The 122,708-nt window shown below is 50.6% G+C and overlaps 43 protein-coding genes across 43 annotated transcripts; 20 read left to right on the top strand and 23 right to left on the bottom strand.

The window, feature by feature from the left end:
* Window positions 1–1,250: 1,250 nt before the first annotated feature.
* Window positions 1,251–3,815, top strand: SEPMUDRAFT_55499 (uncharacterized protein; the record flags this gene model as incomplete). The annotated part of the gene is made up of 1 exon (XM_016909362.1): window positions 1,251–3,815. The coding sequence occupies one exon, from the start codon at window positions 1,251–1,253 to the stop codon at window positions 3,813–3,815; it is 2,565 nt and encodes an 854-aa protein (XP_016764427.1).
* SEPMUDRAFT_145591 (26S protease regulatory subunit 8) lies at window positions 3,616–5,618 on the bottom strand. Its single transcript, XM_016903148.1, has 2 exons — window positions 5,431–5,618; window positions 3,616–5,380 (listed from the first exon to the last, which is right to left on the bottom strand). Exons 1-2 carry the CDS (start codon window positions 5,454–5,456, stop codon window positions 4,087–4,089), a joined length of 1,320 nt encoding a protein of 439 aa, XP_016764426.1. The 5' UTR covers window positions 5,457–5,618; the 3' UTR covers window positions 3,616–4,086.
* Window positions 5,619–5,753: 135 nt separating this feature from the next.
* SEPMUDRAFT_145590 (t-complex protein 1 delta subunit) lies at window positions 5,754–7,780 on the top strand. Its single transcript, XM_016903147.1, has one exon. The coding sequence runs from the start codon at window positions 5,865–5,867 to the stop codon at window positions 7,482–7,484; it is 1,620 nt and encodes a 539-aa protein (XP_016764425.1). The 5' UTR covers window positions 5,754–5,864; the 3' UTR covers window positions 7,485–7,780.
* Window positions 7,781–8,281: 501 nt separating this feature from the next.
* On the bottom strand, window positions 8,282–8,710 carry SEPMUDRAFT_32932 (ribosomal protein L22e; the record flags this gene model as incomplete). Its single annotated transcript, XM_016908519.1, has 2 exons — window positions 8,282–8,605; window positions 8,678–8,710. Coding segments are annotated over 2 exons (357 nt in total), but the record flags the coding sequence as incomplete, so codon positions are not given.
* A 507-nt stretch (window positions 8,711–9,217) lies between these two features.
* SEPMUDRAFT_145588 (uncharacterized protein) lies at window positions 9,218–10,942 on the bottom strand. The gene is made up of 2 exons (XM_016903146.1): window positions 10,818–10,942; window positions 9,218–10,716 (listed from the first exon to the last, which is right to left on the bottom strand). Exons 1-2 carry the CDS (start codon window positions 10,922–10,924, stop codon window positions 9,231–9,233), a joined length of 1,593 nt encoding a protein of 530 aa, XP_016764423.1. The 5' UTR covers window positions 10,925–10,942; the 3' UTR covers window positions 9,218–9,230.
* Window positions 10,943–11,146: 204 nt separating this feature from the next.
* Window positions 11,147–12,696, top strand: SEPMUDRAFT_145587 (uncharacterized protein). The gene has a single exon (XM_016903145.1). The coding sequence runs from the start codon at window positions 11,178–11,180 to the stop codon at window positions 12,036–12,038; it is 861 nt and encodes a 286-aa protein (XP_016764422.1). The 5' UTR covers window positions 11,147–11,177; the 3' UTR covers window positions 12,039–12,696.
* Window positions 12,109–12,711, bottom strand: SEPMUDRAFT_129268 (uncharacterized protein; the record flags this gene model as incomplete). The annotated part of the gene is made up of 2 exons (XM_016902271.1): window positions 12,109–12,282; window positions 12,397–12,711. 2 exons carry the CDS (start codon window positions 12,709–12,711, stop codon window positions 12,109–12,111), a joined length of 489 nt encoding a protein of 162 aa, XP_016764421.1.
* Window positions 12,712–21,015: 8,304 nt separating this feature from the next.
* SEPMUDRAFT_112356 (uncharacterized protein) lies at window positions 21,016–21,606 on the top strand (the record flags this gene model as incomplete). The annotated part of the gene is made up of 1 exon (XM_016900973.1): window positions 21,016–21,606. One exon carries the CDS (start codon window positions 21,016–21,018, stop codon window positions 21,604–21,606), a length of 591 nt encoding a protein of 196 aa, XP_016764420.1.
* A 1,475-nt stretch (window positions 21,607–23,081) lies between these two features.
* On the bottom strand, window positions 23,082–23,348 carry SEPMUDRAFT_34955 (uncharacterized protein; the record flags this gene model as incomplete). Its single annotated transcript, XM_016908586.1, has 1 exon — window positions 23,082–23,348. A coding segment is annotated over one exon (267 nt), but the record flags the coding sequence as incomplete, so codon positions are not given.
* A 3,752-nt stretch (window positions 23,349–27,100) lies between these two features.
* Window positions 27,101–27,850, bottom strand: SEPMUDRAFT_112355 (uncharacterized protein; the record flags this gene model as incomplete). Its single annotated transcript, XM_016900972.1, has 1 exon — window positions 27,101–27,850. The coding sequence occupies one exon, from the start codon at window positions 27,848–27,850 to the stop codon at window positions 27,101–27,103; it is 750 nt and encodes a 249-aa protein (XP_016764418.1).
* A 2,402-nt stretch (window positions 27,851–30,252) lies between these two features.
* Window positions 30,253–33,266, top strand: SEPMUDRAFT_145585 (S-glutathione dehydrogenase). The gene is made up of 13 exons (XM_016903144.1): window positions 30,253–30,499; window positions 30,586–30,638; window positions 30,698–30,753; window positions 30,984–31,025; window positions 31,079–31,106; window positions 31,174–31,380; window positions 31,448–31,642; window positions 31,698–31,794; window positions 31,847–32,057; window positions 32,122–32,173; window positions 32,230–32,344; window positions 32,402–32,979; window positions 33,088–33,266. Exons 1-12 carry the CDS (start codon window positions 30,463–30,465, stop codon window positions 32,467–32,469), a joined length of 1,161 nt encoding a protein of 386 aa, XP_016764416.1. The 5' UTR covers window positions 30,253–30,462; the 3' UTR covers window positions 32,470–32,979; window positions 33,088–33,266.
* On the bottom strand, window positions 32,647–33,243 carry SEPMUDRAFT_103696 (peptidyl-prolyl cis-trans isomerase-like 1; the record flags this gene model as incomplete). Its single annotated transcript, XM_016900511.1, has 2 exons — window positions 32,647–33,009; window positions 33,088–33,243. 2 exons carry the CDS (start codon window positions 33,241–33,243, stop codon window positions 32,647–32,649), a joined length of 519 nt encoding a protein of 172 aa, XP_016764417.1.
* A 376-nt stretch (window positions 33,267–33,642) lies between the features above and the next one.
* Window positions 33,643–35,560, bottom strand: SEPMUDRAFT_145584 (flavo protein). Its single transcript, XM_016903143.1, has one exon. It carries the CDS (start codon window positions 35,496–35,498, stop codon window positions 33,753–33,755), a length of 1,746 nt encoding a protein of 581 aa, XP_016764415.1. The 5' UTR covers window positions 35,499–35,560; the 3' UTR covers window positions 33,643–33,752.
* Window positions 35,561–36,768: 1,208 nt separating this feature from the next.
* On the top strand, window positions 36,769–42,555 carry SEPMUDRAFT_145583 (uncharacterized protein). The gene is made up of 2 exons (XM_016903142.1): window positions 36,769–41,211; window positions 41,263–42,555. Exons 1-2 carry the CDS (start codon window positions 37,159–37,161, stop codon window positions 41,806–41,808), a joined length of 4,599 nt encoding a protein of 1,532 aa, XP_016764414.1. The 5' UTR covers window positions 36,769–37,158; the 3' UTR covers window positions 41,809–42,555.
* Window positions 42,556–42,899: 344 nt separating this feature from the next.
* Window positions 42,900–45,575, top strand: SEPMUDRAFT_145579 (phosphoenolpyruvate carboxykinase [ATP]). The gene is made up of 5 exons (XM_016903141.1): window positions 42,900–43,139; window positions 43,217–43,292; window positions 43,368–43,568; window positions 44,004–44,342; window positions 44,400–45,575. The coding sequence occupies exons 1-5, from the start codon at window positions 43,093–43,095 to the stop codon at window positions 45,399–45,401; spliced, it is 1,665 nt and encodes a 554-aa protein (XP_016764413.1). The 5' UTR covers window positions 42,900–43,092; the 3' UTR covers window positions 45,402–45,575.
* Window positions 45,576–46,207: 632 nt separating this feature from the next.
* SEPMUDRAFT_145575 (carbonic anhydrase) lies at window positions 46,208–47,193 on the top strand. Its single transcript, XM_016903140.1, has one exon. The coding sequence runs from the start codon at window positions 46,351–46,353 to the stop codon at window positions 47,020–47,022; it is 672 nt and encodes a 223-aa protein (XP_016764412.1). The 5' UTR covers window positions 46,208–46,350; the 3' UTR covers window positions 47,023–47,193.
* A 299-nt stretch (window positions 47,194–47,492) lies between these two features.
* On the top strand, window positions 47,493–49,767 carry SEPMUDRAFT_55466 (uncharacterized protein; the record flags this gene model as incomplete). The annotated part of the gene is made up of 2 exons (XM_016909361.1): window positions 47,493–47,810; window positions 47,862–49,767. 2 exons carry the CDS (start codon window positions 47,493–47,495, stop codon window positions 48,291–48,293), a joined length of 750 nt encoding a protein of 249 aa, XP_016764411.1. The 3' UTR covers window positions 48,294–49,767.
* On the top strand, window positions 47,494–49,767 carry SEPMUDRAFT_75293 (uncharacterized protein). Its single transcript, XM_016910104.1, has one exon. The coding sequence runs from the start codon at window positions 48,426–48,428 to the stop codon at window positions 48,717–48,719; it is 294 nt and encodes a 97-aa protein (XP_016764410.1). The 5' UTR covers window positions 47,494–48,425; the 3' UTR covers window positions 48,720–49,767.
* SEPMUDRAFT_137089 (AMP-binding enzyme) lies at window positions 48,795–50,662 on the bottom strand (the record flags this gene model as incomplete). The annotated part of the gene is made up of 3 exons (XM_016902826.1): window positions 48,795–49,183; window positions 49,243–49,957; window positions 50,024–50,662. The coding sequence occupies 3 exons, from the start codon at window positions 50,660–50,662 to the stop codon at window positions 48,795–48,797; spliced, it is 1,743 nt and encodes a 580-aa protein (XP_016764409.1).
* Window positions 50,663–51,279: 617 nt separating this feature from the next.
* SEPMUDRAFT_129260 (acyl-CoA oxidase) lies at window positions 51,280–53,570 on the top strand (the record flags this gene model as incomplete). Its single annotated transcript, XM_016902270.1, has 3 exons — window positions 51,280–51,611; window positions 51,683–52,126; window positions 52,214–53,570. The coding sequence occupies 3 exons, from the start codon at window positions 51,280–51,282 to the stop codon at window positions 53,568–53,570; spliced, it is 2,133 nt and encodes a 710-aa protein (XP_016764408.1).
* A 1,535-nt stretch (window positions 53,571–55,105) lies between these two features.
* On the bottom strand, window positions 55,106–56,170 carry SEPMUDRAFT_75286 (GTP-binding protein). The gene is made up of 3 exons (XM_016910103.1): window positions 56,047–56,170; window positions 55,902–55,987; window positions 55,106–55,822 (listed from the first exon to the last, which is right to left on the bottom strand). The coding sequence occupies exons 1-3, from the start codon at window positions 56,063–56,065 to the stop codon at window positions 55,358–55,360; spliced, it is 570 nt and encodes a 189-aa protein (XP_016764407.1). The 5' UTR covers window positions 56,066–56,170; the 3' UTR covers window positions 55,106–55,357.
* A 173-nt stretch (window positions 56,171–56,343) lies between these two features.
* Window positions 56,344–57,225, top strand: SEPMUDRAFT_145572 (dolichol phosphate-mannose biosynthesis regulatory). Its single transcript, XM_016903139.1, has 3 exons — window positions 56,344–56,428; window positions 56,493–56,573; window positions 56,629–57,225. Exons 1-3 carry the CDS (start codon window positions 56,411–56,413, stop codon window positions 56,815–56,817), a joined length of 288 nt encoding a protein of 95 aa, XP_016764406.1. The 5' UTR covers window positions 56,344–56,410; the 3' UTR covers window positions 56,818–57,225.
* On the bottom strand, window positions 57,137–57,790 carry SEPMUDRAFT_55453 (Nnf1-domain-containing protein; the record flags this gene model as incomplete). The annotated part of the gene is made up of 1 exon (XM_016909360.1): window positions 57,137–57,790. One exon carries the CDS (start codon window positions 57,788–57,790, stop codon window positions 57,137–57,139), a length of 654 nt encoding a protein of 217 aa, XP_016764405.1.
* A 1,620-nt stretch (window positions 57,791–59,410) lies between these two features.
* Window positions 59,411–62,169, top strand: SEPMUDRAFT_159787 (uncharacterized protein; the record flags this gene model as incomplete). Its single annotated transcript, XM_016907868.1, has 3 exons — window positions 59,411–59,599; window positions 59,664–60,146; window positions 60,203–62,169. The coding sequence occupies 3 exons, from the start codon at window positions 59,411–59,413 to the stop codon at window positions 61,919–61,921; spliced, it is 2,391 nt and encodes a 796-aa protein (XP_016764404.1). The 3' UTR covers window positions 61,922–62,169.
* Window positions 62,170–62,761: 592 nt separating this feature from the next.
* SEPMUDRAFT_55448 (uncharacterized protein) lies at window positions 62,762–64,876 on the bottom strand (the record flags this gene model as incomplete). Its single annotated transcript, XM_016909359.1, has 2 exons — window positions 62,762–64,193; window positions 64,287–64,876. 2 exons carry the CDS (start codon window positions 64,874–64,876, stop codon window positions 62,762–62,764), a joined length of 2,022 nt encoding a protein of 673 aa, XP_016764403.1.
* Window positions 64,877–65,424: 548 nt separating this feature from the next.
* SEPMUDRAFT_35651 (purine nucleoside permease) lies at window positions 65,425–66,510 on the bottom strand (the record flags this gene model as incomplete). Its single annotated transcript, XM_016908615.1, has 2 exons — window positions 65,425–66,202; window positions 66,272–66,510. 2 exons carry the CDS (start codon window positions 66,508–66,510, stop codon window positions 65,425–65,427), a joined length of 1,017 nt encoding a protein of 338 aa, XP_016764402.1.
* Window positions 66,511–66,732: 222 nt separating this feature from the next.
* Window positions 66,733–69,347, bottom strand: SEPMUDRAFT_145568 (kinase-like protein). The gene is made up of 2 exons (XM_016903138.1): window positions 69,108–69,347; window positions 66,733–69,050 (listed from the first exon to the last, which is right to left on the bottom strand). Exons 1-2 carry the CDS (start codon window positions 69,185–69,187, stop codon window positions 67,055–67,057), a joined length of 2,076 nt encoding a protein of 691 aa, XP_016764401.1. The 5' UTR covers window positions 69,188–69,347; the 3' UTR covers window positions 66,733–67,054.
* Window positions 69,348–69,376: 29 nt separating this feature from the next.
* SEPMUDRAFT_145567 (elongation factor 3) lies at window positions 69,377–73,080 on the bottom strand (the record flags this gene model as incomplete). The annotated part of the gene is made up of 1 exon (XM_016903137.1): window positions 69,377–73,080. One exon carries the CDS (start codon window positions 73,078–73,080, stop codon window positions 69,682–69,684), a length of 3,399 nt encoding a protein of 1,132 aa, XP_016764400.1. The 3' UTR covers window positions 69,377–69,681.
* Window positions 73,081–73,380: 300 nt separating this feature from the next.
* Window positions 73,381–74,517, bottom strand: SEPMUDRAFT_145566 (Ribosomal_L24e-domain-containing protein). The gene is made up of 4 exons (XM_016903136.1): window positions 74,421–74,517; window positions 73,996–74,139; window positions 73,706–73,935; window positions 73,381–73,639 (listed from the first exon to the last, which is right to left on the bottom strand). Exons 1-4 carry the CDS (start codon window positions 74,469–74,471, stop codon window positions 73,579–73,581), a joined length of 486 nt encoding a protein of 161 aa, XP_016764399.1. The 5' UTR covers window positions 74,472–74,517; the 3' UTR covers window positions 73,381–73,578.
* Window positions 74,518–74,677: 160 nt separating this feature from the next.
* On the top strand, window positions 74,678–76,436 carry SEPMUDRAFT_129251 (uncharacterized protein; the record flags this gene model as incomplete). The annotated part of the gene is made up of 3 exons (XM_016902269.1): window positions 74,678–75,626; window positions 75,734–76,295; window positions 76,361–76,436. The coding sequence occupies 3 exons, from the start codon at window positions 74,678–74,680 to the stop codon at window positions 76,434–76,436; spliced, it is 1,587 nt and encodes a 528-aa protein (XP_016764398.1).
* Window positions 75,709–78,833, bottom strand: SEPMUDRAFT_55433 (uncharacterized protein). Its single transcript, XM_016909358.1, has 3 exons — window positions 78,719–78,833; window positions 76,775–78,661; window positions 75,709–76,699 (listed from the first exon to the last, which is right to left on the bottom strand). Exons 1-3 carry the CDS (start codon window positions 78,758–78,760, stop codon window positions 76,622–76,624), a joined length of 2,007 nt encoding a protein of 668 aa, XP_016764397.1. The 5' UTR covers window positions 78,761–78,833; the 3' UTR covers window positions 75,709–76,621.
* A 350-nt stretch (window positions 78,834–79,183) lies between these two features.
* On the top strand, window positions 79,184–80,671 carry SEPMUDRAFT_145564 (DUF1751-domain-containing protein). The gene is made up of 3 exons (XM_016903135.1): window positions 79,184–79,688; window positions 79,741–79,817; window positions 79,883–80,671. The coding sequence occupies exons 1-3, from the start codon at window positions 79,344–79,346 to the stop codon at window positions 80,628–80,630; spliced, it is 1,170 nt and encodes a 389-aa protein (XP_016764396.1). The 5' UTR covers window positions 79,184–79,343; the 3' UTR covers window positions 80,631–80,671.
* A 395-nt stretch (window positions 80,672–81,066) lies between these two features.
* SEPMUDRAFT_75251 (mitochondrial carrier) lies at window positions 81,067–84,204 on the bottom strand. The gene is made up of 2 exons (XM_016910102.1): window positions 83,673–84,204; window positions 81,067–83,554 (listed from the first exon to the last, which is right to left on the bottom strand). The coding sequence occupies exons 1-2, from the start codon at window positions 83,883–83,885 to the stop codon at window positions 81,602–81,604; spliced, it is 2,166 nt and encodes a 721-aa protein (XP_016764395.1). The 5' UTR covers window positions 83,886–84,204; the 3' UTR covers window positions 81,067–81,601.
* Window positions 84,205–86,568: 2,364 nt separating this feature from the next.
* SEPMUDRAFT_145561 (AAA-domain-containing protein) lies at window positions 86,569–92,450 on the top strand. The gene is made up of 2 exons (XM_016903134.1): window positions 86,569–89,896; window positions 89,951–92,450. Exons 1-2 carry the CDS (start codon window positions 86,819–86,821, stop codon window positions 91,952–91,954), a joined length of 5,082 nt encoding a protein of 1,693 aa, XP_016764394.1. The 5' UTR covers window positions 86,569–86,818; the 3' UTR covers window positions 91,955–92,450.
* A 650-nt stretch (window positions 92,451–93,100) lies between these two features.
* Window positions 93,101–94,884, top strand: SEPMUDRAFT_112332 (uncharacterized protein; the record flags this gene model as incomplete). The annotated part of the gene is made up of 4 exons (XM_016900971.1): window positions 93,101–93,410; window positions 93,784–93,958; window positions 94,047–94,239; window positions 94,315–94,884. The coding sequence occupies 4 exons, from the start codon at window positions 93,101–93,103 to the stop codon at window positions 94,882–94,884; spliced, it is 1,248 nt and encodes a 415-aa protein (XP_016764393.1).
* On the bottom strand, window positions 94,727–96,522 carry SEPMUDRAFT_55419 (uncharacterized protein; the record flags this gene model as incomplete). The annotated part of the gene is made up of 2 exons (XM_016909357.1): window positions 94,727–95,613; window positions 95,673–96,522. The coding sequence occupies 2 exons, from the start codon at window positions 96,520–96,522 to the stop codon at window positions 95,525–95,527; spliced, it is 939 nt and encodes a 312-aa protein (XP_016764392.1). The 3' UTR covers window positions 94,727–95,524.
* Window positions 96,523–97,201: 679 nt separating this feature from the next.
* SEPMUDRAFT_145560 (PAP1-domain-containing protein) lies at window positions 97,202–100,548 on the top strand. The gene is made up of 5 exons (XM_016903133.1): window positions 97,202–97,542; window positions 97,847–98,329; window positions 98,396–99,798; window positions 99,859–100,068; window positions 100,145–100,548. The coding sequence occupies exons 2-5, from the start codon at window positions 97,931–97,933 to the stop codon at window positions 100,188–100,190; spliced, it is 2,058 nt and encodes a 685-aa protein (XP_016764391.1). The 5' UTR covers window positions 97,202–97,542; window positions 97,847–97,930; the 3' UTR covers window positions 100,191–100,548.
* Window positions 100,549–100,613: 65 nt separating this feature from the next.
* SEPMUDRAFT_145558 (diphthamide biosynthesis protein) lies at window positions 100,614–102,503 on the bottom strand (the record flags this gene model as incomplete). The annotated part of the gene is made up of 1 exon (XM_016903132.1): window positions 100,614–102,503. A coding segment is annotated over one exon (1,849 nt), but the record flags the coding sequence as incomplete, so codon positions are not given.
* A 629-nt stretch (window positions 102,504–103,132) lies between these two features.
* On the top strand, window positions 103,133–106,190 carry SEPMUDRAFT_145557 (uncharacterized protein). The gene has a single exon (XM_016903131.1). It carries the CDS (start codon window positions 103,606–103,608, stop codon window positions 105,763–105,765), a length of 2,160 nt encoding a protein of 719 aa, XP_016764389.1. The 5' UTR covers window positions 103,133–103,605; the 3' UTR covers window positions 105,766–106,190.
* A 168-nt stretch (window positions 106,191–106,358) lies between these two features.
* On the bottom strand, window positions 106,359–107,389 carry SEPMUDRAFT_145556 (uncharacterized protein). Its single transcript, XM_016903130.1, has 2 exons — window positions 107,062–107,389; window positions 106,359–106,961 (listed from the first exon to the last, which is right to left on the bottom strand). The coding sequence occupies exons 1-2, from the start codon at window positions 107,144–107,146 to the stop codon at window positions 106,411–106,413; spliced, it is 636 nt and encodes a 211-aa protein (XP_016764388.1). The 5' UTR covers window positions 107,147–107,389; the 3' UTR covers window positions 106,359–106,410.
* A 1,663-nt stretch (window positions 107,390–109,052) lies between these two features.
* Window positions 109,053–110,250, bottom strand: SEPMUDRAFT_145555 (density-regulated protein DRP1). Its single transcript, XM_016903129.1, has 2 exons — window positions 110,116–110,250; window positions 109,053–110,007 (listed from the first exon to the last, which is right to left on the bottom strand). Exons 1-2 carry the CDS (start codon window positions 110,194–110,196, stop codon window positions 109,507–109,509), a joined length of 582 nt encoding a protein of 193 aa, XP_016764387.1. The 5' UTR covers window positions 110,197–110,250; the 3' UTR covers window positions 109,053–109,506.
* A 161-nt stretch (window positions 110,251–110,411) lies between these two features.
* SEPMUDRAFT_145554 (glycosyltransferase family 66 protein) lies at window positions 110,412–112,998 on the bottom strand. The gene is made up of 4 exons (XM_016903128.1): window positions 112,802–112,998; window positions 112,658–112,738; window positions 110,919–112,583; window positions 110,412–110,865 (listed from the first exon to the last, which is right to left on the bottom strand). The coding sequence occupies exons 1-4, from the start codon at window positions 112,971–112,973 to the stop codon at window positions 110,495–110,497; spliced, it is 2,289 nt and encodes a 762-aa protein (XP_016764386.1). The 5' UTR covers window positions 112,974–112,998; the 3' UTR covers window positions 110,412–110,494.
* A 1,011-nt stretch (window positions 112,999–114,009) lies between these two features.
* SEPMUDRAFT_112324 (uncharacterized protein) lies at window positions 114,010–114,306 on the top strand (the record flags this gene model as incomplete). The annotated part of the gene is made up of 2 exons (XM_016900970.1): window positions 114,010–114,156; window positions 114,241–114,306. 2 exons carry the CDS (start codon window positions 114,010–114,012, stop codon window positions 114,304–114,306), a joined length of 213 nt encoding a protein of 70 aa, XP_016764385.1.
* Between the last annotated feature and the right edge of the window lie 8,402 nt (window positions 114,307–122,708).

Below are 122,708 nucleotides of genomic sequence, written 5' to 3'. Positions count from 1 at the left end.
CCCTCTAAAGCCTTTAACCTCTTTAAATACCTTAATAGTATAAGTATAAATATAAATAATATAAAGAAGTAATAGAAACTATACTATACTATACTATACTATACTATACTATACTATACTATACTATACTATACTATACTATACTATACTATACTATACTATACTATACTATACTATACTATACTATACTATACTATACTATACTATACTATACTATACTATACTACTTACGTTACTAATTAGTAAATGTATTTACTAATTAGTATTACTTTTTACTTTTACTTTTACTTTTACTTACGACCTTCCGTTAGTAATTAGTATTAGTAACGTATTTTACTTATGACCTATATTAGTAAAAGTAAAAGTAAAAGTAATTACTAATTACTTATTTTAGAGTTTGGACATCACTGCTACGGGCCTGCCCGTTGGTAGCACGGTGTCGGCCAATTTTCGTACTTCTCTTCTTCCTACGCTGCGAGGCTTCTCTTCTTCCTACGCTACGAGGCTTCTCTTCTTCCTTCGAGGCTTCTTCTTCTTCTTCCTTCTCTATGTCCATGTCCATCTCCTCCTCCTCCTCCTCCTCCTCCTCCTCCTCCTCCTTGTTCTTGTCCTTGTCCTTGTCCTTCTCTTCTCTTCGTTCTTTTCTTCTGAATTTTAGGCAAGGTAGCCCGTAGGGACAGATAGGCAGGCAGGCAGGCAGGCAGGCAGGCAGGCAGGCAGGCAGGCAGGCAGGCAGGCAGGCAGGCAGGTAGAGAGGTAGGTAGGTACCTAAGGTAGGTAGGAAGCAGGTATGCCTATAGCGGGCTTTTTTTAAGGTAGTAACGTATCGGGCCTAGTAGATTTAGGGCGCTCTACCGTAAAAGATCTCGAGTCGATTTCTCTGGCTACAGGATATAGTACTCTAAACGCAAATTGGTTGGCCTCCACTCCCCCCTGCACCTGACCTACGCTGCGCTTCGGAAGGTTTGGAGGTCGTTCCGTGCCAATTAATCAATTATATCTTAGAGAAGATAGATACAAGATATCAGAAGTATATAGAGCTAGATAGACAAATAATAACATTCTCAATTATTAGTATTTTGATCGTGAAGATAGGGAATTGCTGACTAAGGTGTTTGGGTTCTAGGTACTGAGTATCTTCACCACCACCACCACCACCACCACGACGACGTTCATCGACGTGGGTTGCACAATTCTGTGACTCTAATGTGTGCCACTAGAACGGGCCCCATTGGAGTCGCCGATGCGATATGGCGCCTCGTGGCAGCCAGAAGTCGAGCCGATGGACTGATCCCGATCCGAAGGGCAACAGGCCAATTACTTCAAACGAGGAAGGCCCAAAACGCTTGAAACCATTAAGTAAAGCACTCAGCAAGGCAAAGGCGGGAACCACTGAGACTGAATCGCCCAGTCCTCCCAAGAAGAGAAACGGCAGAGTCAAGGCAAATGATCAGTCCAACCCGGGAGGTAGACCCATTCAATCCTTTTTCAATTCTGCTGCGCAGAAGCAGCAGTCCTCACAATACGTACCGAATTCGGAGAAGCTAGCACCGCTCCACAACGAGGTGGAAACTATCCAGGATTGCACAGATGAAGATGAGGCAGCCGAAGACTCATCTCAAACGACATTATCCAAGGGCTCCAGTACAGCTTTGGCCGCACGGAAACGCAAGTTTGGAGCTGCAAATAACTTCGAACGAACGAATGAGCCAGTGCGCCACGCTTCTCAAAAATTCCAGAAGACGAGCAATGGGGAAAGAGTTACGGCCGCGGCCAAATCTCATGACATCTCCACTCCATGGACGGAACGATTTGCGCCCAATGATCTGTCAGAGCTGGCTGTGCACAAACGCAAAGTAGCAGATGTACGGAAATGGCTCGATCTAGCGTATCGTGAGCGGCACCAAAAAGTATTGATCCTGAAGGGTGCAGCCGGGACTGCAAAGACGACCACCTTGCGTCTACTGGCGAGAGATATTGGCATAGAACTGATCGAATGGAGAGAGTCTTCAGCGTCTGACAACACTTCTGAGGGGGTGATCGCCTCCGTGCAGCGCTTTGCGGATTTTGTAGCTCGAGCTGGGAATGTTCAGGGCCTGACTTTGTCCACTGACAAGAATGCTGTTGCGCCAGCAGTGGAGTCGCAGCCAGATATTGGGCAAAGCAGTGCTGCACGCGAGCACCGGCAAGCTTTACTGGTGGAAGAGTTTCCCAACACATTCTCGAAAGCCTCCAGCGCGCTACAGTCGTTTCGAACCACTCTTGCCCGGTACGTAATGTCAACTGTTGAAGCAGACGCATGGCCGACACCAGTTGTTCTGGTCATCTCTGAGACACTGTTGTCAACGAACACTGCGAGTGCAGACAGCTTCACAGCGCATCGTTTACTGGGCCCAGAGCTCACTAGTAACCCGAACATCAACACGATCGAATTCAACCCCATCGCACCCACGATACTGACTAAGGCCCTTGAGATGATTGTTGTCAAGGAAGCCCGCAAGTCTGGTAAAAGAAAGACTCCCGGTCCTGATATTCTCAAACGACTTGCCGAATGCGGTGACATCCGGAGTGCTGTATCCTCTCTGGAATTCCTTTGCGTACGAGGCGATGAGGGAGACACCTGGTCATCCAAGGTGGCATTCACGAAACCAAAGCACGCTAGAGCTCCAGCGCCAACTACGAAAGCCGAGCAAGACGCCATGAGACTGATCAGTAATAGGGAGAGCAGTCTTGGCATCTTTCACTCCGTAGGGAAAGTGGTATACAATAAGCGCATGGATCCCATAGCTGGACAGCCTGTGGCTCAGCCGCCGCCCTGGCTATCGCATTACAATCGAACTAAGGCCAGTGAGACTGATCCGAACCTGCTACTGGATGAACTTGGGACGGATACAACCACATTTATGGCCGCGCTTCACGAGAACTATGCCCTTTCGTGCGCCTCACCAACCGCTGAACAGAGGCTGGACAGTCTTCTCGGATGCATGGAAAATCTGTCCGACTCCGATATTCTCTCGTTAGATCGCTTCTCTTTTGGCACTCGTGCATTTTCCGGTTCAGCCACCGATACCTTGCGGCAGGACGAGATGTGCTTTCAAGTGGCCGTGCGAGGTCTGCTCTTCAGTTTACCCCATCCGGTGCATCGCAGCGAAGCCGGGAACGGCAAGCGTGGGGATGCACATCGAATGTTCTACCCGGCATCACTCCGAATCTGGCGTAGGAGAGAAGAAATCGAGAGTGAATTCCACGCAGTCATTGATCAAATCGCCTCAGCAGCAGGCCTTGACCACATGAAAGACGCAACAACAACAACCAGCAGCACTCCATCCACAGGAATCGAAACCTGGAAACAGAACAAATTCGGCAAACAGCCACCCAAACCATCTCCGCATTCTAACTCTCCAGATTCGCTGCTCCTAGAAACTCCACCACCGAAACTCAGCTCACAAGCCAAAAATGAAATGCTCCTCGATCGTCTACCATACATGGCACAGATCCTCCGCGCCACAGGAAAGTTTACAAAGCAGCAACAGTTGCGAAACCAAATTTTGTCGATTACTCAAATCAAAGGAAACGTTCTGCCAGGTGATGATGACGCCGATGATTCTGAGGATGAGGACGAGGAGGCGGCACACGACGGTGGCGCGGCTGTGGAAGCATGGGCGACAGATCGGCCACATGCAGAGGATAAGAGTATGTCGTCGAAAACGGCGGGGTCTGCGTCGAGACCGGTTGTCGTGTTGCAGAAGAAGAGTATACCGGTGGAGAAACGAGTGCAAAGTTTGGTATTAGAGGACGACGACATTGAAGATTGAATGTGCACAGAAGCCATAAGTAAGTTACCTAGTGGTTCATTCCATGTGTATTACTAGTAGGACGTTCCAACGTTTGTTTATACGAGCATGGCTGTTGGAGATGAAACATGAAATGGGTGTTTGGATGTCATTATCAGCTCAATCGTGCCACCTGGCTCTGCAAGGTAGATAAGACTATGATACAAAGCTCCTAAACCCGAGCTTCTTCTAGTGTAGACAGAACGCCGCGCTGTAAATGAATGCTTGTAGCTCGAGCCTCCATCCCAGGCCCTTAGTTGTACTGCGCATACGCAGCCGTCGAGTTGAATTTCATTCCGCCTCTGATAACCTTCTCTACAGCACTCAAGAAGTCCTTCTCGCTAGCAACCTTTCTCCGTGCACGAATGGCAAACATACCAGCTTCAGTCGCCACTGAGCGCAGTTCGGCACCTGTCGAGTTGGGACACAATCGGGAGATGAGCTCCCATCGGATATCGCGCTCCACGGACATGGACTTTGCATGAATGCGGAGGATGTTGGCACGGCCCTCCATGTCGGGAAGTGAGAACTCGATCTTTCGGTCTATTCGTCCGGGCCTCATCAGGGCGGGGTCGAGTGTGCTAGGTCTGTTGGTCGCGAACATGACCTTGATATTGCCTCTGCTGTCGAATCCGTCCAGTTGTGTAATGAGCTCCAACATGGTTCTCTGCACCTCATTATCGCCTCCAGCTCCATCATCGAAACGCGCTCCACCCACAGCATCAATTTCATCAAAGAAGATGATGCATGCCTTCTTCGTCCGGGCCATCTCGAACAGCTCACGCACCATACGGGCACCTTCGCCCACGTACTTTTGCACCAGCTCGGATCCGATCACGCGGATGAATGTAGCGTCTGTCCTGTTTGCCACAGCTCTTGCGCAGAGAGTCTTTCCAGTACCCGGGGGTCCATACAACAACGCTCCCTTGGGTGGGTCGATTCCGAGGTTCACGAACCGCTCAGGAGAAAGCAGTGGCATCTCCACCACTTCTCGTAGCTTTTCGATCTGCTCTTTGCAACCTCCCACATCACCGTATGTGACGTCTGGTTTGTCTTCCACCGTCATCATTGTCACGCTGGGATCGATCTTCGGGGGCAGCGGCAGCATGATTTGGTACTTGTTGCGGTCAACGCCCACACGCATGCCTTCCTCGATATCCGTAGGGCTCACGCGCTCACCCAGATTGACGACGAACTTGGCGATCTGCTTGACATTGATAACGTACTTGCTCTTCTCGCTGTCTTTCTCATCCGGGATGATTTTGGTGCAACGTGCGACCTGCAACGGTTGTTCCTCGCTCATGCGCTGTCTGTCGGCAGCTATATCCCATAGATGAGGCGGCGCGAGACCAGTATCAGACTCCTTGACGCCGATTTTCTCATTTACAGATGTCTGCTTCTCCTTGATGGCGTTCTCGAGCTTTTTGAGGTCTGTGGCATATGGCGCTGAGTTGTATGTCTTCAGCACTTGGATATCCTCATCGGACAATGGTGTGATCTTCTTTTCCTCGGGCTCATCATCAGCGAACTTCTTCTGGTATTTCTCCCTGTCACCAGTTAGCAGGTGTCAGCTGTTGGTGACATGATTGTGCAGTACCAGTTGGAGCCCGTGGCCGATGGCATGACGGCGGCGGGTAGTATCTATCGGGGCTCGAAGGGCGGCGTATCGCTTCGTCGCGCGGTGCTCGTGTGTGGTAGCGACGGCGGAAGTTGTGGTATTCGGTAGAGATTAGGGTATTCGAGATTCAAAGAGCAATTCGATGGTCGTGGTAGCTCGGATCGTTGGCTGTGAGTTGGTCAGGTTGTGTTGTGGTGTTTGAGCTCAGGCAGGCAATGAGTGACGGATGGCGAGGCACGCTAGTTCTAGTTCCAAAGCTGACGAGACCGACCTCGCGCGTCTCGCAAAGAAATTCTGGCCGACGAGCACAACACAAGAACACGCTTTCATACTCCGCACAAACTGCACAACCATCTCTCCGCGGACGCTGTCGATACTACGATCTCACCACGACTGCTGCCTCCGCTGTCGACATGGCGCAAGGAGCGCCCAACGCCGGCAACAATGCCTTCAAGGACAAGGCCAAGCCGCAGGCCGTTCGCGAAGCCAACATCACAGCTGCCAGAGCCGTCGCCGATGCAATTCGAACTTCTCTGGGCCCGCGTGGTATGGACAAGATGATCCAGACGGGCAAGGGTGAGACCATCATCACCAACGACGGCAACACCATGCTCCGCGATTTGGGCGTGATGCATCCTGCGGCAAAGATGCTCGTCGACCTGGCCAACGCTCAAGACATCGAAGCAGGCGATGGTACAACCTCAGTGGTCGTGATCGCTGGCAGTCTGCTCGGCGCTGCCGAACGTCTGCTGGCAAAAGGCATCCACCCCACCATCATCAGCGAGAGTTTTCAGAGAGCAGCAGCTCGTGCGGTCCAGATCCTGAGCGACATCTCTGTGCCTATTGACCTTGCAGATCGACAAACACTCCTCAAGGCTGCATCTACATCGCTCTCCTCCAAGATCGTGGCGCAGGAGCCCAAACTTGCACCGATGGCTGTCGATGCCGTGCTACGGACCATCAACCCAAACAACGCACAAAACGTGGACCTTCGCAACGTCCGCATTCTCAAAAAGGCGGGAGGGGTCATTGACGACTCAGAGATGGTAGATGGGCTGGTATTGAGTCAGCAGGCGATCAAGAGTGCTGGAGGTCCAACGCGGATAGAGAAGGCCAAGATCGCCCTCATTCAGTTCCAGCTGAGCCCGCCGAAACCAGATATGGAGAATCAGATTGTTGTCAACGACTACAGGCAGATGGACAAGATCCTCAAGGAGGAGCGGACATATCTGCTGAACATGGTCAAGAAGATCAAGAAGGCGAAGTGCAACGTCCTCCTTATCCAGAAGAGCATTCTGCGGGACGCGGTCAACGACCTGAGCTTACATTTCCTATATAAGCTCGGCATTCTCGCCATCAAGGACATCGAGAGGGACGAAGTGGAGTTCATCTGCAAGTCAACGGGCTGCAAGCCTATTGCTGATATCGATTCTTTCACTGAGGACAAGCTTGGATCTGCCGATCTGGTCGAGGAAGTGTCGAATCTAGGATCCCGCTACGTGCGTGTGTCGGGCGTCAAACACACAAATGCCAATGCCCCCAAGACTGTGTCCATTGTGGCGCGAGGAGCGAACCCATTGATTCTGGATGAGGCCGAGCGCAGCTTGCACGATGCCATGTGCGTCATTCGCTGTCTTGTCAAGAAGCGGGCTCTTTTGCCTGGTGGTGGCGCCCCAGAAATGGCCGTCGCGACTAAACTGAGCCAAGATGCTCTCACCTCACAGTACCCAGACAGCGTATGCTTCAAGGCATTTGCGGATGCCCTTGAGATCATTCCGGTAACCCTGGCTGAGAATGCAGGTCTCAACAGTATCAAGGTTGTCACAGAACTAAGAGCACGTCACGCAAAGGGCGAGGCAAACGTGGGTGTCAGCATCAAGCGAGGCGGCGTGGGCGTAATGGGAGGAGACGACAAGAGCGCTACTGGCGAAGGCGTGATGCAACCGCTGCTCGTCAGTACTAGCGCTTTCGAGTTGGCCAGCGAGACCGTGAAGATGATTCTCAGGATCGACGACATTGCCTTGTCGAGATAATGATTGATCATGATCGTGCGGTTTGCTTCTTGCCGGATGGGACTGATGGAGTCGTCTGGAAAAGGACGCGCTGCTGGCGCGATGGGAGGTGCGGTATTTAGACTGGCTTGAGCCTTGCCAGAGAAGCAGAGATGTGCCTGCTTTGAGCACATGGTCTCATTGTGAAGTTAAAAGTCCTGAGAGTCTGGTGTGGCCGATCCTGCATTATCATGATGCAAGGAATAATGAGGTTTCCGAGACCGATCGCTATATTGATGTAGCCATAGCCACAGCCAAAGCCAATGACCGAGCAGAGCAGTTGCACCTAGCAGTGACCATCAAACTTTTCAAGTTCACCCATCTGTGCCTATGTTGTTCCTTTCATGCTAAAATATGCCTCGGACTTGATGATGTTTTCTAAGACCATACATAAACCTACCTGCCTGGTATGCGACTGTCGTGGGTGGATAATTTGGTATGCCTTATTTATGCCACGAGACACTTGGTAAGAAAAAAGAAGCGCGCCAGATCGAGTGGCCAAATTTGGCACAACATAGCTGGACAAAATGTCTGAACATTGAGCACTTGTACCGGTGCAGTACGCTCAAGAGTGGAGATGATGTAGTTTTGGAGATTGATTGTTTTGAGAAAGTCTAGTAGAACTCATATCTGCGAGCCTAAGACTTCTGTCGGCACATGAGCGCTTTTGGGCTCCTCTGCTGCACGATTTCGGAGTGATCTCCATTCCCGTGAGTTCCAAACTTGTTCTTGCTCACATTCTCCTTCATATCCTCATAGACAAGACAAGGACGGCGCGTCTACTCGTCATCATCCTCAGCCTCATCTCCAACAACGTTGAAGAACTTGAGGCTGTACTCTCCCTTGGCCGTGCTGACAACACGAAGCCAATCGCGCAGCTGCTGCTTCTTGAGGAACTTCTTCGTCAAGTACTTCAAGTAACGACCCGAAAGCTCCTGGTGAGCCACAACTTCAATTCGTCCATCACCGAGGTTGGAGACAGTGATGTTGTCGCCAAGGTTACCGGTGCGGCCCTCAACCTTGATGCGTTGCTGGAGGAAAGTCGCGAAAGCGGAAGGGTCGAAGATGCGGTCTTGGGTGGGCTGGGTGGCGTTGATGATGAACTGGATAGAGGAGCAAGTCAGCTACCACGAAGGCTTTATGGGGACAGAAAAGTGCGGAGAGGGATAGTATACCTTCTTGGTCACCTTTTGGCCCTTCTTCTGTGCGCCAGCGGCGGTCTTCTTCTGCAAAAATCACACTCAGCCTACTGCTCTATGCCTGAGACTGCCAGTGAAGGCGTCATGGCGGGCAGCAAAGCGAAATACATACTGTTGCGGCAACCATTTTGGCGGTGGACTTGGCTCTGTGTTGACGTTGGCGCAAAGAAATGGATATCCTGCGGTGATGTGAAGAAAAGTATTAGTGGATTCCCAGAAACGAAATAATGTATGTGGGATTGACACGTGATGCCAAGATTTTCCAAAACCAAGCAGTCCTCCCACCACCGGTACACCCAATGGCGTCGGCTCATCTGTAGGTAACGATCGAGGCAATTGCGATGATCGCGGCGGAAACCAAAATTTCGCCGCCTGCAACAGGGCAGACTTTCTTGCGATGGAAGGTGACAATTTCAGAACCATAATCTCATCACAGTCATTTTCAGAAGCTGTATTGATCCTTGGAACTGTAGGTTCTATCTCTAGCACTGCACAGAAACGAGCCTGGCTACCGTTCCTTGACAATAGACTACTGCAGCAAAGGATCGCGGAAATGTTTCTGCATGTTTCCTCTCCTGTCGTTACCCCACTGGTATCGTGCTTGTGCTCGCTGAGCCCGTTTGGCGTCTCGCTTTTCCACTGCCCGTACCTCGCGCTTCTTGGCCTCGCTCACTCCAATCATGCCAGTGCCACCATTCGCACGAGTCGCCACCTGCCTGCCACGCCGATCATCGCGACCATTCGTCTCCGTGTCAGCATCCTCGTCATCAGCATCCGAGTCATGACGGCCGTCAGCAATCATACGCTGCTGTTCACGCTCTTCGGCAGACGGGTAGTTACGCAAATTTTGTCTATAGTAAGCCCTGAGGCTACGGTGACCAGCGGTACGTCCTGAAGGCAAATGAAGCTCGTAGTCGTCGTGGTACACCGCATGTGAACCTCCATGAGAGTGAGAGTGGAAACCGTCGCTGTTCTTATGACGTCTTGGATCGGTGTGGGAGTGATGTCGATGCGCTCCTAGTCGCTCATATTTTTTGTCAGGCTGATCGACAGGGACCGAAGTAATCTCGTCCGTTGGCACAGACGAAAGAGAGCCATCGCTCTCCCAGCCTTCCTCGTCGTCCATCTCAACGTCCTCACCGTTGGCGTTCTCGATGGTAGTTTTTGCAGTTCTCTTTACACCAAGCTTAACGCCTCCACCCGTTCCCTCGTCCTCCGTCCCGCTGTCTTCGTCAGAGTAGGTTGCACGGAAGTCGTAGAACTCGCCCACGTCCATCTGCTCATCTTCAGTGCCATATGCGATCATACAGTGACCTCTGTCCCGCATGTGCGTCTGAATTCCGGAAGTTGTGTGCAACTGTTTGTGGCACAGCAAGCACTGGTGCAGCACAGAGACCGTCTCACTGAGGTAATTTATCAAACCAGGTAGATCTACCAGGTAATCCTTTTCAGGCACGAAGAAGCCATGCTGTCGAGACATGTGGTTGATGTTGAGGTCCATGGTTGGCGAGATGTAATTGCAGAAGAGACATTGCTTGAGGTCTGCTTGGTGCTCGTAATCGTCGTCTTCGCCATCTGCTCCGGCGGGCTGAGAAGATGTATGTTGTTGTGGGCCTTCAGCTAAATTTGTCCTGCTCATGCCACCCACAACCTGGTCTAGAGCATCTTCCGTCTCTTCCTCGCCATGTGCTGTACTAGCAGTAGTGCTTACGGTTTCAATGCTATCGCCGAGTGTGAATGTGGAGTCTGCCATGCTATCGGTGTCTGCTCCATCCACACCACCGCCTCGTGCAGTATATCTTGCAACATGAATACGGTGCTTTTGGCTGCCCAGGTGGTTCACGAATGCGCCTTCGCTGAAGTATGTTTTATCGCAGGGTTCACATCGCTTCTCGAAGCTGGCGCGGGCAGCCGTCGCTGCAGCAGTTGCTTTGTTGGCAAGTACTTTTTCGGCAAAAATTTCGGATGTCAGAGGAGGCAGAGACGCAACACGACGTTTCAAGTTGTAGCGATGCCTGGACAGAGAAGGTAAGCAAGTAAATCTAGAATGAAGCCCTCGCTCACTGAGCCTGGTGTAAAGCCGAGCGCTGGAGTCGCCTATTTGACTATTGCCTACCAGTCTGACTGCATGTGCGTGCGTTGCAGATCGCTGGAGCGGAAGGCAACCTGACAGGTGTTGCAAGTGAAGGGGTGAGCGGTCTGCGTGGATGTCACGGACGCCATGATTGTAGCAGATTGCTCGTTCGGTGTTGGAGGCGGAAGAATATAGTCGGTTGCAAATAGCAGACAAGAGAAGTGGGCAGGACGCAATTAAGTTTCAGTTCTTTATCGGTGACGATGTTGATGAATAAGCAGCGCGTCTCCCGAGTCCCGCCCAAGGCCTTCCGCCTAGAGCGGCGCCTTGCTCCCCTCAGTCCTGGACACCACACTTCAGCATTACCTCCCCAGCGATTGCCAGGACGCGCCGCACGTCAGGATGCAGGGCTTCAATATGGGCAGGTATGTGCCGCCGCACTTAGAAGGTACCGCGAGCGGCAATCAACTTCATAAGAAGCGCGCGCCAGGCATGCTCAAGAATGGTGCCCAGACTGTCCGATTCGAAATGCCCTTTGCTGTTTGGTGCCATACCTGCAAACCTCACGGGATCATTGGTCAAGGTGTTCGATTCAATGCTGAGAAACGGAAGGTGGGAATGTACTACAGCACGCCGATCTGGAGTTTCGTCATGCGTCACCCAGCATGTAACGGCACGATCGAAATCAGGACAGACCCAAAGAATACCGCCTATGTGGTGACGGAAGGAGGGAAGGCCAGAGACTATGGAGACCCCACCGATCGTGTGCGCGAAGGCGAAGGTGATGTCCCTATATTGACAGCAGAGGAACGCGAGCAAAGACGCGAGGACGCTTTTGCACAACTGGAAGGCAAGGTTGAGGAAAAGCAACAGACGCAAGATACTGCGAAACGTATTCAAGAGCTTTATAAAATTGGCGAGCGTGACTGGGAAGACACTTGGAATGCGAACAAGAGGATGCGCGAGAGCTTTCGTCGTGATAGAAAAGCGCTCAAACGCAGAGAGCTAGCAGATCAGCAGATCAAGGACCGTATTGGTACAGACATCGAATTGCTTCCAGAGACAGAGGAAGATGGTATTCGTGCGAAGCTGGTCTCATATGGCGAAGACATTGGCAAGTCGCAGACCGACGTCGCAAGTACAAAGCCTGTGTTCCGTCTCCCGGATAAGAAACCAGCGAAGCAGACCAAATCGACATCCAAGGATACACTAAGGGCTCGGCTGCTAGCAAATACTAGGGCGAAGACCAATCCATTTGGCTGAGTCGGGCGGGAGTGCTTCGACAAGGTCAGTGCTGTACCATTCGGACAGTATGTTGGACCATCAATCATTCTTAAGCGACTCCATTATGCGTAATGTGAAGAAGCTTTGACTCACCTCGAGAGGACTGCGGTTGAACGCCATGCTGCTGTCGCATTCGTATTCCAGAAGTTGACTCTGCAAAATGTGAAGACTTCAGGTTATCGATGAAGCACCTGCTGGCATGATCGTCTGGAGGCCTTGAGCTCTACGTACACTCCATCAACTGCATGCTTTGTTACATGCCTGCGATCGTCCCAGTCCTGGATCGGCTTTCTCTCTTTGAATTGCTTGTGATCACCTGGAGCCCACAAACACTCACAATCCGAATCGGGTCCTTGACAACTTTCGACGACTTTCTCGACAGGTTGTCTATGCTTTGCGTCCAGCGCAAATACGTCGTTGCCCTTCTATGCTGGGAACTAGTTCGATTTGCCGAAAGGGCTGCTTTGTGACACCAGAGCTCTTTTAGCTCCAGCCCAGGCACTGCAGACAGAATCGCCATCATGGCCTCTCGCAAACCGCCTGCGGCCACGATCTTGAGACCAGATCCGAGTGATGATGAAACGTGAACCCGGGCAATGGTAGGTGCCGGAAGGTCTCGTATCGCTTGATATGCCGTAAGAACCAGTATCATATCACACTGCGGACGGTCTCGATCTTCTCAGATATGATAGATCAAGATGGTTCTTTCACACTCTCAATCCTGAACTGACCTCTTACGCCAACTTTCAATGGCATTGCAAACGCTCTACGAGTCGAAGCGATAATAGGTATCTTCTATGCTTACTGCTCATCGTAGACCCAATAAGCCGGATGGGCTCTTGGCCCTCACAACAGTGACTCCCGAGTCTTTCCCTGGACGATCTGATATTTCACACAAGCCTACCTACTGCTGTGCTAACGGAAAGGAGACACCCCGATTGCGTACTTTATAATCGCTACGTCCTGCTGCATACAAGGCAGGCAGGTAGGTACATGTGACATGGTAGAACTATTTACAGGTCGACACAGCCATCGTGATGACTTGAAAAGAATGATACAATAATACATGTAGGTCAGGTATGTACCTACCTACCTACCAACAACTATGAGGTACCTACTTCTCCGCTCAAACAAAAAAAGAACCTGGCCCGGAAGTATGGATGCAGGGGCTGCGCGAGCGCATCTGCTTCCTACCAGGTATGGACAGAGCTCCGAACCTGGCAAGAGGCCAAATCTTCGTTTCGGAAACTTCCTCCTACGAACTCCGATTTGAAATCTTCGGCTTCCTACACTTACGGTGTATTCGCATATATATTCGCGGGACTCTCGCGATTTTCTACAGTATACGTCGGGATTCTTTTACGTACGTATAAGATTCTGTTATATAGGTACTTAGGCAGGTATTTAGGCAGGCATTTATATACTTATTTATATATATAGGTATGCACCTTATGTATGTATACATTTACGTATATCTGGGCGGCGGGGCCCGTATAAAGATTGTAGTAATTATTATACTATTCTTTACGCGCGAATGTGTACCCCTATTTATAGGGCGTACGTATTTATAGACGTATTAGGCGATAAGGTTCTTTGTAAAGATTCTATTGTTTTGTTAGTATTATTTATTGACATCCGTTTCGGTAGACGAATCAACAATATAAAGATAAGTATCTACGATATATATATTATAAACTTAGCAACTATAAACTTCGTCTCTTTTCCTTATTAATACTAATACTAATACTAATACTATACCTCCCGTAGTCGCGTAAGTTATCCTCTACTCGTAGTGTATTCGTAGTATACTAATAGGATACAGTTTCCGAAGGCCTACTACGACGAATACCTAGTTATTCTAGTATATAAATGCCTCGACCTAGTAGACCTAGCTAAACGAGGCTGCCGATAATAGCGATAAACGAAAGCAGGTAAATGCGCTATATATATTTCTTGTAAAAGGATAAGATGTATAGGCTGAAGTATCTAATAGAAATGTACTACTCGAATCGCTTAGGAGAAGAGTAGGAATACGTCTTCTCCCTCTGTTTATAAGTGTATCTTCGGAGTACCCGGAGGTTCTAGCCTCTCGGGTCTGATTTAGAATATCTCGATCTAAGATCTCCTATTCTAACTCTCTATAAACTATCTTAACTCGGTATCGGCGGTAAAGGTCTAGCCTAAACTCTCTTAAGTCGTAGTAGCCCGTTCTAGCCTATCTTAGGTACTCCCGGGCTATTCCGGGTCTATCTTAAGATATCTATATCGCTATCTAGTCTAGATCCTAATATTACCCTCCCCGTTTTTGCAGTTGTCCTCGACTATATAGGCCCCTGTTTTTTCTCTTTGTTCCTAGGACAATAAGGCATTAAGTAAATAAACCTATAGAAAGTAATAGATCGTATTCGTCCGCCCTAGAATCTAATAGAGCCTTTTCCGGCGAATACCTTCTTTTAGTATAGAAAAGGGCGTCTTTTCCTAACAATTTTCTCCCTCCTTATACTAATATTGCCGCTTTCCCAAAATTTTATAAGTAAACTATTTTTCCTACCCCCTATCTTAATAACTCCTCCTAGGGTAACCGGAGCTTTCTAGCCTATTCTAGGGCATTCTTAGCTAATTTAGACAGTAGTATATCTATCTAATTCGTCCTACTATAGCTACCGCCTTACTGCTTAACGGCAATCTATACGTTAATTGTATTAGCGTCCTTAGCTCGGTATCGGACGCCGAGGTCGTCGATACCCTTCGGCACCTCTGCCTATTTCCCCGCCTCTTTATAGGGACCGGTTAGACGGACCTTAACAATACCCTCTATAGTCTTTAAGATACTAGTCCTATATCTTACTAGAAGTATACTACCCGGTCTAGCTACTGCTTCTAGGTATCGTTCCGGCCTATTCTAGGGCGTCTTAGCCTAGACTAGTCCTAACCTTTCTATAGGTACCTGCGGTGTTCCGAGGCAGTATCGAATTTATCGATAGCCTTCGTCGTATAAACGATCTCGACGATACTACGCCTACTAAGCGCTAGGCTAACGCGGTAAAGGCTAGGACGTTTGCCGACGCGTTCTACAAGACCCTTAAGGGGTATATATCTCTCCGTCGCCCTATTCCGGGCCGTTTTAGAGCGTTGCTAACTAAGTTTAGCAAATTTCCCTCGTTCTAGGGGGTTAATAATCTTTATATCTATCTTAGCGGTCCCTAGATAGATAAGTCTAGACCCTAGGTTAATCCTATTATTGCCCGTTACCGGGCTAAGTAGGAGAGGGAGGCGCTTAGTATAGAGGGTACCCTAAAGAAGAAGAAAGTCGCCTCCGTATACGTATAACCTAACTAGGTAGCCCCTCGGTCCCGACTTAAGCGGGCAAACACTACTATCCGTAGTTTGTATAAGTACATCGACCGGGTAAATCGAGTTTTAGTATATATTCCCCCTATCTAGCTTATTCCGGGCTATTCTAACCCGTTTTAGGGCAAACACTCTGCTAAAACCCCCCTTCGCTACGACCTCCGTAAGTTGCGGCTACTAAAAGTCTCTTAGGCGATAAAGCGGACCGGTCTAAAGGCCGATAATTCCGAAGGCGATAATTCCCCTATAGGAGAGGATAATAGTAGAGATAATAATAAGTCCTCTTAGGCGAATTGGGGTCACTAGGTTATTCTAGGCTATTCTGGTCCCTCTTAGTGTATTCTACTTCGATGTAGTCTTCTAGTATGCTTACGTAGAAGGTCGGGTAGATTTTTATATCGTCGGGCAGTTCTAAGGTATATACTACGTCGTTGACTACGCGTATAACCTCGAATAGTCCGATATACTTGTAGTCGAGCTTCTTAGAGTCCCTTGCCGTAGACAAGTTCTTCGTAGACAGGTATACCTTGTCCCCGATTACGTACTTCTTTGCCTTACGCCCCTCGTTGTAGTACTTAGCTTAACTCTGCTTAGCTTTAACGAGCCTCTCCCGTAGGGTCTTCTAGAGACTAATCATTTTGTCGGCTAAGTCCTCCGCCCTTAGGGTATTCCCCCCGTTCTAGACTATATCGGGCTATCTTGCCTATACGGGGTCTCTAACGTTATAGATCTAGAACGGGGTTACGCCGGTAGAAGCGTATTAGCTATCGTTATAGGCAAACTCCGTAATGTTAAGCAGCCTTACCTAATTGTCCTACTCGTAGTTATAGTAGGCGCGGAGGTACTATTCTATAGTCTAATTCTATCGTTCGGTCTGTCTATCCGTCTACGGATAGAACGCGGTGCTTAAGCCCCTCCGAACGCCTAGGTAGTAGTAGAATATACTCTAGAATTTTGAGGTAAACAGCGTCCCTCGATCTGTTACTATCGATACCGGGATGCTATATAAGCGAAATACGTCTCGTAGGAAGAGGTCGGCTAGGTCTTCGGCAGTTATATCCTTCCGATATAGGGTATAATAGGCTATCTTAGAGTATCTATCTATTACTACGTAGATACAGTCGTAGGTATAGCCTATAAAGGTAGATAGAGGAAGGTCCGTAACGAAGTCTATAGTTAAGTCTTCCTATAGGGCACTTAAGGCGTCTTCGGCTGCTAATAGGCTGTATAGTTTGTGTCTCCTTAGTTTTACCCTAGTATACGTCGTATAGCTCGAAGTATAGTCTTTTACGTAGCTTCGTACCTTAGGCTACTAGAATCTCCTTAGTACGAGTTCGATTGTCCTTTAGAACCCGAAGTAGCCCGCTATCGGGTTATCGTAGTATTCTCGGAGTATTTCGAGCCTTAATAGTCCTTCTAGGACAAAGATACGGTCGTTCTAGCGCTATAGGCTGTCCTCGTACGTCTATCTTTAAGTCTATATTAGTAGAGAATCTAGAGCTTTAGCTTTCGAGACCTTCCCTGCCGTTTCGTCTATAGTAGTATCTTCCCGAATTCTCTTAACTAGGCTCTAGTTTATCTCTGCCTATAGGTCGTAGCGGTAACCCGAAGTATTGCTAGCTATCTCTCTAACTACTATTATAGCCCGTACCGGGCTATCTTAGCTAGTAATAGGCTCTTCTAGGTTAATCTGCCGCTATAGTATTTTTAATATAACGGAGGAGTCTTCCTAGTTTAGCTAGCGGCCGGAATAGTCGGGGTCTATATAATCTAGACGTCTGCTTACGCCGTCCGCTGCCCCGTTAAGGCTCTCTACCCTATAGACTACCCTAAAATCTATAGTAGCGAGCTATTCCGCCTATCTTACCTATCTCCGGGAGAGGGTTTTAGTCGTTATAAACTATTATAGGTTATAGTAGTCGGTTATTAACTTAACTTAGTGCTACGCGCCCTCTAAGTAATGTCTCTATACTTTAAAACATTCTACGATAGCAAGGAGTTCCCTATTATAGGTATTATAGTTCTTTTCTGCCGCGATTATCTTACGAGAGAAGAAGGCTACCGGGAACTATTGCATCTTGCTCTAGAACTCGTATTGCTATATTATAACGCCCGAGATTGCGTAGCCTAATACGTCCGTTTCTACCCGGATAGCCTATAATAGGTCGAAATACTTTAGAATCGGCACTAAATAGAAAGCCTACTTTAGCTTAAGGAACGATTACTTAGCCTCCGGGGGTAGGTTAATCTTTATAGACTCTTTATTCCGTTGCTTCTGTCCTCCCTTTGCCGTATTGCCCTTTCTTTCCGTTAACCGGTTTAGGGAGGCTACGATTCGGGAGAAGTACTATATAAATCGTCGGTAGTAATTAGCAAACCTAATAAAGATCCGAATATCTCTTATAGACTCTAGTTCTAGCTAATCCCGGACTGTAGTAACCCGTTCTAGCTCTATCTCGACCCCTCTTAGGCTAACTAGGTACCCTAAGAAACTAACTTAGTCCCTATAGAAGTTACACTTAGTTATTTTAGCGTAGAGCTTAGCCTTTTATAGCCGTTCGAGAACCGTTGCTACGTCTCGGATATAATCCTCTTTATTCTAGAAGTAGATAAGGATGTCGTCGAGGTATACTATATAGATAATATCGATTAGGTCCTTAAGTATATTATTTATATACTCTTAGAACGTACCCGGGGCATTAGTAAGCCTAAAGGGTATAACGGTATACTTAAAGTAGCTATATCTAGTCCGGAATACAGTCTTCTACTTATTACCCTCCTTGATTCTAAGTCGGTAGTACGCGTCTCTTATATCGAGTTTAGTAAAGATCTTTGCTCTAGATAACTGGTCTAGGGATTCTTAGATTAATAGTAGAGGATGTCTGTTTTTAACCGTTACGGCATTTAGTCTACGGTAATCGACGCAGAGCCTAAGACCTCCGTCCTTCTTCTTCGCAAAGAGGATGCCTACGCTAGTAGGGGAGCGAGAGGGCCTAATCTAGCCTCGGTCTAAGTATTCTTTAAGGTAGTTTCGGAGAACCTCTAATTCTATCTCGGAAAGGTTGTAAAGAGGCCCCTATAGAGGTATCTTACCTTCCTCTAGCTCAATTCCGAGCTTAAATAGCCTATAATCGGCTAGAATAGAGGTATCCTAACTAGAGAATATAGATACGTACTATCTATATACCTCGGGGAGCCCTTCTAGGTCTTTGTTAGTCCTATCGATAAGTAATAAGGACATTGTATAGAGGACCGTACTAGGGTCTACAAGCTTAGCGTATATCCTTTCTAGGCCGATTATCGCTACTTTAGACTATTTGCGTCTAGTCTTCTTCTTCTAAGCTAGTATCTTAGTTAGGAAGTTTACTAAGGGGTTCTACTGTTCTAGCTATAGTATACCGAGGATTATCTTAAACCTATAGATCCTTCTAACGGCGATATAGGTAGTTCCGCCCCGTTTCGACCTATTACTAGCCGAAACTTTAAAAGGGACCTTTATATATCCTAAAACCGCGAGGGCTTAGCTATTCAAGGTCTCGTACCTTGCCGAAGCCCCTCGTTCTAGGGTATAATCTATTTCTTTAGCTACTACCCCGTCTAGGAAGTTTATCTAGGTACTATAGTCTACTAGAGCGTAGATGTTTCGCCGCCCTATCGGTCCTTCTAGGGTTACTTTAACCCTAATCAAATTATATAGCCCTAGCTTCGTAGCCTAACGGCCGTACGGCTCTGCCGATCGTCGTTGCTCCTCTATATATATTACTTGTCCCGCTACCCGGAGTACTAGGGGGCGGGGCTAGCTTTTAGGGACCCCTTGTTCTCCTAAGCTACCTTATTAGGGCATTCCGGGCGCTTATAGCCCGTCTCGCCGTATCCGTAGTACCTAGATAGAGGTCTAGTGTCTCTAGGTCGGCTTAGTCGTCCTGTCGACGGAGGTTAGCTCGTTTTGGAGTAACTTTAGGACCTCTTCGCGTAGATAGCGGTTTTACTAGTAGTATCGGACCGTCCGCGTTTGTTATCGCGTTTATCCTTCTAGCAATAATCCCTTTCGGCCTAGATAGCTCTCTAGTAGATATTTGCTACTTCTTCGAGGGCCGTAACGGTAGCAAAGGTAGTAAGATTAATATTGATCTAATGCTTAATCCTTCCGTTTAGGGCGCTTTTGAACTCTATAATCTTTATTTATTCGTCCTCCGTTCTAAGCTCGTCCTAGTGTTCCTTTAGGTCGGTTAAGAGCTCTATTAGGGTTCGGAGGTTCTGTTCGATAGATTTGATCGCGTCGTAGGCAATTTGTCGCCTTTCCTAGGGTATACCTATTATATTAAGTATATATTCCTTAAAGTCGGACTAAGATAGGACGTTATAGGCCGGTTAGGATCGGAGTAAGTCTATAAACCGGTTCTACTAGGATCTTTGTTCGGTTGCTATCTATTCTTCCCTAAGTTTAATCTTAGTTTAGGCGTCTATATAGTAATCTAGGGCCCTTCGGAAGATTCGTTCGTAGTCGTCTCGCTATTCGATCTAGTTGCGTCTGTTCTTTCCTTTAAATATATAGGGGTTCCGTAGTTTAGGAATGAATTAGGCTAGAGATAGGCTAGGATAGCCTAGGATAGGGTCGTGTCTATTAGTTAGGAGGACTCCGGTTAGAGATTAGATTATCGCGTCGGATTGTTTAAGTTACTAAAGCAACTTAGTACGTTCCTCTCTAGCCTAGCTTACTCGAAGGAGTTGCTAGGCCTTAGTAGCCTCCGTCTCTTCGGCTTCTAGCTAAAGTACGACGTCTACTTCCGTTAGGGTACTAGTCGCTACCGAGTCCTAGATACTCGATCCTAAGCGTATCGTATTCTTTAGACCTATAGTTAGAGATACTTCGTTATACGATAAGGAAGCGATTCGTATATAAAAGGATAAGATATATAGGCTAAAGTATCTAATAGAAATGTACTACTCGAATCGCTTAGGAGAAGAGTAGAAATACGTCTTCTCCCTTTGTTTATAAGTGTATCTTCGGAGTACCCAGAGGTTCTAGCCTCTCGGGTCTGATTTAGAATATCTCGATCTAAGATCTCCTATTCTAACTCTCTATAAACTATCTTAACTCGGTATCGGCGGTAAAGGTCTGGCCTAAACCCTCTTAAGTCGTAGTAGCCCGTTCTGGCCTATCTTAGGTACTCCCGGGCTATTCCGGGTCTGTCTTAAGATGTCTGTATCGCTGTCTAGTCTAGATCCTAACATTTCTAGTTCGTTCGTAGTTGATTCGTAGTACTAATATATAATAGCTAGAACCTACGTAAGTATAATACCGCTAGCCGTATTATAGAGACTATAGAGGGCGTCTATTCCCCTACTATATATTACTAGTTCGTATATTCGCGCTATACTCGTACTATTTATTCGACTAATACTCGTATAGATATTCGCGTCCGGGCAGTATAGAGGTATATAAGGTATTCGTAGGAAGGAATAAGGCCTACGCCTACTACAAGTATAAGGGCAAGTCGGTATGTTTAGTCTATTCGCGTAGTAATCGTAGTAAGTAAGTAATCTAATATATTTCTAGAGATACGAGGCTAATAAAGAGGCAATACTACCGCTGCTATTACTAATGCTTAGCGTACAATCGCTACGAGCGGGCGGTAGCGTAATTCGTAGTAATATTCTTAGTACCGCCTCCGCCTCCGCTCCCTCCTCCGGCGCCGCTACCGCCGCCGCCGTTACCGCCTCCGCCGTACTCGCCTCCGCTGCCTCCGCCGCCGCCGCCGCCGCTACTACTAAGGCTACTGCCCTCGAAGAGAGGGTAGTTACGCTCGAACGTCGCCTCTTACGTAAGACGAAAAATTCGCAAAGGCTTCGAGAAGCCTTAGAAATATTAAAAGATAAGTTCCGCGACTGCCTTAAAAAGCTCGAAGGCGCCGGCGACGACGACGATAACGACGACGACGACAACGACGGCGGCGACGACGGCGGCGACAGCGATAGTAACGGCGACAGCGATAGTAACGCCGGCGCCGACGGCGATAGCAATAGAGACAGTAACGGTAACGGTAACGCCGATACCGATAGCGACGGCGACGACGTTACTATCGAAGAAGACGATAAGATAGTCGTTAACGACAACGTCGATAACGACGACGTTAAGATAGATGTTAACGACGAAGAGGTTAATAAAGACGTTAAGATAAGCAATAACGATTAGAGGTAGAATAGTATAGCGTTCGTAGTTATATTCGCGGCTCTCTATATCCTTTACATATTACGTTTCTTACTGTCGTTCGTTCTTACGGTCGTTCTTACAGTCGTTTTTACAGTCGTTTTTACGGTCGTTTTTACGGTTATTCGTATAATTATTCGTACGGTCGTTCGCTTAGTCGTTAGCGTCGTCGTCGTCGTCGTCGTCGTCGTCGTCGTCGTCGTTCGGTAGTAATTCGAACTGTATAGGGTCGTCTTCTTCTACCTCTGTATTATTAACGTCTATAGTATTGTCCGGCCGCTAATAATTATATAGTAATAGACTATCGAACAGGTCCTTATTCGTATGCTCGTAAATATACTAGTTCGTAGGATTAGTACGCTATTAAGCCGCGAGTAGCCTTGCTGCTTCGTATAGTAATTCGTCGCTATAAGTATCTAGATAGGTACGTAGCTTATTACGTAATGCTATATATACCTAGGGATATATACGGTCGCTATCGCCGTCGATACTAGTACCGTATATAGGGGTAGTAAATCTACGTCGCCGTAGTACCTCGTTGTACTACTGCTATATCGCCGGCGGAAGGTACTCTTTAATATCGAAGCCTAAGGTAGTATAATCAGTTAGCGAACGTACCTACGAACGTACTATAGGTATTTACCTTAGAGGTCGTTTTGTATTAGCTCGAGCAATTCTAGTAGTACCTATACCCTATACTATTCGTAATTACCGTACTCCTATAGGTAGTAGTATAGTACGAACGGGATACCGGCAATTATATACTATCTATTCCTCTACGAACGTATTCGATACGTATTCTAGAGATAAACAAAGTCTAATACTATACTACGAATAATCGGTATATATACGAACAATATAGCGAGTCGGTTATACTTGTTCTTTCTAAGAAATAGACCCTAGCTATATAGCTCTATAAAGTACTATCGCTACCGAGCAGTACTAGCTGTCTGCTAGCGCTACTATATCTTAATCCGTTGGTTTATCTTGCTTATACCGTACTAGAAACAGTCGTCGAACCGAAGAGGCTATACTATAGTTATTCGTAGATCGTTCGTATAGCACTCGTACTTCGTTCGGTCTTACTTACCTTATTACCTTCGCCCTTATATAACTAACGCCGCAAAGTTAAATAAGTGTTAGCAGTATAGCGCGTCTTAGCGCCGCGATTAGTCTATAGGATAAATAGACTATAGGTATATATATATATTAGTATACGTTCTCGCTATATTCGCGGTATACTCGGGTACGTATATAATGCCGCTAGCCCGAGCGGTTTCTATATATTAAGCCTAAACAGATACCTAAGTTCTCGTAGTAATTCTAACGTATATCTACGTAATATACCGCGAGAACGCGTCTATATACACGTAGATTTCGAACCTAAAGTACTCTAACTTATAGTATACGTCTATTAACTATACGTAGTTAGGTCTAGGTATAACTATCGTACCTCGGTATTACTTAGCCTTTACTCGGCGCCTACGTACGGCCTCGGGATTCAAAGTATCTAGAACGCGGTACAATCTATCTCTACTAACGATATTGTACTTTGATCGTATATATTCGTAGAGCATTCGGCGGCTAAGATCCTTAATACCTCCGTCTTCTAGCTCTTTTCGTAGTACCTCTACTATACCTAATTCCGCTTCCTCGCGGTACGCTACTAGTATACGCTTGTATAATCCTATCTCCTTACGTAAACGCGCTATTCGTATTAGTCCAACTACGAATCTATTATAGTCGAGTAGCCGACAGGCCTACGAATCTATAAGACGTAGTACGAAGAAGCAGTATATAATACGTTATCGTAGTAGTACCGTATTGTAATATATAGGCCTTCGGGCCGTAATAGCCTATAGCTATAGACGTCGGCGTAGCGTTCGAGCATAGATATTAAGTTAGTATACCTACAATAGTTCAGCGCGAATTATAGTCTATATATACCTAGCACTAATATACTACGCAATCTAATCCTTATAGTTATCGAGCTTAATTCGAGGGCGGCTATTCCTAGTAGATCTCTCTATATCGCGTATCGTAGTACGAATCTAGCTACGAGTTCAGCCGAGTAGAGAAAGTATCGGTAGGTATATATAGTCGTATAGAGGAGGAGAGTAATATTGTTACAAGACGTAATGTTGAGTTATACTAGGACGTAATATCGGGGCTTCGCTAGTCCGGCTACCGGAAACCTTAGTAGGGTCTATATTCGTACTAATTCGTAGAGTATTCGCAATATAGGGTATAGTATAGGGGTCGACTACCTTACCTACTCGTAGTATATTCGTAATACGGAGTATATTAGAGTATAGAGTAACTATTCACCGCCTTCTATCGAGGTATTATACGAGCCTATAGGACCGCTCGTATCTAGGGAACTACCGTTAGCCTTACTACGGTCAAAATGCCTATTCTATAGCGGCGATATAGGACTTCCGTTAGCCGTACTACGGTCAAAATACCTATTCTATAGCGATATAGAACTGCCGTTAGCCGTACTACGGTTAAAATGCCTGTCTATAGCGACTATTAGGCAGCGTTCGTAGTACTAATCGTAGTACGTTTATTATATACAAAAGGAGCGCCTAGTTCTCGAAGTTCGTTTATTCTGTACCTCCGCTATCGATTACAATAATAGCCTCGTAGGGAAAGTACTACTCCGTAACTAGAATACGGTATACCCTCGTTAGCGACTAGGTATTGTATCCTCAATACAGTACTAACAACCCTATAGTATAAGAACTCAGAATTGCGAATACTACTAAGCCTACTACGAATGCTACTATAAGTACTAATAGACGCTGCCTAGAAGCTCCGGGCTTTATATTATTCGCCTCCTTACTAGATAAGGCCGAAGGACAACGATAGAAGGGATTTACCTAGAAGAAGAATTCGATAATTATATATAGTACAGGCGGCAAGGCATTATCTTACAAGATACCTACGAACAACGCTACGAATCGAGCGGCTACGGCTGCGAACGAGGATTCTCCGTCTTTAACTAAGTTATTAAAAGGCAAAGAGCAGGCTCCTCTGCTTGTTAAGTATACTATCGATATATATACTTAGGTCGTCCGTTTAGATAGTATAGTTGTTACCTAGGAGAAGCCTAAGAAGCTGCTATCTCTTAAGGATAGTTAGTCTAAAGACTCCTTCGTAGCTACGAATAAGCCGCTAGTCGATTTTATCCTCTCGCGTACCGTAGATTATAGGATAGGGCGTAGCCCTATATTTTCTGTACCGAATTACCTATACTATCGTCTAATTACTAGATTCGATAGTAAAACACATTAGCCGTAGGAGGTATTATTGTTAGCCTTAAAGTTATTATTACTCGTAGAGATACTATTGCCAATTCCGGTTCTACGACCGAAGGATCAGAACGACGCCTATGCCTTTAACGTTAATATATTACAAATAGACTAGTCGTAACAAACGAACTATAGAAGGATCTAATATAACCTACTAATACTTAACCCTCCTAAGACGCCTAAATCTACTACGATCGCTACTACGAGTAATAATAATAGTAGGCTAGAATCGCTTCTAAAAGCAGTGTTCAAGAGACCGAGACAACTATTACTACTATTATAGGCATAATCGACAATAACCGTAGTAACGATAACAACCGTAGTAACGACAACAACTATAGTAACGATAACAACCGTAGCAACGAAGGCAACCGTAGTAACGAAGGCAACTATAGCAACGAAGGCAACCGTAACGACTATAGGTAGGTAGGTAGGTAAGTACTATATTAAGTCGCCTGTCGAACGTACCGCGAACGCTACTACTAGTATATTAACCTACTATCGATCTTACTTAAAGTAACAGGACCTATCGGACACTTATTATTTTACCTAAGCTAAAGGTCCGTAGGGAAGGTAACAGCGAGGCGAACGGCGGTACGACTAACGACGGCGCGACTAACGACGGCGGCGCGCGACTAACGACGGCGCGACTAACGACAGCGCGACTAACGACGGCGCGACTAATAACGCGAACGACGGCGCGAACGATAGTACGATTAACGGTACGATTAACGGTACGATTAATAGTAGAATTGATAGTACGATTGATAGTATAATTAATAGTAATACGATTGTTAGTACGATTAACGCTACGATTAACTACTTGTTTACTAATATATTTGACAATATGCCTAGCGCAGCGAATAAGAGTACGAATACTAGTATTACCGATACCGATTGTACTAGCGCTACTACTAACAGTATTACTAACAATACCCCTAAAGCTATAGGATTACTAGCTCGGAAGAGGCAGAGGAAGTATATATCGCCGCTTTATATAAACCTAAGGTATCGTTCGTAGTATAGTTCGTAGTGTATTTATCGGGCGTTCTAGTTAATAGTTAATAGTTAATAGTTAATAGTTGATAGTTGATAGTTAATAGTTAATAGTTAATAGATTGTAGTAGTGTATTTATTAGGCGTCCTAGTCGAGGGTTGATACTATATACAGTTGATCTTATACAAAGAAAAGTACTATACTACGAATAATACTACGAGTCTACGAGTAAATATTATAACAAGCTAATTAACCTAGCTAACGATACTAAGTAGATAGGATGTAACCCCCTTTAGTTAGCAAATAGTAGAAGCGAAAGCTATTATTGTCCTACTACCGCTATAAGCAACCCTAACCCTAAGCTATCGTTGTCCTCCGACTATAGTATATACATTACGAGCAATACTACGAATGCCTATATAAGTAGATTCGTAGTACGCGTAATTTTTGCGCGCGATAGTATGTATACGCACTAACGTACGTATATATACGTACGTATAGTGCGCGTACTAACATACGTATACACGTACGTATAGTACGCGTACTAACGTATATATATATGTATATATAGTGCCGCGTATATAAGTATATGTATAAATACGTATACGAATGCCCGAATACGTATACCCGATGTATACTGTAGAGAATCGCGAAAGTCCCGCGAATATGTATGCGAATATACCGTAAGTATAGGAAGCCGAAGATTTCAAATCGGAGTTCGTAGGAGGAAGTTTCCGAAACGAAGATTTGGCCTCTTGCTAGGTTCAGAGCTCCCTAGTATGCAGTTCGCCTGCCCGAGCATGCATGTGGAAGGTGATGACGTGCAGACATTATATAATGTAGGTAAGGTAATGTACCTCACTGCCACTGCCACCTTACTAGGTACTGTAACACGCAGACATTTAAGCCATATAAGGCCCTTACAACACTTTTGCTTGGCAAACGTCCGTTGCTTGACGCGTCAGAACAAACGCGCTGTATGCCGCGCCCATCTTCCTAGGTCGCTCTCAAGTCCTTCGTAGATACAGTCAGGTTGGTACAATAACACAACACTAAAAACATTGTGATTGAACGAACCAAAACCAATAATACAAAATGAAACACAACAAAAGTATAACCACTACCTCCAGCTAAAATTCCCACCGCAGAGACAGTAAGTGTTCGCCCTTCAACAATAAAAGGTCTTTAACATAAGCTTCATCGCTATAACTGTCTGCTCCAACGCTGGTTCCATATCGTCAATATGGCAGAAGCTTGGAGTATCGTACCACTGACGTGATGGAGTAGGACGTATGTCCACGGGAGGAACCGCATTCGCAGGATCGTTGCGACGATTATTTATGAATCGCAGTGGAGTCGTGAAGTTGATATTCAACTCGCACTGGCTGTTGTTCATGATAGACATGTCCATTTTCTCTTGTTCGTCGTTCTCATCAATATATCTCTCTGCAATTATCTGCACCGCACCTCCACCCGGTGTTGCTATATTTTGAGTAGGTCCATCGATAGGAACCTCAACGTCATAGTGTGTGATCGATGGTCCGGATTCCCCGAGCTCTCGTAGACACATCCTATTGAAGATATTCTTATCGGTTTTTTTTCTCTTGGGTGGCTTCCTTTGTCGTGCGACCAGGTGTGAATGCCGGCTCATCTCCACAACCTCTGTGAATCTCTGGGTCTCAACTCCATGCTTAGAGGCGAATTCTGGATCCGTATACCATATGGCTTGGCGCCGTTCCAGAACCGGAGCGGTATTGATATCTGGTTCTGCTTTGTTGCGAGGGTAGATAGGATCGGAGGCGAATCTTGGATCCAGAACCGGAGCGGTATTGACATCTGATTCTGCTTTGTTGCGAGGGTAGATGGTATCGGAGGCGAAGGCAGAGGCGAGAATCGCTGTGAGGAGGACAACACGCATGTTGAACATGTTCATAGCAAGTCCGACGCCACTTGAGGCTGCGACGATGTATCAGACAGGCCGAGATCTAACCAAGAGCGCGAGTTGATATATATACATACCTAGCTAGAGAATGTCACAAGGACACTAGCAGATGTAAAGATTGCCAGACTGGGCTCTAGACATCCCGTACGTCCGGCAACTGTAGTAAGCCAGAGTGTAGTAACTAAGAAGCAGTAAGTAGTTGGTAATATATAACAAGCAGTATGTAGTTGGTAAACCATTATGAGTATTAGGGCCGCGTAGGAGGTAGCAGTAAACTGATCATTCATTTGGTGAATGCTACAAGGACCCTAGTAGACGTTGACATTTCTGAAGTATAAGTACGAGCTCCGTAGCTGCCATACAGGGAAGAGCGGTAAAATACAGATACCTACCTTAGCATACATACTACAAGGACGGCGAACCCTAGAGAAATTGAGATTTCTGTCATGGTAATGGATGTGGATTGATCATTGATTGACAATTTGACATACCTGTACTTGGCTTGCCCTTCTATGGCATCCCTCTTCTTTCTCTCTTCGTAGCTCGTTTTGGAATGCAAGCCTCCCTAGGTACCATACTGTTCCGGTCCTTGTCCTTACTCTCGACATATCAAGCTCAAGGTCAGTCCTCTGACAGGTTCAGGTCGATTGGTAAAAGGAGAGTATACGGCGTCCATCTGCGCTATAGATGCGGTAAACGGCTTCTATAATGTAATCATTTGGAACAGGCGATTATTCCAAGTTTGAACAGCTAGACGCCACCAACACAATACGGCACAGTACCTGGTAAGGCTGATGTTTACTACCTCCTAGGGTTGCTGGATGTTTAGAGCTGTGCAGTGTGCAGCATACATACCTCAGGTAGGTAGGTAGGTAGGTGGACAGTGATGCTTACGGAATTGGCCCTGGTCTGAGCCTGCGCTAGGGGCGGTCCGGTACCGGCTAACCGGGAATACTTTTATAGAATGATTTTAGAAATTAGAACCTTGAAGTCGAAACCCAAATCTGCAGCGAGAATCGAGATATCGACGCCTTTCGGCCCTTTCTCGATTTATACGCGTCAATTCCTGTTTAGCTCGCTCGGACCGCTCCTAGCGTCTGCACAGACCAGGGCCACATGTGCCATTCGAGCCTCGAGGTGCTGCTTGGAAAATCTCGACTTTTCCGCGCGAACAGCGGTTCTAGGAGGTAACTTCTACCTAATCTACCAGCTCGACCTTCCTGCCACGCAACCCATGCGCTGAAATCCCAACTCCGCGCTACTCAGCGCATCTACGCGACCGATCGCCCACCTCAGCCTATTGTGATGTCGCCTTTCATCACCACACGTTCGGGGCGCATTCCGAGCTTCCAGAGCATTTCAAGCTTCCAGAGCATTCCAAGCTTCCTGTAGTTTCAGGTAACAGCTATAAAAGCGCTGGAAGTGCTTCGGGGCACAAGAAAGAAGGCGCTGGAAGTGTTTCGGGGCACAAGAAAGAAGGCCGATCGTCGCAAGGCGTTAATAACAGAAGCAAGGACGACGCGGTCGCTTGTAGGACAAGGACAGTGACGAGTCATGTCTGACTTATACATCTGAGCGGCGGCGCCGCAGGAGCACGAATACATAGCTAGGAGGTAGGTGTAAGCAGTTCAAGTTACCTCGACAGTAGGTATTGTTCTGACATATGGACGTGCGGCGTTGGCTGCACCTATTATCAAGAAGGATGTTAATAAAGACGCCTTCCGAATGGTGCCACTTGCACTGATATCGATATCGCTGGCTACTTGGCTTCACTTGGAAAGGCACTACTTAGGTACTTTGGAAAACGCACTGCCATTCGGCTTCTTACGCATCGCACCAGTCATCTTTTACCTCTTTCGCAGAGGCACTACCTAGATATTACAGTGTTTCCTTGTAGTGTACGTCGCTATCCTTTACTACCTTGACGACTTTATCAACTACCCAACTACCTCTGTAGGTAACCTACTACGCCAATCCACCTCAACTTGGATAGAGCTTACCGACAAGCTTGTCGTACCTCGAAACGACAACAAGTATTACAACAAGAACTATGTATATATACAAGGTACTGCTGAAGATACGCTTCTAAAAGAGTTCATCGAAGTAACAAACAACTCTTCAATCTGTTTAATAACCCATTGCGCAATCAACGCTCACCTAAACAATAGAGACTCAAAAAAGTGAAAGTTACGTACGAGGGGCTCCACTAACCTACCTTACTTCCAAGCTTTTGGTCCAGGCCAGCAGTGGAGAGGAGCAACCCCGCCCCGCTCATATGAGGTCAGTATGTACCGACGTACGGTTGTATTGGTAATAAGGCATTAGGTAGGTACATGTAGGTATTTATTGGCATTGGACTACCTACGAGGAGAAAGAGGAGGAGGAGGAGATACTTGTACAGTTACCTACCTGAGGTACCTACCCTACTTCATATAGCTACCTAGGTGCACCTCCAGTCGTCCGGTTCTTCTGCAAATACATACCTGCGATCGGGGTCTTGCCTTGCTTCATCCTCTATCCATTACTACTTTATACTTGTGATTTGCACATATTTCTTCTGCTTCACGAGACGAGAACTTCTTGCCGCCATGTCTGACACGAAGATGAAAGCGCTCCATTACGATGGTAGGTGTTTCTTACTGCTGCTGCTGCTGCGGACTGTCTTGGGACACCGTGTTGTGCACACTGCTGATTCACTCACGACGCGGCAGGTCCCTACCAGGTTTCCGTTCGAGAGATCGAAAGGCCAAAGATCGAGCATCCCGTAAGCACGCTGTTTATTATAACGAGAAAAGTTCTCGTCTGTCTGACGGAAATTTTTAGGATGATGTAATCATCAAGATCACCACGAGCTGCATTTGTGGAAGTGACTTACATATGTAAGCTGCTATTCTGATGCCCAGCGTATGCGGATAGTAGGAGTGGACAGTAGGTACCTTTGGGACATCTTTCGTCCCGATAAAATGGGCAAGGGCGTTCCAAAATCCACTTTTACAAGGAAAACATCTACCGCAACAGGTATCCGGAGGATACTGTTTGGTCGTACTATCGGCATACGCTGGGCTCCGATGTAAGAGGCGAGCTATCTGACATGTGTGACTTCCGACAGGTACGAGGGCAGAACCTCTGCCGAGAAAGGACTGGTTTTCGGGTAAGTCAGTAAAGTCAACCATTACTCGCCTTGACTGACCTTCACTCCCATAGACACGAGAACATGGGGATCGTCACTGAGGTGAGGGAAGCCCGGACGTGAGTTATACCATCTTCGAGGCGGGACTGACTGGGTTGTAACTGTTCAGGTCGGATCTGGTGTTACGTTGCTGAAGAAGGGTGATCGCATCGTCCTTCCATTCAACGTCGCTGACGGTCGCTGCCGCAACTGCGAGGAAGGCAAGACAGCCTTCTGTACCGGTGTCAACCCTGGATTTGCAGGCGGTGCGTATGGCTACGTTGCCATGGGACCATACGCTGGCGGACAAGCGCAATATTTGAGAGTGCCTTATGCGGTAAGTAATTCATTAGAAGTATCACCGTGCATGAGCAAGCGGCTGACATATGAAATCTCTTTGGTAGGACTTTAACGGATTGAAGCTGCCACCTGGAGTTGAGCATGAGGCAGACTTTGCTCTGCTTGCGGATATCTTCCCAACTGGCTGGCACGGACTTGTACTTTCTGGCTTCCAGAGCGGTGAATCTGTTGCTGTCTTTGGAGCAGGGCCAGTAGGGCTTATGGCCGCATACTCTGGCATTATTCGCGGCGCATCGCAGGTAAGGACCGGCGGTGCGAGGAAACAAGTCAACAATGCTGATGCCATCCTCTCAGGTTTACGTCGTGGACCAAGTTCCAGAGCGACTAGCCCAAGCCGCCAAGATTGGAGCTATTCCAATCAACTTCAGGGACGGCGATCCAGTCGAGCAAAGTAAGCTGTTCAGATAACGGCGATGATGCTTGCACGTGCTAATAGATCGCAGTCATCAAGAAGAATGGTGGCATGGTCGATCGAGCTGTCGATGCTGTGGGCTATCAAGCTGTTGACAAAGATGGCAGCAAAGAGAGGCCCAACATCGTGCTCGATCAGCTGATCATGGTGACAAGACCAACTGGTGGACTTGGAATTCCTGGTCTTTATGTGCCAAGCGACCCAGGCGCTCCAGACGAACAATCAGGCAAGGGCCAGATCTTGTGAGTGAAAGATCTTTGGACTTGACTTTTACGCTTTCGACCACTGACGGTATTATCTTTACAGAATCAGCTTTGGCAAGCTTTTTGAAAAGGGATTGAGCCTGGGCACAGGACAGGTAAGTCTCCGTTCAGAAAGCTAAAAAGGACATTCACTGACTGTTTCTCGCTTCAGTGTAACGTAAAGGCTTACAATAGGTACTTGCGCGACCTCATCATCGCGGGTCGTGCAAAGCCCTCGTTTGTGGTTTCGCACGAGCTATCGCTTGATGATGCTCCGATGGCTTATGGTAAGCCTGATTAGCTGGCAGAAATCTTCTCGGACACATTGCTAACTCGCGCGGCAGAAAAATTCGACAAGCGCATTGAAGGATATTCCAAGGTGTTGTTGCATCCCAACGGGCCACTGCAGTAGAGTGGAGTGGATGGAACTGTGTCATGACGACTCAGAGCCGCCGTAATGATGAACCGTGGTAGTCCAGTAGTCGAAAATTTGATGGATGATCTCGTCGCCTGTGCTGTCTGATGCACTTTCCCATGTCGGTCATGTGCAGGATCAATAATGCCATGAAATGCCGCCTCTCTTGATCAATCACAGACCATCCTCGCCTTGCAGCACGCGAGCGCTCACAATCCTCACCTCCTCTTCCGGCCTGTCCTCCGCGCTCGTCTTGACCAAGCCCAGCTTCTTCACCGTATTGAGCCCACTCTTCACGCGACCAAAAATGGTATGTTTCCCATCCAACCACGGCGTCGGCGCGAGTGTGACGAAGAATTGCGATCCATTGGTATTAGGTCCCGAATTGGCCATACTGAGAATTCCCGCGCCTGTATGTTTCAGGTCCGAACGGATTTCGTCGTCGAATTTTTCTCCCCATATCGAGGAGCCTCCTCGTCCTGTGCCTGTGGGGTCTCCGCCTTGGATCTGGGAGGTGGTGTTATTCAACCCGTATACCTACCTATGCATATGCGTTGTGTACGGCGTTGTGGAGGGGTACTCCAGTAAGGCAGAGTACAGGTAGGTAAGTCATACCATAAAATCCGGAATGATGCGATGGAAAATGGTGCCGTCGTAGTACTTGCGCGAGCAGAGTTCGCGAAAGTTTTTGCACGTCTGAGGCGCGTGTTCCGTGTAGAGCTCGATGGTGATGGGCCCCAAGGACGTTTCGAGTACCACCTGGGTGGCCATCGGGGGCGCGCGATGGTTCTATGATTGGCGGTGAAAGAGAGAGAGAGAAAGAGAGAGAGAATTGAAGAGAGAGAGGTGTGTGATGTAGTCAGTGGGATGTCAGCTCAGAATCGCTGGACGTGCTTTCTCGCGCCTCGCCACGGAGTCGGACTTTCTTCCCTTCATGTACCTGGACCCTGGAACATTCCAATGAATTACGCTCCCGATGAAAATGTGTGTCCGCGGCCTAGGAGGTAGGATCTCCAAACTGTCGTTGTAATTGGGACGTACTACAGAGAGGCTGTATGACGACTCTCAGACCCGTATATAACTGCTGGTGTCGCATTACGAGCAGATGGCGGTACTGATAAGGAGGTATTGGAAGAGCAGAAATAGGCATTCTACCTAGGTACTTAAATTGTTCGTTCCATGGGACAATGAGGTCTGTCTATCACCTCGTCTCGCCCTTCGTGTTCTTGTGCACGTATACAATCTGGCCCCAACACCATGCTCGCTCGAACGCTTCTCAATCAAGAATTCAAAACCTTGGTCTTCATCCATTCACTAGTTCCCACGCCCAAGTTGAGCCCATTCTGAGCCCACCACCTCCGAACCTGGACCTCCCGTTCGCCTTCGTACCCATCTTCCAAAGCCTCTTCCACATCACACGTCTTATATTCGACCTTGAGTCCGGACTGCTTCCACCACTCCAGCACAGCGACGTTGCCGCTTTTGGTCGCACCAACGAGTACTTGGTTGTCGAATATCATTTTGGAACCCTTGAGTTCATACCAGATTTGCAATATATCGACGTGGCCATGCGTGCTGGCGAGCTTGGCAACAGTGTCCTCATGAGGAAATGCAATCCCAGAACGCAGCCACCAATGCACTGCATCCGTATGACCATTCTGCGTGGCATAACAGATGCTCTTGCCTGGTTTCAAGCGCACTTTGGAAGAGTCCACACTGACGCTGGAATCTCCCACGGCTGTTGATTGAGCCTTCCACCACTCGAGTACTGATATGTGGCCTTGACCACTCGCTTGTTCTAGGGCCGCTTCGGTGAACTTTAATGGCAGACCAGAGTGCTGCCACCATTCTAATACATTCACGAACCCTGCTCGTGAAGCCCCGTCCAGCGCTTCGCTGTTGTACTCCTTGTTAAGGAACGACGGGGAGGTTCTCCAGTACTCGAGAATCTCGGTTCTGCCAAAGACAGAGGAAGCCTTGTCAGGTAAGAAAGTTTGGCCAAATGTCGCCCAGAACAGGTCTTTGTGACTGGCCTCCAGATGAGCCAATAGGTCAGTCATGGCGAAGCGCATGATCAGCTTGATGCACAATTTCGATAGCCAGCGCGGCACGCTGTGTGTCGCTATGAAATGCTTCACGTCGGAGAGGTTTCCACGCAAGAGGGTGAGCTCGAGAGTCTCCATGTAGTTACGTGGGCCTTGCGGGCTGGTATGGGAAGTCCAATCCGCAGTTGGTCTCAAATTGGTAAAAATATGCAATTTTTGAGCTAGCTCCCAGTCACCCGTAAAGTCCATGATCATGGTCCATAATTCGGGCGGCAAGATTCCCGTCTTTTTCGATGGTGTGGGAAAGGATGTTGGATGATCGGGCGAAACATCCAGCCCTGCGCCAATATTAATCAAATCCACCTGATTGCGAACCGCATCCACGAGCTCCTCCGCAGCTTCCCAGGATACCAGCTTCTTTTGCTCGCTTACGAAGGCCCATAGCATAGGCTGCAACACCTGCACCCAATTCCACTTCCTGCGAATCTTGGTGAGCTGCTTTTTGGTCATGGGGTTTTCCCACATGCGCGACGACATGCCGGGTAGCAGCAGAATCTTCTTGGACACGTCCCAACTGCGAATGAGCTCCAAGACCAGGTTATCTGTGTGTCCGTGCAGCATCTTTGCGAGATTGTGGGCGTCCATAGGAGCCAGAACTAGCAAGTCGGCCCACTCGCACAGTTCCGCTGCCTCCAGTTCCACAGCAAGAGCATTGGGTGTTGGAGCGCGGCGCATGATGTTCGGCATGGTCAGACATGATGTCGAGGCGTTCACGAAGGCCTGGCCGCAGAAGGCAGGATCGAGGATGGCCCTGAGGGACACGTCGGGCAGGCTGGCGAGGGTCGGTAGCAGGTCTTCGACGATCCTGCGGTCGTCACATCCTAATGAAGCAAATACCACGTTCAGCGTGCGGCTGTGGTGGAGAGCGGGAGCGGAGAGTCGCAGGGCATCGTCGTTATCGGCGTCATGGTCGTCTGCCATACCGCAGTTGCAGGATGTGTACCTTGATCAGGCTGTGATGGACTGCTGAGGTGGAAGTGTCGGGTGTAGGTAATCGCGCTGATGATACGATTTAAGGTAAAGTAGGCAAGCTAGGGCAGGGACTGAGGGAAGCAGGAGCAGGCAGGTGGCGAGCGTGGCAACTGGCGAGCGTCTGCACGTGGGAACCCGAGTCTACCTGAGGTATCCAGTCCCAAGTCCCACACTCAACATGAACTTGATCCATGATGAATATGCTGTACCCAATTGGTTCCGTAGAAGTTACGCGCGTGATTCTGACGCCTCCATAAAGTCTTGATGATAACGACGATACGAGCTACATATACCTAGTAAGTCCACAACTTGTCCACTAGTTCTCCATGGACCTACATATTTACAGCCACAGACATATAGCCTCATCACCACATAGTTAGGGCTCGTGCCGCGGCGCGGCACAAGAAGAAACAAGATGACGATGAACGTGCTGATTACAGCCTACAGGTACATTACTTGACACTTGACACAGTAGTTGTTCTACGCCACGTGCCTCAGTGGCGCGACTCGCCGATGAGTTTTCTCCTGCTGGTGGCATCTATCAAGAGAGAGACAGACAGAGAGATAGAGAGACAGAGAAACCGAGAGAAAGAGAAGGAGAGGGAGAGAGGGAGCGGGAGAGAGAGAGAGAGAGGGAGAGCACAAGCGGCTGACACATGTCGATCCAGCACTGTCACGTCGATGCACTGCATCATCATCATCTGCTCGGGGTTGTTGGCCCACGCCGACGCTCGGGGAGAACAAGCCACGCATGCAGGGTGAGGATTGGCCGCGGTGGTGGTGGTGGTGGTGGTGGTGAAGGTGAAAGTGGTGGTGGTGTTGGTGGTGGTGGCGGTTTCCGCGTCTCTCGGCGATCCCAGGTGCTGCTGACAATCCTGCTTCGGTCGAGCGTGCGTGCGCTGGGGAGGGGACATAGGTGTAGGCTGCTACCTCATGTACCTCCCTTATGTACGGTACATCCACGCAGCATAACGTGCACACATACGAGGCTTCTGCTACCTACCTACCTAGGTAAGATACCGCCAGCCTGCCAGGCGTTCCAGGTTAGTTCTACCCGCTTCTGAGGTCTTGGCGCCGAAAGCGATCGTGGAACACCGTGTTACATCATCATCCTTACCTGCACTGGGACTTCTGCACCGAGCGCGCGGTACGGCGAGACGGCACGCTTCTTTTGCGGCAGCCTTAGCAACATCATTGAACCTGCATCCAGTGGCGACATTGCCCTTGCACTCTCTGCCCTCGCGTCCACGTGCGGCCCACGACCCACCATACCGCCTTACCATCCATCCTAGACTCCTACGGTATACCACTCTACCCCAGATCGGATCTTCGAGCCTGCCCGCGCGCCGACGACCCCCCGTCGCCTGACTTTGTACCTGCTATCCGCCGCATTGATCTCGACCTGAGCTTCTCACAGCACCACCGACCCGGCCCCATCCCCTACAGCACCACGACGGGAAGTCGTTTCAGTAGCGCATCGCGTGCCTCGAGTCTCATGTCAAGGCACCACTCTGGCAGGTTGTGGCGAATCGGCTGCGGCCACGACTTTTAGGTCGCTGTGTAGCATATAATATACGCCGGGAGGGACTCGGGATTGGACGTTCACAGTATGGCGTCGTCGGAGCAGCAGCAGCAAGAGGAGGAGGGACTCCGGCAAGCAAGTCGCACGGAGAGCGAGGACATGCCGACTCCGACTACCAGCGCCCCCGATGCGACCACATCTGACCACGATCCTCCGACGACGAATAGACCTTCGAACATTCCTATCGAGGACTTGCGACATCGTTCAGCCAGCGCAGCCAAAGACCAACCACCATCACCTGGTCAAAATGCCGAGGCGCCGCCCAGCCCTGCAGCTACCGATCGTGTGTTCCCAATACGCTCCGTTGTATCTGTCGATCCTACGCCGACTCCTTTCACCAAGAGCGAGAAGCCAGATGGCTATTTCCAGACGTCGGCGTCACGAATGTCCAGTGCCGAGGCTTTTCATGCTGCTCGCGGGAGGTACACGGGCGAGCGTAGTGGCAGCGAAGGCGCAGGCACATCAAGTCGACAGGGCTCGACATCCACTACTAGCACCGCACAACATAGTAGTCCTGCGCAAAAGATACACTATTCGCAGACCTTCAATGAAATGATGACAGACACAGACAGTACGGGTAGTGTTCAAGAAGACAGCCTCAAACACACTAGGGCGGACTCGAATGGACGCTTGTCGTCCGCACGGGCCCCTTCTCTGATGAGTATCAAGAGTAGCATCGACGACACTGGGCCGCTAGTCACAGCACGCTTCAAACATGTGGTGACAGACGGTGGGCACGCTATCATCACCGGGCGGGACGGCGAGACGCTGCAGCGGTGCGAGGACGAGCCCATACACATCCCTGGCGCGGTACAAGGCTTCGGCCTCCTGATAGCACTCGAGGAGGAGCAGGAAGGAAAGTTGGTTGTCCGAACCGTCAGCGAGAATTGCAGACGCCTCATTGGATTCACGCCACAGCAGCTGTTCTCTCTGGACAGTTTCACGGACATTTTGTCCGACGAACAGGCGGATAACTTACTCGATCATGTGGACTTCATCCGTGAAGAGGATGCCGATGTCGTCACGAATGGTCCTGAAGTCTTCACCATATCTATCCGCAACCCATCACGCAAGAGTCAGAAGTTCTGGTGCGCCATGCACATCAATGAGCGCAACCCTAACCTGATTATCTGCGAATTTGAACTTGAAGACGATCCTGTTAATCCTTTAGTGCCTCCCAATGATATGACACCCGAGCCTCCCGAAGACACACTGGACAGTCGACCGACTGAGGAAGAGTATCTCGAGAGCACGCAGAATACTAGTAAACCTCTGCGTGTCCTTCGAAGCGCTCGAAAACGAAAAGGGGAGGCTGCTGCTATGGAGGTTTTCAACATCATGAGCCAAGTGCAAGAGCAACTTGCAGCTGCACCCAATCTTGATACGTTCTTACGAATACTGGTGGGCGTGGTAAAGGAGTTGACCGGATTTCACCGGGTAATGGTCTATCAATTTGACCAACACTGGAACGGCAGAGTGGTGACTGAGCTCGTAGATCCGCGCGCAACAAAAGATCTGTACAAAGGACTGAATTTCCCCGCCTCTGACATACCCAAGCAAGCCCGCGATCTTTACAAGGTCAATAAGGTGCGTATGCTGTATGACCGTGATCAGGAGACTGCTCGTCTCGTTTGTCGGACTATGGAAGATCTTGAATCACCACTGGACTTGACGTACTCCTACTTGCGGGCCATGTCTCCGATTCACATCAAATATTTGGGAAACATGGCCGTGCGGTCATCAATGTCTATCTCCATCAACGCGTTCGAGGAGCTCTGGGGCTTGATTGCTTGTCACTCGTATGGATCAAAGGGCATGCGAGTCTCGTTTCCGATCCGCAAAATGTGTCGACTCGTAGGAGATTCTGCGTCACGCAACATTGAGCGTCTGTCGTATGCATCACGACTGCAAGCGCGGAAATTGATCAACACCGTGCCCACGCAGAGTAACCCGTCAGGCTACATTATTGCGTCTTCCGAGGACTTGCTCAAACTCTTCGATGCCGACTTTGGATTGCTATCAATCCGTGACGAGACAAAAATTCTGGGGCACCTTGAAAATGGGTCACAAGAGCCTCTGGCCATGCTCGAGTACCTGCGAATGCGGTGTGTCACCAACGTCATGACATCCCAGGACATCAAAGAGGATTTTCCAGATCTTCGCTACCCACCCGGCTTCAAGGAGATCGCTGGTCTTTTGCTTGTGCCATTATCCGTAGGTGGTCAGGACTTCATCGTATTCTTCCGAAAGGGGCAACTTAAAGAAGTCAAATGGGCAGGCAACCCTTACGAAAAGTTCGTCAAGGAAGGCACAGAAGGCTACTTGGAGCCTCGGAAGAGCTTTCGAACCTGGAGCGAGATGGTCGTTGGTAAATGTCGCGAATGGACGGAAGAGGAGATTGAGACCGCTGCTGTACTGTGTCTCGTGTATGGAAAATTCATCGAAGTCTGGAGGCAGAAGGAAGCGGCATTGCAGAACAGCCAATTGACGAGACTGTTGCTGGCGAATTCCGCTCACGAGGTTCGAACGCCTCTCAATGCTATAATCAATTACCTCGAGATTGCGCTCGAAGGCACTCTTGATCAGGAAACGAGAGAGAATCTGGCGAAATCTCACTCGGCTTCGAAATCTTTGATCTATGTCATTAACGATCTTCTGGATCTGACAAAAACAGAGGAGGGCGGTGAGCTTGTGAAAGATGAAGTGTTCGACCTCAGCGGTACCCTCTACGAAGCCACAGACATGTTCAAAGGCGACGCGCGACGCAAAAACATTTCTTACCAAGTCACAGACCATCCCGGTCTTCCTCGACAGGTCATTGGGGACCAGCGCAAGATACGCCAGGCTATTAGCAATGTCACCGCGAATGCGATACAGAACACAAAAGAGGGCAGCGTCAAGGTGGACATGTATGTTGCCTCTCGGACTGATAACCATGTCGAGGTAGAGATCAGCTTTGTCGATACTGGTCTCGGCATGAGTGCCAAGAAGCTCGACTCGCTATTCCGAGAACTGGAACAAGTGCAGAGCGAGACGACTGATTTGCTTTCCGAACCAGTTGTACCGAAGAAGTCTCTGCCGGACCCTGTGAAACCTGTCGAGGGCAGGACGCTGGGCTTGGGTCTGGCTGTCGTGGCGCGTATCATACGCAATATGAATGGCCAGCTCCGTCTGAAAAGCGAAGAAGGCAAAGGCTCTCGGTTTGTCATACAATTTCCTTTCGAGATCTCCGAAGACGAAAACAAACAGCAAGCTTTACCGGCTGAAGGCTCGCAAGGATCAGTCACACCACATGCTGAAAAGTCTCTGGAGCCAGTAACTCCTCCTACGGAAGATATGCTCACTCTCATTGAACGGAGCAGCACCACACCGAGTGCAACTCCCGCAGCTCTCAGCCCACCTGGCATGCCGCGTAAGCACAGCGCCGAGAGTGTTGGAAGTAGAAACAGTCTGGGCAGCTACAGGTCTGGTCGAAGCAATATGAGCAAGAGTTCGAACCGAAGTGGAAAGAGCGAAGCAGATCGTTTGATAGAAGCTATTTCGGAGCCTCATCGAGTCGAAGGTTGGCATGAGAACAGCGTAAAACGAACAAACAGCCGTGGAAGTGGCGTTTCCGTGGACTCACGTCTGAACCGACGGCATACGGGGACACGACCTGACCAGAATATCTCATCGCCGAGGAAGCGATCTGGAAGTGGAGAAATCGCACCTGCGCCAGAAACCCTTCCAGATATGAAGCCTGTAAAACCTAGTCGGAGCGATGTCAAGGATTCTGGAATGCCCATTCGCGCCGTGAGGATGCCGGACGAGTTTAGTTCATCGCCGACACCAGAGCAACCCATACGTCCGCCAGTGATAAACGAGAAAGCCCCGAATACCACCAGTAACCAACAGTCCACGGTGGACACCCTACATATGAAAGTACTCGTGGCTGAGGACGACCCAGTGAACAGCCGCATCATCAAAAAGAGATTGGAAAGGCTCGGCCACGAGGTGACATTGACCGTAAACGGAGAGGATTGTGCTAGCAGCTACTGCGACCGCCCGGGCTTCTTTGACATTGTTCTCATGGACATGCAGGTCAGTACACAGCACTTCTTTCGAGCTTCCCAAAACTAACGTGCTCCACAGATGCCCATAGTCGATGGGCTAACTTCCACTAAAATGATTCGTTCTTTTGAAAAGTCTCACCCTGCGCAGGTGCTCTCCACCCGCGCAGCCATGAACGGCCGCGTGCCTATCATTGCCGTGTCTGCTTCCTTGATCGAGAAGCAGAGACGTCATTATATGGACAGCGGATTTGATGGCTGGATCCTCAAGCCGATCGCTTTTGGGCGACTGTCAGAGATTATGGAGGGCATCGTGGATCGTCAAGTTCGGCGGGAAAATCTTTACCAGCCGGGTTCTTGGGAACGAGGCGGTTGGTTTAGCGAAGTGCAGAAGAATCTCTTCGTGGCCGACACGACTCCAAGCGCGCTCCCACCTCTGACAGAACCATCGGAAGGGGTGAAGATTGCTGCCGTATCCGACGATCCTCAGGTGAAGGAAGAGAATGACAGCGAGCAGACACGCGAACAGATCAGACTTGCCGAGAAGCAAGATGCGAATGAAGGAGAGTCAGAGGCAACAGAAGTTCCCACTGGCGATGAAGCGACTACCGACTCTGCAAAGGACTGAGCTCATGTACAACGAACGCTTCGACGGATTGAACTAACAGACAGCACGACACGATTTGATTGGTAGACCGGGCCAAGGATAAAGAGCGACGACCAAGACCTGAACGGCATGCGGTTCACAGGACTCAGGCTGGTTGTCAAGGGCGCAATGAAATAGATGAAGGCGATGAGCAGACTCGCCACGCAGCACATGCGCACACGAAGCCCACAGCCTTTGTGTGGCATGTTGTTGCATGACACCGAACGAACCTCCATACGCGGCGTTGATTTCCACGAGAGGAGGGCTGTTCCACAACGTTCCCAGGGGGAGATTGTCTATGGACGCCCCTGGCGGTATCCTGCGAGAGTTGCATTGAGAGAGACTGCAGGATGTAGGCACAGTTTCCATCAGTTTCCATTGCTAGCGTTCAGTTTTGAAGTCCTATCGACAAAAACGTCAGCGCAGCGCCAGACCTAATTCTACCACCCCTACAAACTTGTCTCATCGTTATCTCCTTTCAGCTGAGCTCTGCATCGAATGAAAGTGCCCTCCCTGCCTGGCAGATTGCTGCATCCCTCTAAGGCATCGTGACTGACGATGATGCAGGCCTTGGGAGCAGCGTAGCGAGGCATGCAATGCCGTCCGGGGTGGTTTGATAGCCATGCCCACCATGTACAATACGGTAAGGTCGGTAAGGTCGGTAAGGTCGGTAAGGTAGTAGGTACAGGTAATTGATATCCTCCTCTGTCTGCCGGCTGAGCCTCTGCATGGGTATTCAGTGTGTGCGGAAGAGGAGATGGTGGAGCGGCAGGTCGACGCCTTATTGATTGGAAGCTGTCCCTGTCAGATTTCGTAGCCCAAGTCGTTGCGAGGAGTCAGATATAACGCACCTACAGCCGGCTCCGTTCTCACCCGACGCACAATGGGCGCGTAACCGTGGACGCACGTGAGCAGCGCAGTCGAGCTGTCGGGTACAAACGGAGTCGCGAACGAGCGACCAATCACCACGTGCGGTGTGTCAAATAGCTCTTCGGGTTGGTTTGCGGTCGTGGGGCCTAAATCATATCCCAAGAGATCATGTCCCGAGGGCATGTCGAGGTGGGCGAGCCTCGATCATGAAGGCCAAACTACAAAGCTCTGGGCCCCTCCGCATTCTCGTGGTGTTGTTGCCGCTCAATTCCTCCTCCTCACTTCCATCATCCACCCATCCATTTCTAAACCTCTCCACTCCAAAACGAACGCAGACTAGCACACCCAGCATTATCTCTCATTTATTGAACTTTCTCCTCACTGCACAGTATCATCATGGCTGCTCGCGTGAACCAGACGGCATTGCACCCTACCGGTGTTGAGTATGTGGCATTACCTGAATATCCCCCCCTCCCGCCAATGGGAATAGGGCTTGGACTGACCATGCCGCCGCGTCTAGGCCTCGACATGAGCATACCGAAATTGAGGAGGAATTGCACGACCGCGCGCACATTGACTACGACCGTGTGGCCATTGTAAGACACATCCCGCATTCCCACGCACGCATGCAGTAAGCACAGCTTTGTTCGCTAACACAGCCCGCATTGCAGATTGCCAATCCTTCCGTCGCCGCCCTCTACGAAGATGCGCTCGTCTACGAAACCGGGTCTGCCATCACGTCCACCGGCGCCTTGTCTGCGTATTCGGGCGCAAAGACTGGCCGTTCTCCTTCCGACAAGCGGATCGTGAAAGAGGAGGGCTCGGAGAGCAATGTGTGGTGGGGACCTGTGAACAAGCCCATGACGCCAGAGGTAAGAGACACCAGCTCCAGCATCAGCACCACCACCAGCACCACTTGAATTGCTGTTTTTCCTTGATCCGCCTGTGCCGAGCTCGCTTCATGATGGCGATGCGGTCGACCGCGCGTGAACCAGTGACTGGCGACGCGAACCGGCGGGGCAGCCTAGTCTTGGCCTGGCCCCGGACGTCATCCCGGACTGCCGAACCGAGCTTCCATTCGCTTACCTAACTCCTCTTCTGCACGTGTATCCGCTGCCCCGCATCGCATCGGGCCAGATCGGCGGGACCCGTTCGCCCTCACGCACACGCGCACGCACATGCACATGCACATCACATCCATCTCCCTCTCTCTCTTCTCTGCATGGCTTCATGTTGGCTTGGCTTGGCTTTTCCACTTGGAGCTACCCAATCCATCCGGCCACCGCTAACTTGTATCACGTGCTTAGGTCTGGCGTATCAACCGCGAACGTGCTGTCGACTACCTCAACACCCGAAACCGCATCTATGTCATTGATGGTTTTGCCGGCTGGGACGAGCGCTACCGCATCAACGTGCGTGTCGTCTGCGCGCGTGCCTACCATGCTCTGTTCATGTACAACATGCTCATCCGTCCCTCGCGGAAAGAGCTGGAGCACTTCCACCCTGACTATGTCATCTACAACGCCGGTGCTTTCCCGGCCAACAGATATACCACTTCCATGACTTCCAACACCTCCGTGTCCATCAACTTCCAGGAGAAGGAGATGGTCATTTTGGGTACCGAATATGCTGGCGAGATGAAGAAGGTGAGTCGTCACGAAATCGAGTGAAATGATGGCACGCTCGGTACTAATTAGTCACAGGGCATTTTCACTGTCCTCTTCTACGAGATGCCTGTCAAGCACAACGTGCTGACACTGCACTCCTCCGCCAACGAGGGTAAGGATGGCGACACCACTGTCTTCTTCGGACTTTCTGGAACTGGAAAGACCACGCTCTCTGCAGACCCTAAGCGTGCCTTGATTGGAGACGACGAGCACTGCTGGAGTGACAAGGGCATCTTCAACATCGAGGGTGGTTGCTATGCCAAGTGCATTGGCCTCTCTGCTGAGAAGGAGCCTGATATTTTCAATGCCATCAAGTTTGGATCTATCCTCGAAAACGTCGTCTTCGATCCCGAGACCCGTGTCGTCGATTACGATGACACAACGCTGACGGAGAACACCCGCTGCGCCTACCCCATTGAATACATCGAGAACACGAAGATTCCTTGCGTGTCAACGAACCACCCTTCCAACATCATTCTTCTGACCTGCGACGCTCGTGGTGTGCTACCGCCGATCTCCAAGCTGAGCAGTGCGCAGACTATGTACCACTTCATCAGTGGTTACACATCCAAGATGGCTGGTACTGAACAGGGTGTAACGGAACCTCAGGCCACCTTCTCATCTTGCTTCGCACAGCCTTTCCTGGCGCTGCACCCGATGCGTTACGCCAAGATGCTTGCCGAGAAGATGTCACAACATAACACCAACGCCTGGTTGCTCAACACTGGCTGGACTGGTGCAGGAGCCGCTACTGGCGGTAAGCGGTGTCCACTCAAGTACACTCGTGCTATCCTGGACGCCATCCACAACGGATCGTTGGCCAAGGCCGAGTACGAGACATATGAGACTTTCAACCTGCAAGTGCCCACGTCCTGCGACGGCGTTCCCGCTGAATTGCTCAACCCTGCAAAGGGCTGGGTGGGCACTGCGTCGCTCAAGGAGGAGGTTACGAAGCTTGCAGAGCTGTTCCAGGAGAACTTCAAGAAATACTCGGATGAAGCTACTGAAGAGGTGCAACAGGCGGGACCTACCATCTAATTTTCAGCGGTTTTGCGGCAGTGTATATGAATATGAGTCGGCGTTGGTCTGATTCGGGAGGATCAAGCTGTGTATGTCGCACAGCAAAGACAGAGCGAGAGAGAGAGAGAGTTTATGATATCTTCACAGTTCCAGTCAACAAAAAACTTCAGATCTGATTGTCCCAACTTTTCCCCCCCACCGCCCCTCCATTCCCACAGTTATACCTACTTACATGTACTTGGTGTGAGGTAGTACAAAGCTTGGAAATACCAAGAATGCCACGGCTGAATTTGCGACGACCCAAGTAATTGCCGAGACAAAAAATGCGGCGTATATCTGTATCTGGGTGCTGAGCATTCTTTGTGTAACCTGAAGCTGGCTGGGGAACCTGGGGCTTCGCGAGGGACGCGGGGTGGGAAAGAGAGATCTGCGATCGTAAAAAAAAAATGCCCGAACGTTCGCTACATGTACTTACGTAGGAGGTATAAGGGGTGTGGGAGAAGAAACTGGGTGCGATCTGATTGTGACATTTTTCTTCTTTTCAAGAGAGACTGTGCGATCGTTTAGTCGTCTCTTGTTCAAGGTAAGGTATGGTAAGGAGGTAGCTTATCTTCCTGGTACACGTAAGGTACCATGGCTGCATGGCACGGCTTACCTATGTATGCCCCCACGACGAGGTCTTGGCCGAACAAGACCGTCAAATCATTGAATGCTCCGAGCCGCCGATCCCCGAGAGAAACCTGACGGCATTGGCATATATGTTCTCGCTTCCACCCTCATAGCTCTAGAAGGTATGCTCAACAGGCTCAGCCGAACCTCTCCTCCTGCTGCATTCAAGAGAGCCATCTCTGCGGTCTACGGAAATTGCCCTCTACGGACTCCGACTGCTGCTGCTCCCATCTTATCCACTACCACCTCCATCTATCCCACCAAGTCCTATTGCTCTTCCACCACCACCGCCACCAAAATGTCCTCCTCATCCTCCACCACTCCCGACTACCTCAAAGCCTCTCACGACAACATCTTCGCCAACAACAAAAAATGGGCAGAAGCAAAAGCCAAAAATGACCCCGAATTCTTCACGAAACTGTCTTCGGGCCAGAAGCCTGATTACCTCTACATTGGCTGCGCCGATAGTCGCATCCCCTCCAACGAAATCATGGGCCTGGACGCCGGCGAAGTCTTCACACACCGCAACATTGCCAATTTAGTCTGCAACACGGACCTGAACGTCATGAGCGTCATCAACTACGCCGTACGCCATCTCGAAGTCAAGCACATTGTCGTCGTCGGACACTACAGTTGCGGAGGCGTCAAAGCAGCCATGACACCCGCAGATTTGGGGCTTTTGAACCCCTGGTTGAGGAATATTCGAGATGTGTACCGTTTGCATGAGCAGGAGTTGGATGCGATTGAGGATCAGAGTAAGAAATATGATCGACTTGCCGAGTTGAATGTGCTGGAGCAGGCGAGAAATGTGGTCAAGACGGCGGCTGTGCAGCAGAGTTATGGACAGAAGAAATTTCCGATTGTGCATGCGTGGATTTTTGATTTCAAGGATGGGTTGTTGAAGGATTTGGAGCTGGATTTTGAGAAGCAGTTGAAGGATATTCAGAAGATTTACAACTTGTGCGGGTAAGGGAGAGGGAATGAGAGGTGAGAGGTTGTGGGGAGTGTCATGATATATTAAGCAATTTTGGTGTAGGCGGAGTAGAAAGGAAGAAGTGTCAATGTAGGGCTATGGGTGCGTGTAGGTACAGGTAGCTAAGGTACCGCGCTGAGCTCGAGATACATGGCAATCTACGTTGTATACACTACAATGATGTCTGATGATGTGTTCAGCTGAAGCTCCCACGCAAGATCATTGATGAGTCCCTCTCGAGCCTTCAATTCTGTGCTCCAGTTTTGATGTCTTCTCCTTGGAAAGAGTCATACTAGGTAGCTTCGGACTGGGAAGTCAATGGCTGGCAATCATTGGCGCAAGGGTTGAGATACAAATGTGGCACGTGCACTCGGTCGCGCTTGACGAGCGCGTCCATCGACATGTTGTATCGCGACGACCTCATCTTCGACAATACCTATCAACACTTCCATCATCACTCAATCACCATGGAATACGCCAAGAAGGTCAACTCCGAGCTGGTTGCGCTGCTCAAGGAGCGCAATCTCCCGCACAGCGGCAAGAAAGCAGACCTGGTCAAGCGTCTCGAAGAGGACGACGCGAAGCAGGCGTCCCAGAAACCCGCAAACAACGAGGACGAGATCGACTTTGAAGACGACGAACCAGCCACAGAGACCGCCAAAGCCGCGACTACCGAAGCTGCAGCAACCGCTATAGCTGCAGGTGGTCAAGGCGCCGTTCAGAATCCGCAAGCTGTGCCAAACCAGGAAGCGGCAATCGACCCAGCACAGACAGACGACTTGACGGTAGCGGCGGCACCCACCGATGCATCGACAGCAGATGCCGAAGCAGAGAAGAAGCAGGCTCGTGAGGAGGAAGAGAGCGCCAAATTCAGGGCCGGCCTAGCTGAGCGCACACTTGACGAGGAGATTGAGAAGCGCAAGGCACGAAGAGCGAGATTCGGTATTACAGATGACGATGAAGAGCTCAAGAAGCTGGAGCGCGCAAAGAGGTTCGGAACAACCGATTTAGTTGGACTCGTCGATCTGAACAAGGCTTTGCCAATGTCAGAGGACAGGAAGCAGAAGAAGCGAGGCCGAGAGGCCGGTGCAAATGACAGTGGGGTTAGGAAGAAGAGCAAAGGACCTGCACCTGCGGCCACGACGACGAAAAAGCAGGGCGGCAAAGCGAAGGGTGACAAGTCAGCGAATGGAGGATATCCTAGCTGGATGACGGAAAGTGACAAGGCTGCTGCTGAAGCCCGCAAAGCGAAATTTGCAGCAGCTTGAAAACGATACTACCTACCTACTCACATGCTTCTATTACCGGGCGGCATAAGGCCATTGCCGCGGCGAGGCTCGAAAATGCAAGATTATCACATGGTCGCGCAGACATACCTTTAGGCAGCGGTTGCTCTCCGAATGGCGATGTTCTCACACGTTTTAATGGCCGTTCCTGCGTTCACTACCTACCTACCTACCTGTCACACAACAAAGTCCGGCCACCACATTATCGCAATTCAAACCTCATGTTGCTTCTTTGCCCATGAGGATCATTCTTCTGTCTCGGGCTTGAGTACTGGCATTCCCGGGCTGCTCATGCCTCGGAATGCTCTCTTGAACCAAGCCGTTCTTGTACCACTGACAGGCCGGGCGAGTCCCGGACCATCGCATGCTCGATTGCAGCGCGTTCATCCTGCTGAGCGGCTACATTGATGCGTGCTTTGTCATTGCATTCGCGTCTGACGGGAACGCTTTCTAACTTTGCTGAGAGGCGATCATGTAGTCCCCTCACAATTTCAACTTGATTCCAGGACTCCACAGCTGGACCTCAGGAATGTCGCGGTAGTTGCCTGGAAAGTACTGTGGCGACAGTGTCTTTTTCACTACTTTCCCGGTTGGAGACTTTGGGAGCTCATCTTTGATAATGCGTAATACGGTTGGCAGCTTGTAGCCTGCAAGTCGATGTCGGAGATCATTGCGCAGTTGTGCTATGGGGACGACGTCTGCGATATTGACATGTGTATTCGAAGGCATTTCGGCGGCGCTCTTGAGCACTACTGCTGCAGCTACACGCTCCCCATATTCATCGTCAGGAACACCGACGACCATGGCCTCTGCGATATACGGCAGAGATAGAAGCTCGCGTTCGATGTCGAGGGCACTAATCTTGTAGCCTCCTGTGAACGAAACACTCCAGGTCAGCTGAAGCATACAACAAGTCGCAATCTACTCTTACCGCTCTTGATGATATCTACTGATGCGCGTCCGAGAATCCAGTAGTATTCACCTTCTCTCCTCGCGATATCGCCGGTCTTATAGTATCCGTCCGAGGTATGCGAAGCTGCAGTGGCTTCGGCGTCAAACAGAAATCTGCTGAACATGCCGGAACTCTTGGCGAGGATCTCTCCCTGATCGCCTTCAGATAGTCTGACATCGGAGCCTGGTTGAATCGTGCCAACGGAACCATCTGGCACCTTGCCATCTCCTACGCGGACCTTGAAGACCGCTCCAGTCTCCGTCATGCCGTATCTCAGTAGGATCTGTCGTCCTAATAGAACCGTCCACCAATCTGCTATGGTCTTGGGAAGAGCCGATGTTCCGCAGATACAAGCACGGAGTGCACGGGCACCGTCAATGTACTGCTGTGCATCTGATCGCAACGCTAGGTTCTGCTCAAAGTACCGCATCAATCGCATGTAAAGTGTTGGCACGCCAGAAAAGAAGGTGGTGCCACCTCGTTTCCAGCGTTCCCAAAGCCATTCGGGACTGAAAGAACCACTCTTGAATTCAATCACAGCGCCTCCAATGAGAAACGGGAAGAACATGATACCGATACCTGTTGCGTGGTGTACCGGCAGAACGTGCAGGAGCACGTCCGATGTTGTGATGCCGTAATGGTCCACAACTCCCATTGCCTCATCGTATATGAAGGCCCGCCGCATCACGGCTCCCTACATCAGTTATCGGAAAGTCAATAAGATGGTCGCGCACGAGGCCTATCATGCATGGACTCTTACCTTGGGCGGACCGGTCGTGCCCGATGTGAAAATCACAACGCCGGCGGCATTATCATCCAAATACGTGTCAGATGATACGATGATCTCCGCCGGCTTCAGTGGCATATTGCGCAACGAGGGTGCCACTGGGATACAGACGAATGGACTGTGCGGGTCGCGATTCTTGACCAGCTTCTCCACTGATAGCCCCAGGCGGAGGGCACCATCCGACACCAGCAGAGCCGCAGCTCGCGACTTCGTCACAAAGTACAACGCCTCTTCTGGAGGGAGTGCAGTGGTCATGGGCACAACAGCTGCACCAAGCGCCAACGCAGCCACCATCGCCACTGTGAACTCATATCCCCCTGGTGCCAAAATTGCCACATACACCTCTTGTCTCTGGACAAGAGCCTTCTGCACATGGCCGCCGAGGATCTGCCATATTCGTCTCCGAAAGGCAAGTGCGTCAGTGAGAAGTTGGAGATGTGTCGCCTCCACGCCCGTATTGTCATCTCGAACGCACATTCGAGGGGGAACTGCATGTGCTAATCGGACCAATCGATTGAAGAATGGATGGCAAGGAAGAACATGCTTCTCCGCCAGTGCTGCGAAGGACATGTGTGGAGGCACGTGCAGCGTGCGATCATCATAGTCGGCCATTTTCCCGTGTGCTTCTAGCAATGTTGTTGTCGTCGTCGTCGTCGATAGAGGCACGACTTCATCTTCTTTGTTGACCCCACCACCAGACTCGCTTTCGTTCGTATAGGTACTGCGAGAGTGTCCTGCTTCCATACGCAGCTCCAGCTGTCGCAATATGGCTTGAATCGATGGCTGAGTTGGGGCCATGAAGAAGCTGACTGACGCACTGTCGAGTCGAGTGGGATCACATTGTTTGTGATAGATGTCGTTGAACGATCAAAAAAGAGTCTTGTCAGCGCCGAGATCGCATTGCTCTCCATGAAGGTGGTAGTACCTCCTAGATGCCTGCGACTGCGTGGTTGGTTGTGTCGAAGCCCCGCCTTCGTGGATAGACTTTGAAAGACAAATCGGCTAAATCGGGCCCATTCCCTCGGGTAGAGAGACGAACATCTTACTTCCTAGGAGGTAACTATAGGAGGTAGTATTTGGAGACTTCAATGGATCATCATATCGCAAAGCAGTTGATGGACATGGATTTCAACCTTTTTTCTTGTTACTGATAATCATCGGATAAGACAGATCCCAATCTATAAACAAACACCTTTCCTACCTCAGAACTTCACTCACTCACTCATACCATGCCCGACTTCACCGACCACCTCCTCCCCGCCTCCCCCCGCGGACCCGAAATTCTCTTCCAAGAACGAGCACAATCCGACGTGCCCATCAACGAACTCGCCCATCTCCTCCTCTCCCGCAACGATTTCCTCCGCCGACAAGAGAAAATTTTACCCCTCTTGGAAAACCATGTCTTGTTCCGCAAGGTCAAACAGCCGAATTTGTCTCGTCCGGAACGTTATCAGTTGGGATTGGCGCGGGCGAAGACATTGCGTCGCTGGGCGGATCGCTTGGGTTGGGATGAGGAGGATTGGAATGTTGCGGGTTATTTGTGTGATGATGTGAGTCCTTAGTAAGTGGACTTTTTCCTCTTCTCTCTCTCTCGAGATAGGTGAATAATACAGGTACTCATCCTTTTCTCAGTATGGTGCATACGCAAATGTTCGAAACCACTGTCCGAGAGCAAGGCGACGCCCAACAAAGAGAATACTGGCTTCCCAAAATCCGCGCCTGGGAGGCTATTGGATGTTATGCTCAAACGGAACTCGGCCACGGCTCTAATGTCAAAGGACTGGAGTGTCGCGCGACCTGGGATCCCAAGACTCGGGAATTCGTCCTTCATAGTCCGACTCTTACGGCGTCCAAGTGGTGGAATGGGACGATGGGCAGGACGGCGAATCATGCGATTGTTGTGGCGCAATTGTATGTTCCTGAGTCCACTATGGGAGGGGAGGAGTCTAGATTGGTGAATCGGGGCCCCCATCCTTTTATTGTGCAGATTCGAGATTTGAAAACTCATTTGCCTCTCGAGGGGATTATTGTGGGTGATATTGGACCGAAATATGGTTATGCTCCTATGGATAATGGGTTTGTCTCTTTCTCTCTCCTCCCTCTACATACCTACCTCACCTTGTGTCGTGAAAGCACATGTGCATTTGTTGACTATTACAACAGGTACATGCTCTTCAACAACTTCCGTATCCCCCATTCTGCCATGCTCTCAAATTACTCTCGCGTGGATCCCAACACCGGCACCTACTCGAAACCCGCCAATCCCGCCGTAGTATACGGCAGTTTAACCTACGTGCGAGCCGTCATCATCATGCACGCTCGCTTAATCATCGCAAGAGCAGTAACAATCGCCGTTCGATATAGCACCGTACGAAAACAATTTCCCGACCGCGATAGCAACAAGGAGGACCAACAACAACAGTCTGCTCCCGAACTTTCCGTCCTCGACTACCCAACCGTACAAATCCGCATCCTGCCCCTTCTCGCCACGGCATTCGCCCTCCATTTCACAGGAGAAGCAATGCATACTCTCTATTCTCGTACACGAGCAGAAATCGCCCAAGGGGATTTCAGCAAATTGGCGATTCTACACGCTCAGTCTTCGGGACTCAAAAGTCTCTGTACGGAACTCGCAGCCAACAGTATTGAAACGTGTCGCAGAGCCATGGGTGGACATGGATTCATGTATTCGAGTGGCTTTGTACAGTTGAATAATGATTACTTGTCGAAACCTACCGTCGAAGGGGATAATTGGATGATTACGCAACAAACTGCACGCTTTTTGATTAAACGTATGGAAGCTGCTGTGGCGAGAAAAGGTCCCGCGAAGGATTCTATTGAACAGGATTGTCGAGATTGGTTGGATATATTTCACAACAACAACGCACATGACCAACAAGACCAACAACAAAAACAACCTCCACCCCCCTGCGAAATCTTCCTCAACGACTCCCAAATCGTCCAAGCCTTCCGCCGACGATCCCGCCACCTAACCTACAACGCCTACATCTCGCACAAGCAGCACAAACGCCCCTGGAATTCCCTGCTACTCCAACTCCGCAAAATCAGCATCGCAGAATCCGAATCGATTCTCATCTCAAATTTCCACAAAGCACTGATCAAAAAATCACCACCCCTCTCCCCCCTTTTGCAAACCCACCTCACAAACCAATTCCACCTCTTCGCATATACCACAATCGAATCTTCTGCGCGAGAATTTCTCTCATCGCATTCCATTTCCGATGCGCATCTCAACCTACTTTCTGACAAAATTCAAGAGTTGATGATGAAACAAATTCGACCGCATGCGGTGCGATTGGTGGATGCGTGGAAAATCCCGGATTATCTGTTGGATTCGGCGTTGGGGAGATTTGATGGGAAAGTGTACGAGGACTTGTTTGATCGGGCACATAAAAGGAATCCGTTGAATGAAATGACGTTTAATCCGGATTATCGGAGTGAGGAGATTGTCATGGGGGATGGTGGTGATGGGATTAAAGAGATTTTGGCGAAGCTCTAAAGGGTGGGTGTGTGTGCTGGAGGACGGTATGAGTTCACTTACCTATATGTCTTGTTGCTCGGTGAGGTGAAAATGAATTTCGAGTCCTGAAACTCTCGCTCCCAACATCACAAAGACCACACAGAATGAACACACATGACACTCGAGCACACCGTGGTGCGAAGAAATGTCCTTAGGTATTGGGCACGTAATCCTACAATATGGATATTTCTGCCGCCAGCACCCGCTGTCATGAAGAGTCTTCCACTGGCACACTTTCGTCCGGCGGCAGGATTGACGCTGCCACTTCCCGCAACTGTTCTCCAATCCATTGCGTTTCCCGGCCTGATGTCACCCCCGGCCCAATAGAAGCGGTCCTTCTCAATGTCCGATCGCCAATCCCTTCTGCGTTGCTGCTGCTCAATCCCGCGAGCTTCTCGATATCTGCAAGTCGACTTTGCACTCGTTGGTAGGTAATGCTCCTTCGGAGCGCATCGATGCGATCTTGTATCACCTGCCTCTCGAGGCCCGCAAGCTGCTCTGCAAAAGCCTCGCCTTCTCGCAGAATGCTCGCTGAAGATGGGCGCTCTGCGTCATTGATGCTGCCTTGGTAACGTGGGTCGTTTGGTCCATCTCTTTGAGCCATACTGCTGGAGGGGTAAGCCAGTGGCCGGTTCCAATAATCCGCAGACGAAGATTCCTCAGGTATAGGCGTCAGAAGCGGCGTGCTGGTCGTCCGACGAAGACCGTGATGGTGTTCGTGGGCCATTGACTGAAACTCGCGAGTAGTGGGATCTTGTAGATAGATTGACGAGGCTACACACACTCCACTGTCTCGCCACGGGCGAGGATCGCCTGCTCCGTATATGTGCTCGCTGGAATGCCGACTGCCACTGTGCGAGCCTCCATGTCCAATCGACTCTCCGCTTGATGAGGAATAGGGGTTGTCGCGCCATGGCCGAGGCAGCCACTTTGGTCTTCTACATCTGCTGGCGTGTCAGTATGTCTCGAGACTTTGGGCTCATCGCCGACAGCCAGGTGGAGCGTGATGGCTGGTCCATTTCTTGGGTCGACAGAATGGACATCTGGAATTGAGATGCAGTTGAGACGACTTACGGTCCTGGTCCTCTATGCCGGTGGGGTCTTAGTTTAATTCTCGTAATCCGTTCCCACGAGGTCGCAACTATTATCGCTCCAACCGTAGTGCACAATGTGGTCGCTAGTACAATCGGCTCGAGAGGCATCGGACGGCGCAATGCGCTCCTAGTCGTAATCGGAAATTTCGTAGAGTGTGCTAATGAATGGACCTTGGACGTGGAATATGCCGCCGTGGCTGGAGGGGGCGCAAATCGTGTAGATGTAGCGCGATGAGAGTGATGCATTTGTCGACGATTGGCAGATGAGATGCGTGTAGCAAGAGGGATTGTTGAGTACATTGCTGCTGCTCATACACAGCAGGTATGGTTGTTGGAGAAGGAGAGGCCATGGACTCGTGCTTACCTCCTTGTTCACCTGAGCAGCGTAACAATGGCGGGAGATGGTATGTTCGCATGTTGGTTTTAGCACATTTGCAAAGAACAAATCGGGCACAAATTGCATTTGTGGCCCTGGGAACGTGTGAGCAAAGAACCAGAGCAGACTCGGTGAACTGGTATTGGCGCAGCTGCCTCACGTCGAGCGGAAGCGCAGATGGGTATACGAGTGTGTGCCTGTGCTCCAATGTCTTCGTAACGCTATTTAACAATCGGAGTCGCAGGTGTGCCATAGACACCCATTGAATATAGGAGCAACGCCGCAAAGTGACAAAACTACACGTACTGAGACAGCCAGCGAATACCATCACCGTATCCCTGCCTCATTACGACCGAGCACATGAAGATCTCAATAGGTCTGATGCCATCAAGAGGTACCTTGCCCTTTCCTGTTGTCTGATAGAGTCCTAGCTCGTGGCGTAGTTGATCCTCGCTCACAGCGTTCGGGTGGTCAATCTTGTTGCCAAGGATCAAGAAGGGCGTCTTTGCCAGATCCTCCATGCTGAGCAGAGCATCAAGCTCCGCCTTCGATTCGGCGAAGCGCTCGGGGTCCTTGGCGTCTACGAGAAAGACAATACCGCTCACTTCGGGGAAGTAGTCTTTCCACAGGCGGCGAGCCTGCTGATGTCCACCAAGATCAAAGGTTGTGAAACGACAGCTGCCGACGCTCAGCTCTTCGGAGGTAGGGTGCAGGGTGGGCTGGAGGATGGCGACACGGTCGTTCTTGAGCATGTGGAGGAGCTAATGAGAGATGGTTAGCGGACGTATCCTCGTGGCACTGTGACAGCGGGTCTCTTCGGCAGTAGAGGATAGCACGTACAGTGGTTTTTCCGGCATTGTCGAGACCGAGGAACAGCAATTTGGCATGCTTGTTGGCCAGGCCCAAGTTGGCGAGCAAGTCCCAGACTGCAATGCTGTCAGCGCCAGCGCCATAGTCGTATCAGAAATATCCCTTCCGAACATACACCAATCGATGACCCACATGGCGGTGGCTCGGAGAGTGAGGAACTATTCGCGAGAGTCGAGAAGTATGCTGGACAGGCGCCAAGTCTGTGAGGAAGGGCAGAGAGAAGTGGAGGTTGATGGTTGGAGGTTGGTGGTAGTGTTTGTGTAAACTAGAGCAAGCGAGATGCACAATCGAAGTGGGAGGTGGCCGGTGGGCGTGTCGAGACCCTGGAACGCTGAGATTCACACGTTACCAGACCTTCGGATGTCACAGCAGAGGAGTTCCCGTCTAATTAGTGCATTCTCTCGTCTACCCACTACTGTTCGCTCATAATCACAAACACCTTCACACGCTCCTTGGAATATATTGTGTAGACGAGGAATATGGCCTCCAACACGCTGGTACGGACACTATCTATCCACGCAACTGACTTCGGTGCGCCAGCTAAATCATGTACATGTACAGCTTGATCGCCTCGTCGGACTCGCCATGCTTGTCCTCGCTTCGACCGTCTTCCTCTACTACACCATCTGGACACTACTCATGGTATATTGCAAATCTCGATTTCAAGCGTACAAGCAAGCACTAATACCCATCCCAGCCATTCGTCGACGACTCGCACCCAATCCAACAACTCTTTCCCCCTCGCGTCTGGGCCATTCGCATTCCCGTCATCCTCCTCCTTGTCGGCGGTGCTGTCGTGGGCAGTTTCCTGAGCGTGGTCATGATCAAGAGCAATAAGAAGAAGGCGCTCAAGGCCAAGAAAGCTGCTGCGGCGAAGGTGCAATAGACTGAATTCTGGGTGGGCACAAAAAAAGGGGGGGAAAGCGTAGGCGTCAAAGGGCTTTTCGGGAACTGTACGGAGTGATATATCGTTGATGCGGTTGCAAGGGAGATGCGGACAAGACAGTCACTTCCAACGGCAGCTCATGGCTCTCCGAAAGAAAAACCAAGTAAAACAGGCTCGGGCAGAAGAAGTATTCGTTATTTTGGAAATCGTGGGTATCTCTGAAGAAGAACGTACGCCTTCCAGCCGCCGTAAAAGGCCGGCCTCATCACAAGAAGAAGAAGGAGAAGAAGAAGAAGGAGAAGGAGACACAAAACCATGATCATCTCAATGCTTGATCAGCCTCTCTCGCCTCCTCTCTCAAACCTTCCATCTGCTCCGGTTGCAAAGCCCGCACACTGCCATTCAAATCCTCCACCACACTTTCCAATCCCCCAATCAACCTCTGAATATCCCTCCTCTGCTGCGTCACCCTCTCCATAATCTCCTCATTCTCCCTCCCCAACTCCTCCTGCCTCTCCCTCATACTCCTCTCCCACTCGGCCAACGTCGGCGCCAAATGACTGATATACAACTGCCGCGCGGGCAACGTATGCGCCGGAACAGGCACCAACACCTCCCCCCCTTGACCCATCCTCTCTCTATCCCTCTCCCTCCTCCTCCTCGCATCCTCAATCAACCGATCCAGTTCATTCAACGAAGCCACGACATTCCTCTCGAGCAAAATCTCCTCGAATTCCTTGCGCATACTCTCGCCCAATTTCTGCGTAAATTGCTCGTGTAACAATTTCACCGACCCGGGTACGCATGTGGCCGGTGTGGGGAAACATGCGGCGAAGTTGGTGTAGGAGCAGGTTTTGAGAATGTGCTGGATGGCGTCGTTGTAGAGTTTGTGGAGCGCGCTGGCGCGTGGACCGGGTGTCGAGGGTGTGGGTGGAGGACCTGCTGGGGAGGGGGAGCGGGATGGGGCTGTCATTGGTGTTGGGTTTTCTGTGTCGGTGGTTGTCATGATTTGTTGTTATTGTTGTTATTTGTTGTTTGTTATGGATGTTGATCTACATGAGGCGGTTTTGGGAGAGTTGATTTGAGACAGAGGAACGAAAGGTGTTTGGAGAGTTGCAGGTCGCGTGGGCGGCAGATTGACGCGTTGGCCTAATTCGGTTAGCTAAACATGTGAAGAACGAAGCTTCAGCCTCAGGCATCAAGACTCTCCGTGACAACTTCACCGCGCAGCTTATCCATACTCCGGCTGAAGGTGTCGACTCTACTACTTCATCCCTTATGAAGGTGGACCTGCGCGAGTGAACGGTCACTTGAGCGCGCCGTCCTGGAGACTCTGTGGCCAAGTCAAAGTGGGTGGTATGGGTACTCTTTTCTCATCACTCTCCAGAGCATAGTCATAATTCACTCTTCATTCCCTGGCATATCGAATTGACTCGCTGCAAGCCTTCACCGAGAGCGTGCGAGAGAAATTGATACTTGCAAGACCGCCCCGACCGTCTTCACCACGCTCTTCCCAGCCATATCCCTTCACATGCGCCGAATCTATTGGCCAGAATGAATATTCCCTGTCTGGTTTCCAGGTAGGGTCCCCTCACTCGACCAGGTCTGAAGCTTTTTGACGAAGCTCTCACACTGCTTGCACGTCAACTTCACGTCTCGCGATATGGAGAGCTCGCTCTTGCGCGAAATTCTGGTCCCAAGTCTTCACGCGTTCGTGAGTTTATTGGATGTGTCTTTCCTGGGATCGATACATTTGTTCAAGATGTCGATGCAAGCTCTGGAGCTGCCGTATTGGCATGAAGGCGGTGGGAGACGGGGGTGGAAGGTCTTTGGTATGGGCTTGACAGGTTGTGCGCATCGCTTGGCGTTTGGGTCCGTCTGATGAGCGTAGGAAGAGGAAGAGAGTGAGGGCGAGGGAGGTGAGTTACGCGAGGGCGTGGTTGAGTACCTACGCTTGTTTCTGTTGCTGTGAGCGTATAAGGTACTTTCTGCTGCATGTCACGGCGAGTAAAAAGTAAGTCATCTCTCTGCTCTCGCCATCGCCCTGCCCTGCCCTACCCTACCCTCTCCGCTTTGTCGAGCTCGTTTCTGTACGTATCTCATTCGACTACATTATGTGAGTCTTCTCCTACATCTCGCGCATTACTCACATTCAGTAGTGAAGTCGTTGCTGGAACTGGACTGTCGTGTCACTGCGCGGCAGCTGTGCCTGTAAGTGACTTCTGCTCGTCTCAGTCTTTGCTTCACTTCACGCAAAACCTCACATACGGTCTTCGCCGGTGTCGTCGTTGCTATGCTGACTCACTGAATTGGTCGTTGCCTAGGTAGCCAAACTCCACATCCACAAGACTCATCACTTCGCCAGACTCATCACATCGACAAGACTCATCACATCGACAACAACTTCCTCTTCCTTCAGGCCCTTCGTTGCTCAAACACTGGCACAATGAAGCGAGAAGGTGTGACCACGCGACGCAGAAACATGCCGATGCGGGAGAATACTCCGCTTCGCACTGAAGTTGCTGGCGAGGTGCGCTCAGCCGACACCGTAGCCGCCTCTACGTCGTCTACAGACGTTACGTTTGACGCCGAGATGACCGATGCGACCTCAATCGATGCCACCGGCGCGAACGCGCCAGACCCCCTTTACCTCTTCGGGCGCAAGGGGCGCCAACTCATCCAGAAGATGCAAGAGCTGCAGTGCTTAGGCATTGACGCGACTTTGCCATCTCTGCCCAAGGTGGTCTGTATTGGAGACCAGTCCGCAGGAAAATCTTCCATCGTAAGTGCCCATCTTCTGGCCTCTGCTGCTGCTGCTGCTGCTGCTGCTAACAACCTGCTCTCAGATCGAGGCCATGAGCGACATCACCTTGCCGCGTAGTGAGGGAACTTGCACCAGATGCCCATTCCGCATCACCACTCACGCCAGTGAGCCAGACGTTTCGAAGTGGAGTTGCACAATCAGTCTGCAGTTCGCCTACTCATACCTGCCTGGCTACGCGGACAGTAGCGCCGGGCTACCCGGCTGGAAGAAATATGGCGATATTCAGGTCGAGGAGTTTGCTAGAATTACAAGCAAATCTGAGCTAGAGCTCAACCTCCGGCGCGCCCAGATTGCCATCTTGAATCCGAACAGGTCCTGGCGCCACTGTGTTCATCTCACTATGGCGGATGTGGAAAAAGCCGAATTCCAGGTCGACTTCGCCCCAAATGTTATCTGCTTGGAAATCACAGCCCCCGACCTGCTAGAGATGGCCTTCTACGATCTTCCTGGAGCTATCAATGTCAAGGAAGATGCGTCTGACGACTACCTTGCAGAGTTCGTCGAGGTATGAACAGTCACTCCACTCCGTCTTAGTAGTACCAGTATGCTAACAGGTGACAGGCGGTCTTGAAGAATTACATCGCCGATGAGGAAGCCCTGATTGTCATTGCGTGTCCGGCAAATCAGGACTTTCACAACGGCATTGCCTTCAAATATCTTCGCAAATACAAGGCTATTGGTCGCGCGATAGGCGTGCTCACGAAGCCGGATCTTGTCGATGCTTTGACGACCAGGCGCTTGGAGTCCTTCGAAAATATGTTCAGCGCAAAAGCCTTTTCAGTCGAAGGAGGGTGGTACATGACGAGGCAATTGTCTCAGGCTCAGCTGAACGCGGCCAACTGTCTGACATATCAAGAGGCTCGTGCGCAGGAGGCGACGTTCTTCTCGCAGCCACCCTGGAGCACGCAATTCTCGATGTACGCAGACCGCTTTGGCATCAGCAATCTGCAGGAGGCGATATCGCGGAAACATATTGGGCACATTCTCAGGAGTTTGCCGAAAATTGTCCAGCGCGTACAGGAACGACTGACGGATGTTCAGCAGCAATTGAGAGAATACCCAAGCAAGCCTACGAACCCAGGACTAGAGCTCATCTACGATGTCGATAAGGTGGTTACTGCAGTTGTCGCTCAATGTAGCGCGGACAGCAAGTCTAGCCCCTTTCGCGGAGCTCAGAGGGGTAATCTCATGAACTTCAGGAAGCAGCTCGCCGCTATAGCTCCTAGAGTGGAGTTGTCGACCCCCGGATACGTGAAGCCAAGTATTTCGATTACGGACTCTGACGAGGAAAAGATGGACAACACACCTTCGAAGCGCTTCCGAGGTGAGAACGGACGTGCTCAGAGTGTTACTCCGAGACGGCCAGCTCCAGCCTGCAGTGCGTCTGTTCGCACTCCTACTGCATCTGGCAGCAAGCGCAAAATGGCACGACCTCCAGTTCCGGAGACTGGCGTTTCTGCTACTACGTTTCAATTAGACGAAGTCAAGAGGCGTTTCGACCTCGCACCCAACGCACAGCTCCCTGACGCCGCCGACCCTCGCATCACTGATGACATGGCTACAGAGTCACTTTCTGGATTCAGTACGTTGACGCAGCAAGCTCTGGACCGGTTTGGGAGCAACGTAGTGAGCATGCTGAAGCAATGCTTGGCCAACTCCCTGGCCACTCGTCAAGGCACCCTCCTCTACGAAGAAATGGCCTCCATTATGCGCGCTTTGTTCGATGAGCTATTCGAGAAAGAGGTGGAAATCATCCACCACAACATTAGCTGCCTGATCCATAGGCCCATCACCTACTCGAAGGAGTGGTGGGACACCAAGAGAGACGAGCATTTGCAGAAACTTCGCCAAGGCCGAACCGAAGCTCGTGTATTGGAGCGCCTCGACGACATGGAAGCCGAGGGGCTCAAAGTTCCTTCTACCCTGGAAGAGCGCAAGAAGAAGGCCACCGACCCCGTATGGATAGCCAACAACGTCCGCTCCCCAGCCTTCGAAATCGAATTAAAGGAACTTGCCGTACCGCTCACCTTTTACGAACTCGCTTCCAGCCAGCTCGTCGACAACGTCGCGAGAAATTTGGACTTTCTCATCTACCAGATTGAGAATCGTCTCAAGACACGTTTGTTAGAAGGTCTTCGCCCGACCGATTCTCAGCGAGCTGCAACTCTACTCGCAGAGGATCCGAAGCGTGAGGAAATGCGTGCGACGTTGGAGAGTGAGAAGCAGAAATTGGAGTTGGCGATTGAGAAGTTGAAGATTCTGTCTAGCACTGATCATTGATGGGATGTGATGAAGGAGGTTTCAAAACGTCTGGGGGTTTGGTCTTTTCTTTTTGAAAGATGTCCCATGAGACCTGTGGAATGGAAAGAGAATAAGAATGGTTCGGATTGTCGCCTGTATGCGCGCTATGCACGATACATACCCCGTGTCTTGTCGATGATGCAAAGGGCCTGAACAGAGGCAGAGGCATTCACATGGCAGATAACACCCCCTCATGGGTTGTATGCTCGAGTTGAATGTAAATAGACTGAACAAGCAATATTCAGCAGAATGGAATTAATCAGAAAGAAAAAAAGAAAAATGAGAGAAAATTTCCAAAAAAACCCATAAATTTACAAAATTTTACCAAGACTCAAATCAATACTACCTGACCTAACAAGTAACTCGGTACAGTCCATCAGTCCAACGTAGGATCAGGTCAGGTCAGGTCAGATCAATATCTTTCAAAAAGTAAAATCCTCAACTACAACAACCTCTTTTTCCCCTCCCCCTCCTCCTCCTCCTCCTTCTTCTTCCAACAACCACCCCATTACTTCTCTCTTCATCTTCTCTCCTGTACAAAGATAATATTTTGCTGATACCTCCTTTTCTTTTTCCTTTCCCTTTTCCTTTTCCTTTTCCTCCTTTTCGTCATTCTCTTTTTCGTCATGATTATAGAGATGAAGATAATCCACATCATCCAAACCCATCCTTCTCAAATACACCGCTTCAACAATTTCTGGAAATTTTCTTAGGCGATTTATTATCTCTTTTGCGTTTTCTTCTTCTTTTTTCTTTCCATTATCATCATCTTCCTTATCAGTATGCTTATTTTTCCAACCAGTTACAAACACTACAAATCTAATCCCTTTTCCCTTTTCCTTTTTTCTTCTTCTCTTTCTTCTCCTCCTTCGACAATCCTTCTTCTTCTTGTCCCATTTCCAATTGTGCCACTTCTTCAACAACATCCCAAACAAAAGCCAAATCTTCCATTTTGACTGTCCAGAGGATTTTGAGATTTAGATGTAAAAAAGAAGAAGAAGAAGAAGAAGAAGAAGAAGAAGTTGACAAAAAAGGAATTATGGGCGTAATTCCAATTCCTGCTGCGATGAAAATTCTTCTTTTCTTTTCCGTCTTTGTAGGAGTTTTCTTTTGTTGCTCTTGTTGATATTGCTGCTCTTCTTGCTGGAAAATGGGAAATTCTCCTCCTCCAAAACCTCTGACATCAATAACTAAATGTTCTCCTTCTTTTTCTTTTTCTCGTCTGTATTGATTCTCTTTTTGATGTGATTCATCATCACCATACCCCCACAAAAAATTCGTCACGACTCCTCCTCCGACTTTTCGGATGGTAATTTCAAATTCATCACCACACTTCCCTAAAGCTTCTTCCTTCTGCTGCTCTTGCTGCTGTTGCTGGTCCTGCTGCTGGTGTTGGTGCTGGTGCTGCTGATAAAAACCCGAAACAGTAAAAGTCCGAACAAAATCATCATTCAAACTACGAGGGTCGTCGTCGCGCATATGTGAGTATCCGATGTTCAAGTGAGAGGAGAAATCCAAGGTGATGTATTGACCGGGTTGATAGGTAGAAGCCGCGGTTGGGGAGGTAGAAGTGTTTGGTTGATGGAGACGGAATCTGAAGCGAGAAATTGTTGGAGTGAGTTTTGTCTGGTGGAGGAGAGTCGCTTGTTGTTCTTGTTGTTGCTGCTGCAGTTCCCCAGTAGTGGTAGCAGAAGCAGCAGCAGCAAATCTTTCCTTAGCAAGTCGTCGAACCCTCGGATGATAAATCGACTTCTCACCCAAAACCCCACGAAAAGGCAACGCATGCTCCACGAGTCGAAGTGAAACAACAGAAAATTTCACACAGAGATTCGAATGTGGTAAAAATTCCTCTGCAGCAGAGCCCACAAGTATTTCCGTCGTACCGCTCAAATAAAGACAATCCCCCGTGTCAAAATCCGGAATACAGAGTCCTGCTTTGGGATAAATGGCGAGATTTCCGAGAGTTTGATAGAGTCTGTTTCCAGAGTATTCGGGCCAGCATAATACCGTAGCTGATTCAGAATTATTTTCGTCGTCGTGGGATGCCACGCGAAGGAAACCGGTGGGGCCTCCGCGGTGGTTGGTGTCCATGTCCGAGTTGTTGTTGGCGCTGGATATGAAGAAGAGATCGGCTTTGCTGATGAGCTGTAGTGCGTGGAGAGACAAGTGTGTTGAGGTGGAGAGTAATTCTGGTTTTGAGATCGCGGGCTTGATGTGGCGTTTGTTTAGGTATTTGGGGCAGTTTCCTAGACTGTTATCAATCAATCAATCAGCTTCGTTTTACTTTGGAGAAACAAAAGAGAAACAAGAAAAAAAAAGAGAGAAAATACTCTCTCCTCCATACCTCTGCTCCACCTTCAAAACCAGCTGCATTTCCGCAATCGATTCCTCTCTCCCATCATCATCCCCCTCCCCCTCCCTTCTCCTCCAACCCAACGCCCCAACAACCATCCTCCCAAAAAATTTCACTCGTTTCCTCCTCTCCAAATCAATCGTCAACCCACTAATCATCCTCCCCTTTCCTTCCTCCTCCCTCCTCACCACAACCTTCTCACTTCCCCTTCCACTTCCACCATCTCCATCTCCCTTCCCCCCAACCAAAACCTCCACAACAGGATCCCACAATCCCTCCACCTGCGCCTTAATCCCCATAACCCCATTCCTCCCCAGCGGTTGCGCAAGAGGTTCTTCTTCCCCTTCTTCTTTCCTTTCACCACCACCACTACTTTTACCAAGTAACGTCGTAACAGGCCAACCCTGACAATCAATTGTTCCCAAAGCAATGAGAGGAGAAATTTGGAGTTGGCGCGAGAGGAGAGGAGAGAGGTGGGGGATTGTGGGATTTTCGAAATCTGGATTCTGGGAAATGTGGAGTTTGTAGTGGAGGGAGATTTCGCCGGGGTGGAAGGGGAGGGGAGTGTAGAAGAGGGCCATTTCTTTTTCTTTGGGGTTGGGATGGGTTTGTAAGAAGAGGGAGAGAGAGAGAGAGATGGAGGGGTTGTAATGACGAGTTAATGTGAGAGAAAAAGAATTGTTCAAGCCGAGCTTATGGTATGGTATGGGATGGCACAGAGGCAGTATCCAGCGCTGCTAAAAAGAATGATCCAGTTCAAAGTGACTTGTTTGTACCAGCGCAAGAGTCTGTATAGAAGGTAGTAAAAAGGGTTGGAGATGAGGAGGTAGGTCTTGGCTTGTGGCTTGATGCTAGTCAGCGAGATGCATCAGGTGCTGATGAAGCATAGACTGACGGTAACGAATTGGAAAGCTAGAATCTGGTAGAGAGAGTGTGTAGGTGTGTCTGGGATATTCATATGTACATGTATATGCCTCATCAGATCTCATCAAGTCAGACGCGCTATAGGCATTGCAGCTCGTCGACCTTTGATACTTCGCTTCCTCGTCGGCCTAGCATTGAGAGAGAGAGAGAAAGTCAGCAAATTCATATATTCACAAAAAAGAAGCACAAGACATTTGCAAAAAACTCACGTATCAAAAATGGAACCTGGACCAAAATCCGGTATACCTCCCAAAGTACCAAAGATATCACCAATATAATTCGTCGCATTCACTCCCTGCGCAAACGTCTGATTCCACCCCTTCAAAATACCCTGAACAACTTCAATACCCGCGAGATAAATATTCTGAATGGCAGGTTCAAAAGCACCTTGTTCCGCATAGAGTAAATTTGTCGTTGCAGCCTCTCCCGGGAACGGACGATCGAAATCCGAAGCAGTTCTCATGACGATGATGCGAGAAAAATCTACCAGCTTGTGTACAGCTGCGCGCAAGAGGACTTCCAGTGTGGCGTTGTCTTCTTGCGCTGTTGTGCAATAGACTCCGGAGCCGTTGGTGAGTAATGTCGTATAGTTGCCGAATGCCGTCGAGAGGATCTCTCCGGAGTAGTAGACGTCGGAAGTGGCTACATCACACTCTACAATGGTGGGAGGTGCAGCACCGATTGCGTATGCTTTCGAGGCTGCGTATTGGGCTCGGTAGGCAATGGCGTCGTCGCTATCGTTGAGTGTCGCTTTTCGGGCAAATCCCGCGGCTATCTTTTGGAGATTCTGATTGAGCTCAAAGACTTCCGTACCATAGATGGAAGTGGGATATTGATCTGGTGTGGTCGAGCCCAGAGGGATATAACCAGTCGAGAAATTGGCCGGGATTTCTCGAGGGTCAAATTCGTATTGCAAAGCTACTTGGACTGCAAAGCGAGCGAATGTAGCTGAGCATATGGTTGCCACTTCTGGGTTCACTCCACTAGTTGCGTTGGTTTATGAGTATTGTATAGTCTGACCAATGCCACTCCAGATATCGCAAAGGACTTACCCAATGCCCGCCACCATCCAGTATGACTCTGTAAGATCAAATTGTGGTGACCATACAAGCGATCCAATTGTCGTAGCAGCATTGATCTCGCTCTCTCCCGTCACCACTTGACAAACATCTCCATCTGCAGTACAGTGCACTTCCGGGAACAGCGGGGATAGGCCAGGAACGGTGACATTCAGTGCGAGAATGTCGAATTCGGGAATACCGTACCAAATCTCTGCTTCGGGAGCAAACATGGAGACAATAAAGACTTTGGGTTTGACGACGACATTGACTGCCTGTTGTTGTTGGGCTGGCAGAAGAGCAGCGCGTGCGGAAGAGGCGCAGAGGAGAGCTGCAATGAGGGAAGACAACATGGTCATGAGAGTGAGTGAGTGAGTGAGTGAGTGGTATGGTAGGGAGCCGTCGTGAAGAAGACTGACTCTACCGATATTGAGGTGGAAAGGAGAGGAGGAGGAGGATAAAAATCATAATAATAATTAAAATAAATATACCTTATATACCAGCACGCTTGCAATAGACATTAGAGGCATAGTGCCAAGGGCTAGCCTACCTCCTAGCGTGCGATAAGCAGTCTTGGGAAGAGCTTGGTCAGCCCCGTCCGACGGCGAGTGCCGATTCCTGACGTAAATGCTGATACTGTATCGGAGGAGATAAAGACGTCCTTCTACCGTAGTGGGCCGTGGCGGACCAGATCCTCGAAACTGATATCATGTCCTGTAAACCAATTGACACTAACAAGTAATAAGTATTATCCAATATCGATATGCTTCCAACTTCTCAGAGATCCGCCCATATCACACCAGGTTTCCCATTCGCACACAGTCCATCAAAATGCTTCGCGGCCAAAACAACGAGGATATGGAATCCCAGCACAAAAAGCGACTGCCACGCACTGAGAGCCACGAGACCAAGATCCAGTGCCGCAAGCCCAAGCAGAGGATATACGAGCCATTGGTTCGCTGCATAGGGAGTGCATGGAATCGAGATTGATAACACTTTTACCAGGAAGAAGGAAGCTCGTATCATGGCATTAAATGGAGCATTTTGGGGGCGGAGAACGACGCTCGCTCTCGTTGTCTCTGGCGGTGGTAGTATTAAACGCGGGCTTTGCTCTGGAGATGCAACCTTGGCAGTGGGAAACTCAATTTTCTTGGCCTGTACTGCCAGTGATCCCGTCAATGGACTCAGAGCCCTACTCTGCCCGCGGTCATGTCCTCTGCTGGGACTCTGAGACCGAGCGTTCCGACTGTTCCGACTGTTTTCGTTCGAATACTGCCTGCCTGGTGAGGGCAAGTACGGAGGCTTCCGCGGTCGCGATGTTGCCTTTGGTGCTGGAGAATCGACAGAGGACACTCGGGCCATGTGCTCATCGGCCGCCCATACTGCTTCGCCTAATGCAGCACCGCCTTTGATGCTCGCCAGGATCTCGTCGGTGCTGGGTCGATCGTTCGGATCCACGCTGAGCAGTTTCTTCAGGTATTTGTAGAGACGCTCCGGGAGATCGAGCCGCATCCAGCTTTCTTCCGCAAGCCCCGACCACTTCTTAATCTCAGCTTTGAGCTCGTCCAGGTCCTCGTTTTCCTCGTTGATGTCGTCTGCATTGGTGTATGGCAGCCGACCGAAACACATAAAGTAGACTATCATGCCCAGCGAGAAGATGTCCGACTTGGTCGTAAAGTCCCCGAAAGAACCATCGGCATTCCGCTGAAGCACTTCTGGAGCACAGTACGATATTGTTCCAGTGGCGCCCGACGATACGCGCTTGGCGCCAGCTGCCTGGACCTCACCAAAATCTGATATTAATACCCTGGTCTTGCCATCATCGCGCTGTAGCAAGCAATTGGATGGCTTCAAGTCTCGGTGAATATAGCCTTTCTGGTGTAGGTGATGCAAGCCAGAGGTAATGTCTCTGAAGAACGAAAATATCTCATCCAGTGATAATCTACTAGGCCCACGAAGTTCATCGGGAGGACTGAGCTCGCTCCTAGACTTTCTCCGAATCTTACTTTTCAGCTTTTCTGTCGTGGAAGGAGAGTTCTGTGGCCCTAGCACGTAACTGTGTAGATCGCCACCATTACAGAAGTCCTGTAAGATCCACAGGCATGGTATACTGGGTCCGAACATTGATGGCTGGTGATCCTCGAGCCAAGTCCAATGATAGGCCACCAGATTCTTGTGAGGAATCTTCTGCAACAGCTTGACTTCCACGATGACCTTTTCAAAGTACGTTCTGCTGTCGCCCACTGGAATCCTTTTGCATGCGAAATGACCAAGCGAGACTCCGTCGATGACATGCTCCACGAGCAATACAACGCCATTACCACCTCTGCCAAGCTCTCGTTCCGTTCTGAAAAACTGTTGAAAATAGCCCGGAGAAAAGGCCGAGCTGCTGATTCCTTGGCCATGTGAAGTTGCAGGCTCGCTGCTTACAAACTGTGCTCCAGTAGCTGGTGGGTCATGCGCCCCGCTGACATCTCTCGATCGGCCAGACCTGATAGCGATGGGTATACGTCGGTTTGAAGTGGAAGGAGCAGATGCCGCAGGTGATGGTCGCTGACTCGCCGCCAGCATTCCAAAGTACTCTGGGTCAACGAAAGGCCTCTCGGGCCCATATGGGTGGGCAGTTTCGCCATCGCCGGTGCTAGGGTCCCTCGTCCGCAATGGCTGGCGGCAATACGGACAATCTTGCAATTCAATGGGCTGTTCGGTAGCCTGTCGAACTGACAGCTGTCTGGAATTGGCATCATAAACCACGACAGCATCACCTCGTCGCCTTCATAACACGATGTAAGCTGCTTCGTATGGCAGTGAATATGATTTGACGACTTACAAAACCACGTCCCGAGAGTCTGAAGCGTACGGTACCAAGCTCATCTGTCGCGCAGGCTGTGGCGGCGCGGGGTCAGCCATTCGAGACAATTCGCATATCGCATGTGAAGTTGCCCCGTCTCGTCTACACGTGAGTGGTTCAATCGGTTCATCACAATGTTGATGCTGAGGTTGATGTTGATGCGGATGCGGAAGCGGAAGGTCAGTGGGCAGCCCGGCAGCCTTTAGAATGGAACGCGCGACAACTGGCCGGGCCGTTCCTTACTACGGCACGATCCTTCCATACTAGTTCGAACCGTCCGGCTTCAATCACGACTTCCAGGTTGGCATTTTTCGGTCTATCTATCATCTATCACGTACTGTATTCGGCACAACCCAACGCCTTCCCCATGCAGTCATCACAGTTGACTCCCAAGCAGCCCAGCACGCAGCCCGCAGCATTTGCAAAAACAAGCATGCCCTCAACGCCTCCCAGACCGGGTCTCGTCAAGATGACGGACACACAAGCCTCCACGCCGAGCGCCATGCATAGAACAGACCAATCCCCACACACTCCTTGTACTTTTCGTGCCTTTTTACTCATCCTCGTCGTCCGTATCTTTCGGATGAGGAGTGCCCTTGGGACTGTTCAACCACTCGATGTGTCTCAGTCTCCTACGCACCTCGCGCTCTTTCTTATCCTTCTTGGTCATCTTCTTCTTCTTCGCCGCCTTGAACTTCATAGGGCTATCGTCTTCACTCTGCGCCCCGCTACCGATGGGTGTACCATTCGTGCTAGGTGCTGCCGATGAAGCTGCAGTCGAAGGAGCGGCAGAAGATGCGAGAGAGCTGCCAGGCCGCGACGACTCGTCGAAGCGGTCGAGCGAAACAGCAAGATGCCCCTTTTGTGTGAGGCGACCATCCTCGACATGCCATTGCTCTGGGCAAAGTGCGCCAACGAACTCCTCATTGTGAGAAATCATGACAACACCTCCCTTGTAGTCGCGAATGGCGACAGCGAGACCACCCAACGAGTCACGGTCCAAGAAATTGGTTGGCTCGTCCAACACGAGCAAGTGAGGGTTGTTCCACATAGCACCAGCAAGCACGACCTTGACCTTCTGCCCACCTGACAAGCCAGAGATCTCGTTGTGGTTCGCAATTTCGGGGTCGAGCCCGACATCCTCAAAGTGCTTGGAAATGACCTTTGGCTCAAGCGTACGGAAACCCAGACCTTCTCTGCTGGCTTCATGATCGTCGAACTCTTGGATCACCTTTTGGTACCCAAGATCGGTCAACGTCTCGCGTGAAACCATCGTGTTGTACTTGGGTAACCAGTTCTTCCACTTGACCTCGTACTGGAATGTCTTCTTGTATTTTTGACGACCGATCAGAGCTTCCAATTGTCGCTGACCCTTACCATCGCCAATGTCAACCCACTTTTCCATCTGTGCCTTATCTTCGGGAGTCAAGACACGCGTCTGTTTCATCAGCACCTCGCGGTCATCACCGTGAGCGTAACGCCATTGAAGATATTGATTGGGTGTCTTCTCAAGATGAAGCTCAACGTGCTCCAGGGCGTGCTGTTTGATGTAGCCGATACGCAAGTTTGGATGCTTCTCGACACGACCACTCTGCGGGATGACTTCGCCAGTGAGAACCTTGATCATTGTAGATTTGCCGGCACCATTGGGCCCGATGATGGCAACTCTGCTGCTCAGTGTGAGTTGAGCGGTAACGTTTTGCAAGCTGGGCTTCGGAGCATTAGGATACGTGAATGAGCAGTCTGTCATACGCAGAATAGATCTCGTGTTGGACTTGACACCGGTAAGAATTCCAGGAGGCGGGAATTTGAACGAGACCTGCGAATCCGAAAGTGTGTAGTAGCTCTTTGCTTCTGGGCGAACCTTGACCAAATCTGCCAAGTTGCCCTTGTAGTGCACCAGCTTCTTGGTCTCGTAGTTGTAGATGTCTGTGCAGACTTCATCCAGGAACCCAGAATCGTGAGATACGATGAGCGAAGTGATATCAGTGTGCGACTTGAGATAGTCCTGGAGCCACTTGACATTGCCCACATCCAAGTGATTTGTCGGTTCGTCCAGAAGAAAGACATCGGCTCGCATCAACATGGCTCGGGCTAAAGCAAGCTTCATCTTCCAACCTCCTGACAGACTGCCGACTTTCTTTCCCTGGCTGAAGCGGCCGGCATCTTCTGGACCGCGGGCGAAACCGACCTCTTCCAGGACACTCTCAATACGCTCTCGGCCTTCCTTCGAGATTTCCGGGTCCTTCAAGCAGTATTCAAGAATCGTGATCTCCGCATCCTCGCCTTGATTGTGCTCAACGAAGCAGGTCTTCACCTCATCTTGAGGCGGGAAGCCATCGAGTTTGCCAGTCGCGATCGATCGCATCAGCGTCGACTTTCCAGCGCCGTTGCGACCGCACAGTCCGTAGCGGTGACCCTTCAACAGGCGCATGTTGGTGTGAGACAATAGCAGCATACCACCATACCCAAGAGAGAAGTTGGCGTTGACAATCTCCACCTCACCATCATCCTCCTTGACAGGCTCCCCGTATTTGCGCTCATCTTCCACGACATAGTGCTTGTGCACGTTTTCGGCCACAATCTCAGCCTTACCGTCGTCCAACAGAGGTTGCAGGTATGGAACAATGTTCCGAGTGACACGACCAAGCACACGCTGGTTTGTGTCTTCTGCAACCAGAGTCGCGATGTAACGCTTCGCAAGGACCCATACTTCTGCGTCGCCAGGATAGTTGAGCAGACCACCGTTTTGTTGGACCTCTTTCTCCAGCACCGCCTCAACCTCCTCGGGCTTGGTGCGATCGATGATTACACCGGCTTTCGTTGAGTCTCCGGTCTGAATCTCACCCATAGCCTTGAGCATGACGTCCAAAGCTCTTGCGCCAATTTCACGCACCTCAGGAAGAGAAGCGCGATCTTTGATACCTTGAATTCCCGGTTTGAGCTTGGGCAGGAAAGTTCGGGCTTCCACTGGGTCATGAACAAGCTTCGTCAAGTTCTCCACGACCACGGCAGTTTGTCGCAGCACTTCCTGTGTGGTTCCTGGGTTGTTCAGAACACGCTCCAGAGTTGGCGTGACTAGTGCGAGCACTGGGGATGTGACGACTGTGACGAATGTAGTCTGGCTCAAAGCGTGGACAGCCTTCTTCAAGGACTCCATGCTCGGGTCTTCAATGCTCTTGACCAACAAAGGTATCCGAGGAGCCACATCGTCGTTCTGGAGCAGCTCGGTCAAGCTGTTCATGGTCTTCAAGGCCTGTTTCGTGACCTCTGCCTTGAGATCGTGCATACCAGCCTCGACGATAGGGATGAGACCTGCCAGCTGCCTACCCATGGCCTCACGCAGCACATCTTTGTTCTCCTCGACTTCGCGGCTCTCCATGCCCATCTTCGCATCATCTGCCATGCGACCTAAGAACTCGAGGCCTCCGATGGCGCCCTGCCACTTGCCAGAGACTTTGCGAAGGTATTCCATGACGAGCGGCATAAGTCCGAACACTTTCGCTTCGGCTGACAAGTGTCCATACAGTGCATCGAGTGCATATTTCGCACCCTCTCTCACAGAGGACTGTCGATCTGCATATAGGTCCAGCGCACATGAAATGAGGCCTGGCTCCTGTAGTAAAAAGACCACCTCGCTCAGCCTAGCCTTGGGCGGAAATCGCTCAAAAATTGCGCCGAGCGCAAACATGGACCCCTCTCGTCTCGCCGCATCTTTCTTGTTGGTGGCCGACTTGACGATTTCGGGTAGAATGCTGTATGCAGTGAGACCGCGGAAGCCGACACTGTTGAGAAGGACATCGGTGAGTGTGTAGGCTGCGTCGAGCGACTCCTGCGATTGCTTCGCGCTGTAAATCGTCTTCGTAATTTGCTGCACGTCGTCTGGCGACGGAGCTGCAGACTTGCTGCTGACCATGACTGGAATCATGGGAGGCGAGTCAATATGAGGCATGCCTCGCAGAGTGGAGAGTGGAGAGTTGTTGTTGAGGGAAGAGAAAGGAGAGGGAAGAGGGAAAAAGAGAGAGCAGCTGGAAATTTTGGGCAAGGATATTCTCGCTGTTGCTTACTGCCACGCCTCACTGGCTCGCAAATCAAAAGGTGGAGCCGCTACATACGTACAGATAAGGTTTTATCATAATGGCTTAGAAAGGTACCCGGCCTCGGGCAATACGGGTTTTCACCACCCCTCGCCAAGATTCGGTCTATTCACGACTAGATGCGGCAACGTCTTCACAATGCATGAAATGCTTAAGATGCGACAACCCTGGGAGATGAAGAAACGTGGGCACGCAAAAACTACAGGCCCGAAAAAGTGTGGTGTAGACCAGGATATCTCAGTTATCATGACCAGGGCCCTCAGCGCTGCGCTGCTCTAGCTAGCTGTGAAAGAGACTCGTGGCCCAAAAACGCCCCTCATGATTCCCATCACACGGTTCGCTTCAAACCCTCCTTAACGGGTGGTGGCCTTGACTTTTGGTGCGGAGCCCTTGGCGGCTTGCTTGCCGACGACACTATGCAGCAATCAGTACGAGGAAGGATGTTATTTGACAGCTGACAATGTATGGAGATGCACATACCGGCCAGTGGTTTGACCTGCAGCAGACTTGGCAGCAGTCTTTGCCTTCTCTGCCTTCTTCGCGCTCTCGGTGGCAGCGCGCTTCTTCTTGCCGTCCTCGATAGCCTGCTTGCGGGCAGCAGAGCGGGCCTCTGGACGCTGAGAGCGGCGCTCCTTGATGACATCGAGCGAAGCACCAACGACGGCACGCTGTGCCTTGACTTGCTTGCGACGACGGGTCTTGGCTTGCTCCTGTAATACGGTCAAAATCTTGTCTCGTGGGAGAAGCCCCTCGGGACATCGATCACGTACCTCAGAAATACCCTTGCGGCGCTGTCTGCGGCAGAGAACAGTCCACGCAATGCGACGAGGGTTCTTGCGCTGCAGGAAAAGCGACTCGCTCTTGCCGTTCTGGAAACGGAAGATCTTGCTGTCCGAGCGGATGAAGAGCTTGCCCTGTTTTTTGTCCTGTCAGCCTGGCTTCCATACAAGGTGCGTACACCACTCAGGCAATTCTTTGAGGAAGCGACATGTGCAGGCAGAGCGCCAAACATTCGCTGCATCTCAGGCCACAGGCATTAGTAGCGCTCTATCGAGCTGCCACCTCTCTGTCTAGCCAATTCATATGTGTATGCGTGCATTGTTCTGCGATGAGAACTTGTAATGTCTTGCTCCTCCTCTTTTCAAACATTCTCCCGATGAGTGCGCGGTTTGCGCGCAGGAGGGTTGCACCGTACCTTTCCAGGGTAGATCTTCGCGCCGGAGAAGGTATCGTCGTAGGTCCTCATTTTGTCGACTGGACGTGGGCGTTAATGTTCGTTGGGTGTCTGGGCGTCGTGCCTTGAGGTGTTTCTCACTGGACGATTTTGGCAAGCAGGATCGAGGTGGGAACGCCAAGGATTAGTAAGCAGCACCTGCCGAAGAGGGAACATCAATGTTCCTCGAATGGAGCAACAACGAGTTCAGATCAACATACAATCAACGACCTGTCTCAATGGCTGGCCTTCACATCAACTCGCTGCCCGAGGAAATCCTTCTGAACATCCTGGAGCTCCTCGACAGCCCAGCACCCTCGCAGCTCAACTCGAGAAAAGAGCCAAGCTTGCAGATAACCTCGTCTACACATCAAGACTACAAGAACATATCCAAAGTATCCAAACGATGGCGAAGAGTCACTTTGCCGCTCCTCTTCAAGCATTCTCGTCTCATAATCAGTAACATGATCTTGAAATCAAGCAGTACTGAGGCCAATTCCTCACAACAACCCTCCTCGGGAGGAGCAGAAGAGACATCCTCGGAAGTCGACGAGACTCCTCTCCATGGCCAATACCCGTCCATTGAGCAAGAGGATCGAACCATCCATGCAAACGATGGAGTTTCTACCGCCGTCGAGGCCTACCTCACCTTCCTCCATACCCACAATCTCACCTCTTCCATTCAAACCTTCGCTCTCCTCATACACTCTAGCAACACCCGCCCTACTGACAACATTGCCCCTGGCGGCGATAGCAGCCGCGGCCGCTATCCCCACCTCTCCCGATCCTTCGCAAGCGCCTATGTCACCTCCGCCCTCTTCTGGCGACGTATCTTCCACTCCATCAACCCGATCCGAGTAATCGTGACAGCCAGTCCCTTGCATCTCGCCTGTCTGACCAATTGCGCCATCGACTTGTTCGGCGACTGGGCATTTAGTGATATGGAATATCATATTCTCGAGCTGGGCGTGAGCGACGCGGTCACGGGTGCCTCGGCATCATCGCCATCGGGGCTAGATATGCATCATGATACATCAATGCGCGAGGAGGATTATATCCCAACCACCTATCCAGGAATCGCATCATCTTCATCGTCGCCACCATCCAGTCTGTTGTACCTCAAACCATGGGATGAGATTCATCTCAATGAAGGATCATTCCTACGAGCTTATGCGACCTATGAATTTTGTAAGTTCCATCAATTCATTGAAAGCCAAGAGAGTCACAGACCACAACAGGAGACACTAGGAAATCAAGAGGAAGAAAACGTCTGACAACTTCCATTATCCATCTAGTCGAACGAGGGCCACCATCTCTCATCGCTAGCATCAAAAGTTGCCTCCTATCATTGCCACCACCACCGTCATCATCCTCCTCCTCATCAGACCATTCACATCAACCCCGGCGGTCGTCTTCCGTGAAGAAATTTGTCTACACAGCAATCCTGCCTTTCGCAACACACACGGATCTCTTCCGCGGTTTACTGCCTCATGTAGAAGAACTCGATGTAAAACTAGCTCCGGACTGCGATTCTGGTATCCTGAACGATAAGAACAGGGTGGGAAAGGCACAGCTCGAGGGTATGGTGTCGTCTCTTCCTATCAGCCATTCTAGTTTTCCCACCAGCCAGATAATTTCGAACATCGATCGACTGACTCAGGTGTATTATCCAGATTGCTGGCAAGAATTCTTCTCCTCGTATCGAGTGATATCCAACCCATTCCGGTCACCCTCGATACTGCGGCAATCAACAAGTGGTAACAGCGGTCCTACAATCAAACTTCAGAAATTCATATGCAGGGATTACCAGAATCCTGCGCTTGCAGAAGATCTAGATGAGCTTTTTACTTGGCTTTGGTGAGTGCATACCGATCGAGGAAGACAAGATGCAATAGCAGTCTTGTGCTAACTCTCTTATATAGTATGCCATGCTGGGCGGAAATGCAGCGTGGAGTGTTTCAAAGACAGGTCGTGGTCGAGGAGTATCCATGGGCATAGTTGAGGTATCCTGACTCGATCGATGGACGGACGCTGGAGGCATGGAAGCCTGCGATGCTAGACTAGACATGTGCTTGGCGGAGCACGAGACGGCTACGAAACTCGAATTTTGCAACAAGTTCCGTGCAGGAAGAGCGCTGCATGAGGACAGATCTCAACTGTGGCCGCTGGTGCTGTGGTATCTCTCAAGGAGCGTGATGGCCGTTCATGGTGGTATTGAGCTTTTCGTCCTGGACAGGCGCGTCGAGAGCGATGATGGAGATCTGCTACGTGTTAGCCTGAGAACAATGTGTTTGTGGTAGGCTGATCTAGCCAATACACAAGGTAGGGTATCGTACCTGTTCCTCAGTGGCGAATGCCAAGCTACGGCCATCCGCACTCCACGTGAGACTTGGCTGACATGTCACAAGTCTATTGCCTTCTTCGTTTTCAATTCCGTTTTCATGCCCAGCGAGGTCCTGAGGCCGCCACGTGAAGATCGTGCGAGGGCTTTGTACGATCCCGTTCCTCTTATTGAAACTGTCGCGTGACCAAATCTGAACGAGATTCGAGCTCGATGCTGCGAGATGTTCGTTATCCGGCGACCAGGCGAGTGCTGTTGTGGGCGACTCCAGCAGAGTGAGGTCTCCAAGAGTCTTACACTCTAAACCAGTCTCCAGAGAATGTCGAGCGCTGAAGAGGCCGATAGTGCCATCGCTGAAGCCTGCAGCGAATAGGCTCTCGACATCCGTATTCCCGATTTGCTCGCCTTGGTTCACTAGTTGTTCGGTAGAGAATGCCACAGGTTCAAGCAGCTTGTCCTCTGGCAGGGCGAACTCCACATCAGTGCTAGAGCTGATTTCGCCGCTTCGCAGTTTGGACGTGAAAAGCAGCCTTTTGTCTGCTCTGGACACGAATGCAGCTATACAGTAGCGTGGATCGTAGCGAACGTAATCCCAGTGAGAAGTACCTTCGACAATGTTCGAATTCCGTGACATGAGGCCGCGCATGAGCACATTGCCTACGGGTAAAACGCCGAGACCACGACTCTGGCTTTCGTCAATCTGATACAATGCTGCAAGTCCGTTCTCGCCACAGACCGCAAAGGTGTCATTCGAGATCCAGGTCACATCGCAGACTTGGATATCGAACAATCTCCACGCAATGGGTTCACTTAGCGGTAATGTGTCAACGTCAGGCCGGAATGACGGCCAGACCTGGATCGTGGAGCGCTTCATGTTCGTGCGCAGGGCCAGTACATATTTCGAGTCGGGGCTGTAATGAATGCCAAGTACTATACCTGGTGGCTCTAGCATTGCTGGTCCGAGCTGAAGAGAAGTGCTCGTGCCATTGCTATGACGTTCGATTAGCTCTTGCTGGGACAACTGGGTTCCGCTAGGTAGTTGTCGTAACTTATCGATCGCGCAGCATGCTGCTGTACCATCGTGCCGCCAGGTTGCAGCGGTGACACAGCAACTCGTCGATAGATTTGGCTCGTCGATGTTCTCCAGATGCTGAGCATTGTTCGCTGAACTCGGTATCTGGTAGAATCGGCAGAGGTCGTTACCTACAACCAGAAGCGTTTTACTGTCGTCTACGTCCGGTTTTGGATTCCATATGGCGCGGTGTATCGTGGCGCCAGGCTTGTCCAAAAGCCAAGATATCGTACTTGAATTCAGCCCGGCCTTGATGTCAGTCTGGATAAGAACATCCATGCTATCGTATCGTTCGACCGGGCCAGCCTGGTCCGACTCGGATGCCACAGTCGGTGATGTGGCTTCTTGCTCAGGTTCGCCATCCACAGAGCCAGGCTCAACATCCATTGCATCACGGGCGTCGCCATTGAGATGTGCATCGCCTGCCTCACTCTTTCGCGAAGCTCGGGGTGGTTGGCCACGAGCACCATCTACTGTCCGCACAGCTGGTGGTTTCTCCTTCCGCCTGCCCGTGGCTGGTCTCGTGCTGGCGCCGTTCTCTGCCGGGTCGCGCTGTCTCTCCAGGCTGCCGCGACCCTCAATCTTGCTCCATGCAAATTTGCGCTCTCCATTGTTCAAGCCAGCCTTGGCCCGCGCCTGGTCATAATGCACTCCATACTGCACCACCGAGACCAGGTCGTTGCGCCGCACCTCTGGCGCAAACGATAGCGCATCCGGGTCCGAAGCAATGTCCCCCGTGCGGCGCCAGTCGCGCGTGAAGGCAATGGCGGCATGCTCAAAGCCTTGCTCCTGTAAATATCTCCATACCAGCTGTGAAGAAGGAAGAGTCAGTACTTCGTTCGTATCAGTGGCGTTGTCACTACTTACATAGTTCACGTGGTTCGAATGGAGCGCTGCCGCAGCCGACATGGCGGAAATGCGCGACGTGCTCGGATTCTTCCAGTGTGAGAGACCATGCGAAGGGCGGGAGGCCAGTAGTACAGGTAGCTCTAAGAATCTGTGGGTATTGTGTTAGCGATATGTCGACGTAGTCGACGTGGCAGCGTGGCAGCGTGCAAGATGGCATACAAGGCGGTAAGAATGAAGGATCTACTGTAAGTTGAAGTGTTTAACTCCCGTCTGGCCCGTCTCCACTACCTGCTACTCGATTCACGCGATCGCACTGCACCAACCCAACAAGCATTCGTTCGGAAGACGAACCGACTCCACATTGATATTATTAGCGTAAATGATCAGGTGAAACATCCCGCGCTAGTGGATCGCCAGGTAAGGTACAGGACAAACATTCTCCATACCTTGTTAGGTACTACGACGTCTCACTACAGGACAACGGTACAGAAGAGGAGGGTCGCGTGAGCGTGAGAGGGAGTCGGGGATGCATACATTCGCGGATCCATAGAAGAAGAAGACGACGACGACGACGACGACGAGCTACACCACCACCACCACCACCACCACCACCACCACCGCCGCCGCCGCCGCCGCCGCCATAATGCCGCGCATCAACCTGCCGCCCATCACGCGCACCCTTCTGCTAGTCCTCATTACCTTATCGTCGCTCAATGCCGTCTTGCGAACCACCAAATGGCGCATGTCCCTCGACTCCAATCCCGCTGCAACTACAGCCACCGACTACCTCTCGAGCCCGCGATGGTCGGTTCCATACCTGGTGTGCGTGCCCACACAGAGCATTCGCTTCCCATGGACTGTTCTCAGTGGAGCTCTGATCGAGAACAACGTGGTGTCGCTGGTGATCAGTGGTAGTGTGTTGTTCTTCGGAGGCAGATATCTCGAAAGAGCATGGGGCACCAAGGAGTTCGGCAAATTTGTGCTGTTTGTGAGTTCACTCTCGCTCCTATCGACTCGCAATCCGCTGACCTTCGGCCAAGGTAACAATGATACCCAACATTATCACGTTCTTCATATACGCGGTGTGGCACGGGCTAGTGGTCGCTGCGCCTGAACAGTATGTCATCTCACTCAGCATGATTGAGAGGTAGCATGAACCTGTACTGACAAGCTTCTCAAAAGTCCCACGCCTCTTAATGGTCTCGTAGCTCTCGAAGCGGGCTTTTTAGTATCCCTCAAGCAACTCGTGCCTGAACACACAGTATCTATCTTCAAAGGCACCATCCGAATGCGCATCAAGCATTTCCCAGCAGTCTTCGTTCTCGCAAACATGATCTCTGGGCCCTTACTCGGAACGGATACAGCCTTCTGGTTAAGTCTCCTTGGATTCCTCACCTCCTGGCTCTATCTCCGCTTTTTCCGTATCTCAGACATCTCCAACGCAACTACCGGAGGACAAGATACGATCATCAAGGGCGATGCATCCGAGACATTCTCTTTCACTGCGTTTTTTCCCGACTTTCTACATCCCATCCTGTCACCCATATGCGATGGAGTATACAATCTTCTCGTACAACTACGTGTGTGTACCCCATTTTCCGATCAAGACATCGAAGCCGGAAACGAGAATGCTGCATCGAGAGCCGCCGAAGGTGGTTTGCCGAGCTTCAATAGTGGTGGTAGCGGTGGCAGACGCGCCGAAGCCGAACGGAGAAGAGCGATTGCGCTCAAAGCTCTAGACCAAAGACTCAACGCTGCCGCTGCGAGCAGAAGCGCGGGCGCGCCTTCTGTGACAAATGTACAAGTGACTTTGAGTGCCGATGGTCCTGATGGTAATGGTGGTGGTGGTGGTGTTGATCAAGGGGTGGAGAACGCGGAGGAGAAGAATAAGAAGAACAAGGGATTAGCGGTCGAAATTGAACAATCATAAGTACCTAGTTCTGTACGATCACATATCGACTTCACTTTTCGCATCTTCCAGTTCCAGCCGTCTATCCGTCCATTCTCACGTCTGCTATTGCCATTATGCCTTCCAAAACCCTCTCGTGGTATGGATTGACTGCCCAGCACAACCTACAAGTAGGTACCTAGGAAGAACAACCTCCTCAACAAGTAGGTACCCGCGCCAACTCCCCCCTCATCTTCTGCGTGAGGTAAGGTAAGATACTGATGAAGCATGTATGTGGAACTTACTGTAGTATCTAGAATAGAGAAGCGTGCCCAGTGTATTCTCGATCGTCAAGGACATCCAATCACTACCTTACTTACACGTACCTATCACTACATGTACCTAATAACGGTGTTCAGAGTCTCAAATCCGAGTCGCACTCACAAAACAACAGTACCAGGTACATGGTAATAAAATCGTTCCTTGATACATTGCAACGTCCTATGCTTGCTTGCGACACTCTGCTTCTTTCACTTTTCGTTCCCGTGCAAGTGTCTCTGATCGGGACTCCCGTCGTCTATCATCTTCGTCGTTTTCTTCATGCGTAGAAGACGACATTACCTAGGTACCTAAGGTATCTACCTACCTATCTAGCTGTATAGCTGTATAGCTCTAGCTCCACTCCCTTTTCTCGCTCTCTTTTTCTCTTCTGGTCCAAAAGCATGTTTTCCTTGCCCTTCATGTGAACATGATACAGTCTCAGACGTGATCCTCCAAAGGGGAAGGAAAGAAAAGAAAACGCCTTGGACACCCGCCGTGAACGCTATGCTGTAACCAATTTCGACTCTTCCCAACACTGTTGCGTTTCCAACGCATGCAACTTTGGCACTCTTTTTGAAAGGTTCCCTTTGCTACGTACGACTAGTGTAACGCTACCGCTACCGCTGCGACCGCCATGTTCAGGGTATCATTAAGATGTGCAGGTCATAGAGGGGTGGCATCCCCGAGACAAGCTATTGCTGATCAGACTTGTCCTGCGAACGGCCGGGAAGCCAGCTGGTGATACCACCAACACCACCACCTTGTTGAGGCGGCTTCACCTTGCCAAATCCAAGATCAAGATCGTTTATGATCTTGAGAGCGTTGCGGCATCGCAAATGCGGCAGAGACGACTGTCGCTCCTGCGCGTCAGTGATCGGCTCGATGCTGCCACGTGGAGTGGGCTTGTCGTCGTGGTCCCCAGGGAATGGTAAAGCGTTCTGCAGAACCTCGTATGCGGCAAGTGTGAAGCCGAATTGTGGCGATGAACGCAGAATACGTGCTGGCCCGCCTTTGAAGAAGGCCTTGAATCCCTCATCTCTGAAGACTTTGCGAGCACAATCGCGGATGTTGGCGTATGTCGCGTCTCCCTTGCGAGCTTCGACTTGCAGACGTGTTTTGATGACATCAGCTGGTGTAGTGAGGTAGGCAGCTGGCATTCCAGCAATGGCACCAGCAGTGAGTAGTTGTACGACGCCTAGCTTCTTTGTCGGGGATTCTCCAAAGAAGTCCTTCTTGAGATGTGCGTATGCTGGGAAGTAAATCGAGGAGAAGGGGATATCGCGCAGCAAGCATGCCGATGCACCCTTGTACAGGCCTCTGAGACCAAGATTTCGAATGATCCAGATGGCGGTGCGCTTCTTAAGCTGTTCGCCTTCTCGAGCCGCCGCACGAATAGCCTCTCCTTGCACCTGGAGACGAATCTTGACAATCTCTAACGGGTTGGTGAAGATCACTTGGCAACCACCAGCGGAGCCTCCAGCAATCATTTCTTGCCAGAATTTGATGTCACCGCTCTTCGCATCTGTGAACTTGCCACGTACAATGTCGTTGACAGTGAGCTTGATAGCTTTCTCGGGAGCCACACCAATGAGCTGGGGTAGAACACCAGAGTAGAGACCACGAGCACCCTCATTGCGTATGACTTTGGAGAAGCAGTCAATGCTGTTCTTATACAGCAATTGTCCGACACCAGAGCCACGCTGGTTCTGCATGCGAGTTTTGACCAAATCGATAGGATAGACCATAAATGCACCAAAAGCACCCGCGATACTACCGAGGCCGAAGTGATGCACAGAGACCAGAACATCGTGGAGAAAACTTTGAGACTTGACTACAGCCTTTTGAGCAATGTCCGAGACGTTCGCTGTGGGGTCGTTGACCTTAGCGTGCCAGCTGGCGTCAAGCACTCGAGCAAAGTCATTGAGTCCGAGTCGTCCAGAAGGCTGATCGAGGGAGGCGAAGTGGAACAGGATATCAGCCTCCATTGGCGTGAACTGTGAGAAGCGCGTGATGCGGGTCGCCTCATTCAGGAAATCAACGCGAGTGATCTTTCCATCGCTCGACTTGAGGACAGCATGTCTGATGACCATCTCAACCACGTCCATCTCACGAAGGATATTTTGGAAAGCGCGAACATTTGCGTATGATATCCGCGAGCCGGGTGAGATATTGCAGAGTGTGGGCAGATTGACCAACAGGTGGTCGGAAAGCTTGTGTGATGCCGTTTCCACAATGATGCGCTGGAAATCCTCGGGCTCGATGTATCCCTCGCCATTCTTGTCAAGGTACAGGAACGCCTGGCGCACGCGCTCTCCTTGTAGGCCTCGCAGCATTTGGGCAAACTGGGGATATGTCATGGAGTGGCGGTGACGCTTACCGCCCAAGTAGAGCTTTGCCCAGTCACTGTCCCAGTTGAAAGGTATAGTGCTGGATGTCTTATTCTTGGCGTAGACCTCCTTGAAGGAGTTGAAATCGACCAGTCCCGAACTTGGATCTGCGAAGAGGCGGAACGCGATCTCGTACTCCGCATCCGGCTTCTTCAGGAGGTTATTGAAGACGTTCCAGTCCCCCAGTGCAACTCTGGACTTGCCCTGGCGATCGGCAATTTGAAAGAGAAGCCCATACTGTTCGCGCTTGATTTTATGCTAGAAGAAATCGTCAGTGCCACTGTCATCGTTCCGCTGCGCCACGACACCAGAGTGCATGCGCCAACCATGGGCAACATTGAACTGATTCCAGCGCAGTAGTGATGAAGCTACTCACATAATCCTCGCCGGCCGGTGCGACAGCATCGATGAACTCGCTTTCGCCCATGTACCACTCTTCGCTCCCCTCGTCCTTTTTCGCATATTTCATGAACTCCGCGCGCGTCTGGTCCGATGTCTGGAGCTCATCTTCCACTCCGAGTAATGTCTCCTTGACGCCCTCCTTCACTTTCTCCGCCTTCTCTTTGAAATTCTCCTTGAGGTCTTCCATGATGCGCCGGCGGTGACACTGCAGCTTGTCGGCCTGCAGCTGAGGTAGGTGCGACGCGAGTGGTTCGAGCGACGGCGGGTAAAGTGCGATGTGTGGAAGCGTGTAGTTGTCGCGCGTGCTCGGTGATGAGACGGTTGAGCTAGGAAACCGCTATACGCCGCTAACGGGAGCCACGCCGCGGTACGATATGCCTTCCGACAAGGTGTGGAGGTGGAGGCGGAGGCGGGTAACGACTGGAGTGCAACGAGGAAGCCGGCGACACAAGCGAATGCTGCGGTTTCGGGTATGGGACGATGATTCTCCTGGAGCAGTGTACGGCGACAACAAGTAGGTGGTAGTGAGAGTCAGAGAGCGTACCACGACCAAAAACTTATGGCTAGGTACAAGTACCAAAGAGTACCATAGCGCGCGTTCCTAGAATCCTCACGTGCTCGAACCTTAAGCCTTCGGTACCTACATGTACTGATCCGTGAGTCGTCGCCTGCTCACGATACTCGAAAGAATGTCCACCACTCCATCGTGTTAGCAAGGCGTCAGCTCGCAAGCTGTACCCGACAGTAGCTAATCCGACAGGGACAATCCGCATAGCCTGCGTTCTCAACAAGCGGCTCACAACCAAGAAGCCTCGTCGGCATCGTGCACACTTGTTATCGAGTCCGAATCCTCCTTGGGACGCCGCCCAGAACTAACAGTATGCGGTAGGTACCTGCTACCTGTTGTAAGTGGTGGAAGCGTGCACGAGTATAACGCCGTCGCAGCAGTCGGACCATGGCACCCACCGCCGACGAAACGCGCATACCTCTTACTCTCCCAACAGATGGAACCCAATAATTCGGCCTTCCCAACCGCGATCAACGCCCACAATTTCTTCGCGTCACAACCGCCTTGGATGAGAGTGTCTGAGAACTTCCGTGCACAACTTTGCTTGCAATACAAGATATGCTTGAACACTGGCGATTGATATACGAAGCGCATCCGCACGCGTAAATTGAAGTGGTAGATCGTTACACGAGTGTAGGTAGGTGAAGATGGAAAGTGCGTTGTTGAGTGTTATGAGACGGTCAAGCTTGCAGATACGCCGATAGGTGCAGTCAAGCAGGGGTTAGGGCTTACTGAGTGGAGGGATGTACATGGGGAGTGGAAGGCTGTTAGCCATAGGGCTATTGAGGATATGAATGCTGTAGGTGTGCTGGAAGGTTGATGGCACGTATGTGAAGCCTACCTGGTACAGAGCCAGTGCACGAGCGGCATAGGGTACGCTTATGTCGGGACATGTGTGCTGAGGTGCGGAGTACACATTTTTCTTCTAGCTCGACTCTATGCTGTTGTATCTCCAGGCACAGACTTGGAGCCGCCAAAAAATGCCAGAGAGGACACGACGCCTGGATCCGTGCTGTGAGGCTGGAAGACAAGTTGGTGCTGTAGATGCTTCTACTGATAGATGGACACTAAGGTGCGGTGCCTTACAGTTGATAGTGATCTCCTTCAGATCCATATGGGCCTGACGCAGGTAGGTATACGAATGGCGGAGGCCACAATCGCACTGCCACCCTGATAGTCATCTGGCTGTGAGTGGCTACGGACTCAAATACACGGTATCTAAATGTGATGAATAGAAGGACTGCATTCGTGTTTGCGGTCGTGGGCAGAGCCTATGCACTGAGAAATTGAACCAATTGTGCGGTATTGTCTGCTGTCCTTATTACAGGACTCGATTCGCAACAAGGAGATGATGCAGCCGTCGAAGTGATGGCTCTAGGTAATGTACATGTACCCAAGGTACCTACCTTACACATGGTACCTCCTAGGAGTTGATGTCAATTATTGCCAAGCATTCACGTTTCTGCTCATCAGTGCCAAGGCAGATGAGGGCTGAGACTGTCAACGCCTCACTACCTTACACAGGTACCTCCTGGAAAGCTAGTGACCCTACACAACCGCTGAATGTTGCAGACTGGTTGCCGCAGATTGCGTCTGCTGTAAGGCGGCATTCATGGCGCAACGCGTGCTTACGGGACGGAGTCCCTCATCATGCTGACTCCATAGGAGCTTCGTCTTGGACTGGAAACATGTATCTATATGCGCATACACATTGTGACTGGGTGCATGGACGCCATCACAGTTGTCTGTAGCTCAGCGGGGGACAGACGATTGCAATATAAGTGTTAGAGGAAAGATAAGAAAATTCAAATGATGCTAAGCCAAGGGAAGCTTTTCACTTGGGATCACGTGCAGTTGTGATCTAGCGACGAAGAGGTGTCGTTAGAATAGAGTACTCAAGGTTGCAGCTCCGCCTGTCAGGCACAGGCGCGCCAGCGATCTTGAGATCAATAGATGAAATGTTCAGGAAATGCAGAGGCATATAGCATGGTTTGTGGGAAGAAAGGGGAGCCAAAATGGGTATGGAAGTGTTCAGAAGATCAACGCGACCACGACATGGCCCCGTGCACGCATTGAGAGAATCCCGTTCGCAGTGTTGTCTGTTGTTGTCGTTGATGTTGGTGTTTTGATTGACAAGTTCAGAGTGAGGACGTCCAAGGGTCGGGAAGTGGATCTGCATGGAACTAAGTTGGACTGCCTGAGGTGGTACCGTATCAGGTTCGCTTCGTCCGGTCACCTCCCAGCACACCTGCTGCTTTCCACCCCGTTTCCGCCCTCTTGTTGCCTACAGTCGCCCATACTCCCCGGACTCATCAGTTCCCATCACGCTCCAATATCCATAACGCATCTTCTTCTTCTCTTTCCACAGTTCGTTCTTAATGGTTGATACCTTACTCATCAAGTTGTGCACAGCCGTCACAAGATCGCGCGTATCAGCCGACTAGATGCCTCGAGAGCACAACTTTCCATTTGAGCGCACGTAGATCGGCAGCTAGGGAGTGAAGCAGTGACGGCCTGGGAGTAAAAGAGAAGCGTCGTCACAGTCACGCTCGATGGCTGGAAAACGCAAGGCGGCTGTCTGGGATCCCACGAAGAGCGACTCCAACGACAGCGACTTTGACGACGCGGCAACTCACGCACGCCCTCAGAAAAGGTCCAGGAAACAGCAAAAGGCATCTCCGCGCAAACGCGATAAGCCACGACGTCAGCACTACGGCGACTCTTCCGACGACATCGAAAACGACAGTGTCGCGAACAGCGAAGAGGAGGCGTCATTCACAGAATCTGATGACGATAAGCCGCTAGAGCGCAATCCACGAACTGGCAGAAGCGTGCGCTCGGCAGCGAAAAAGGTGGTCAAGTATGAGGAGGAGGAGAGCGACGAAGAGATAGCAGCCACCGAAAGCGAGCACAACCCGACACAGCCCACGCCTGCACGAACGAAACAGGCGCGTGCAGCTGCATCTTCCGAACGGCATAAAATTGTCATACTGAAGGTACGAGTACCGGAGCCAAGCATCGAGACCAATCTGGAAACGCGCTCGCGCAGCAACAGTAGAACGTTGCGTCGCGGGACAACACCTACAATGCACGCGCAGGGCTCAGGAGGGCGTCGCAGCAGTCGACTATCGCACGATGTCGAGACTCCGCTCGTGGCTCTCACAGATTCTGGCCGGCATCAAGTTGTGACGAGAGCTGGCAGCAACACGCCTGACCCTTCGACTACACGTCGGCCAACAAGAGGCGGAAAGGGCCTCGCCTCGAAGAAGCCACCTAGCGCCATCTACGAAGAATCCCACGAAGATTCAATAGGTGATCTACGGCAGACGACCGAGGGCCAGCAAGAGTTCGTTTCCCAGCTGGAGGAAGCTGCGCGAAGCACGGTGCAGGGAGTGGATCGCCAAATACCACGCACATCACCCACTCCCACAGCCAAAGACGAGGAAATCGCAATGGATTATGGCGACGAGGACGACGAGCACGTCGTGCAAGAGTCGCAAACGTCACAGGTGGATTCTGGGGCCGCGGCTGAGCCAGCAGCGGAAACCGAGGACAATGACGAAGATGAAGGACCGGTGATTAAGGGTCGCACTTTACGCGCTCGCCGAAAAGCATCGACACCGCCTCCTTCTCAACCCGAGCCCAGCACTCGAAGATCACTTCGCAATCGGAAGGCCGGCGCTGAGCAAAGCAGTGACTTTGAGCCTGATGCCGAAGGAGAAGCCGAAGCGGATCAAGACGTGTCTGAATCAGATGAAGATTTGCTCAAGCCTGGCCGTGGGAGAAATGACAGTAGTAATGACGGCAGCTCCCAAGGGCGGCGGTCAGGTAGACTGACGCGCAAATCTGCTTCTCAACGAAGTCGCTCCGGACGCGCACCCTCTGTGGACGATGAGCTGGATGCTGAGGAGATTGCGGATGAGGCGGCAGAACTGGACGAGGACAGAAGGCGTAATCGCCGATCGAGAGGCAAACGGGAGCGCACATCACAGCGCGACAACCAGATCAATTTCGAGCCGACCTTGCGCAGTCGTGGAAACAGACCAGACTACCGCATTATCCGGCCCGAATTATTACTGCCCATCGAAGAAGACGATGCACCCGCGATGCCTACCGTGACGCCGCAACGGACTCGTCGGGGAGGCGGCGGAAATGCCTACCGCAGCTTATTTTCTACGTATGGACCCTTCGGTGGAGGCATTGGCCCCCCTCCTGTGCTCGGAGGCCCGGAAGGATTTGGTGCTGCAGGTGGTGTCGACTCTGATAGCAGTGATGACGAGGTGGGGGGTGGGCAGCAGGGAATTGGCGGTGCAGTGGGCATGACACCTACCTCTGCATTCCCCAGGCATTTTGGAGCGGCGCCACAGGCTCTGAACAACGATCCTCTGACTGGCACTGGTGGCGGGCCGCCAGGCTTAGGCAAGGTTAAGGACAAGAAGGCTTTGGCAGATGCGGACCCTCTTGGCGTCGACACTAACGTTACGTTCGACGGTGTGGGCGGGCTGGACAACCACATCAATCAGCTCAAGGAAATGATTGCCTTGCCGTTGCTGTATCCTGAGGTGTTCCAGCGCTTTCATGTCACGCCACCACGAGGAGTGCTCTTCCATGGCCCTCCCGGCACTGGTAAAACACTGCTTGCTCGTGCGTTGGCATCCAGCGTTAGTTCACATGGGCAGAAGGTTACTTTTTATATGCGAAAGGGCGCAGACGCACTGAGCAAATGGGTTGGTGAAGCTGAGAAGCAACTACGCTTGCTGTTCGAAGAGGCACGGAAGAACCAGCCTAGTATCATCTTCTTCGATGAAATCGACGGCCTTGCACCAGTGCGCTCTAGCAAGCAGGAGCAGATTCACGCTTCCATTGTCGCCACTCTACTGGCGCTCATGGACGGAATGGATGGCAGAGGGCAGGTAATTGTCATTGGTGCCACCAACCGACCGGATTCTGTTGATCCTGCTCTGCGACGTCCTGGTCGATTTGATCGCGAGTTTTACTTTCCACTGCCCGATGCAATGGGACGACGTAAGATCATAGACATCCACACCAAGGGATGGGATCCTCCGCTCAAGCCGGAGTTTAAAGACCAGCTTGCTGAGCAGACGCGCGGTTATGGGGGTGCTGATCTGCGCGCGCTCTGTACTGAAGCAGCACTGAATGCCGTCCAGGGCACCTACCCGCAAATCTACTCGAGCGACCGCAAGCTGATCATCGACCCCAGCACGATCAAGGTTTTAGCCAAGGATTTCATGATTTCCGTCAATAAGATTGTGCCTTCTTCTGAACGCTCCGCTGCCTCTGGTGCTGCCCCGTTGAAGAAAGACATCGAGCCACTCTTACGTCGTCCACTTCTCGAGATCTCGAACTTGTTGGACCAGACCATTCCTCGCAAGCGCAAAGCCACTGCTCTGGAGGAGGCGATGTACGATGATCGAGAAGATGAGTTCGGTTTTCAGAAGGAAGTCATGCAGCGAGAATTTGAATCGTCGCGAGTCTTCAGACCTCGACTGTTGATCAAGGGCAAGGCAGGTATGGGACAACAGTATCTTGGAGCGGCACTGTTGAGCAAGTTCGAAGGTTTGCACGTCCAGAACTTTGATCTTGCGACGTTAATGAAAGACTCGACGAGGGTAAGTCATGATCTGCCTTTCCTGAACAGCCAACGCATTGACTTCTTCCACTAGTCTCCCGAAGCTGCTGTCGTTCAACTCTTTGAGGAGGTGAAAAGGCACAAGCCAAGCGTCATTTTTATTCCTAATGTTGGTGTATGGTGGGAGATCCTTGCAGACTCCGTCAAGCGGACTTTTGTTGGTCTGCTTCGTAGCTTGCCACCGACTGACCCCATCCTGCTACTGGGAATACTGGAATATCAAAGTCACGACGAGAAGCCCAACCCCGACATGCTACGCGAGTTGTTTGGATTCTCAAGCAGAGACCAGTATGAACTCAACCGGCCTGATGATTCGGCGCGATACGAATACTGGCAGACCGTCGTGGACTTCATTCGCCAATCGCCAGATCAGCTTCCCGACCCTGATCAACGGAAGAAACGAAAGCTAGCAGTGCTCCCTGAAGCACCCGTTGCTGTGGCGCCAGCCAATGCAGAGCTGAGCAAAGCCGAGCTCAAAGCGCAGAAAAAGAAGGACCATCAAACGCTGAACATCTTGAAGCTTCACATCCAACCAATCATGGAGCAAATCAAGCTGAAGTACAAGAAGTTCAGAAATCCGCCCATCGAGGACGCTCAGATTGCACATCTGTTCGACGATACAGACCCAAAGGTCCTTACGACAGATCTCACCGAGGAACAACGACAACAACAATCTTTGTTCAGACCCTATGAGGTCGCCAAGGACAGCAAAGGGGTGCCTGGGTTGAAGGAGGTCATGACGGACAAGTTTTTCTACAACCTCGATATTGTGACTATCGAAAAGAGGTTGTCCAACGGGTATTACAAGCGCCCGAAAGACTTTCTTGCAGACATCAAGCGATTGTCAAAGGACGCCAAAACCCTTGGTGAAGAAGACAGACTGCTTAAAGCCAAGGAGATGCTTACTAATGTTGAAGTCGACATAGCCGCCGTTGAAACACAGCACGCTGCAATGTGTGCAGAATGTGAAGGCGTGTACGAGCGAGAGCAAGCCCGCGAACGTGCCTGCCTGGCCAAGTTGAAGCCTGGGCAGGGTATTGGGGAGAAAGTGCCGACGATAGGTGCACCGCACATGTACCCTGCCAATGGTTCCAAGACGGGGTACGACGACTCTGGGCCTATCGTTCTTGGCGAACACTTCTCCACCCCGAGCAGAGTCCCTGGCGTGAATCCTGACAAGGATGCATTCATCGGCACCATGGGCAACGGGGTTCCGCGACATGTCAATGGCTTTCAGCAATCGCAGCACGGACAAGAAGATGCGGAGATGCTTGACGCACAGCTGGATGTACCAGACGGACAGCATGGCTCGCAGCAGCGGCCTGTGTCGCAACAGAGCCTAATGGGCACACAAACAGCGATGCTCCCGCCAGCATCTGCACAATCTCTGCAAAAGCAACGAAACAGCACGTCAACCAACTCTGGCACGAGAAATAGCAATGGCAGCAGTGGTCCGTTCTCGCAGTTCTCCACGGCCATAATGCGACCTGGTGATTACCCCGACTTTGGCCGGATGGGGCCTGGTTCTGGTTCTGGCTCTGGCAGTCAGAATCTGCCAGACACGCAACCCCCGTCCAACGAATCGCAGCAAATTGCATCAACATTCGACCCATTTGGCTCCCAAGGATCAGCAGGCTCGCAGCACAACCCCGCGGCTCCCACAAAAGCGCCCGCTCGAGTGTCGTCTGTGTCCGCGCTCCTGAATGACGAGGATGCTGCAGACCCTCCCAATTCGCGTCCTCAGCTGATTGTGAATGAAGACAGCATACAGCATTTCCTGACGAGTATGGTGGATACGACGAGTGGGCTGTCGCTCGAGCAGATGGAGCAATGTAAAGCTCGCATTATGGATAAGATTTGGAGGGAACGTGGCAATTGGAACCGCGATCAAGTCCTGGCTTCGGTGGCCGAAGTGTTCAATGAGTCCGTGACAGATATCCAAGCCTGTCAGGAAGTTCTGAGCCCGAGTCAGAGGCTGGCAGGTCAGCCGAGAAAGACTACTCTCATTGAGTCTGCGGAAAGTCTTGGTCCCACGTAACAGTCCACGCAGGCAAGTTTGCAGTAGGGTTAGAAGTGCAGTACAGTATACCGATGATACACATTTTTGTTGCCCCTAATCTTGTGGGTGGTAGCTTCATTGAGGGGTAAAACATTGATCTTCACCGGCTCCGCCTGTCGTTCGAGCTCCGATGCTAGCGAGTCGCTTATCTTCCGTTCTCCATGTCGCATTGGACACACTGGACACGCCTGGTTGGTCGCACGGTCGACGAAGTGATGAAAGGCATGTTCTGATCGAAATCACGCCCCAGTCGAGCCGCAGATAGTCCGAGTCTGACCAATCTACACCCTGGCCCTCCCACGCACGCGAGACTCTCATGGAGGGGTCCCGTCATCACAAGCGAGTCCACTCATGAGCATTCATCCCCTTTCCACGAGGTTTCATCGTCCACGCTAAATCAGCCTAAATGTAATTCACTTTGCGCAAACCCAGATGTTGATCCTAGGATTCCAAGCAAAAAGCAACTCAAATTCCCCCCTTCCCTACCTCCGCACCTCCCTAGACGTTGATCATGTGTACATGGTGTCTATGTACCATACCATAACCATACCGGATTTTTTTTTCTTTCTCTGGCGGCTGCCATGTCACGCTAGACTTGTGAGCTGCAAAGTTACTTCTCCTTCTTCTGCTTCGATTTCTTCTTCGTTTTTGTCTTCTTCTCATCAGGAGGTCGTAGAAGGTGTATTATTATAACTATTTATTATTCGCCATCTCAAAAACGACAGAACCCAACAAACAGCAGCAGCAGTACGAGCCCTCCGACAGGTATATGAGACAGATACGAATTCGGAAACTTCCATACACCAGCGATCCGACCAAGCTGGAAAGAAGTGAGGCTACGAAGATTTGATCTTGGTTGCAACTTTGACAGATGTAGCCAATGAAGAAACTACATATCCTTTTTGGACTGCATCTATCGCGGTAGCGATAGTATTGTAGTAGCAAGCAAGCGAGCGAGCGAAAGACAACCAGCCAGCCCAAGAAGAAGAAGAAGAAGTAAAACAAAAGTGACGCAACACCACACTCCGGAAACCTGACAAAAAACCTCTCTGCCTCCTCCCAGAAAGGACCCTCGAAGACAACAACCCAAGGAAGGACGGAAAAAAAAAGAAAAAACCAAAAAAAATGGCCCTCAACATCACCCAAATCCTCTCCACCCTCTCCTCCGCCCCCAACACAACTCAAGGCCCAACTCTCCTCCTCATCATCTGGCTCCTCCTCTCCCTCTCAACCCTCACCGTCCTCCTCCGCTGCCTGATCAAGTTATTTCTCACGCACAAACTCTTTCTCGACGACATTTTGATGATTTGTGCTGTGCTATTTGCGCTCGTGCATGCCAGTTTGATTCATGTCGCTGTGCAGAATGGTTTTGGGAAACATATTATTTATGTTGGGTGGGAGAAATTACCGATGTGTATGAAGGTGGGGAGTTTGAGTTTGTTTTTTGGGACGGGGGGGCCGATGTTTGGGTGAGTTTTTATTTTTTTTTATTTTTTTTTTCGCCGGTTTTCGGTTCTTGGAGATGTCTTCTTAGATGGGGGATCATCTGTTGAGAGGGTCTTGAATAAAAAAGAGAATGGACGATGAGATGATGAGTTCGGGATTCGAGTAGTTGAAGGAACTTGAAGAAAGAAGAATCCCCCCTCCCCCCCAAAACCCCCTTTCCCCCTCAAAAAAAAAAGAAAAAGAAAAAGGGGCACCCCCAAAACCCCCAAAACCAAAAACCAACGAAAAAACCACCAGTCACTAACCCTCCCTCCTTCCTTCCAGCCGCATCTCATTCGCCTGCACACTCCTCTACCTCACAGCCACCTCCCCCTCGGCGACCCTCCGCAAAATCTGGCCCCGAATCATCTGGACAGCAATCATCATGCAAGTCGTCGTGAATGGCGTGGGAATCATCCTCTTTTATTGCCAATGTGGGAAAGATTTGGATGTATTTTGGACGTTGGCGAAACAGATTCGGTATGATGAGTTTTGTTGGTGAGTTTTTTCTTTTTTTTTTCTTTTCTTTTTTACCGAAGAGAAGCTTACTTACTCATCTTCTTCTTTTTGATTGGGTATTTTATAGGGACCCTGTTATACAGACCAATTATGGCTACTTTATGGGTATACTGAATACCTTGACGGATGTATGGTTGGCGATTTTACCGGCGGTATTGGTACATCGGACGAAAATGCGATTGAGAAGGAAAATTGGAGTGGCGGGATTGTTGTGTTTGGGACTATGGGCGAGTGTGGCGAGTGGAGTGAAGACGGTGGAGGTGAGTTGTTTTCTTTTTCTTCCCCCCTTCGGAAACATTTCCAGAGTATATAGTATACTGATACGGAAAGTATAGGCTGGTAATCTCAGCAAAGTGACGGATTACACTTACACCCTCTCGACCTATGTCATCGCCATGGCTGTCGAACTCAACATTGTCATCATCACCGCGTCCATTCCCTGTCTGCGACCACTCTTTCGCAAAAGTCTGTGGAAGAAACTTCTCCGCAAGCGCCACAGCAGCAGCAGCAACCCATCCCGCAGCGCGACTCCAGCCTCCATCACTCGACCCGGCAGAAGAGGAGGAGGAGGAGGAGGGAGAAGAAGTCTCTCAGGCTTGCCGAGTCTGCATCAACTCCCACCGTGGAGGACGAAGCATATCCCATTGAGTTCGGGATTCACGAGTAAAAATGGCTCGGGGACAAATCTGACCGCCGTGACGTCCAATACGAATCAGGGGGAGGATACGGAATTGAGCTGCGTGGAAGGTTGGTGTGATGGTGATGTCAGGGAGGTGGATGGGGTAATTACGGTGACGACCGAGGTGGAAATCAGCTATCAGAGCATGGAGAAACCGTTTGTGCATGCGTCCATAGTGGGGTTGATCCAAGGGGAGATTGCGAATCCGAGGTTGAGAAAAGTGTAGATGGTAGTAGGAGTAGTAGTAGTGGCGATAGGTCACGACTAACATCATCTATACTTGCCGACCACGAGAGAAAAATAGGCACCAAGCAGTCACGCTAATCTGAAGCAGTCTTTAGGTGCACAGTTCGAGTAGGAGTACCTCTCGGGGATTGGTGCTATCGGCATCCATCGAGACTAGAAAAGGACCACAATCAGTGACATGACCGAGACAGCAGGGCGTGAAGGGGGTACATGTTTGTCATGGAAAAACGAATGGCTCATCATATCGCGCCATTTTGAGCCTATCATTTTGGGTCTGACTGGTGATCATCTTAGCAAGTATGCCATTCTGCAGTGGGAGGGATACTTCTCGTGGCCCTTTCGGAGAGCCTTCTCCATCCATGATGAACAGCACAGCGCCCACACCCATTCCACATGACTACCACAAGGCCCACGCCATGGCCCCAATGTTCCTTGGCGTGCTCAACTTGTGACGGCCTCATGCCCGTCACGCCCTTGGCTCATACTTCGGTAATGCATCGCAGACCTCGGACTTCAACTCATCTATGTGCCGCATCGGTTGCGCTTGCTGCCACTTGCTAGACATGGCTCGGTTGAGCGCGCAAGACAACTTACTGATTCGGAATGTGATGGGTGCTTCTTCACTCGTCCGGGGCGTCGTCGCGCGCGAAATTCCACTTTGCACGGACTTGGTCCTTGGACATGGGCTTGCCGGAACCCGTGAAGCCGACTATGGAGAAGTCAGTATACACAATTGCACAAGGGCGCGGCGCAACAGAATGCACTTACCTTTTGCGTTGGGCAGATCTGGTGTGCGGAACTGACTGTCCTTCTTCAGCTTGGAGGCGCCTCCAATGGCAGGCTTCTTGGGACCCGACTTTTGCCAGTCATTCCAGCTATTCTTCGACTTCTCCAACGTCTTGTTGCCCTTCAGCTTCTTCGGGGCGGGTGCCATGCGGGTGGGGCCATCGCTGACCTTGCTCGGTTCGTACTTCTTGACGAGCGAGGCGTCGATTGATGGGGCACCGCTGATGACTGTTCCATCGTGGACAGGAGCGGGAGGTGGCGGTGGTGGTGGGACAGCAGCAGCAGCAGCAGCAGCCGCCTTCTTCGCACCATTGGAGGCTCCCGCGTCGCCTTCAGCCTTGCGCTTCTTGTTCTCCGCCGGGCGCACCTCATGCTTTCGCTTCTGCTCTTTCTCATCGTAGCCCTTGAAGTTGACAGTGTAGACGGGATCGGAGGAACTACCAGTCTTGCTGACGATGGTGGCGGGATACCAGGACTTGTCGGCCGAGTATTTCGCCTGCACGACATCTCCCACGTTGAATGATACGCGATGTTCTTCCGATTTTCCCGCAAGGTCCCCCGCCACGTCGCGCGTGTCTCCTCCTGGTGTGTGGTACTTGGGGTGTTTGCTCATATCGTACTTGGGGGATCCGGCAACGGCATCGAGGGCAGGTGCAGATTTCGCCTTGAGAGCAGCAATCTGGGACTTCAGAAGGGGAATCTGCTGCTCAAAGGAGAGCATGTCGGTCTTGACATCTTGGTCATCCGGGTCAATCTCAAGTGCCTCCTTGCAGGTGGCGACAAACTCGAGCGCCTGAGCCAGCTCATCTTCGAGGGCTGCGAGGTCGCTCATGTTCACTTGGTACTTTCTGAGCGTGCGAAGTGAGGCGGCGGGCGGTACTTTGCTCGGAACAGCGGGGTGTGGAAGTGAGGATGTGTGATGTTCTGGCGAAGTGCGCGTGGGAAGAGAAGTGAGGTGGAGTGGTGAGTGGTGGGTGGTGTTGCTGTTGTTGTTGTTGTCGTTGCCGTCTGGTCTGCGAAGCCACGCAGGACAGGGTCCCGGTAGCCGGTCAGAATGCCAAGGAAAGGGTAGTGTTCGGCAGCATCAATAAGGTTAGAGCCGCAAGTCTTGATTCTTATCGGCACGAGGGGCGACGTCATTATCTTTCTCCCGAGTCCCGACGAAACTACCTGACCTTAGGTACCTCCTACAGTGAACACACTAGGAGGTACACAGCATCTCGAGTGTGGTGCAGAGTGCGCAGTGCAGTGCAGTGCAGCGAGGGGCGGGAGGTGGTCAGCACATTGCATGGCTGACGGGAGAGCTACTGCATCAGATATGCTATTCCCGCTTCTACTTATCCGTGGTAGACTTACCTCCGTACCTTAGGAGGTACCTTCTAGGTCAAGTGAAGAGGACTGCGGGCGGACGGGCGGGACGGATCTACCAGTCGACTCACAGTACTGAGTGTTGATTTCAAAGCAAACCGCCTCCCAAATTCTTCCCTCCTCCGCTTCCCTCCCGTCTCGTACTGTACTCTGAAATAGGTATTCTGCGATAGTCTGGTCTGTATACTCTCATTAAACTTCTTCTGCCTCTCTTCACCAGACACTCTTCCACGCTGGAGTCTGCTCCGCGAAGCCGCTAAGAAGGTAGAAGGAGAGACGGGCTTGTCCATTGAACGACACGCCTGAATTCCGGCCCTTCTTCCTCGGAATCGTCATTCTTGTGAGAAGCTCAGATTCTGCCTTCTCACTCCGCTCTCTTCTTTTCCTCTTCCTCTCCCTCTTCTCCTCTGCCTCTGCCAGACACAGACGCACGGGGAAACAGAGCCGTCAATCCGTGAACAACAGGAATCCGCGTGGAACACAGGTACGTCGTGAGAGCAGCGACAGAAGCAAAAGCCCTGCGTTCGACGCCCGTAGTTCTAGCGGGGTGATCTGCGCCCTACACCCGCCATACACACGCCTAACACCTGTGCTTCTGCCTCTCTGCCTCTGTCTCTGCCTCCGCCTCTGCCTCTGCCTTGCTGCCTTCTCACCCGACCCGACCTGACCTACCTCCTACCGGACACACATTGCCCATCCCAAAACGTGTTGTCTCGCCTCACCTTGTATCGCCTCGCTCGCATCGTCGCCTCTCAATGGCCGACCAGCTAACAAAGCCGATTCCGCAGCCCGACCCGCCATACCTCACCGACGATCAGACGACCCTCCTCCGCGCTGCACTGGACTCTCAGTCGAGGCCACAGCACCCCTCCATGCCCACGACTGGCACCACCCCCACCACCAACAGCACATTCATCAAAACAGACGACTCGAATCCTGCAGGTCAGATGAACGCTGTGTCCGCCGCAAACAGTGCTGCACTCTTTATGAGCCCTCACACCACCAACATGGACACGTTTGCCACCGACTACACTCCGGGTTTCGACTATCTCGACAACGACGAGAGCTTCGACTTTGAGGATGCCGATCTGGGTGGAGACATGATTGGCGCGTTGCCGGGAAGTAACGGTGAGGTGCACGAGAAGCGCAAGAGCCCGGACGAAGGCGCCGGAACGCCGGAACACGATTCCAAACGACAGGAGACGAATAACAACGGCGAGAAGACGGCAAAGAAGCCGGGCAGAAAGCCTCTCGTCAACGAACCGACAACCGTATGTGGGCATCTGACACACACGCCATGCTGCGACGACGACGACGTCTACTGACCTCGGCTGCAGAAGCGAAAAGCCCAGAATCGAGCGGCCCAGCGCGCGTTCCGAGAACGCAAAGAGAAACACCTCAAAGACCTGGAGGAGAAAGTCACGACTCTCGAAAAGACGACCGAAGCAGACAAGCAGGAAAATGGCATGCTTAAAGCCCAAGTCGAGCGCTTGCAGAAGGAGCTGCGAGAATATCGCAAGCGTCTGTCCATGACCGGTGCCAGCGTGCGCGCCTCACCACCACTGCATCCCACCGGCAACACACAGCGCAGCGGTAGCGGGACATCGTATGGCGCCAACTTTCACTTCGACTTTCCCAAATTTGGTGCCCTTCCGAACAGCCAGACCTTTGGAGACCTCGGCGGAGCCCCCATGAAAAGTCCCGTCAGTCAGCGGGACACTCCCCTGGTGCAGTCCCCCCTCAACATCAATGGATTCAGTAATCAGCCACAGTCACAGAGCCAGAACAGCCGGCACAACAGCACAGGTCGCAGTACGAGCCCGCAGAGTGTGCAGCACACGGGTTCCAGCTCAGCGAGCACGGGAAACTCGACCCACGTTGCAGGACTCAATGCCACTTTTGCTCCCTATAGCACGAATGATAACATGCATGGCTTTGCGAGCACTCTCCCTCAAATGAATAGCGGCAATGGTGCCTTTGATGACCTGTTCAGCCCGAATCTGCTCAAGAGTGCCAACATGAACAGTTACTTTAACAACAACAACAACAACCACCAAGACACCAAGAATAGTGCACCGGCTTCTCGCTCCACCGGCGACAGCAACGCAGATGCGGGAGGTGACAGCACTGCTGGCATCAGTCGCGCCTTTCAGTTCAACAGCGGGAGCAATGCAAGCGACAGCACATCCCCCAGTGCAAGCTCCAATAGTCAATGGAACATGAATGGAAATGGCAACAGCTCGTGTGGCACATCTCCCGAGCCCTCTCACGAAAGCCCGGCGCTCAAGGATGGCTCCTTTTGCGACAAGGTCAACAAGGCAGCAGCCACTTCACAGTCGGACATGAACTCGATATTCGGCTTCGGCAACACCAACTTTACCGATGCATCGTCTTTGGGCACCTTTGATCCCGTTCTGTTTGGTGAGTATCGGGATACCAATGAGGCCATTGTGGGCGGTGGAGATTTCACCGGCGGTTTCTTCGACGATGCTGTCAACTCGATGCCTTTTGACTACCAATCTCCGACGAATCTCTTTGGCATCCTGCAGTCACCGCTACAGACACCCGGGACACTGCCTGCATCGGCTGACAAGTCCGCGGATCGCTCCACGCCCAGTCGCAATCTCATGGCAGAAGTCGAAAAGACGTGTGATGGTGGCGATGATGACTACGGTCTTCCCGGTGTTGCCAAGAAGTCCAAGACGGATAGTGGAAAGTTTATCAGCTGCAACAACATCTGGTATGTGCTGTTCTTCTGGCACTATGTATCTACTTCCTTCACTAACACGGGTGTGCACAGGACGCAACTACAATCGAACCCGGATTTCCGAGACGGTAAATTCGACCTCGATGGTCTCTGCTCCGAACTTCGAGCCAAGGCCAAGTGTAGCGAGAAAGGCGTCCTGGTCGACCAAGACCATGTCCAGGCGGCACTCAAGAAGCTAGGACAGAAAGATGACAAGGGTAAAGCGTACGATCCGCCAGCCTTGATGTTTGAGCAGGACAGCTGGTAGGTTTGGCGTCCTCATCCGCCTGGAACAGGTGTGTAGATGTACAGTACAGGACTGACATGGACGTGCGTGCAGGGACAGTGCGCTGAAGAAGTTGCAAAACGGCAGCAACAATGTGTAGCTTGTGTGTAGCAGCTCTCTGAGGTAGTGGATCAATCACCGTGCAGTGACGAGAGGGAGAAAACCTCCGTTGACGTCGAATGCACCCATGTTCCCAGCAAGTTGGCGGCTGCGCCCTCTGCTCGCGGGGAGTATGAAGGTGGGAGTGACGGCATGACCATGGACGGGATCACGACCAGTTTCTCTTTTTTTTTGTAACGACCTGGTTTTTTTTTCTTGCTACACTATGTGGATGGGGATGGCGATGGGAATGGGAATGGGGGAGAAGTGAAACAACTGCTCACTTGGTTGATGAAATCGGTTGGTTGGTGTGCTTGTCTACTTGGGGCTGGAAAAGAACCCAATCAGCAGGGGAAACCTTTTTTTTCTTTCCTTTTTTTTTAGAACAAAAAGTTTCCCCAATGAAGAAAATCTAGATTCTTCCCTCTTATTCTTTTCTCTCGTCATCTTCATCTTCTTCTCCCATCACCCCTCCCTCCCATCATCTCCATCTCCAACTCGATACCCCTTGGCCACCCCCTTTCTCCCCTCCTCCATTTCCGCCCCTCGAATTTTTCCATTTTCATCCCGTTCATATGCAATTGATGCTCCATCTGCATCTGCATCTGCATGATGAGAATGAGAAGAATGAGAAAAATCACTTCCTAACCCTGTCCACGTCCGTTGTGAAGAGAGATATTCTGCTGCGGGGGAGAGGTGGCCGTTGATGTGGAAGGGTGTGGTTGTTAGAGCTGAAGAGGTTTTGGGGTGGTGGGTTAGTTGGGTTGTTGTTGTTGTGGATGTGGATGGAAGTTGGGGGTTGGGTTGGGAATGTTGTTGACGACGACGAGGATGACCCATGGGTCGAGAATGAGAGACGTATTGTCCTGTTCGGAGATCAAAGTCTGGTGGGGAGGATTCCGAGTCGGAGGAGGATTCTTCTTCTTCGTCTTCTTCCGTGAGACCTTCATGATCAACATCCCCATCCCCCTCCCCATCTTCAAATTTCTTCTTCTTCCCCCTCCCCCTCTCCAAAACCTCCCCAAAATCCCCCACCCACTCTCCCCCCCAAACCCTCTCCCCATCCCTCATCAACGCGACCTCCAATTCCCACGGCGTAATAACCGGACGAAAAAACTCTTTGCTCCCATTCTCCAGGAGCGAACTTTCCCAACACCCAATCACGACCCAACCCCCAATTTCGGAAAAATTGGCCAGTTTGGCCGCATTAATTTTTCCTACGACAAAGGTATAACTTTTTTTGCCGGAGGCGCGGATTAGGTGTTGGCAGTGTTGGAGGGCCAGGAGGTAGTGGGAGACGGAGAGGGTGTTGATGAGGATCCCGAAAATGGGGATTGTGGAGAGGCGGGTTATGAGGGCGTAGCGTCGTCGGAGGAGGGGGGTGGTGGTTGTGGAGGCGAGGTGGGTTGGTGGTGGAGGGGAGTCAGAGGAAGAAGAGGGAGAGGAAGAGGAAGAGGCAGGGGTGGTGGTGGGGAAGATGTGGAGGGATTTGATGCGGGAGGAGAGGATGAGGAGGAGGGAAGTCGGGGGTTCGGAAATGTGGAAAATGGAGTATTCTTTTAGAGCAGCACTGGCAGCAGCTTCATCGCTTCCTCCCCCTTCCCCTCCTTCTCCAGTGGTAGTGACTGGTGTGGTCCGATTCGGAATCAAAGATGCAGGATCGTGAATAATGGAAGTTTTGAAAATGTGCCCATAGCCTTCTTCTTCCGTGAGTCTGCGATGTAATTCGTCCAAGTGATGCGAATAGGGAATATCGGCCATCAAACACACTTTCTCCTCTGCTTGCGATGAGGGGGGGTATGTCTCCTTGAAACTCGCCACCACGGCATCCAGATGCAGCGATTTGGCCGTGAAAACGTAAATGACGGGTAAACGAGCGGTTGGGGAGAGGCATGCTCGACCATAATGCACAACCACATCGGCGTCGGTGTGCTCGGCGGCTACCTCGTCGACGCAACAGGACCCGTACGACGTGTCGCCGAGGATGCACACTTTTTCCTCTTTTTCTTCATTTTTTTCGTCTTCGTTTTCTGATGCTGCTGCTGCTGCTCGCGCGGCTCTCTCGTGCTTCAACCCATCTCGCAATCGTTCAAACACTCGCGGGGCATCTACCAACATGTCATCGGGAAATTGGAGAGCGATGCGTTTCCATTGGCCTGCACGGATTTCGCTGATGGTGCGCTTGATTTCATACTGCAGATATAGTTGTTCTTCGGATAATACGCCTTGTTCGCGGGACTGCACGACCTGTGGAGTGGGTTCTTGGAGAATGTGTTCTGCGGGGGTCGACAGGATGGGAGCACTGTGGGCCATGTTTCTGTTTTTTTTGTTTTTCTTCCCGTTCGTGTGGTTGAGAACTACTATTCTTGGTGATGAATGGTAAAGACTCACATGGAAAGAATATTCCTGCGTGATGATTGGTCGAGAAGTGAATTGCTCCGGGCGTCAGCGCTAGACGACTAGTTTCACGGGTACCTGAATGCTGGGCCGACTGCCGAGACCAGTTCCAGTTCAAGCTTCCAAGTTTCTTATCAATGTGTAATCAATGTACAATCAATATATAATCAATGTGTTAAGGCAATGTTTCAAGGTACATGTATATACATCATACATGTACCTCCTATGTACCTGATCTGATGAAAGCGAAGTGAAACGAGAAAGACATCACTCCTCGTCGCACAGGCGCTTCGTGGTGGAGTAATCACTTCCCGTTTGCCGCGCCAGACGAATCAATGGAAGAAGTGAGGAAGCCAGTGAAGCGACGACAATAGCCGCATCGATTCTCTCTCCTCTGCATTGTCTCCCTCTTCTCCTCGCATTGTCGTGCCACACCGGCTAGAGCGCTGCTCCTCCAGCGCGAATACTCTCCCTTGCGACAACCACCACCACTCGACCTACACCACCACCACTCGACTTCCTCCTCCTCCTCCACCACCACCACCTTCTCCCGCATCCTCCTCCTCCTCCTCCTCAGCCGCAACCGCAGCGCCGACACTCTACGAATACCACCGCCGTATCCTTTGTCGCCAGCAGCGGGAGAAGACGGCCTTTATCATCAGCAGCACATTCATTGTCTGTCACTCGAACAAAGACTGCCCGCCACACGGCACCAGCATGCGACACCACATTCCACCCTCCAGCGACTCTTTCCGTCGCTAGAACACCACTTACACACGATCGCTACCTTACCTTACCTGACTCACGCTCCTTACGACGACGACCCCAACTCTTCGAATTCGCATCCCGTCTGCCGGTCAGACTGCCTACCTACCGCCCATACCGCACCCGCTGCGAGCAATCTCTCCAGTACTGCATGTGCGCCAACGAATGCATGCGCATGTACAACATCTACTACTGCTCAGCCGGCCCGAGCATAACCTTACCACAACGATAATACCGCCTTCCCCCCACTCGCCATGGGCTGCCTCAGCGAGCGCGAGAAAGGCGAGCCCGAACACACTGCAAAATGGGACTACCTCACCTTGACCGACTTCCGCTGCAACTCCGTCTGGACCGTGTTAGCATACATCTGGCTCTGGTTCATGGCTCTGATCGGCATTGCCGTCTACGCTGTCGACACCTTCACTGCTGTCAATCTGCTTGCCTTTGATCGCTGGAGCAGTCAGGTCCAGCCGGCTCTGGACTTGAAATACAGCAAGTGGATCTTCGCCATCTGTATCTGCCTGTCGTGGGCCTTGTGCTTCTATGAATGGATCCGAGCCATACGCGTCCTGCGAAGAGGAGGCGTGGCAGAGAGCTTTCTGGACCCTCTGGCTGTCAATGTGCAGAGCATGCGCCGACGCGGCTTCAAGCGCTTCCTCGTCTTCAATGCCTTGACCAAGAGCAGAAAGGGCGCCGACTACGTCGCCCTCTTCGTCTACTTTTCCTTTCAGACCACCATCCGCGTCATTCTCGCCGAGGGGCCTCGTATTGGTGTCAATGCCATGACACTGTACGCTGTGCTTCGAGCCGACATTGTGCCCGCTGCGGATGCCGATCACTCGCCCTTTGAGCAATTCTTCGTCAATATTGGCGCCCTGTGGGACAAAGATCAGCGACAGGCCATCATCTACTTCAGCATGTTGTTCACCCTGGTCATCTGGGTCTTCAGCGCCTTGAGTCTGATTGCATCTGCTATCCTCTACCTCACCTTCCTCTGGCATTACATCCCGCAGAGAGACGGCACCTTGAAGATCTACTGCAGACGCAAAATCGACAAACGGCTGGAACGCATCGTTTCCACCAAGGTGCAAAAGGCCATTGAGGACGAAGAACGCAAGAAGCGGAAAGAGGAGGAAAAGGCAGAGCTCAAGAGACAGAGGACGGGCGAGCTGCCACCTGCCACATCCCAGATTGGAATCAAGAAGCAGCCGACCTTGCCCAATTTGGGCTCCCCAGATGTCGCCAACGACGGCAAACTGCCCGATGTGACCCTTCGCAGGCAAGCCACGGACAGCACCATGTCCACGCTGCCGCCATATTCCAGCCAGCCTCCCACCCGAGATGGCTCTCATCGAATGACGCGGCAACCCACACTGCCTGATCTGGGCCAGGTAGAGCGCCGTCCGGATATGACGAGGACAGACACCTCGGCATCCGCATGGTCCAATGCGCCCAGCTATACCACCGAAGCGCCCCTCTTACACAATGCGAGCATGCCTGCGCAGAGTGAGCCGCCTCTGCCACCACTCCCACATGGCCCGATTCCACGTCAGGGCTCGTATGCATCTCTGCAGCAGCCATGGCACGAGCGAAATGGCTCGCAGAGTTCGCAACACTCGGCTCGTTCGTTCTCGTCAGCCAGACCACCATACTCACCTGGCGTGGGTCCAGGCTATCCTCGAGCGCCCCCTGTGGCCCGAGGCCCGACTCCCATGCGGACCATGACACCACAAACATATGATCCGGAACCGCAAGTCGCCACCACGTTTCCGAGTCAGGAGACGAATGAAGGACCTTATGCGCCTCCTCCACGATCGAATACTGCGGGAGGCTTCCACGCTGGTCCCCAAGTAGACGAGGCATACTGGAACAGCATCCAGCAACAACAGCCCGTCAATCGGAATGCGGTGCGCCAGCCCTCCAACACGAGCTTCCACAGGCCATACTCGCCGGCGCCGGTCCAAGCTCCGCCTCCACAGCAGCGGCAACAGCAGCACAGCTATGAGATGACCACACAACCGTCTCACCGCATGCCTGTCACACGAACACCCGCGCTCACCACCGGCGGCGCTTACGTTGCTTTCAACCCCGCCACGAGCACATCCATGAATTCTGCGCCATCAGAACCGATCATGCAGGGAGGTCCACGTCGAAATATTACCGTGGCAGGTGGACCAGGCGCCGACAACAACTACTTTGGCAACGTGCGTCAAGTACCACAGCGAAGCGCCACTGCACCGATCGAGCCACATCATACACGGCCTCTGCCATCATCTGTCCACAATACCTTCAACGACTATGGCCATCCATCATCCGGTGATGGGGGCATCAGACGGCCACAACAGGCGATGAATCCCGTACAGCAGCAACGATCACACACTGCGGGACCTCCTCCGGGAAGGTTCTATTCGTGATCTGCCTGCCAAGCACGTGACGAATAGCTGGAGATGTGAAATAGGAGGATCGACAAAGAAAAAGAAAAAAACCCAGGTGCATGCATGCATATATATACATGCCAACATACCGAAATGCTTGGCTTTTATTGACGAAAAATGATGGATTGTATCACGCAGCGATGGGATGGGCGCGAAGAAGCAAAAAAACAAAGTGGCCGGCCATTTTTGCTCATGCCCCTCCCTACTACCACTAGGAGGTACCACTACCACTACCACTACCACCACCACCGCCACTACCACCACTACTTTTTTTTATGTGTGTGTGTCAGTGCAATGATGAACAGAGATACCCCCCAGTTTCCTTTTTTGATGTAAGAATAGGAATAGAATAGGCTTTGCATGAAACATCAATCATGCAAGTATCAATGACAACATACAACAACCATTAACAATAAAAACATCAACATTCTTCATATCTATACTATTGTGCTTTCAATGATGAACAAGGTAGCAGTACAGGGTTTTGGATCAATCATGTCCCTCTTCTGTACGCGATCCCTTCACTCTCAGATCCCTTTGCTTGTTTTACCCCTATTTGCCCCCTCCCCCTTCCCTATCATCATCTTTATTATTATTATTATCATCTTCACCTTCTCCTTCTTCTTATTCTTCGTCCGACGAAGGATACTTTGCCCTCATGAGATCTCTCTGTTTCTGAAAGATGTCTTTTTCTCCATCATCATCATCCTCTTCTGATTTTTTGTTTTCTTTCTTCTCTACTTTGAGAGTGTCGTCTCCTCTTCCTCTTCCTCTTCCTCTTCCTCTTCCTCCTTCATCTTCTCCAACACCGTCTCTCCCTCTCCTACTGGGGGACAGCTTCAACCCGGGCAAACTTGCCGCCGCTTGGAGTAGATTTTGAATTTCGTTTTCGAGAGTGTTTTTGGCGTCATCATCTTTTCCGCGGTCATTGTGATTGAATGCTTCTGTTTCTACTTCTTCTGGGGTATTGATGTTGGGTTGATCGTCAGATGCATCGTCGGATGCATCTTCTATTTCTTGGTCTTCTCCAGTATGATGCTTCAATGCGGAATTTCCGACAGGATTCTCCGAGTGGAATCGCACGGAGTCGGGTAGACCAGAAGCGTTAGATTCAGCTGCTTTCTGTGGTAGATCCTGCTGCTGCTGCTCTTTCTGTTGCTGTTGCTGCTTGAGTTCTATAGATATCAAAAAGAATCCAAGTTAGCAAGACCATACCAACACACCATATCATACGCACCCTCCAAGAAAAGGAAAAAGAAACAAAATAAAACTTACTCTCTTTCAACTCCTCATTTTCCCTCCTAATCTCTCGCAACCCCCCTGTCAGGGTATGCACCAAATCCTTCCATGTTTGGAACATTTCATTCTGTTCGTCCAGTTTCGAATCCCGGAACGTAATACCTTTTTCCAACTCGGAAATTTCGAACTGTTGTTGTTGCTGTATTTCTTCTTTGCGTTCTTGCTGCTCCTCGTAGTGGTGATAGTGGGCGAGTTTTTTCTTCAAAGAAACAAGTTCCCTCGCTTGGGCAGCGTTCTCGTTGCGGAGGTGTATAAGTTCCCTCGCTTGGGCAGCGTTCTCATTGCGGAGGTGTGCGAGGGAAAGTATCATTGTTCGAGATGCTTTGGGAGAAATCACTTTTTCGGGGTTGCTGGTGGGGTTGTTCTTAGAAGAAGAAGGGGAAGAAGAAGAAGAGTTGTTGGCTCCAGTAGTAGTAGAGAAGGAAAGAGGAGATTTCGGCATCACTTCCTCGGTCTGGCAGGTTTTGGGGGGTTTCTCCTCCTTCTCTGCTTGAGAGGGTTGCAAATTTGATTGAGTAACATCGATGAGAACTTGCTTTGGTGTAGAATCTCTGTTCCACGGTAGCCATGCCTTCAGACCTGTTGTTGGTTGGGCATTGGGAATCGAAGCGTTCAGTACGAGGTTCCCTTTGATTATTGCCTTTGTGCCTGGCGGGGAGTCGTGTACTACGGTCAGGTCTCCTGCGATGGTGTAGTTGGTCGGTGCGGAGAAGAGAGGAGAGGTGTTGTCTTGTACTTCAGAGGATGAGATACCATCTTCTGACAGCGAGAGATTGATCCAGCTTTGCATAATAGTCCCCTTTTCTGGCTTCAGATGATCGGTCGTTGCTGTTCCAGTATGGCCTGTGAGTAGCTGACCACTCCGAAGTCCAGGCAGGAGACTCTTGATAACAAGAGCAAACCGATCTAAAAGTGATGCATTGATGTTTGCTGGATGTAAGATTGTCTCATGGAGCCCACCAGAATGAGACAGTGCATGATCTCCTCGCTGCACTCTGACGCTGCGCTGACGGCGTAGACAGAAACATGCGGATTTCCAGAGAAGCCAGCCTAGAAACGCCAGAATCAGGAGCAAAAGCGGGAAAGATCCCGGACCAAGACATGATAAATTGTGAAGCGTCTCGATACGGGGAGTGAGATAAGGAGCTCCCGTTGATGTCTGGAATACGGTAATGATGCTTTGCTGTGTAGTGATCTGAGGTTCTTGCATCAACACAGTCTTCGTGATCGTGGAGGTCCAAGTCTTTGGGGAAAAGGGAAGTATATCTGTGATTTCACTGGCGGTGTATTTCCGAGTCCCGAGTGGTTTGGTTCCAGCTCCATCAGCATCTAGCCTCTCGACCTTCGTATTTTGCGCTAGCCACCAATTGCGATAGAGTGATTGCCAACGTCCGGCATTACGACTGATCTCTTTGCTCGAAAGCCCTGTATGCCACCAAGCTTTATGTCAGCAAAAGGTCGTATATGTACATGGTCGCTGCCATCTCCTTTCCAGTGTATGCTTACAGCTCACGACACCGGAGGCGATAAACTCCAACAAAGTCTGACGTCGCACCTGGGTATTTCTCGCAGTCTCCATCGGTAGCGGCAGAGACGCAATTAACGGATCGTTGTGACTCATTGACGTAGAAGGCTGTATAGAACGCGTTTCGTTCAGGGGTTAGATGTTTTCTCTTGAAATAGTTTCAGGCCCTAGGAAATAATGCTTGAACTCGGCTCCCCCAGGCTCCTTTGTTAGAGAGTATCCGGCGAGCATTGTAGACCGATGCCTGTTGCGATGCTACAACAAAGAGCACTTCGAGTGATGCATTCCAGTACTCTAGCCAACAAAGAACTTTGTTTATGAATTTGACGGATATGGTCGTATTTGTAACCGAAGACTCATAGAGCCGAAGGTTCAATTCAAGATGAGAACAAGCTGTAGTGCCAGATACGAACCGATACGACATACTTGTAGGTGCATGTATGTGAGTGAGTGAGCTGCCTATTCAAGTGGCCGGTATTCTGCGGCGCCCTAGTCTATGTTTGTCGGAGATCTTGTGCGGCGGGGTTTGAGAGGAGTATCAGGTACGCCATGACTATTGAGTGATCAGATTGCAAATGTAGGTAGACTATTTCAAGTCCTTAGGGGCTGGCGTGATCGATTGGTAAGAGGCAGAAGCATATGCGTAGGTAGCTTCATCTTGGATTTTGCGTGCGAATCCCATCTTTCTCTCTGATGGAACTACATCCCATCGCCGCGTGTCTGGTCGTCTTCTGCTTCGTGCTTCTTCTGCCGTATCCCCAAGGCCAGTAGCATGTATTTGCTGACAAGTCAGCAAGCAAATGTCCTGCAACCCGCCATGCATCTTGGTGCCAAAACATTCACATCTCCATTTCTTCTCAACCACGCGATTCACATCATCGCCCCATCATGCTCAATCAAACCTGCGGCGCACTCTTCTTCTTCTTATCCTCCACAATCTCCACGTTATCCTCGGGCACCTTACCCGTATCCGCCAACCACTCCGCCACATCCTCAGCAACGTCCCCCTGCACTGTGATTTCCTCCCCACCACTCGCCGTCTTCGTGACTGAACTTCCTGTTGCGAATTTCTTTCCAAACTCCTTCGCTACCTTCTTCAGCTCCAGTCCAAAGGCCTCCAAGCCCTGAATCTCGGTTACATATTTCCTCTTGTTACGTTCAACTCTCTTGATGATGATCTTTGAAGTCGCTCGTTTTTCTGCATCGCGCGCTTCGGCTGCTTCAGCTTTGGCAGCCTTCTTCTGAGCGTCTTTTTCGGCGCGTTTTTGTGCGTCGACGGAGAGGGTGCTGAGATTGGCCGAGAGGGCAGCCTCGGAGTAGAGTTGGGAGTGGAGTGTGGGGGCATTGGTAGACAGCCATTCCTCGCACTTTTTGGTGGTGCCGCCGAATTCACAGTACTGGTGGGGGAAAAGGTGAGCTGAGCGTCTATATACGGAAGGGGGCTCCATGGGAAACAGGAAGAAGGGGAAAGTGAAAGAAACGGTGATGCTAGACGCCATACCTACTTCCGGAGGCAGAGTGCAGACTCCACAGTAGAGGATGTTGCGCGGAGGCTGCAGATCGGTCGCGGAGGCCGTTTCTGCCATGACAGGCACGAACGAGTGTGAATTGGTGGTGGTGGTGGTGGTGTTGTGTGTGTCAATGTTGTGGCTGTAGGGACAGACGCATGTGCAAGTGAATTGCGAGGAAGAGAGTGGAGTGGAGTGGGAGGTACCTGTAGGAGAGGTAGGTGTGTGGTGGGGTAAGTCAGAACGTTTCTATGGAGGGGTCGTGCGGGCAGAGAGGATCATCAGATGATAGTGCTTGGCATTTTTGTAGGTAAAGTACATGTACTCTCTAGAAGTGACGGCTATATTACAGAAGCGCTTTTGGGAGTCGTCTGCTTTAGTCTACTCGAAGCACGCGTGCACCCTTGCGCTTGCCTGCCTTCTTTCTCTTGTTGCCCTTGTCGAATGCAACCGCTTCCTGGTGACTTCTACCCAGGTTGTCGAGGTCTTTGACCTTGTAAATTCTGATAATCCAGTTCTCGCTGGTAAATGCCTCCTCGACCGTGGAGAGTTCTGGGCCAACTGCGGGAAGTTTGGACCCGCGCACGCGATCAGTCGCCTGACCGGCGGGGAATAACGAGTGGTAGTTGTAGTAGCTCATCTTGTACATGAGCGAGTTTCTCATGGTTGGAGTGGCCTCATCGTCCACGCGGTACTCGCCTCTAGCGGTGAAGAAGTCTCGCTCCTTGACCTCATCCGGCCAAATACCTATTCATTATCATTAGCAGCCGAAGAACAGAATCGAAGAACAATCCTCTTACCTTCTGCGATTCTGACCATCCACAAGAACTTGTTGATGTCGTCTCCGGAGTATCCGAGAAGTCCACCAAAGACCACGAGAACATAGTCGACTTCGTGCTGCTTCATGATCGGATACGATACTTCCTCCCTACTGGACATGGCTTTACCGACAGTGGCAATGTGCGTGTTGTTCCACGTGTTGTTGTCGACAAGAGTAGGACGATCTGCCATGCCACCAATCTGGTAGCCATAGTCCCACCAGCTCATGATCTTGGCGTCTTGCTTCGTGTTCTGGCGCAGCCATTGGTAAGCCTCGCGGTAGTCGTCGATGATGTGTTGGCTGCCGTCTGGCAGTCTGGAGGCCAGCACGACGGAGGGCGAAGAGTATGCATTCGACGTCACCCATGTGCAGTGAAGCACGAAGAGGAGCAAGTATGTGGTGACGGTACCAGTGATCAATGACTTGGACAGGTAGCTGTAGATGCCAACCAGGGGAGCTTTCGTTGAACGCAGAGCCTCGGGAACGATGGAAGCCGACTTGTCCTTCGTGCCGGCAGATCCCTTGGCGCTACCGTTGGCTTGAGCGTCCGATGGCACACTTGGTTGTGCCGAGACCAGAAACGTATCCAAAATCTTGCTCAACACAATAGCTGCCGCCACGCAGACAATGGGAGTCAAGGTGAGCATGAGACGCACCATGACTCCAGCGAAGTAGCTGGCCAACACAGCGTAAATGACAATGAAGACCTGCTCATCCTTGAGTTCGCTGAAGGCCATGTAGACACCAGCGGGGAACAACCAGATGAGCATGTTGAGATCGAAGAAGAAAGCTGGCCATGCAGTGGGCTGATGCTCGGAGACGGATGCAATGATTGGGATGTGGATCTTTGCGTAGCCAGTGTCCCACAGCGAGTAGAATCGTCCGCTCCATGGTGCGATTGTGCCGGATACAGTGAGCAAAACCAGTCCGCCGAATGCAAGACCGAACACAATAAACACCGATGCCCAAAGCAAGGTCTGGAACTGCTTGGAGGGCAGCTGGTAGCGAATATACTCAGCGAATCCCACGAGCTGAATGAGGCCGAAGATGCCGAGTGCCGCCATGTGGTCGCTGCTCTTGACTGGCAGGAAACCAACAAAAGGAATCTGCATGCTAGCCAACGTGCCTAGAGCGTACCAGGTTGTATAGCTCACGTACAGCCGTGGGCTGAAACGTCCCATGAGCATCAGCACAAAGGCATGGAGAGGCAGCAGGTTCGTGATGAAAACGTAGCCTCCCCAGGCGCTGACCATGTATCCATAGAAGAGCGCACAGAGTGCCGCCCACATGATGCTGCCCACTTTTACTGCCTTGATCCACAGGTAGAAGGTGAAGACGAGGAGGAAAATGGCAATGGCCTCGTTATCGTATGATCCTGCTACACTTCTACTGATGTAGCCAGGGGCAATGCCCATGAAGATGGCAGCCAGCAGACCAGCTGAGGGACTGTCGCTCATCTCGGAAGTGAGGAGGTAGGTTGCGAACGCTGTCAGGCCTGAGAAAGCAGGCGCGAGCAACACACAAATGTTCCGAATATCGACGGGAAGAGTAAGGGTGCGTAGGACGTGGTATATGGCACCGGAGGTTACCATGAGACCGGGGTAGAGGGTGCCACCAGTGACACGCCCGAGTGGATGCCATGTTCCTGTGCACGCAGCAGTCGTCAATGTCCGATGTCTCCAGGGTGTACACACATGTATAGAGTGGGTATCATCTTACTGTCATCGAACCAGTCCCAGAACTTGTAGAAGCCATTGGAGACAAGATACTTTGTTGCGCGGAAGTTGAACCACGGGTCGACTTTTGTACACGTTGTCAGCGATATTTCTGGAGCCTGTCTGCTTCTCTTCCCATGGAACTAACACTCGTGGATGATGCTCTCGAAGCGAATGACGGAGAAGAGTCGGGCGGCGACGGCGGCGGCGGCGATGGTGAGCAGGATGAGGAATCGCAGCAAGCCTCGAGTGTTGCGTCCACTTTCCCCCTTCAAAAAGAAGTCAGTGCCAGCGACGGGGCCATTGTCCACCACTGCCATGATGGAGGTCGTCGCGGCGGGCGGTGGTGATGGTGGTGGTGGTGGCGGTGGAGGGTCAGGTCAGGTCGGTGGGGGTGGAGGTGGTCAGACGGAGTCCATGGAGACAGCAGTCCAACATTTAATTCATCAACCACTGCAATGTCGAAGCTGTCCTGCTAAGTAGAGCTGTCCTCATCCAAGGATGGAGATCCCTGGGTCGGCGCGGCCCGTGGACGCATGTTTCCCAGCTGTCCTCACCTCCCACATCCGCTACCTCCTACATCCTACATGTACCTCCTACATATACCTCCTCATCCTACCATTCTGATGACCTCGACCATCAACCACACTCGCATTCAGTCGCAGTAGAGGATGAATGATCATCTAGCCAGCCGTTCTCCCAAGCACACCCACAAGGAAGAGGGCTTCTGCCATCTTCTCCTATGCGTGCCTATGCTGGACCACGGAAATGCCAGATTTCTTGCCAGTCTACTGCAAAAATACTCAAGAGCAGAAAACTCTATGGCACAGGTGAAGAATGCCCTAGGTATTCTGCTACGAAACCCTGGATCAGCATGGCGCGACGAGAAGAGAGATGTGACCGGGAAAGAAGTTTGTGAAGAACTCACCATAGACAATATAGCCACTTGCAGTACTTCATGGTCCTGTTCAGCCAAGAGGCTACCCTTGCAAGTTCCTAAGTATCATGTTTAGCAAGCACTCGAGTGGAAATACTAGGAGGTGAGCGGTGATACTAACTCGGCTTCTTCTCCTTCTTGTATGTCAACACTCTATCATATTATCCGGGTGGAATTTGATGACGGGATCCCGCCGGAAAGAGGACTCTACTTTCAAAGTCAAGCCCGGCAACGACACTCGGAATGCACGCTGGGCATGGACTGTTGCCACCATCACGATGGCAATGAGTGTCGACTGACACTTCATGATATGAAATATCGACAAGGAACTCTGATGATCTTGAGGGTCTCTTCGATGACAGTGTCGGCGTGTGGAAGCTTGGAATCCGGTATGTCGAGATGGGTGGGAAGAAGACTATATGGGCCAAGAAATTGGACTGCGCATCTGGATCTTGGGTAGCACGGAAAGCGAATACCAGGCACACCGGACCACGAGACATCTTGCCTTTCTGGGTGTCAAAGTTTCATACACTCCACATATCAGCTACTCACACGAGCAACTGACCGTGATCGATGGTACTTCACGACTGGCAGCTCTCTGGAGAGCCCGATGCAACCCAAGCTGATCTACACTTCTTATATCCTGACAGGCGACTGACGATATTGAGACCCTGTTGCACAAGCAGCGAACTGACTTTGAACGTGAGCCGTTGTAAGGAGAGGCTACTCTAGACGAGGACAATAGTAACAAAATTCTCATGCGGCATTGAAGATGTAGAGGCTTCATGACAGTGGGCCATTTCCAAACTAGTCGCTTGCAACATTTGCAACTATAGTTAGCCCAGACTCTAGAGTATCTAAAAGGCCCGACAATTTGCGACAGCGACGACACCCTAAGTTCCGCTTTCCTCGAGCCGTAGAACCATAACGCCGGCTGTTACCGGCACTTGCAACCGAGCTCCAAGTAGATAGAGTTATTGGTTCGATCCAAAGGCTTGGAATGTACATGTACCTGAAATACTCTCTCGCAACCCGAAGCAAGAGTCAAGGAGCAGGACACTTTCAAAGGACACTCGGAATGACTAAGCACGTATGAGTCATAGTCCGGCGTGTGAGTTATAGCTCGGCGCGGATTAACATAGTTCCGGTTGACCTTACTTCCTATACAGACTTTTCCTACAATACCTACGATATCTACGATACCGGATATCTTTACTTCGACGTAACGATACGTATATATATACCTCTCCAATTGCTTCTATATACTTACACTAACACTATACCGCGATATTACCAAATTCGGACGACAAATGCGTAAGATACGGCTCTTAGTTCAATTAAGCACTATAACGAACTACGAAACGACGGCAACGAACGATCCGAACGGTATCGACGATACCGATATAACCGATATTACCGAGAAATCAAGCCTACTAGACCTATCTTTACTGTTTACTATACTGCCGAGCGGCTTCCGCTATATTAAGACATTAGAAGAGCTATTCCCTAATCGAGAGCTATTAACTAATCAAGAGGAGGTAGACAGTTACAATCTAGCGTAGAATAACACTAGTATGCTTAACGAGTTACCTACGCCGGACGATCCGATTAGTCTACGGATATAGCCGTACTAAGGCAAGCGTACCTCTAATACTATTATAATCGACGATTCTACGGTCTATTCTATAGTCGACGACGCGGTCGACGACAACGCCGGTAACGAGTCCTTGTTGCCTGAATACCCTACCTTATAGTAGTAGTAGCCGGCTGCCGTAGTAGTAACCGTCGGTAAAGGACGCTCCGGTAAGAAGGTCAAAATTTAGTTACTATCCGTCTTCTATATAGAATTGCCGGCACCTATAACACGCTAGGGTAGAGAAGCCCTAGCGAACCCCCGGCGAGGCGGGCGGGGCGTACCGCGCGGGACGGGAAGCCCTCGTAGACCCCCGGCGATCCGGTATAGAAGGGATACCCTACCGATCGGAGACGTTCTAAATCAAGAGGGTTCCTAAGGGAACCGGTTATCGGCTGCTACCTAAGAGGAGGCGGTGCCGGTAGCGAGGAGTAGACAATAGAATAGCTTGTATATATAGCGAGGGCCCTCCTCTAGGAAGGAAGGGCAGAGTTATTATACCTTAGATAGTAAGCTATATATTGTTTATACCTTTTATACCTCGGACCTCTATTATGTATACCCTTACGCTTATAGAACTATTATATAATAACTCTTGTACCTTAACTATAAAGGAAAGGTCCGAACAATAGTAGGAGGACGTTCTACTAGACAGAATCCTAGCGACTCGCCGGAGAACCCCTCTATACTAGAACAGGCCTCTACTAAACAATCTTCCTCTACGGATATCGAAGTAGGACGAGTTTAGGAACTACTCGACTAGGAGGAATCTATAGAAGCTCTCGCTAGTATCTAGCTAGAAGACGCGAACGATTCCGAGCCGGAAATTATCGTTAAACGCGAGGAGCTAAGCGACCTTTAGAAAGACATCGCCTGCCTACGGGCGGAAAAGGAACGTCTACTACTAATCTAAGAAGTAGCCGACCTCTAGAGTAGCCGCGGTTATAAGCGGTATACTATAGAAACCGATATTGCCCCTCCTCCTAAACGCTCGGTAAAAGCCCCTAGCGAATATAAGGGGAGGTCCTTAAAAGAATATAGCGACTTCGTAATATCGTACGAAGTCGTATTCCTCTAGAATCTACGATCCTTCTAACGGGAAGCCGAGAAGTATACCTAGGTAATATAGTACCTCTCTAAGGGGTATACTCCGAAGGACCGCTAGTATATATACTAGTAGCGGATAACCGAGGCTAAGCGTAAGGATACGACTTAGGATAACTTTAAGCAGTTCCTACTTAACCTTCTAGACGATCCTAACGCTCGACTGCTTTAGGCTTACCTAGACTATACGTCTGCCAAATAACGTACTAACTAGTCTCTAAGGGAGTTCCTAATATACCTAGAGACTCTCGAGGTATAGCTAGAACGGTATACTCTAGAGTAGTAGCTATACTAGTTCTTCGCCCGGTTATACCCGGAGACCTACCGACGGATCGTCGATTACAATTCTATTTCTAAAACACGGGACGAGTTAGTTAACCTAGCGACCTAGATCAAGAAGAACTACCCGAGGACCTAAGGCGGTAAAGGGCGGACTAGTAGTAACAAGCTAAAATCCAAAGATCGAGATCGCCGGAGGGACGCTAGGGAGCTGCGTACTAACGCGGCTAAAGCCCCGAAATCGGGCGCAGCCGCGAAAGCCGCTCTAGACAAAGGGGATTACTCGGGACTAAAGTGCTACGAGTACGGCAAGATAGGTTACATTCGCCTAGACTGCCTATTAAAGCGCGGTAATCCTAATCGGACCCCTGTCTAGCTAAAAAACTAATTAGGCTCGTTACGAACACTTAGGACGCGATAGGGCCCTAACCTATTAAATCTAGGGACATTGTCGAAACAGTAGGAACTATTATTACTAGCGAAGGTATAAAACCTATACAGGTCGCCCTCGATACGTACGCCTAGGTAACTACGATCAGCTAGAAGGTAGTAGTAGAAATAGGCCTACCCCGAATCGAGGCCTAACTCCCGTTACTTAGATAGCTATTAACCTACGAAACCTACTACTATAGCGCCTACGAGTTCTAGTTGAAACTTAGCGACTCTAGTATAGACACCCGAACTACGAAGATTCTCGCCTACGGTATCGACTAGGACGGACCTTCTATCCTCCTAGGCCGGTATTCCTTAAAGACTCTAGGTATCGATATCTAGAACGGTCCCGGTATATAGCGATAGGGACTTATAATCTCTAGCTTCGAGAGGGTCTCCCTAAAGAGGTTGAAGCGCGAATCGAAGGAAGACTCCTCCCCTATCTATATAGTAGGGTAGTTACGCCTAGCGAACCCCTAGGGAGGTTAGGGCTCGACCTTCTAGATTTACGCGATTAACTAAGGCGAGGCAAAACAAGTCTCCCTGCCCGCTATATTAGAAGGATATCGCTATATGTTCGACAACGACTCTACGGCGATCCTTCCGGCCTATAAGGTAACCGACTATACTATCGAACTGATAGATAGTAAGGAACCGCCCTTCGGATCCCTCTACTATCTCTCCTAGTAGGAGCTAGAAGTCCTCTAGGAATACCTCTATAAGGAGTTAGAGTAGGGACAGATTGTATATAGTACTAGCTCCGCCGGGGCTCCGCTACTATTCGTACTAAAGAAGGACGGGACCTTGCGATTATACGTCGACTACCGCGCCTTAAATTCGATTACTATTAAGGACCGATACCCGCTTCCCCTTATTAACGAAAGCCTTACGCGCCTTACTAGCGCTAAGTACTTTACCTCTCTAGATCTTAAGGACGCGTACTACCGAATCCGTATCCGCGAAGGCGACGAATAGAAGACCGCTTTTAGAACGCGATATAGGCACTTCGAGTATAAGGTAATACCCTTCGGGCTAACTAACGCCCCGGCTATATTTTAGGCGTATATTAACCGGACCCTCGCTAGGCTGCTCGATAACATCCTAGTAGTATATCTAGATAATATCCTTATCTATACCTACTACGATAACATCGAAAAGTACTAGGAGGCGGTTCGCCGGGTACTCGCTAGGCTAGAACAGGCGGAATTGTTCGTTAACCTAAAGAAGTGTACCTTTGTACAAAGCGAGGTATCGTTCCTTAGATTCCGAGTAAACTATAAGGGCGTATATACCGACCCCGAGAAGGTCGCTACTATTACCGAGTAGCCCTCGCCGACTAACCTAAGGGAACTGTAGTTATTCCTTAGGTTCGCTAACTTCTACCGCCGCTTTATAGCCGGGTACGCGAAGGTAATAGCCCCGATAACTAACCTCCTAAAGAAAGGCGAATTTCAGTAGACAGAGGCCGGGGAGGCGGCGTTTTAGGCGTTAAAACAGATATTTACTTCCGCCCCTATACTCCGCTACTACGACCTAGCGAAGCCCCTACGACTAGAAACCGACGCGTCCGACTACGGCCTGTACGGGATCCTAACGTAGCTCTATAACGACCGGTAGCATCCTATCGCCTTTATGTTAAGAAAGATGTCGCCGGCGGAGCGAAACTACGAAACATACGACTAAGAGCTCCTCGCGGTCGTCTATAGCTTTAAGGTCTAGAGATACTTCTTTGCGGACGTATATACCCCGCTTTAGGTATATACCGATTACAATAACCTAAGGGGTATCTAGATAGTATAGAAGCTAAACGGGCAACAAGCCCGATAGGTAGTATATCTAGGCTAATTCGACTTCGAGATATACTACTAGCCGGAGAAGACTAACCTAGTAGATAGCCCCTCGAGACGAGCGGACTATTAGACCGAGAACGACGTAGTTAATTAATTGCTGCTAACCCTCTAGTACAAGCTCAAATTAGCCGACCTAAGTATCGTAGTAATAGCTATATAAATCCGTAACAGTAAGGTTAGTATAGCAAGTAGCGAGGAGTCTACGACCGAAATTTCGGATACGCCTAGCGAACCCCCGGCGCCGTTACGCGATACAACTCCGGTCGCTAGTACTAGTAAATATATATACTACGTACTACGCTTAATAGTAAAGGTCCTACTCGCGAGCTAGACTACAAGCGGCGACGTAGGGCAACCCTTTAGAAGTCTCGTAGCCTCGCTATAGCAACGGGACGAGTTCGTCGCCCGTAAGAGGAATAAGTAAAAGGATACCCGGCGAACCCGCCGTAGTAAGCTAGACCTCTAGATATTCGATAATAAGAACCTACTACAGTACTAAGGGAGGCTTTACGTCCTAAATAAGCCGGCCGTCCAAGTAGAAATTATAGCTAACTTCTACGACTCTGCCCTCGCTAGACACTTCGGCGAAGACAAGACGCTAAAGTTAGTCTACCGCTCGTTATATTAGCCGGAGCTCCGATAGGATATAAGAGAATACTATAAGATATACGATATATACTAAAAGGCTAAGGTACCTAGGACGATACTATTAGGGGAGCTGAAATCGCTTCCGGTACTAGGAAATATATAGAAGGAGATCTCTCTAGATTTTATTACTAAGCTACCTCTAGCGAAACACCGTAGGGTAACGTACGACTCTATCTTAGTTATTGTCGACAGGCTGTCGAAGATATTATTGTATATTCCGGCCTAAGAAACGTAGACTATAAGGGACTTTACTAAAGTGTTTATAATATATATAGGTACTAAATTCGGGCTCTCTAAGGGAATTGTTAGCGACCGAAGTACGCTCTTTACCTCGGTATTCTAGACCGAGATTTATTACTAATACTAGATAAAACGACGGCTAAGTACTACGTACTATCCCTAAACAGACGGGCAGACGGAACGCTAGAATTAGACGATAGAAGCTTACCTTCGGATATTTACGTCTAATAGACAGGACGACTAGGCGTCCCTCCTACTATACGCGGAATTCGTATACAACAATACGGTATACGCGACTACCGGCGAGACGCCGTTTATAATAGTATATAGGAAACATCCCCGGTAGTCTACGTTAGACGTAGACGTCTACTATAAAGGGGAGGCGCCGGTAGTATCGGACAAAGTCTAGCTACTAGAGCGGGTACGAGCGGAAGCGGCGACTCGTATATAGTAAGTATAGAAGCGATAGTAGCGCTAGTATAACGACTACTACACTCTGTAGACTTTCGCTAAAGGAGATCTAGTACTCCTAAGTACAAAGAACTTAAAACTGACTTAGCCTAGTAAGAAGCTATCCCTCAAATTCCTAGGCCTATTCCGGGTTAATAAGGTAGTCGGCGACAGCTAGTAGGTATACCGACTAATCCTACTAAACACCTACTATATATACCCGGTATTCTATATCTTCTTCCTACAACCCTTCTATAAAAGGCCCGGCGCTCCGCTAGCGAACGTAGCGTCCCCCGATATCGCCGCCGATAGTACCGAAGTATAGGAAGTAGACAAGATAGTAGATAAAAGGAAAAGGAAGGGAGAGACAGAATACCGACTTAGATAGAAAGGGTACGATAAGGACTTTAATACTTAGGAACCTAAGGACAACTTCGAAAACATAAACGAGCTACTAGATAAGTAGAGATTATCGTAGGTATCCCCTAAGGGAGCGAGCAGTAGACAAAAGAAAAGTATATAGTATAAGACAAACTATTACAACCCTAGTAGACCCCCGGCTACCTCCTACTAAATATACCAAATATTCCGCTCCTTATACGCGAACTACCGACGCTACCCTCTGCCGAAGGCGCTTCGGCTATAGCGTAGTCGCTTACTAGTACCGGCGTAGGGTCCCGGGTACCTTCCGAGGCCTTAGGCGCCGCGTACCGAACAAGACTCCTAAACTCGTAATTGTCTAGGTATTCCTCTCGCTAGAACCCGTAATCTGCCTATATTATAGCCTATTAGCGGGCCCGGTACGGAGGCAACCGATAAATCTTACGTAGTAGTACCGGGACTTCCGCGTCTAGAAGAAAGCGACGAATATCCCTTAGGACGGCTACTAACCTATTATAACCTATATTCGATATCGACCGCGGATCGATATTAGGAATCTAGTCCCTACTAAGGTCGATGTCCCGACCCTACTCCTCCGGGTCGAGAGAGGACTTAACCTCGCGGCGAGGCGATATAAACAAAGGCGGGCTAGAGTAAGTTTCGGCCGTCGGGCTTAATTGCCGACGAGTCGGCGACGACGGCGCGGTTCTAAAGGCGGTAGGAGGTAACAGACGCGATAGTAGTATAGTCGCTAAGGGAGAGGCGTAGGCAGACTCTTAAGAAAGAGGGTTTATAAAGCGAAAGGGAATCGCTAGGTATAATACTAGGCGTAATAGGCTTCGAGAAGCCTCGCGCTCTATAGGTAAGGGTAAGAAGCCTCGAAATAACGGCGCTCTAGAGACGCGAGGAGAGGCTAGAACGGGCGGCGCGACGGTGACCGATAGTACTACGGGCGCCGGGGATTCACTTCGGAGGGCGCCTATTATAAGGAGGTCCCTATCCTATAGGGCCTCTACCTCTAGCGGCGGTGCGTCCTCTATCTCCTAGTTATCGCTAACATCCTCCTCGTCGTATCTATTATCGAACCGACGTATTAGCTAAGGGTTCTTAATAGGGCGACCGCTATAGCGGGATAATCGGGGAGTTCCCCGGATTAAGCGTAATAACGGTAATATCGGAGCAGGACGGCTAGGTATCCGGCGTAGATATAGTACCCGGTCTAAGGTAGCCGTAGCGATCCCCTCTAGGGTATTAAAATCGTACCTAGCTATATAGCCGGGTAATAGAGAGTATATAGTATTCAAAGTACGACTACTATACGGCGTACAAGGCACTATACGACCGGCCGTCGAACGGCGAGGGGTCTCGCGAGCTACTAGTTAGCGACGAGTCGCCGGAGTACGCGCTAGTAAGTCTCGGATAGGGACTACCGGACAAGCAGTAGGACGAGTAGTCGCCGTAGGACCGCTACGTAGACGAGAGGGCGTATCGTTAGTCGATATAGGAACGATACTAGCCTTAGGTCGACGTAGGCTAGGAAGGGTATCCCGAACAAAGTCTAGTAATACGGGACCCCGCTCTAGGGATAGGGTAACCTCGCGTACCTTCTCGCCGCGCCGACGAGAGGTTACCGGCGTCGGTACCGTAGCTAGAAGCTCCTTATCGTTAGACGAATATACTACGGGGCGACTACTCCGACGGTAACTCCGACCTATAGGGGGTGCTAGTAGGGTTGCTTAAGGACGGGGCGATGCGTAGGGAACCGCTAGGGCTTCGTCTAGGCGTAATACTATAGTAGGTACTACCTAGTAGAACCTCGTACGCGTCTAGTTAAAGGCGTCTACCGCGGTAGTAGAGGGACGCTACGATATAGTTAGCTAGTTCCCGAGAACGGGAAGTATCGTTAAAGACTTACCGCCAACGACCCTTAGAGGCGTTCTAAGGGTCCCTATATAGGATAGCGTCCTAGCGAACGCAATTGCTCTAAGAGCAGCAAGCCTTAGTAGTCTTAGGTCGACTGTAGCGCGAGAGTAGGCCTACCTACGGTAGTCCCTATATAGTAGTACGCTACCTCAATAGTATAGATCTCTCTGTTAAGGGT

The sequence above is a fragment of the Sphaerulina musiva genome, assembly GCF_000320565.1.
Source record: "Sphaerulina musiva SO2202 unplaced genomic scaffold SEPMUscaffold_1, whole genome shotgun sequence".
Lineage (NCBI taxonomy): Eukaryota > Fungi > Ascomycota > Dothideomycetes > Mycosphaerellales > Mycosphaerellaceae > Sphaerulina > Sphaerulina musiva.
This window is presented reverse-complemented; position numbering and strand designations above follow the sequence as displayed.

Coding starts and splice junctions, on each gene's coding strand:
- SEPMUDRAFT_75293 (XM_016910104.1), top strand. CDS start 48,426: ATGGCGATGTTCTCACACGTTTTAATGGCCGTTCCTGCGTTCACTACC.
- SEPMUDRAFT_145560 (XM_016903133.1), top strand. CDS start 97,931: ATGCCCACGACTGGCACCACCCCCACCACCAACAGCACATTCATCAAA. Junction 99,799..99,858: donor ATCAGCTGCAACAACATCTG/GTATGTGCTGTT, acceptor GGGTGTGCACAG/GACGCAACTACAATCGAACC. Junction 100,069..100,144: donor ATGTTTGAGCAGGACAGCTG/GTAGGTTTGGCG, acceptor ACGTGCGTGCAG/GGACAGTGCGCTGAAGAAGT.
- SEPMUDRAFT_145585 (XM_016903144.1), top strand. CDS start 30,463: ATGTCTGACACGAAGATGAAAGCGCTCCATTACGATG. Junction 30,500..30,585: donor GAAAGCGCTCCATTACGATG/GTAGGTGTTTCT, acceptor ACGACGCGGCAG/GTCCCTACCAGGTTTCCGTT. Junction 31,026..31,078: donor GAGAAAGGACTGGTTTTCGG/GTAAGTCAGTAA, acceptor TCACTCCCATAG/ACACGAGAACATGGGGATCG.
- SEPMUDRAFT_145575 (XM_016903140.1), top strand. CDS start 46,351: ATGTCCTCCTCATCCTCCACCACTCCCGACTACCTCAAAGCCTCTCAC.
- SEPMUDRAFT_55433 (XM_016909358.1), bottom strand. CDS start 78,760: ATGTCGGCTGCGGCAGCGCTCCATTCGAACCACGTGAACTAT. Junction 78,662..78,718: donor ATTCGAACCACGTGAACTAT/GTAAGTAGTGAC, acceptor CCTTCTTCACAG/CTGGTATGGAGATATTTACA. Junction 76,700..76,774: donor CATTCGCCACTGAGGAACAG/GTACGATACCCT, acceptor AACACGTAGCAG/ATCTCCATCATCGCTCTCGA.
- SEPMUDRAFT_145591 (XM_016903148.1), bottom strand. CDS start 5,456: ATGCCATCGGCCACGGGCTCCAACTG. Junction 5,381..5,430: donor TCGGCCACGGGCTCCAACTG/GTACTGCACAAT, acceptor AACTGGTGACAG/GGAGAAATACCAGAAGAAGT.
- SEPMUDRAFT_145590 (XM_016903147.1), top strand. CDS start 5,865: ATGGCGCAAGGAGCGCCCAACGCCGGCAACAATGCCTTCAAGGACAAG.
- SEPMUDRAFT_145584 (XM_016903143.1), bottom strand. CDS start 35,498: ATGGCAGACGACCATGACGCCGATAACGACGATGCCCTGCGACTCTCC.
- SEPMUDRAFT_145561 (XM_016903134.1), top strand. CDS start 86,819: ATGGCTGGAAAACGCAAGGCGGCTGTCTGGGATCCCACGAAGAGCGAC. Junction 89,897..89,950: donor TAATGAAAGACTCGACGAGG/GTAAGTCATGAT, acceptor TTCTTCCACTAG/TCTCCCGAAGCTGCTGTCGT.
- SEPMUDRAFT_145564 (XM_016903135.1), top strand. CDS start 79,344: ATGCCGCGCATCAACCTGCCGCCCATCACGCGCACCCTTCTGCTAGTC. Junction 79,689..79,740: donor TCGGCAAATTTGTGCTGTTT/GTGAGTTCACTC, acceptor CCTTCGGCCAAG/GTAACAATGATACCCAACAT. Junction 79,818..79,882: donor GTGGTCGCTGCGCCTGAACA/GTATGTCATCTC, acceptor GCTTCTCAAAAG/TCCCACGCCTCTTAATGGTC.
- SEPMUDRAFT_145566 (XM_016903136.1), bottom strand. CDS start 74,471: ATGAGGACCTACGACGATACCTTCTCCGGCGCGAAGATCTACCCTGGA. Junction 74,140..74,420: donor CGAAGATCTACCCTGGAAAG/GTACGGTGCAAC, acceptor GACAAAAAACAG/GGCAAGCTCTTCATCCGCTC. Junction 73,640..73,705: donor GCAGGTCAAACCACTGGCCG/GTATGTGCATCT, acceptor ATTGCTGCATAG/TGTCGTCGGCAAGCAAGCCG.
- SEPMUDRAFT_145588 (XM_016903146.1), bottom strand. CDS start 10,924: ATGGCGTCCGTGACATCCACGCAGACCGCTCACCCCTTCACTTGCAAC. Junction 10,717..10,817: donor ACGCACATGCAGTCAGACTG/GTAGGCAATAGT, acceptor TTCTCTGTCCAG/GCATCGCTACAACTTGAAAC.
- SEPMUDRAFT_145583 (XM_016903142.1), top strand. CDS start 37,159: ATGGCGTCGTCGGAGCAGCAGCAGCAAGAGGAGGAGGGACTCCGGCAA. Junction 41,212..41,262: donor TTGTTCTCATGGACATGCAG/GTCAGTACACAG, acceptor CGTGCTCCACAG/ATGCCCATAGTCGATGGGCT.
- SEPMUDRAFT_75286 (XM_016910103.1), bottom strand. Junction 55,823..55,901: donor ACAATGCCGGAAAAACCACT/GTACGTGCTATC, acceptor ATCTCTCATTAG/CTCCTCCACATGCTCAAGAA.
- SEPMUDRAFT_145568 (XM_016903138.1), bottom strand. CDS start 69,187: ATGGCTGACCCCGCGCCGCCACAGCCTGCGCGACAGATGAGCTTGGTA. Junction 69,051..69,107: donor GACTCTCGGGACGTGGTTTT/GTAAGTCGTCAA, acceptor CGTGTTATGAAG/GCGACGAGGTGATGCTGTCG.
- SEPMUDRAFT_145572 (XM_016903139.1), top strand. Junction 56,574..56,628: donor CCATCTGGACACTACTCATG/GTATATTGCAAA, acceptor TACCCATCCCAG/CCATTCGTCGACGACTCGCA.
- SEPMUDRAFT_145556 (XM_016903130.1), bottom strand. CDS start 107,146: ATGTTCCAAACATGGAAGGATTTGGTGCATACCCTGACAGGGGGGTTG. Junction 106,962..107,061: donor AAATGAGGAGTTGAAAGAGA/GTAAGTTTTATT, acceptor TGATATCTATAG/AACTCAAGCAGCAACAGCAA.
- SEPMUDRAFT_75251 (XM_016910102.1), bottom strand. CDS start 83,885: ATGGAAGACCTCAAGGAGAATTTCAAAGAGAAGGCGGAGAAAGTGAAG. Junction 83,555..83,672: donor CACCGGCCGGCGAGGATTAT/GTGAGTAGCTTC, acceptor GATTTCTTCTAG/CATAAAATCAAGCGCGAACA.
- SEPMUDRAFT_145579 (XM_016903141.1), top strand. CDS start 43,093: ATGGCTGCTCGCGTGAACCAGACGGCATTGCACCCTACCGGTGTTGA. Junction 43,293..43,367: donor ACTACGACCGTGTGGCCATT/GTAAGACACATC, acceptor CCCGCATTGCAG/ATTGCCAATCCTTCCGTCGC. Junction 44,343..44,399: donor ATGCTGGCGAGATGAAGAAG/GTGAGTCGTCAC, acceptor AATTAGTCACAG/GGCATTTTCACTGTCCTCTT.
- SEPMUDRAFT_145587 (XM_016903145.1), top strand. CDS start 11,178: ATGCAGGGCTTCAATATGGGCAGGTATGTGCCGCCGCACTTAGAAGGT.
- SEPMUDRAFT_145555 (XM_016903129.1), bottom strand. CDS start 110,196: ATGGCAGAAACGGCCTCCGCGACCGATCTGCAGCCTCCGCGCAACATC. Junction 110,008..110,115: donor TCTGCACTCTGCCTCCGGAA/GTAGGTATGGCG, acceptor TTCCCCCACCAG/TACTGTGAATTCGGCGGCAC.
- SEPMUDRAFT_145557 (XM_016903131.1), top strand. CDS start 103,606: ATGGGCTGCCTCAGCGAGCGCGAGAAAGGCGAGCCCGAACACACTGCA.
- SEPMUDRAFT_145554 (XM_016903128.1), bottom strand. CDS start 112,973: ATGGCAGTGGTGGACAATGGCCCCGTCGCTGGCACTGACTTCTTTTTG. Junction 112,739..112,801: donor CGAGAGCATCATCCACGAGT/GTTAGTTCCATG, acceptor CGTGTACAAAAG/TCGACCCGTGGTTCAACTTC. Junction 110,866..110,918: donor GATGGTCAGAATCGCAGAAG/GTAAGAGGATTG, acceptor GATAATGAATAG/GTATTTGGCCGGATGAGGTC.